This window comes from Plodia interpunctella, chromosome 22, assembly GCF_027563975.2.
Source record: "Plodia interpunctella isolate USDA-ARS_2022_Savannah chromosome 22, ilPloInte3.2, whole genome shotgun sequence".
Classification (NCBI taxonomy): domain Eukaryota; kingdom Metazoa; phylum Arthropoda; class Insecta; order Lepidoptera; family Pyralidae; genus Plodia; species Plodia interpunctella.
This window is the reverse complement of record NC_071315.1, coordinates 615,293-730,322: the sequence shown is the minus strand read 5'-3', so window position 1 is coordinate 730,322 and position 115,030 is coordinate 615,293. Positions and strand designations below refer to the sequence as shown.

General features: G+C 36.9%; 13 protein-coding genes across 27 annotated transcripts in view; 6 read left to right on the top strand and 7 right to left on the bottom strand.

Moving 5' to 3' along the window:
* LOC128679804 (uridine 5'-monophosphate synthase-like) overlaps positions 1 to 2,012 on the top strand; it is a 3,048-nt gene extending 1,036 nt beyond the window's left edge. The window contains exons 2-3 of one of the 2 annotated variants that reach the window (XM_053762258.1): positions 161 to 299; positions 1,156 to 2,012. In XM_053762258.1, the coding sequence (XP_053618233.1) occupies positions 162 to 299; positions 1,156 to 1,641 (624 nt within the window). In that variant the 5' untranslated portion in view covers position 161 and the 3' untranslated portion in view covers positions 1,642 to 2,012. Of the gene's footprint in view, positions 1 to 125; positions 300 to 1,155 lie in introns of those variants that run through there. The other variant, XM_053762257.1, reaches the window with a different exon arrangement.
* Positions 2,013 to 3,089: 1,077 nt separating this feature from the next.
* LOC128679803 (tubulin beta-1 chain) lies at positions 3,090 to 10,059 on the bottom strand. Its single transcript, XM_053762256.1, has 2 exons — positions 9,875 to 10,059; positions 3,090 to 4,867 (listed from the first exon to the last, which is right to left on the bottom strand). The coding sequence occupies exons 1-2, from the start codon at positions 9,929 to 9,931 to the stop codon at positions 3,581 to 3,583; spliced, it is 1,344 nt and encodes a 447-aa protein (XP_053618231.1). The 5' UTR covers positions 9,932 to 10,059; the 3' UTR covers positions 3,090 to 3,580.
* A 4,126-nt stretch (positions 10,060 to 14,185) lies between these two features.
* On the bottom strand, positions 14,186 to 20,510 carry LOC128679620 (tubulin beta-1 chain-like). The gene is made up of 2 exons (XM_053761997.1): positions 20,322 to 20,510; positions 14,186 to 15,899 (listed from the first exon to the last, which is right to left on the bottom strand). The coding sequence occupies exons 1-2, from the start codon at positions 20,376 to 20,378 to the stop codon at positions 14,610 to 14,612; spliced, it is 1,347 nt and encodes a 448-aa protein (XP_053617972.1). The 5' UTR covers positions 20,379 to 20,510; the 3' UTR covers positions 14,186 to 14,609.
* A 24,324-nt stretch (positions 20,511 to 44,834) lies between these two features.
* On the bottom strand, positions 44,835 to 46,540 carry RpS20 (Ribosomal protein S20). Its single transcript, XM_053762408.1, has 3 exons — positions 46,382 to 46,540; positions 45,807 to 45,968; positions 44,835 to 45,071 (listed from the first exon to the last, which is right to left on the bottom strand). Exons 1-3 carry the CDS (start codon positions 46,382 to 46,384, stop codon positions 44,865 to 44,867), a joined length of 372 nt encoding a protein of 123 aa, XP_053618383.1. The 5' UTR covers positions 46,385 to 46,540; the 3' UTR covers positions 44,835 to 44,864.
* Positions 46,541 to 47,140: 600 nt separating this feature from the next.
* LOC128679906 (uncharacterized protein) lies at positions 47,141 to 48,658 on the bottom strand. The gene is made up of 4 exons (XM_053762407.1): positions 48,556 to 48,658; positions 48,055 to 48,266; positions 47,733 to 47,909; positions 47,141 to 47,388 (listed from the first exon to the last, which is right to left on the bottom strand). The coding sequence occupies exons 1-4, from the start codon at positions 48,586 to 48,588 to the stop codon at positions 47,343 to 47,345; spliced, it is 468 nt and encodes a 155-aa protein (XP_053618382.1). The 5' UTR covers positions 48,589 to 48,658; the 3' UTR covers positions 47,141 to 47,342.
* Positions 48,659 to 48,776: 118 nt separating this feature from the next.
* Positions 48,777 to 51,696, top strand: Vhl (von Hippel-Lindau). Its single transcript, XM_053762406.1, has one exon. It carries the CDS (start codon positions 48,777 to 48,779, stop codon positions 49,332 to 49,334), a length of 558 nt encoding a protein of 185 aa, XP_053618381.1. The 3' UTR covers positions 49,335 to 51,696.
* On the bottom strand, positions 51,515 to 103,374 carry LOC128679901 (oxidative stress-induced growth inhibitor 1-like). Of its 4 annotated transcripts, XM_053762401.1 has the most exons (12): positions 103,130 to 103,374; positions 86,755 to 86,984; positions 73,131 to 73,412; positions 69,058 to 69,170; positions 66,985 to 67,090; positions 66,359 to 66,458; positions 64,291 to 64,374; positions 54,423 to 54,611; positions 53,699 to 53,808; positions 53,376 to 53,539; positions 52,988 to 53,139; positions 51,515 to 52,609 (listed from the first exon to the last, which is right to left on the bottom strand). In XM_053762401.1, the coding sequence occupies exons 5-12, from the start codon at positions 67,056 to 67,058 to the stop codon at positions 51,791 to 51,793; spliced, it is 1,692 nt and encodes a 563-aa protein (XP_053618376.1). In that variant the 5' UTR covers positions 67,059 to 67,090; positions 69,058 to 69,170; positions 73,131 to 73,412; positions 86,755 to 86,984; positions 103,130 to 103,374; the 3' UTR covers positions 51,515 to 51,790. The 4 variants fall into 4 exon arrangements, with proteins under 4 accessions (XP_053618376.1, XP_053618373.1, XP_053618374.1 ...); XM_053762398.2 differs by lacking the exon at positions 69,058 to 69,170; XM_053762399.2 differs by lacking the exons at positions 69,058 to 69,170; positions 86,755 to 86,984.
* Positions 55,227 to 62,600, top strand: LOC128679903 (uncharacterized). Of its 11 annotated transcripts, none has more exons than XM_064436720.1 (5): positions 55,227 to 59,967; positions 60,071 to 60,121; positions 60,227 to 60,248; positions 60,558 to 60,653; positions 61,265 to 62,600. In XM_064436720.1, exons 1-4 carry the CDS (start codon positions 59,794 to 59,796, stop codon positions 60,632 to 60,634), a joined length of 324 nt encoding a protein of 107 aa, XP_064292790.1. In that variant the 5' UTR covers positions 55,227 to 59,793; the 3' UTR covers positions 60,635 to 60,653; positions 61,265 to 62,600. The 11 variants fall into 8 exon arrangements, 3 of the variants coding, with proteins under 3 accessions (XP_064292790.1, XP_053618379.1, XP_064292789.1); XR_010370216.1 differs by lacking the exon at positions 60,227 to 60,248; XR_008405789.1 differs by having other exon boundaries at positions 55,227 to 60,121.
* LOC135309945 (uncharacterized) lies at positions 74,875 to 76,200 on the top strand. Its single transcript, XM_064436695.1, has 2 exons — positions 74,875 to 75,072; positions 75,616 to 76,200. Exons 1-2 carry the CDS (start codon positions 74,875 to 74,877, stop codon positions 76,198 to 76,200), a joined length of 783 nt encoding a protein of 260 aa, XP_064292765.1.
* LOC128679904 (uncharacterized) lies at positions 79,199 to 80,956 on the top strand. The gene has a single exon (XM_053762405.2). It carries the CDS (start codon positions 79,398 to 79,400, stop codon positions 80,769 to 80,771), a length of 1,374 nt encoding a protein of 457 aa, XP_053618380.1. The 5' UTR covers positions 79,199 to 79,397; the 3' UTR covers positions 80,772 to 80,956.
* Positions 103,375 to 103,830: 456 nt separating the features above from the next.
* LOC128679902 (interleukin-1 receptor-associated kinase 4-like) lies at positions 103,831 to 107,198 on the bottom strand. Its single transcript, XM_053762402.2, has 4 exons — positions 106,729 to 107,198; positions 106,136 to 106,302; positions 104,906 to 105,888; positions 103,831 to 104,400 (listed from the first exon to the last, which is right to left on the bottom strand). Exons 1-4 carry the CDS (start codon positions 106,899 to 106,901, stop codon positions 104,023 to 104,025), a joined length of 1,701 nt encoding a protein of 566 aa, XP_053618377.1. The 5' UTR covers positions 106,902 to 107,198; the 3' UTR covers positions 103,831 to 104,022.
* Positions 107,199 to 107,549: 351 nt separating this feature from the next.
* Positions 107,550 to 109,277, top strand: LOC128679878 (ubiquitin-conjugating enzyme E2 T-like). Its single transcript, XM_053762362.2, has 2 exons — positions 107,550 to 108,541; positions 108,856 to 109,277. Exons 1-2 carry the CDS (start codon positions 108,286 to 108,288, stop codon positions 109,068 to 109,070), a joined length of 471 nt encoding a protein of 156 aa, XP_053618337.1. The 5' UTR covers positions 107,550 to 108,285; the 3' UTR covers positions 109,071 to 109,277.
* LOC128679877 (uncharacterized protein) lies at positions 109,191 to 111,102 on the bottom strand. Its single transcript, XM_053762360.2, has 3 exons — positions 110,871 to 111,102; positions 110,468 to 110,641; positions 109,191 to 110,089 (listed from the first exon to the last, which is right to left on the bottom strand). Exons 1-3 carry the CDS (start codon positions 111,008 to 111,010, stop codon positions 109,789 to 109,791), a joined length of 615 nt encoding a protein of 204 aa, XP_053618335.1. The 5' UTR covers positions 111,011 to 111,102; the 3' UTR covers positions 109,191 to 109,788.
* Between the last annotated feature and the right edge of the window lie 3,928 nt (positions 111,103 to 115,030).

Sequence of the window (115,030 nt, the reverse complement as noted above, 5' to 3'; positions counted from 1 at the left end):
ACGTCAAAAAATTACTTAAATCTAAGTCTACCGTTTTTCCACACATCGTGTAAAGATTGTGTAAAAATAATAGTGAATGTGTGGGACGTAATAACATGCTAGATGTATTTTGTGTTTCATGGCATCTTCCCTGTATCTGTATGATTCTCCTTCTTCACAGCATGGTCACCTTGGAAGAGCTGGCGATTCAGCTATTCGACGCAGGCGCAGTGCGTCTCGGAGACATAGAGGCGAAGGTCGGGAGACGAACACCAGTCTACTTTGATTTGAGGGTCATTGTGTCTCATCCCGGAATTATGGTTAGTTTTGATAGATTTAACTCCATGAGATTAGGGACCGATTTTCTGTCGTCTGTGGCTTACCTGCGCAATTGTCATAGGCCATTGACTATTCTACTCGTCTAGTGGGCATCTGCGCATGTGCCTAATTTGTAAACTATTAAAATGGTCCATAGACAAATTTCTATGGTTTACAACTTAGGCACCCTTTCTGCGGCTTGGAGCGTCGAGGATTAAGATAGTGGTTAGTTACCTATCTAATTAGGTAAGTGTTCGGTTAAAAATATGGTCACAAAATTAATAAACTGACAATAAGGGCAAAGATCACGGCCATAATATACCCCTCATGAAGGAGGGAACTGAGGGAATACACGATTGACCCAAAGTTTGATATTTTTGAACAAAACAAGTGAAAAATTTGGCTAGTGTAGTGAACACTGGCCAAATAGCCATAAACTATAGAAAATCGAATTACTGGCCAGCTATTTAAGAAATTCATTCGATTTTTGTAAATCGATTTCAAATATTATCCATTGCAGATTCCATATATTTAAAAATAGAGCATTGGTTTTTTTTTTTTGACCGGATTGGTCGTGACCTTGATCGTGTTTTTATTGAAAGGCGACATTTCCAAAGGTCACTTGCATAACTAGTATTTTAAAATATTATATTTGCTAGTTTTTGTACCTATCAAATGAGGATGCGGGTGAAGTCGAATGATCCATTAAGCAGATTAAAGGTGCTAAGTGTCGATTGTACCATTTGCTCCCTACAATGGCTAATTCAAGATTAATCTGCAAATAGAGTTTCATCTACATAACTAGACATAACCGTTTTCTCACTAAGTAGGAAGTAACTCTATTTCCATTATTTTTAGGTAGCGGTTTCGGAACACCTACAACGATTAGCTTCAGAAATAGACCACGAGTTGTTGTGTGGCGTGCCCTACGCCGCCTTGCCGCTTGCAACTGTTATGTCCATCAACACAGGCACTCCTATGATTATGAAAAGGAAAGAAACTAAACTGTACGCCACCAAAAAGATGATTGAAGGCGTCTTCCACAAATATCAACAATGCTTAGTCGTGGAGGACGTAGTGACCTCTGGCGGCAGTTTACTAGAAACAGTCACTACGCTGCGTGACGAGGGATTGCGCATCACGAATGCTGTCGTAGTTCTCGACAGGGAGCAGGGTGGCGTTAGTGTGCTGAAAGCAAATGGCGTCCACGTATTGCCGCTTTTCACGTTGACCAATTTAGCAAATATTCTACGAGATGCTGGCAGAATTGACGATGAAACTGTAGATATAATTACCGAACACATAAAAGTATCTCAATTTGGTACGAAAGATAACTTTGAATAATTTCTTTGAGATGTGATATACGAGTTCTAGTTCGATGTCTCTGTATTCAAGGTAGTTTAACTACCCTAGGTACTCTACTACCTAACCTATCCTATAAATTTGTATATTTTTTTATATTTATAGCCTTTTTAAGTGTCCCACTACTGAATACCCGAAAATGGTAAATGAATAAACAGAGATCTGTGATCTGTCAAATCTAAATCCATGACCGAAATTAAAATCCATTCTATATAGTCTATAGTTTACTCAGCTCAACTTGTAGGTTCCTCCCTACATAGATGTATTAAATATAAAATATAAAGTATTTATAACATCTATGCCTCCCTAGTAGAAGAGTTTGTTTATTTAAATAAAATTATTTATTAAGTTCACATAGTTTATTATTTTGTAGTAATTAGATTCCAACCTAACTATAATGTTAGGTACATTATCCTACATAACATCGTTTATAAATATTTTTGGGGTTCCGTAGGTACCTCTAAAGGTACGAATAGGTTCACGTCATTGTTTGTGTCTTTCTATATCTTTATTTCTAAAAGTTTTCATTTTCAATACTCAGGTCTGCCTGTGGTCCCTTTTGGCTGTGAAAAAATCAAGTCAATGCCATAAAAAAAAAATTCTGTATCCTGCAGATTTTGTTATTTCACGAGGAAATAATAATAGGGAAACGCCCTACCTAATTTTTACGGAACCTTAATGGCCAGTAGTTTCAGTCCAACTTGGACTGAAACTACAGCTAAGGTAAGTAATGTACAGTATTTCTTTTATCTATGTTATATACCTACTAATCGATTCGGAGACGCTGCGAACCACATTGCATTGCTGTGTCTTACGCACTATGCACACTGATTTGGGTGGTAATGTTTACCAATTTGGCAAAGTCCAAATTTGGTCAACCCATATCTTGTATGTACGTGGCCTACAAATGTACAGTAGATAGGCTGTATATAATATCGGCCATATATCTAGCGACCCACCCCCGCTACGTTCGGGTAAAACCATAATAAATTATACACTAACCTTCCTCAGGAATCAACTATTTAAAAAAAACGCTGTATAGTTGTAAAAGCATTTTTTTTATAGCTGTTGTCCCACTGCTGGGCAAAAGCCTCCCCTAACTTCCTCCACGCATTACAATCTTTCGTATTCTCTTGTCATTCTTTTAAAAGCATACATAGGTACAAATAGCGTAAATCGATTGTTTTGGTACGTATGATGTAGGGATCAATAAAAAATCTCTTGGTGGTAGTGACTTACCTACCTACCAATGTTATTGTTCCCTGTGTACCAATGTTACTGTGCCGCACTAATCCAAACTAAGCTAATAATAATACCTAGCTGATGTGAAAACTCTTAAGTTCTGTGAGTGTGATACTGACACAGTTGATGTAGTGTATCCACCAGTTTTAGGTTCTGAGGTTGAAGGATTGATAAATAAAAGGATTGTATAAAATCATTATTTAGTTTATTATTCACCAGCTGGAATATAATAATTAAAAACTTTGATCGACTTCGAAAAATTGTACGATATCAGCTTTTTAGTTACCAAAAAGCTAATGTATGTGAAATCATCACACTGGTTACATATAAAAAATTAAACTTAGGTATTAATAACTCAAGTTCAGCCTTATCAAAAAAAAAAGATCTTTCCTTTTGTGTCATCAGTGTATTCACAGCACCGGGTGGTCAGTCGAAGGACGTCGTCGCGCAGGTTTCGTTTACACTGTAAACAGCCGTGAGCAGCCCTTCGGTCAAGGAAAAACACTGGGAATGTGAACGCAACCTTGTTACCGTAACAACATACTCCCTAGTAGAAAATAACGTGTCCAGGACTTTACAAATTACATGTAAAAATACTAAGCAAAAAAAAAATGCATACATCCCGAGAGGCGGAACGCAGTAAGGGGAGGTTACAGTGACAGAGGGAGGGAGAACTGATCTAGTTGTCCTCGATCTCCTGTTCCGCCTCCTCGTCGAACTCGGCGTCCTCGTCGGCGGTGGCCTCCTGGTATTGCTGGTATTCGGAAACCAAGTCGTTCATGTTGCTCTCCGCCTCGGTGAACTCCATCTCGTCCATGCCCTCGCCCGTGTACCAGTGCAAGAAAGCCTTGCGCCTGAACATAGCGGTGAACTGCTCGGAGATGCGCTTGAACAGCTCCTGGATGGCGGTCGAGTTGCCTATGAAGGTGGCGGCCATCTTGAGACCGCGTGGCGGGATGTCGCACACGGCGGTCTTCACGTTGTTCGGGATCCATTCGACGAAGTAAGATGAATTCTTGTTCTGGATGTTCAGCATCTGCTCGTCGACCTCCTTCATGGACATGCGGCCGCGGAAGATAGCGGCGACGGTGAGATACCGTCCGTGGCGCGGATCGCAAGCCGCCATCATGTTCTTGGCGTCGAACATTTGTTGGGTGAGCTCTGGCACGGTGAGGGCGCGGTACTGCTGGCTGCCGCGAGATGTGAGCGGCGCGAAGCCCGGCATGAAGAAGTGGAGACGTGGGAACGGCACCATGTTGACGGCCAGCTTGCGGAGATCCGCATTCAGCTGCCCAGGGAACCGCAGACACGTCGTCACGCCGGACATGGTGAGCGACACCAGGTGGTTGAGGTCGCCGTACGTGGGTGTGGATAGTTTGAGCGTGCGGAAACAGATGTCATAGAGAGCCTCGTTGTCAATGCAGTATGTTTCGTCTGTGTTTTCTACTAGCTGGTGGACCGAGAGTGTGGCATTGTAAGGTTCTACGACTGTGTCTGATACTTTAGGCGAGGGTACGACTGAGTATGTGTTCATGATTCTGTCGGGGTACTCTTCTCTGATTTTGGAAATGAGGAGTGTGCCCATACCGGAGCCGGTACCACCTCCGAGCGAGTGTGTGAGCTGGAATCCCTGGAGGCAGTCACATGACTCTGCTTCTTTCCTAACGACGTCTAAGACTGAGTCAACGAGTTCTGCGCCCTCGGTGTAGTGTCCCTTAGCCCAGTTGTTGCCGGCTCCGGACTGTCCGAAAACGAAGTTGTCCGGACGGAAGATCTGTCCGAATGGGCCAGAGCGCACAGAGTCCATAGTGCCGGGCTCAAGATCGACGAGGATGGCCCTAGGTACGTATTTGCCGCCCGAAGCCTCATTGTAGTATACATTGATGCGTTCGAGCTGCAAGTCAGAGTCGCCGTGGTAGGCGCCAGTGGGGTCGATGCCGTGCTCGTCAGAGATGATCTCCCAGAACTGTAACAAAAGAAATATAACGTTATTACGAGTAAACAAACGCGATAGGGTGGTACGAAATGTTTTTCGCTTATTAAGAGACGGAAGTAGCACAGAATGGCACCGCGTGCGTGCAGCGAGATGATTCACCGTAGCCTGGCGACGGGTTCACAAACTCAGGGGCCCGCCATTTTCATTTTTACGAGGTCGCTCCACATCGCTATCGATCTTTCAGGTGTAACGCAACTAAACTATGACGAATTAAGTCACGACATCCGTTTGTGGCGGAGAATAAACATAATTGAGGCAAAAAGCGAGTTGAGGGCCGTCCGCTTTCGTGGCTTATGTAACAACGCCATATATGAGGAGAGCGCCGAGCAAGTTTCTTATTTCGATCGCTGTCAGAACATAAATCAGGCGCCAGGTCGGGGTTTCTCAGCGGGGACACGCGTGACATTTTTGGAACAGAATAAGCATAATAAGTTGGTGCAGTATTCTCGAACAAGTCAACCGTTAACATTGAATAAGCCGATAATGAAGATAGCAATCACGGCTTTCTATGCAAAGTGCTGATACGATCGATTGTTAACTCGCTGGATTGAGATTGTGAGACCGTTTCGTCATGTCTGGCTTATAGAAATTTTAGAAAGCATTTATTATGTGACTATAATAGTGAATTTACACGAAGATTAAGCGAGATATTATAAGCATAGTATCCACATTACTGTACCTAAGTTTAAATTATAATACTGCATAACAAATCACTTTGAAACACTTTCAGCAGTAATAAAACAATACTTAGAAATATTCACTCTGCTACTAAGTATGACTCACTGCGTGCTGACTCATCCTTGCCTACAGTCTGCATACTATAGATGGATAGCATGATTTTATAGATTTTTCCAGTAAGATAAAATTTTGGGTGGTCCGGATTTAAACTAGAGGAAATAAAGTATTTACTTATACAAAAGTATATAAGTATAGAGTAAATATTCACACAACAAATAATATAACACCCAAGAAGCAAATTAGCTGACTAGCCTTATGTACAGTCGAGAGAAGATAAAAACCCACGCCTTCCTGTCATTGGTGGTGGTTGTTTGGCCTCACTGTGCGTACATTATTATAAAGAGGTAAGCGTTTGTGAGTTTGTGACTTGTATGTTTGAGGCGGGTAATTGGTAAGGTACATAATCCAAGATTGTTATAGGCTATATATTATCTCAAAATTCATACGGGAGCGAAGCCCCGGGCAACATCAATTGGTTGTTAAGTATGCACCAATTTCAAATCTTGTGTCAAAGATTCCTATTGCTACATTAGTCTGTAACATTACAGGGTGGACCTGGCACTACTTGGTACCACGTCTTCATCGTAAAGTATTGTTCTGGCGCTCGTTGGTAGACACGGAACAAGAATGCTGCGTGCCTTCAGTGAAGCGCGAAGATCAGAACTACTTCCGAGGCGTCAAGCTAAACTGAACTTTAAGATGTAAGATTGAGATGTCGTTTTCTCATGTGAAAGGATGCTACAAGTGCATTTCTTAGAATTAATACATGTGACTAGATATTTACCAATCAAAAAGAATTTTAGTTTATTCGAGGTTTTGTCTATGTACCTTTTTACAAATGTGTATTTAAAAAAATTACAGACAAAACAAAACCCGAGGTGAGGAACAAAGGTGTGAGGGGACCATTTACAATTTTCATTTACAATATTCGTAACTACATGTATATTTCCAAGAAAATATTTATTCGAATAATAAATTTTAAAAAATTTATCTATTCGACTGGATGGCGAGACACCATACTCGCATAAGTTTAAATAGCTCCTTTAGTTTCCATAATCTTGTTTTGTCTACATTAAGCGGTTCTATTTCACCAGCTCCGAAAAATCCATGATATCACCTCCCAGTTCTGGTTGGCACAAAGCCAGGGAAATACTTGTCGACAGCCGCGGACGGCAGATTACAACGATTCAGTCTTCCGTATTTATTGCTTTTAAGAAAATTGTCTTTTATGGCCAGTATCATTTACATCAATATCTTTAAAATATGGGAATATAAAGTTGATAACATAGTGGGCACTATGCTAATATGAAATAGTTTTATAGTAAAACCTATATTATTGAAGATATAGGTCATTGAACCGACTTGCATGACACAAAGGCATTCATTTCCATTCTAAGTAATAGATAACACATGCCTTACTTTGTTATTATGAGATTTTGAGTGTCATGGGAGTCTATTCAATTGAAAATATATTAAATTGAAGATATAGGATCCTAGATATAATCTTTTTAATCCATATACATTATTATTAGGTACCTATATGCTTCTTTTTTTTTGTACAAAACTCCTTACGATTTATAAATTGATGGAAGAGAAAAATAGGCAAAAACTATGTAACGCGAACGTATTTACAGTACTTTCCACAATATTGTTATCAAAAATAAGATAACATTTTAAACGCCTGCTTATCTTTGTTGTTATTGGCTTATTGTTATCAGAATGTATCACGCAGAATCAAATTGCAATATTTACAAAAGTATTCTTCCCTAAGGCTCCTCTGCCTAAGACTAATATGTGAATTTGTTCATATTAGGAAACAGAAAATAATTCTTTAACTGAGATTTAAACATTTTAAATTGTGAGATTCTTCGTAACGTATCAACATGTTGCAAGTTTATTTATTGTGACAAAAAAATGTAAAAGTGTTAACTAAAGGCAACTAGGCAAACCCTTGTTTCCCAGTGTAACTACCTACACAAATAAATAACCAGTTCAATTGAAATTACTTTAATTGTATTACGTGAGGAATTGTGTCAATGAAAAAGTTTAAACGTTTAACGAAACGGCTGTTAATTACACAGACTGACAAGACTGCCTAATTGGATACAAGTTTTTATCCAATTAATGTTTGCTTTAATGAAAATCGGACGTTTATTACGTGGATAGGTAGCATACAAGCCACGATTGTCAACGAACATCACGACGGTCTGCTAGACCAACTAATTTACTGCGCCCTCTTCAGTTTTCTTCTTCAATTGGTTTTGAAATAAGTACCTTACCTACATCGCATCGCATCGCAAGTTACCCTGTATGAAAAACGATTCAACTATTATAAGAGCTAATTTGATAGTATTTTTTTCTGTTCATTGTACTTTTGTATTTTTTTAAAACAAAAGTTCGGTTTCAAACAAAGTTTTATAAGATACCTACGCTCCTACAGTTCCCCCCATTTAACTCTACGCAACGGTAGTTTCAATGATTTATGGATAGCTTGTTATGCTGTTGTCTGTACCTATTATGATAAGATTTCGTGAAAATACTTCGCCCAGCCCATAAAATCCGTATCTATCTAACATAAACCGCGCAGTTTACGTCGAAACATGTGTTGTCTATTTTAGCCAATGCGGAAGAGCGGTCAATGAACTCGCGGCTGCTGTCATGCGCCGTAGATTTCCTTCCTCTGTCATAATTAACCTTTTTGCTAATTTTTCTATGCATAGGTATAGGAACACTGGCCTTTTAATTTTTTTTTTAAATCTTACCTGCCGTGTGTAATTAAACTTTTTAAAATACCACTTAACTTTTCAATTACAACAAAATCTAATAGTTTTAGTTGACAGTTCAGACTCCAGACAAAAAGTTACAACCTATTCATAAATATGTTTTGCGTCGGTTCTGTCAGTGACAAATATTGTAATATAATATGAAATTTGGACTAGTGGGTAGGTAGGTGCGTAGGTACTGTACCTACCTAATAGTCAATGGAAACCAGATTTGAAAATCTAGGTCTGGTTTAGGCGATGTCGTTGAATTTACTATTTATTGGCATAAATGGGCTATTGTTTCGCCTACACGCCATTGTTACGTCGACAAGCCTATATCAGCAAGGAAACCTTTTGTGTACCGCATCAGGCATGTAAAATTTGCATTTTAATGGAGCTAGGTATAGTATATTCTTAAAAATATGGAAAGCTAGAAGAGTTAAAATTTGAAAAAAAAATTAGCCAACGTAAAGTAAAAAAAAAAAAAACTGACGTAGGTAACACATCTGGCACAAAACAGTTGTTTTTTTCCCCCTAGCTTCAAATTCGAACGTTACGAACACTGCTTTGCGATTGGTCGTCCTTTATCATGGGACGCGGGAATAGCCTTGAGCCGTATTCAATTTCAAAAACAAGCGTGCCCTTTGTAATAACCTAACGGAAATTTATGGCGGGAATAGGTATCTACACCAATCGATGAATTTGCATTCACACGTAGGTACATTACTAATAAAATCATAAACCAGTCTGAAAATACACATACACAAAAATACTCTAAAACAAAACAGTATCTTCGCACATTTACCTGGCTTTAGTGACGTTAATAATCAATCTATCAACTTCATGCATTTAGATTACATCACTAAATGCAAATCAAGTCTTGTTAATATGACTTTGGTAGATACTTAATTTGGTGTACCTACTACCTATATGTAGGTATGTACGTCAGATCAACGTTAAGTAAAAGCTACCTACGTGACTATGTCACATCGAATCGAAACAAAAAAATTTCGAATTTTAACATGAAATGACCAAATGGCATAAGAACACGTGGAAGTTAGGTAGGTAGTAGCTACATTATTCGGAATTCACTTTATAGATCGATCAATAAGGCATCCCAGGTAGGTAATGAGAATCCACAAAAAGGCTGTTTTACCAATACAATTTGTCGTGCCGCCAGTGCCACATACAAAATATAGAAAAAATGCAAATGACAAAGATAAATTTAATGTAGGACGACATAACGGCCGGATCGATGTGACCACACCCAAGTACAATTTGACTTACTAAACGCTATTTAAAAGATGAATAATATGTAGAATAACACTAGGTGCTGTTGAATCTCAAGATATAGCAGTATAAATTGTATTCGTTGCAAATTTTCTCAAAGTACCGAGGCGTCACAAAATGCCGGCCGCTAACTCGCGAACAAAAAACGACGAATTCGTTGATAAAAACAAAAGAATATCGTATTTACCTTAGCTCCGATCTGGTTGCCGCACTGTCCGGCTTGAATGTGTACGATTTCCCTCATTTTGTTGAATTTAAAACTTAATAAATTACTTAACACTAAATATTTCTGATCCGCACACACCACGTACTTTCGTGGTTGCTTGAAGAATAATCTCGTTCCGTTTTGTGCGAACCCACCAAAGCTGCGTATTCGATAGTGATGTGAATCGTGTTCCGGAATTGTATCGATAAAAATGTCGCAATGCGACAAGACACTTCCTAAAATTTTATTGCACAATTTGGCTAAAATATAATAGGAACAACTTCCTTATTTCACCGTAATGAAAACTACATCATTCAATTTATGTAATAAAAAGTTTAGATGTATATTTTATTTTCATACACAAAATAGAAGTACCTACTAAATGAATTTTATCCGCATCTGCATCCTCGTATGTGGAAATATTGTGAACTGCGCAAATCAAAGCAGGCCGTTGGATTGTTCGCGACTTTCTAAGTATTATAATTCAATGATTTATTGTGTGAATTGATAGTTTTTATCATTACAGATGCAAGATAAACTGGGTGTAGACATAGAATTTAGTAAATATTTCATATATTTAAGTTAGTGCGTTAACTACTAAAGCATCATTTGACACGTAAGTTACTTTAATATAATCGGATACCAGTTTTATCAATAACACATTCAATAAGAAATTTCATCTTTTATTACGTAATCACAAAGGTAATAAGTAGTTTGTCATGTTTAATTACTAAAATAACAACTACAAAAGACAAGTAAGTAACAAAAATATTTTTCGTTTCAAAAATTATAATATCGATACGTCTACAACCAAAAATTTAAAGCCATCTCCTATTGGTCGAAGCAGCCATAATGGCGTCATAGATGCCAACCTGACGAATGTTTCGGTGACCTCGTTTTACTTTCAATTAATTATTATTCTCAATTATAACATTTTTTTTATCATTATAATAACATTTATTATTTTTCATTAGGTATTGATGAGTTGGAATGTAAATATTGTTGGTGCATAGAAGTAGACAACAGAATTAAGTCGCAGGTGTTGTCATTCGTTAGGTTGGCACTCCCTACTGGTGTTGTAATGCCGGCCGGCAGAAATCGTAGCGAACAATCGAAATATTTGATTAATATTGTCCGCTTTTGCATTCGACTTCATCCGCGTAAATAATATTCACTTCATTGTAAATAATATTTTTTGTATTTTAGTGTTTATGCAAGTAAATGTAACTTTATTTTTTTAACTTTCTGTTTTCGTTATTAGACAGGCTTTCAGTGATAAGGTAAAGAAATAACTTAGTAACGTAGGTATTACTTGAATATGATACTATAATCTAATATAATATAATCGTGATGATTTCAAGCATTGTGGAATATCCTTTGATATGCCTTTGATTTTAATATATCCAGGGCTTAAAGTATCTACAATAAAATGTAAAATCCATATAGTATAACGACACTGAAGGGACTAAGTAATATCCGTAATATCCATATGGCGTTATAGAGAGTTGTAAAATGGAGAGAAGAAAAATCTGAGTTGGAAAAAGAAAAATTTCAAGTCTAGTGTTAAATTTATCATTAAATAAAAAAGCAATCTTATATAAACACAATAAAGACACAATATTTTTGTCTGACGTTAAATTTATTTTTTACTCATGGACGTTACGGCCATGTTTTTACTTATTTTATTCATATGTTGAGATATTGATGCATCTTAGTGAAAGATCTACACGTGCAAGTGAGCAATCAATCCCAATTTATAAACAAAGTAAAAAAAGTTATATAGAATTTGTGTAGGGACCTACTCTGAGCTTTAGGGTTAGTCAAGTTATACGATCCCTATCTATATCAGTGATTTGAATGTGTAAATGTATTGCAGGCATGGTTTCGTAAGCTGTGACTCAGAAACTTTCTTAACGCATCGTCCATCTGCAAAAATGGAGTAATGAACGAATCTTGTCTGTGTTGTGTAATGCCGACTATGTGCTGTCGGTTGGTGAAAAGTTCGCCGTACAAGGCGGTTTTGCCGTACTTTACTGGATTCTCTTTGCTATAATAAAAAGCTCATTATTCAAACTAGGTACGTACGCAATTTAGGTATTTCTACGTTTATTCGCGTTGACATTTAGAAAGGGCCCCGCGCCCGCGCATCTGGTGTAGTATAATAGTTAACAAAGTTAAAGTAGGTAACTAGCATAATGTTAGGATCCGGAATCCGGTCAATCCTCATGTCGGATCCGAGATCCGAGGAAAAAATCATACTAAATACAACTAAGTACAAATTTGGTTTTGTTTTGTATTCTGGTACTTACCAGCTAAAAAATTGCGTTATGAATGATTAGCTACACCCCGGAGCTTCGCTCCCATGGATTTCGGGATAAAAAGTATCCTATTATTCCAGGTATTATATATATATTCTAGCCGTGTACCCAATTCCATAAAAATCGGTCCAGTAGACTTAACGTGAAAGATTAACATTACATGTGTACATACATCCTCACAAACGTAAGCATTTATAATAGTAAGACTACGAAGTCATAGTGGAGTGGTTTGTGTGTCATATACTATTTCATACCTAGAATATAGCTGAGCTGGGATCCATTTCGGTACAATCTCACTCTTTTCATACCAAAAAAAAGTATAAAAATGTTTGTTTTAATATTATGTTATTTTTTTTCCTTAGTTGTCGCGTCTTATGATGGCCAGTCGTTTTTAGATATGTTCACACGAACATTTTGCGATAAATAGTTTGACACACTGGCTGGTATGGAATGACGTTTTCGACTTTCGAGTTTTGCGGTACCTAGTATTCCTACGCCATTTTTCAACGAAACAAATCTAGGGTTGAAAATGATCAAGTTATTATTATTTATAGTTTACTAGTTTTATTTATTTATTTAATTTAAAATATTGTGAGACTATTGTTGTCAACCGATTTAATAGTGAATGAATGATAGAATGAAAAATAAATTATGAAGACGTTTATGCAAGTCTGTCCGTCAATATGTTAATTAAGTTAGTAGGTAGGTATTTAGTCTACAAAAATTATGCAATCTGCGATTTAGTTATCAAATCCAATCTAAAACCGCGAGATTTACTTTTCTTCTTACATAAGTAAATTCAGATCATATTTCAGACGAGCATAATCTTACGAGTACTTTCTTATTTATATGTAGGTATGAGACAATATTTTTTTCGCGTCAAGTTTGTTTCGAGTGCTGGATCTCTCACTCATTATCGCGTGTTCCCACCGTGTTTCAGATTACATTCTCAGCTGTGAAACCCGGAAACTACGTGTGATTTTACGCCTGGCCTGTCTTAAATTAATCCTCTTGGAGAATGCTGTTGTTGCCTTTTTGCCGTCGATGCTATAATCGCTTCCTATATCCGCAGAACGATATGGAGTGGCTATATTAGAATAGATATGTGGCATGTGGTTCCCGCTAGGATATCGCCACTATATACCTTTCATGGTACAAAGGTACCTACCTATTCTACTACGAAAGGTAAAATGATGGCGATTGGTAATTAACTGTAAAATTTCGCTATCAAAATTTTACTTTCATTCCACTTGGCTTGACGGCAATAAGACTTTACATTAATCTCCGTCCCAAACAAAATAAATCATCTTATACCTTACGATTATGAGTTATGACCTAATTACAAGTAAAGCCACAAGTCTATTCGACCATCTGTGTCATTTCCAATAAATACTTACATGATCTAAATATTCTACCTTGTTTACTCGTGACATAAGCTGATGACGAAGACAGCATGACATCATGTTTATCAGAATCACCCCAACAGCAAAACATGGCCATCATTATAGCTCTGATACAGAGTTCAAAATTGAATGTAACCTATAACGGAGAGGTCTGTGCATTTCTAAATATAGCCAAGTGATGTCAGGTGATTTTGGCATTGATATGTCGGACGTGACATTTTATATGTGACACATTTTACTCAACTTTAATAATCTAGTGTCTTATCTACTAGAGCCTTAATTTCAATGATTTACCTACTATTTCTATGATGTTTACTAACATGAAACACAACATTAAACAGCACGAAATTATATGTCATTGTCATTGATGACATAAACGTTCTGTCTAATTGTTTATTTATCAATGCAAGGATTAGAACTCAGATACCTATAGTGTAAAATAATTATAATAATCTTGATTGGCATTCACAATCATCATCCAATGTTTAATGACTGTTGTTGAATGTGCTCTTTTATCTAGATATATTTTATGCTCATGTAGCATTTGAGGTTGATAAAAGAAAATACATATAAATAAATAAAAATCTTTATTATATACATTAAATTATTGTTCGAAACAATTTTAATAATAATAATAATATAACTTCGGTTATTGAAGCCTTCATAAATTATTCACGTTTGGCCGCTATTTGGCGACCAAACTATAATATAATACATAAAGAATATCTATAGGACAGATCAGCCTTTACAACATCAGATCTTGCTCTTGACGAGGCATAAAGAAACGAAGAGGAATGTACGTGTACTACTGATACAAATGCTTTCAAGTCATTTTAATGTCATGTCATGACCGGCAGTTTTTTTAGTCGTGCGTTAAGAGTTAGAAAGCATGTCTTTTCAATACGCTGTATAGGAATCATTAATGTTACTCAAACATAAAGTAACTCGAGATATAATGGCATGGTTTTTTTGTTTGCGACTGAGCGCTGGCAGTGATTAGTGGTGGTCTTCGATCTCCTGTTCCGCTTCCTCGTCAAATTCGGCGTCCTCGTCGGCGGTGGCCTCTTGGTATTGTTGGTATTCGGAGACCAAATCGTTCATGTTGCTTTCTGCTTCAGTGAACTCCATCTCGTCCATGCCCTCACCCGTGTACCAGTGCAAGAAAGCCTTGCGCCTGAACATAGCGGTGAACTGTTCCGAGATACGTTTGAACAGCTCCTGGATGGCGGTCGAGTTACCAATGAAGGTGGCGGCCATTTTCAGACCACGAGGTGGGATGTCGCACACGGCAGTCTTCACGTTGTTCGGGATCCATTCAACGAAGTAGGATGAGTTCTTGTTTTGGATGTTAAGCATTTGCTCGTCTACTTCCTTCATGGACATACGACCGCGGAAGATGGCGGCAACGGTGAGGTACCTTCCGTGACGCGGGTCGCAAGCGGCCATCATGTTCTTGGCGTCGAACATCTGTTGGGTGAGCTCTGGCACGGTGAGGGCACGGTACTGTCTGCTGCCGCGGGAGGTAAGGGGAGCGAAACCTGGCATGAAGAAGTGGAGACGGGGGAAGGGAACCATGTTTACAGCTAATTTACGGAGGTCAGCGTTCAACTGACCGGGGAACCTAAGGCAGGTGGTGACACCAGACATTGTGAGGGAGACTAAGTGGTTGAGATCACCGTAGGTGGGAGTGGACAGTTTAAGAGTACGGAAACAAATGTCATAAAGGGCCTCGTTGTCGATACAGTATGTTTCGTCTGTGTTTTCTACGAGTTGGTGAACTGAGAGTGTGGCGTTGTAAGGTTCTACGACTGTGTCTGATACTTTGGGCGAGGGGACGACTGAGTAGGTATTCATAATTCTGTCGGGGTACTCCTCACGGATTTTCGAGATGAGGAGGGTTCCCATACCAGAGCCAGTACCGCCACCAAGGGAGTGTGTGAGCTGGAAGCCCTGCAGGCAATCGCAGGATTCTGATTCTTTACGGACTACGTCAAGAACTGAATCGACGAGTTCAGCTCCCTCTGTGTAGTGTCCTTTAGCCCAGTTGTTGCCGGCTCCGGACTGTCCGAAAACGAAGTTGTCCGGGCGAAAGATTTGTCCGAAGGGGCCAGAGCGCACAGAGTCCATGGTACCAGGCTCAAGGTCGACAAGGATAGCACGGGGCACGTATTTGCCTCCAGAAGCCTCATTGTAGTAAACGTTGATGCGTTCCAACTGTAAGTCGGAATCTCCATGATAAGCGCCAGTGGGGTCGATGCCGTGCTCATCGGAGATGATTTCCCAGAACTGAAAAAGAAAATATCCACATTAGAAAAATGCGTTGAAACGACTAGCGGAAAAGGAATGCACTCCATTAAGATTCCAACACGAAAGCTCCGTTTCTCCGAGTTCAATTGTAAGCGATCCCGGCGCTACTTTCAAACCGGTTTGTAACAGTCCTAATCTTAGGAAAGTAGTTTCTAACAGTAACTGAACTATTTTATCGGTACTTCCTTCGTAGGGTCTATTAACCGCGTGAGCACAGGATACATAATAAAGTTTAATAGCTGCAGCTTCGGAGGATTACGCAAGACAATAGCATGAATTGTTATGAATGAGTACAATGTTGCCTTGACGACGGGCGCCGCCCACGTCTCCGGTTATCTCACCATATATGTAGAGAATGTGTCAACCTGGCTGAGGCTCATTAGCATTCGATTTTTCGATGCTCCTTGTAATCCATGGCCTGCTTTTGCCGGCCATATGGTCACTCGATTGCGTATTTGGATGATAACAATAAATATCTACTGTAACTGGCTAAAATCCTTGCTAATAGCCTACTCAGCTGGTTATCGACTCATGTTTGAAGAGCATTAAAATTCAGACGAGGTTATGAACGAACTAAGCAAGCAAAGGCAGTATGATGTCATCCTCTGTAGGTGTGCAAGTGGGTACGGCGCCGTTTCGCTTGACATAGACATTTATGGTAAAATGACTAATCGAAAAAGGCCTTCGAATTCGAATCTGCCGCCTACTGAAAAAATCGACTATCTCGTGAGTTTGTGTCTATGAGGTGCACTTAAAACACAGAATAATGATTTTTAATAACAACAGAAAGTGAAAGGTGATTGGGTTGTGCACTTTCTGTTCGCAACTAGATAGCATAGACAAGATGAAAGTGTGCGAAAGGCAGCACTCGCAAGGGAAACCCTGTACAATGGGTGTTTGTGCGTCGTTGATTTCGAAACACGCATACAGCCGCCCCTTAACGGTTTCCGTCTAAAATATTGCTGTTTTAAAGTGCTGTCTCAGTTATTTATAAGCTAGCGGGCGACGACCGTGGGTCAACGTCCTCTCTAATCTTACGACCTTTAATATCTAGCCAAATGGAGTAACTTGATAAGATATAGCTTTGATTCTATTATGGTCATGTCAAATAGGAAATCTGATAGCTGTTCAAGCTATCTTGGGGTAAAAGACGTGCCAAATATTTCCGTTTCATATCTGAAATTATTCATATTGAAAAACTATGCGAAAGTTTTAAAAATATTCAGACGATAGTGTAACAACTTTACCGAAACATACAACTAACTACTTTACCGAAACAATTGCTGCCTATCTACACTGATTCGTATGCATTCTAACCTGTGATTCTAATTAAATATTAATTTCCATGGCACATTTCAATATAACATATTTTTCTGGCTTAGTTTTGCTATTTGTTGCAAGCTAAATGTATTCCAATTAGATTTAATGAGTTAATTCGAATAAAATATAAATGCTGTCTGCATTATAGGCGGCTTATACATTCTTCCATGAATGGTACGTGATTAACATACATTATAAGATTATTCTCGACACGTTTGGTTCCTAGTATACTTCGCACTTGTTATTTCTTATTCGTAGGAAAACTGCAGCCTAAGTATAAGTACTAGTACGATCAATTCAATTGCACTTCAAATCAACATGGACGATAATAAATACGAATTTACAATTGATAAAATTGGTTGATGTGCTGTTGTCAAACTAAATGACTGTCAAGCCAGACAAAAATTTATTCATTGCAATGCAGACTCAGCAAATTAAGATATTTGCAAAAATTAGCATAGCGATGAAGAAAAATCCACAATATAAGACAGTATAAGTTTATATTAAAACAATATAAGTCACAGGTACAACATAAGCTAGAAGTTATTATTAATGAACCTATTTTTATCATAGATGACCACCAACAAAAAAGAATATTGCGAAAAAATAACGTAGCAATAAAAAAAAATACTAACAAGTGCTTCAATAAATCAACTTATATCACACTAGTATTTTTTCACAGAAATTATGATATCTGTGAGTCAGGATTTATCGAATTCAAATCATAATCGCAGCTGAAATCATCACTTTTATTTGGCCATTGTCTCGGTCAGTGCCCACGGGAAATTGGCCGTGACGATATACTGAGCAAAAATTACAGACTAATAATGTTTTAGCATCCGAAATAATAATCGGTCAAACGTGAAATGTTTTATGCCAAATTATTTTGTAAATTTTTACCCGGGCTTATGAACGTCACAGCCTAGTTTCCCAATGATTAAAGAGACCATTAAACAAACTACTAACGATAACTGTGGGATATAAACAGACAAGACGGTCGGATTAAGTACATACGAGTACAAGGGATCATCCTGCAGGATGAGCAGGAAATCTGGATTATACACTGAGCAGTCGTATCCTGGAAGACTAGCGATAACACATACGAGTAAACGATGATTTAAATGACTGATTACTAGAACTAATACTTTGAAGTACACTGAAACTGTTGCATCCTGTAAATTGTAACTGAACCTAGAAAAAACACATAAAGAAAGCGGACTATACATGAAGACACTGGGAAAATACTCAGATGAGACAGATAGATCCTAGAACATACTCGATACTTTAACTTTTATAATTCTTGGGAGAGGTTTTAAAAATATCAATTGACGGTTACGAGCAATTGAAATCATTAAAAAGTCTTAGTTTTGACACTACTTCATTATTTTCCAAGAAGTTATCAAAAGTAAATATCTGCACACTACTATAATAATCATTTAATTGGTAAAAATCTTGAACGAGCCTTAAGTTGCTCGGCTTAAAATAATTCCACTCTCAATATTGATTCAGCTTGAGACTGTCTCAGCCGATGAAAATTCTAGTGATTCATGTTTCTGACTAATAATGTGAACAGAAACTCTCACAGACACAACTAATGGATCAACAACAGTAGACATTGTAATGAAAACAATTGCCAATAAAGTGGAAAGAGTTCTAGAGAACGTTTTAATTATATGTGTGATTGGATATCGTCTTAACGTTGAACCTTTCACATAGTTCTCATATTCATTTCATAGCATTAATTTCTTATTACAATTTATACATTATACATCTATTTTATGAATCAATTTATAATGCTGTTGATATTTAATATCTCTCTGGTCTCTTATTTAAATTAATAGGTTCTATTTTATTATCTAGAAGCAAAACTTGGCATTCGGCGTTGCAAGAAAAGTGGTTCACATCTAAACCCAACTAATATTATAAATGCGAAATGATATCTGTGAGAAATGCCAGTGAAAAATGATCAGACTTTAGGAAATTGCATAGTCTATTTACTAGGACATGTCATTCATCGACTTTGATATGAATAAATAATAATTAGCGTAAAATTGAAAAAAATTACGCTAATTACGGGACAATTAATATTTTCTTATTGCTCATCATCAGCATTGTTCTATTATTTTTTATACGTTTACTATTAACTCTATCCATGATAGTGATGAATATTTTAAGGTCCTTTGAATAATTCCTAAGATCATATACATACATAACTAAATTGTGAATGTAGGTTTTTTTGTTTGTCTTCAAGAATTATTATAACAACGTGTACAACAAAATACGTGTTTAAAGCAAGGCGGAAAGAGCAATCCAATAATCGAAGACGCTACAATATATCTATACTAAATCATTTCAATCAGAAAATCAAGTCAATTATCATAAAGAAAAGAGAATGAATTGTCCATTTGATGAGAAACACCTTGACTCCAAGCCAAGGAGATTGGCAATCAATTTTATTATTTCTATATAAGGTCAATGAATAATCTCGTAAGATGACATCATACATACCGTAAGCCATGAAAACTTGTTGGTTAGGTAATGAATTCATAATCTATAACTATACCTAGTAACAATTTTATTTAATAACTTAAGTACTTATTTAAATAAATAAGAATACTAGTACTGTTCTACAAACCTATTGAGTTAATTTATGAGATAATATGTGACTATTTAAGTAATCATTTATATTAACAAAGGTAGTTCAACAATGTCAACAAGTTATAAAAATGTAAACAAGGGGGGTGACAACCCTGCGCGAAAGTGACAGAGCGGTGAACCGTAAAATTCAAATTCGGAATTCCATTTTCAAATAAGAATGGAACTATGCAACACGTCCCATCATTGTGTAGCATCACAGTGTAACATAGACTCATAGACGACCTCCTTTCGCCAATGCAAAGGAAGCCCACAGAAACAGCCAAGACATAAAAGAAAGTGGAGTTCATAAAATAGTACGAAACATTTAAATTATCATTGAATTCCATGCTAAGCTAACTCGTACCGTTACTGACCGTTACTCAGTACATATTCGGCGTAGCATTAACGTCTTTGGAACGATATTTATTTTTGATTAATATTTACCTTAGCTCCGATCTGGTTTCCGCACTGGCCGGCTTGAATGTGCACGATTTCCCTCATTTTTGTTTGTTGAATTTGAATAAATTACTTATACACTATACGCGTCTCTCGCGCCACACAACTCGCAGATTTGATCAGTGTCCGTGGCCGGTGGGGATTTTTGAGGAGAGCGTCGCCTCCGCGCCTTTTGCCGTCTGCGCACGCTGATTGGCTCAATAGCTTCACTTGCCGCGTACTTCAAATCAATCGAATATCATTCTGTGTTTAGTTTATGCGATAACATATTTTTAGGAGCATACATTGCTCTCTGTACATAGCTTAATTATTTATGTCAGCTGAAAAGCCTGCAATGGATGTGTGTGTAGTCAAAAATTGAGCTCTACATACGGATTTTTGTTTTAAAATGGATATCTTCAGATATTCATTTAGCTGATCTGTCTTAATGTGGATGTATTATTGTTTTGAATTTGCATGATAAGTATTTGTTGTTTATTTAAAGTTATTTTTAACTTGTGGCTCGATCGACTGAACCAAGTCAGTAGGTACTTGTGTTCAATAAGATTAATCATATCGATTTATTAATGGAGTTTGGATTAAGTAACTTTATAGAAAAGATGCACCTAATGCATGGAGTTATGATATTTTATGCATGAGAAGACTACCACTTAATTTATGCTTCATTGCATATGTGTCTTTTGGAAGTGAAAATGGGAAAATTATTAGGAATAGCCTAGAAAGAAATAAATGCAGTTTTCGAATTCTTCCCATCAATTTTAATTACATTAAATTATAACACTATATTTTAATCGTAATTATTAATGAAGGTTAAAGTATAGTCTTTAGTTCTTATTCATAAGTAACTTGTACAAGTTTGTCTATATATATATATATATGTAGTGTGCTTAGACTACTCGAAATAAAATGCCAATGAGAAGAATGGAAGTAGAATAATTTATTTTACAATATTTACATATATTTATAGTACAATATTGATACTGCACACGTAATTCGCATCACGGCACAACTCGCGCGGTGGTGGGGAGCGCGCTGAACGGAGCGCGCGTCGCGTCGCGTTGTTTCTACTCTAACTGTTTGTGGGCTCCACATTATCCCCCTTCAAGCGAAGCGTACACAAGGTTTGATTACTCTTCCATGTCTTGATATCTTCGGCATAGTTGTTGTTTCCTGTTTTCCCGGCTTGACAATACGTGGTTGCGGCGCACTCGGCGTGTGAGCAGATAGTGCGCGCTGAGATGTACTCGTTGCTGGTGCGGGTTTCGAGGAGTGGGGATGGCTCGGTTGCGCGTTTGCCGCTACGTCGTCATCTTGCTTGATTATGTGTGCCGGTTTGAGTCGATCTATGGATATATTGGATGCTCGAAGTGGCAATTCAATCTTGAAATATTTGTTGTTTCGCTCTATCACTCTGTATGGACCGTCATATGGCGCTATCAAGGGGCTTCTCACAGTGTCATTGCGGACGAATACATGACTGCATGTTGATAATTCCTTATATACGAAGAGGTTCTTACTCGATGCGATTATTCTCTGTACAGGTGATAGAGTTGACATTGTTTCTGTGAACTGGCGGATGAATTGGGCGTCTTCATTCTTTGACTTTGTAGGTACAAAGAAATCGAACGGGACTCGTAGCGTAGAACCATACGTCATCAGTGCAGGACTAGTGTTGTCGTCACGTAGTGCAGTGCGTATGCCAAGCAAAACTGTAGGTAAATCTTCTATCCACCTTGTACTGGCCTCTCTTGCCATCAATGCCGCCTTCAATGTGCGATGGAATCTTTCCACTTTTCCGTTGGCTTGAGGATGATAGGCTGTAGTTCTTATGCGCCTTATGCCACATTTCTTCATTAGTGCATTGAACAATGATGACTCGAATTGCCGTCCTTGGTCCGTGGTGATTCGTAAAGGACATCCAAATCTCGATATCCATCCTTCATAGACTGCTTGAGCAACAATCTCGGCGGTGATTTCTTTGACCGGTACCGCTTCCATCCAGTTCGTGTTGCGATCGATGATTGTGACGAGGTAGCGGTATCCCTGCGAGATCGGTAGAGGTCCAACGATGTCTGTATGTACATGTTCAAATCTTCTTGCTGGTGAAAACTCGCCTAAGGGACTGACGACATGTCTATGAATCTTCGCACGCTGACAACCAATGCAGGATTTGGCCCATGTTCCGACGTCCTTGTTTATAGACGGCCAAAAATATTTTGAAGTCATTATTCTTCTCGTCGTGCGTATTCCTGGATGGCTTAATTCGTGTTGCGCTTTGAAAGCGGCATAACGAAAAGCTTGTGGTAGATACAGTCGATTTTTCCCTGTCGATGTCTCGTACGTGATAGGTTGAGTGACGCCTGCCAAAATTGTGTCGGCAAAAGTTAATTTCGGATGATTTTTCAAATCTTGTAGGGTGATATCTCTTTTCTGTTCTTGTGATAATTTTTCGTAATCTATGCATGTGAGTAGATCTATTTCTTCTATGCGTGACATGGCATCGGCTGCTTGATTTTTTTCTCCTTGTATGAACTTGATTCTTGAACAAAACTGGCTGATATAATGTAGTTGTCTCTCTCTTCTCGGTGTGTCGCTGTTGCTCGGCGGTCTTGTTAAGGCGTTTACTAGAGGTTTGTGATCGGTGTAAATGGTCACTTCGCTCCCCTCTATAAGACGTCGTAGGTGTTTGACAGCGGTGTACATAGCTAGTAATTCGCGATCGTACACGCTGTATCGCCGTTGCGTCTCGCTCATTGACTTCGAGAAAAATGCGAGTGGTTTCCATACTTCATTTTCTTTTTGCTGTAGCACTGCGCCCAAACTGCAGTCAGACGCGTCGGTCAACAAAGATAACGGTGCACCGGGTACTGGATGTGATAACGTAGTAGCTTCGAGAACGCTTTGTCGGCATATATCGAAAGCTGTTTCGGCTTCAGTTGTCCATACTATCGGTGTCTTGTCGTTCTTCTTGGCGTTATGTAAGTATTTGTTTAATTCGTGTTGATGTTCGGCTTGATGAGGTAGGCAGTCACGATAGAAGTTGACCATGCCAAGAAATCTTCTAAGATCTTGCACCGTGTTTGGTTTCGGATAGTTAGAGATGGCGTGAGTGCGCTCTTCGGTCGGTGTTATCCCCTCCACTGAGACTTGATAACCGAGGAATTCAATCTTGTTTCTTCCGAATTCACATTTCTCGATGTTTAACGATACTCCATATTTACTTAGGCGTTCCAGGACAAGTTCTACGTGCCTTCTGTGGTCATCCGGATTATTTGAAAATACTAATAAATCGTCGATGAATGAGTAGACGATGTCATCCAAGCCTCGTAGTACCTCGTGCATAAATCTTTGGAATGTTTGGCTAGAGTTTCGTAGGCCAAACGTCATGCAGTTGAATTCGAAGAGTCCGAACGGTGTAATGATGGCTGTCTTTGCTTTATCTTCGTCTCGAATTGGGATCCAATAATATGCCATTTTTAAATCTAATTTCGTAAATATTTTCTTATTGTGCAATCTGTATGTGAAGTCTTGAATTCTCGGTATGGGGTAGCGATCGGGTACAGTCACGGCGTTAAGTCTTCTGTAGTCTCCACACACACGAAGTGAGCCATTTTTCTTTGTGACGACGTGTAATGGACTCGCCCATGGACTTTTGGATGGTTGGCAAATACCCATCTCCATCATTTTCTCAAATTCAATCTTGGCCGCTTTGTACTTGTCGGGTGGGAGGGGTCGAGGCCGGGCGAAGAGTGGGGGGCCGGCGGTTTCGATGTGATGTGTGACGCTGTGTTTTGCTGGTTCCTTCACTGACATCGGGCGTAGTACTTCGGGATATTTTTTTAAGATATCTTGATATATGTGATTTTGGTCTATGATGTATACTGTGGGCTGATTGCTTGTTGTTTCTATGACTTCTATCTTCAAATCAGTGACGCTGTCTATGAGCTTCTTTTGATGTAGATCGACGAGTAACTTGTGACTTCGTAAGAAATCTGCGCCCAGTATGGATGTCTGTACGTCTGCAACGATGAATGTCCATTTGTATGTGCGACGAAGGCCTATGTTGAGATTTATAGTTTTCTCTCCGTAGGTTCGTATCGGCGTATTGTTCGCTGCGTACAACTTGTAGGTGTTGCTCGGAGTTTGGTTTCTGTTTTTCGCTGCTAATACAGATATGTCTGCGCCGGTGTCTACGAGAAAACGCTCTTTCGTGTTCAGCTCCCTGATGCAGAGGCGGTTACTCCCTTTAGTAACACCAACGCCCGCCACCGTCGATGTTGCTTCTAGTTTTCCGACCGTCGCCTAGCGCAGGGTGACTGGCATTTTCTGGCCTTATCACCGAAGCGATAGTGATACGAGCATTCCCATTCTGGGTCACCTGGTTTTCTTCCGTTTCTCGACTTCGATCTGGTTGATGATCTGTTCTGGCGTGGGTTTCTAAAGGGTTGACGACCACGAAATCTGGACCGACCTTCTTTGAGAGCGGCAATCTCAAGTGTAAGCTTTTCTATTTGTTTGCTTAAGACTTGAAATTGCAAGTTGTTTTGCGTTTCGCTGCTGCTTCTAGGGGTTGAATCTTCACGGACTTCTGCTACCGCTTGTTCTGTGTGCTCCATCATCTTGTCTGCCATCGTAGCCATGGTGTCGAGCGAGGATTCTGTGCTGACAGATAGCACGGCTCGTACTTGCGACGGCAAATGTCCCATCCACAGAACTTTCAGGGCGTCATCGGCGACTTTTGTTCCGGATAAATCTCGCATTACACGAAGAAGTTGAGAAGGTTTCTGTTCTCCCAGCTCTAATCCTCCTAGCAGCTTTTGGAATTGCTTGGATTCGGATTCTTCGTACACCGACAATAGTCTCTTCTTCAGCGCTAGATATTTTCCAGTGGATGGTGGATTGCAGATGATATCGCTCACTTGTTCGATGTCTGTTCTCTCTAACACGGCGACAGCGAGATTATATTTTTGATCTTCACTGGTCTTGTATGAAGATACCACGGCTTCAAATTGTGCGAACCACAGCTTAGGTTGGGCTCGCCAAAACGGCGGTATTCTTGACTGTAGAGAAATAGTTGACACTTCCTTTGCAACCGCTTCCGGAGAGGAGGACGCGTCAGAAAATTCTTCTTTCTTTTCCATTTTTATGAGATTTCTTCTTTTTTCGGGGTCACCAATTGTAGTGTGCTTAGACTACTCGAAATAAAATGCCAATGAGAAGAATGGAAGTAGAATAATTTATTTTACAATATTTACATATATTTATAGTACAATATTGATACTGCACACGTAATTCGCATCACGGCACAACTCGCGCGGTGGTGGGGAGCGCGCTGAACGGAGCGCGCGTCGCGTCGCGTTGTTTCTACTCTAACTGTTTGTGGGCTCCACATATATATATATAGACATTTAGGCCCAACCGACATTTAATATTAAAGAAAGTCTTGAAGATTTTTATAGCAGTCTTTTTATTTGGTTCCCTTCTGCATATCTGGCTCGAAGTATTTCTAAATGCGGTCATGCGTATTTTTAGACGTATAGTGGTACTAAAAGCAAATTCATTTTACAGAGTGTCGACACACCCATAATAGTGGCACCCCTTTTTAACATGAAAGTACCTGGCCACCTATAAAATATAAAATTTACTTTATTGTCTATTCTCACGATAAGCATGGTCGAAAATTAGGCAATAAAAATGTCAATATTAAAGAAAAAAAAAATAACTTGTTATATATATATATAAAAGTCATATAAGACCAAAGAGAGGACACGCACGTGGAAAGAGAGTGGGGGGCTTTTGCCCAGCAGTGGGACATGTAATAGATATTAAAAAAAAGTTTGAAGAACCAAATCCTCTTCTATATACAGCGATAAATGAATGATTGTTATGAGGAATACTATACTAGAGTTGTACCTAAGTAAGTAGGATATATGAGGAGTTTGGATTGGGCTTACTTTAATTCAGATTCTAAGTAATAAAAAATATAACAACATAACAATTCCTTAATAGGCTTTTGTTGTTTATTTTTCTTAATTTTTTTGTACTTTTTATTTATTTTTTTGCAACATAGATTAATTAACCGTTAGATAAATTAAAAAATAAACATTTTACCAATTCGGCTGAAAAACAGTTTTTACTAAAGTAGGTGCATAAATCATCACAAGTTCGTGCGGTTATACTGACTGAACGACATGAATATTTCGACCAAATAAACAAATGGTCGATTTTGCCGTCCTTTTTGGGCAGTTCTATTATTTATGGATTCCGCTAGCCGCCATTAATACTTCCAAATTCGTTAGATCATTGACCTGTATTATAAGAGTGTTATTTATGTTGCGTGTAATATAAACTAACATTAGTTAGCTACAAGTATATAGCTTTAGTTAAATCTGTTTGTTATTTTCACTTCTAAAAAAATATTTGACATTCAATCTTTTACTCCTATTTCACAAAACATGAAATTTACTCTATTATATAAATAATTAATTAGAACGTTTATGTGTAAATCTTCGAGAATATACAATGAAAATTCCATCAAAATCTTTTGCGTGATTCAAAAGAATTAAGCTTGGAAGCAGAGAGAGGCAGCGGGCAACTTTGTTATTACTACGAGTAGATATGTGAAGGATGGATTTTATGTTGTTTTTTACAAAATCAACAGTATGCATATTTCAAACCACTAGCGCCATCTATCAAATTTATCTCGAATTAATTAATATTTTCTGCACCAAGATATTTTACAAAAAACATCAACTCTTTATATTACAATAATAACGAAAATATATTTAAGATCCTAATAACAAGCTCTTTTGTTTCACACAAAAAAAAGTCTGCAAAACTTTTTTTAATTTCCTAATTCCCCAAAATCACCATTTATTTGAAAAAACTATTTATTTACGTTGAAAGTACCTACTGAAGCTGACGTGGGAAATTTCAAATCTGTGGGACAAGTGAAAGTAGGTGAAATTATATATATAATTTTTGCATGTATAATTTATTATTTTAAAAGGACTTTATTAAAATTAAAAGGCTTGTAAAACTGTAAAGTGGTTAAAACTGATGCGGTGTGGCTGTACCTTTACGAACTAAATATGCCAAGGTTAATACAGTTGTAAACAAATGACTCCCTTGCGGTTACAATTCTCAGAAGCAGATGTGTGTTTATTACTTCTATCTTTCTAATTTGGCTTGGACTGGAAATTGATAAAGTGTTCGCTAAGAGCAGGGGGCTTATCTCGCGATCCACTTTACGACCTAAACTGAACTGCATCGCAAATTCGTAGCATCGACTCAATTTTTAGTATGAATGCGATTCATTTTAGGTGCCTAAATTGAACTGAGTTGCATCAGAATAGTTCTGTAAAAGTCGATGGTAGGCCTGCTGGAATTGAAAAAAAAAATGTTTCATGCCCTCTCCTGATCGTGACCTCCAGTAACCTATATCGCCGCATTATTCCGCGCGCGCGTGTTGTTTGTCGACGGATTACTTCGAGTGTTGCGTGAGGGGCAGGCGCGGGTAGCTGGGTTGAAACTTAAGATTTCTGCTGGGCTATGGGGGCCATGATAACTAGCTTTTTGCCCGAGACTTCGTCTGCGTAAATTACCCACGAGAATTATTACCCATTTATTTTTCAGGGATGAAAGGGAGACTGGTTGAGTAGATGGAGCGTGAAGAGGTAACCAAACAAATTTATTTATTATATTATTTATTATAGTTAGGATATGGTTAGAGTAAATAAAATTTGTGGCATTTGTATGTAATATGAAGCGGTGATGGTGTAATGGTTTAGAAGCTTGTGAGCCTCGTGCCACATGAGTTTGTATACCAATCTGACTCATGTATAAATACGTTTTCATAGACCACCACCTGCTTCCGGTGAAGAAAAACATCGTGAACAAGCCTGCACATTGATTATCCATCAAACCACTCCATTTATAGAGCCAAGAAAGTCGTTATGTGTGTTTCATTCCACGTTATTACCACGATGTCATATAGGCAGAAAATATTACAGATTTCGTAAAATAATAAAAACTATTTTTACAGACAAAAAATATTTTAAACATGAAAATAAACTTATTAACATCCTATCTATTATATTAATAGGTTTTTCCAGACGTACGCTAATTAGAACATTCAACGTTTTGGTTACAAATTTACAGCTAAAACACAGAGGAGATATCTTACGGAAAACAGAGTCCAAGCTATATAAAACAGGTTATTTAATACTGCTTAGTCCTGTTGATTATATCTAAGGATCATGTCAAGTTTTTATTGGTCATCGTGCATTGTCGTCTAAATTAAACGTGTGTAAAGCAAACGTCAGATATACAACATTTTAACAGAATCGGCTGGAACTTTCTGTTGAATATTCCGTTGTTTTCTGTGACACTGAAGTTGCAAGATTTCACATAGACAAGGACAAACATAGTTAAAAACAGTAATTCTAAGTAGCTTGGACTCCAAGTGTACCTGTACCTAATATAGCATGAAACTAAGCAAACAAGTTTACTGTATGACATAACTTACGCCCACATTACATGAGTCACTACAGCCTCAGACTCTGCATTGAAAGTGTTTTTATTTATTGGCACAGTATTCGCAGCTGTTTTGTGTTTACTCATCTACATTTACGAATACATATTAATAATTGTTATTTATAATTTATCCATAAATGCCAACTTCAATTATCCTTAATAGCAAAAAGCTGTGGCTCTGATATTGTTAGTTATAGAGGAAAATATACACTGCGTCATTCAGAAATTAGACGGTCACAATTTTTGAAATTTTAACAAATCCTTCCGTGGGAATTTTGAAATAAAATATAGCCTATAGCATTCTTGGATAATGTACCTTTCTAATGGTGTAAGAATTTTTGTCATCGGTTAGGTAGTTTCGGAGAGTACCCGCCTCAAACATACAAACTCACAAACGCTTACCTCTTTATAATAATAGTATAGATTGATTTTGGAAATGATTCAGTGTTCAAGAAAATTGACGGATCGTAATGACAGCGGTCGAAACGCTCTGAGAACCACCAATCACGTCTTTTTTGTGAAGTTCGATTCACATAATTATAACATGAGGAATAACACGCCTCTAGAGGTATATTATACCTCTAGAGGCGCATAGGAACACTTGTGAGCCACCCTCATTAATCGATTAACGGCTGCTAACTAATTCTAACCTAACCTCACCCTTCGCCCTTGCAGTCCTGACCCTGGCTTAGAATTAGCTTCATATCAATAATGGTCTTCCATCTTGGCATTGTTGTTTTGATAATATAATTGTATGTATATGTTTACGCGGATTTATCTTGCAAATTCTTTTCTGGTAGCGCCATCTTGTTTGGTGTCACTGAAGATCAGCGTCATGGCTCTTCGTCACGGCACAAGCTGAGCCCTTTTGTAGCATATTCAATGTACCTTTGTAATATTAACATTTTGTTCATTTTCTGTGATGTATATTAGTATGTTATGAATACATTTGTTTATATTTTATAGGGTTAGGGTTTCCGCTTGTCATTACTCGACTGTGAAAAAAACTTATGAATTTTTACAAAAAGAAAAAATACTCCCAAGAATATAATATCTTTATTTTGTTCTGATGAACGAATGATGAACGAATGATGAACGAATGATGCACGAATTTTTCCTAGAACGAAACCGTAGGGACGATGTGAAAATTTATATGGAAACTTGTTAGTTCTTTTTACATAATATAGTAAGTACTTACACCAAGAGTAGAGATGGTTCTTCGAAATTATTTTTTATTGTATACTTAATTGTTATGTATATGATGAAATATATTATGCACTTTTATAGATAACTAGTTACAGTTTATATAAACAGACACGACATGACTTCCTTTTAACGCAAAAAGAGGGGTGTAATTATAATTGACCGAGCGAGCGAACTTGGGGAAAAAATACATTTTTTGTTTCATTTATGTTTGTAACACGATAAATTTAGAACGATTATAGCATAACGATTGATCATAACATCACTCTTTTTATTGAATTCATTGAGCGAACGAGCGAAGCGAGCGAGGTCTAACATTCTACTTGGGGCAAATATAATTTTTTTGTATGTATGTACGTTTGTAACGCGATAATTTTCGAACCATCAGTTCGATTAAGGTATGTAGGACATGCCAATAGCATTTTTAAGTTCGTGCGGCATCAAAATCGGTTCAGTTGCTGGTCCGATTTTGCTGAAATTTAAAAGGTGTGTAGGATCTGTCAATAGAATTTTTAAGTTCGTGGGGAATGAAATATTCACAATTTTGTAAAAAAAAAAAAACATTGTTATCGCGAGGTCTATAACTAGTAATTTTCATTTCATGGAGTCGCCGTGTCAAGCCAAACATTTTTTCTCTTCTTGTCTCTGGTGTAACGTCGATCACAATTTACAAATCAGTAAATTATTACTAGTTACCGTGATGTGTGGTTCCGCCTTAGAATAGACCACCCGATGGACCGGAGTCATGGATGTCGTACGAGGGGACTAAGGGACACATAGCTGATCGGCTTCAATAGAATTCCCAAGGAAGGTTGACGTCAGTCAGTGTCAGTTAGATGGCAGTCACATAAAAATATCTAAGGTTTTTTTTTTTACGCAGATTTGACGATGTGTTCGTTCGCATAGCGCTATTGATTGAAAATAATGGAAATATTGAAAAGAATTACGAACCAATAGCGCTATGCGGATACTTTATTATCTTTTCCTCGAAAAAAAATATCAATAAAGCTATTTTCAAGGTCAAAGCAAAGACGTAGTTGCGTATTGCGAAGGGGTAGGTAAGGTACAGTGAGAACTTAACAAATCCATATAGCAAATTCACCCCTATAACGATCCACATAGAGGTTAACGTTGACATGGAGATTACGTGCCATTGTGACCTAGGGCGGGACTGTTCCGAGAATTACCAATTTGAAAGTGATAGTTTTACGTCAACGCAAAAAAAAAATTAGAAAGAAAATTTGCCATTTTACTTTTGTTTATGGTCAAATTACACGCGATGGCTGTATGGGCTTAGATTTGTTTGCCTTTCCATATGGATATGCGAAACAAAACAAATGTCCATGGTTAAACGTCACCAATCTTCTTCATAGTAGTATTCCTCATGGCTGAGGGTCGTGGTCATTATGTGGAATGAAACACACACAACAACTTTCTTGACATTGTTAATGGAGTGGTTTGCCATTGCCTTCTCCATTTCACACACAAGTTAATAAGAATCAAGCAGTGTGCAGGTTTCCTAACGATGGTTTCCTTCACCGGAAGCAAGTGGTGATCTACTTGAAAACTACATGAGTCAGATTTGTATACAAACTCATGTGACACTAGCAGGATTCGAACCTGGGACCTTTCGATCCACAGACGGGCGTCTTAACCATTACACCACCACCGCTTCACCAATATCACATTGTTATTCTCTCCTTACTACTAATCACATACCATTTAATTACTAATCATGTAATGTAATCCAGGAATATGACAAAATATGCTTATTTGCATCGAAACCTATCAAATGACGACAATAGTATTGATGATGACATGAAGATCATCTCATGTTAGAGCCATAGGTATAACTATAATTAAAACCTCGTGTGCAATCCCTAGTATATTTTATTGAAGACATTAAAAAACCGAGATATAGGTATCATGTTTTCCTCAACGATTTGCATTTTAATTCAGCTTTAAAAGCCGCGTCCCCAATTCTTGGCGGATTTCTTGTCCGATATGGTAACTTGCCCCAACAACAACAGTTACAACCGTCTCCCAATAATTAATCGCAAAAAATCTTTTGCAAATGTTCCCAAATTCAAGTCACATTTGAGTTGACAGGGTTGCATGAGGCGTTAACTTTTTCTTATACGTATTCGGGTGTGATAAACTCTTTTGGTAGGTAGTAATATTATTGAAATAACAATAAACTTTGTTTATTTTCGTGGGCCAATTGACTTTGTAATTAGTTATCTGTAAAAGTTTATAATCACATCACATTCATATGAACGCGATAACCTCAAAAACTACCGGACAGATTTTTACGGTTTTCACCAATAAATAGTGCGATTACTGAAGTTAGTATAATTCATTATGGTTTTACGCGACCCAGGATTGGTCGCTACATCTCATATAAAGTTAAAGTATAAATTGAAACTAATATTCCTAATCGAAGCCACTTCTCGGAAGAATTGAGTCAGCCCACAGATGTTAGGCGGCCAGGCCATATTTAGCATAGTCTTGATGAATTGTAGGTATTTCACTTGAGTTTTTATAGAAACTAATTCTATCCAAAATCAAATCATTTATTTATTCAGAAATTAGGCCTTCACAGGCGCTTTTTAACGTTATAATAATATTTACCAAAGCTACAAACTATACTAGCATTTCGGAACGACCACTGCTGAGAAGAAATGCCGAAAGAAACTCATTCAAACAGTGTTGGTTTGGTCCATATCATGCCAGATGGGCTTACCATTTTGTAAATGTAAATATTATTCACAGGCGCTTTTTAACGTTATAATAATACTCGTATTTACCAAAACTACAAACTATACTAGCATTTCGGAACGACCACTGCTGAGAAGAAATGCCGAAAGAAACTCATTCAAACAGTGTTGGTTTGGTCCATAACATGCCAGATGGGCTTACCATTTTGTAAATATAAATAATATTTTACTAATTTAGTACACTGTCTACTAAATTAGTAAAATAATTATCATTAAATATTCCTTATTATCACTAAAAATTCTTCATCTTAGAAAACTATAATAAAATAAAGGTACTTTCTAGTAAAGTGTGGCATGATCTGTTAAAATATGTTTTGTTTTTCGTTAACAAATAAAATATTTACAGAAATTTGACCCGAGACTACGCTCCTGTGGGAATTTTGAGATAAAATATAGCCTATAGCAATCTTGGATGATGGACCTTTTTAATGGTGAAAGAATTTTTGAAATCGGTTCAGTAGTTTCGTGTTGGAAATAGCAACATTTTAGCATTGTCTATGTTATATATATTGTCTTTGGATATATTTCCCGCGTGCTCTCCCTCTCGCTCTCTCTCTCCCCTTCTCATTCTGGACGAATACACGCATTTCATCACCTCCGGACCTTTTATTACAACAGCCCTATTTTAAATACAGTCCTATTAATATTTTCATTAACATTGGTCCTTCGAGCCGGATATGAACCAGCGACCTATGAATTTCGGAGCATTTCTGAGCTCACCCGCCTCAAACATTTTGTATGTTTCTCTCACAAACGCTTACCTCTTTATAATAATAGTATAGATTAATAATGTTCAACAGATATCGAAGCTTGTGGGATTGTGAGGCAATTTAATGTTGTTGATTGGTTGATTGATTGACATATCCACATTAAGCAGCTACCCACTGACTGAATACAATCTCCACCTCCTACTCGACTAGGGAGACAGAACAGATTAAAATATACAATACTAGCAGCGCCCCGGGGCTTCGCTCCCGATCTGCTCCCGTGGGAAATCAAGGATTTACCCTTTGGATTTACTCCGTGGGAAATCAAGGATTTGCTTGTGGACAAGTAAACCTAAGTTAATGTTATACGATACGTACCTATTAGGGTGAATTTCACGAACACTTTGAACTCCGCCGCGGGCTGTCATTAGTGTTTATTAAATTTTACCATAGACAGTGATCAATTTAAATAATCCTATTATATAAATAAGTATAGTACTGCCATAATGTTAATTTTATAAGTGTTTAATTTTAAAAAAAAATATTCTTTATTTAAAAAAATATGTGACACTAATGAAACGCTACACGCCGCGTTCAAATGGCCGTAAACTCACCCATTAAGTTGGACGATAGATTCGACATATTATACCTAATTAAAGGTATTTTCAAACGAAATCCACTTAGCGATAACCATATTGCAGCCAACAAAAAGTGGCTTATGGTGGGGCGTGGTTATGCGGCAGCCCGAGGCGCTAGATACAAAAGGGCGCCCCGGTCCGGGCAGTAAGACGGGTTAAAAAACGCTCGACAAGCCTCAGATTTGCGTATAACTTACATCAGAGCTTGCGTAAAAAAATAACCAATAAAATTTTGAAAATTCGGCTGTGATATTACACACTGGTCGCCTGCCTGACGTTGACCCGATTTGAGAATGCTATTTTTGCCTGTTTGATGCAATATAGATTTCTTTTTAATAATATAAAGGGGCTGTTATTTACCTGCGCTTTGGAAATCGGCAGTAAACAAAGACATAAGCAATTTTTTGACGTGAGTAAGTGATGTAAGTTTATATCATTCTAAGTTGAATTTTCAGTTTGAATAAATGGTCTCCCTATAATTAATTGTAAGGGGGCGAGCCTTGGATACTTTGCCCAGGGATATTTTACTGATAAAACCGGCACTCGGCCCACGCCAGGTCGACGTCGCGCCTTATAAGGCCATCCTGTCTTTATTGACTGCGGTAGAGGTTTTTTTTGCATCAATATCTTTTGATCGTGAGGTGAAAACCTTTTGCTGAAAGATCCGACGCAATGTACACATGTATGGTACAGTAAATAACAGGTGTTTTAATTTATTTTTTTTGTTATACGATAAGCTGATTAGACTTTGTATAGAAAATCGAAATTGTACGTTCTTTTTTCTTCTCTTAATTTCTATTGGAAGTTGTGTTAATCCATATTTACTTCAATTTTATTAATTTGCAATGTATGTCGCTATGTCCCTCTAAAGCCTGGGCAAAATATAGAGTATAAATGATTTTGAAAATTGCATAGGTAGGTATCGTTACGCTTTGTCTGTACAGTTAAATTTCTGTAATAATTTTGACTCCTTACCAAAAATTGTTCCGCCACGCGAACGAAGTCGCGCACATCAGCTAGTATAAATAAATAAATAAAAAACCTAATTTCAAGACTTTTCTAAGTCTGTCACAAGAATTTTATTTCTTAAATTATATTGTTTGTCGTTTTAATAGCCACGAGTGGATTCATTATTAATTATTACTGCCAGAATTAGATAAAACACTCGTCTCCCCGTAAATAATCCCCAACACAGAGACCGTACAAGTCCAGACAAGTTTCAACAGCCTACTTATTGATTGTTGTGCTGAGTCATGCGGTGTGACGTCATCGGGTCACCCGCCCCTCGCGAGGGAGCGGCGGAGGCTGCCCGAACGCTGGACAAGTTTTAATCATCAATCAATCAAATTTAATCGTAAACGAAGGTAATCACAAAATATGTAATATAATATAACAAAGTCGCTTTCCTGCGTCTGTCCCACAGGTCCTATTGTTTGCTTAGATCTTTAAAACTGCGCATTGGATTTTGATGCGTTTTTTTAAATAGATGGTGTAATCACACTATCACTATATTACTACTATATTGAACCTTCCTCAGAAAACCGTACCGTTAAATGTATAATTTATAATGTTTTTATAATGTTGTTACTGAATAAAAATCTATTGATTCAATCAATCAATAATAGTAAATATTCTAGTTAGTTCAAATAATTCTTCTAAAAACATTTTATACAGCCGGAAAGGTTGTATGCAATTGTTCAGGATCGTCAACGCATGGTATCTTTTGCACACCATGTGGATAGGATATTAGCTGTGGATATTAGGGACCGAAGATCTAATGTAACTAAGTGATGAGATCTCTCTAGAATTTTATTGAATTTACCTTAAAAAAAAAAACCGTCCGTAACAATTAAACTTCTTCTGTATTTCGCTAAGAGTCCACGAAAAATACAAATTAAGTGATTGGAAATCTCCGCAAATGAGATCGATAAATTCGTACATTTGTGTTGAAACGTTTGTGTCGCGTTTTAATTAATAATTTAAACATTATCTTGATTACCACTTCAATACATTACATTGACTAAAACGGTCTTTCATTTACAAAGAGGGAAATTATATAAAAATACAAGTAAGTATCGCGTACTTAGGTATGTTGAAATTAAACATATTGTATTAAAATATGGCCTTTTTTTGTAGCTTTGTTATACCCCGACACGCCCCGGCTTCGTACGGGTGCAAAATTATGCATGTTTTATGCATAACTTTTCTCTTGAATCACTCTATTTAAAAAAATCCGTTTCGTAGTTTTAAAGATCTAAGCATACATAGGGACAGACCATATTAGTTCTATGGGACAGACAGACACCGGGAAGCGACTTTGTTTTAGAAAATTGACAACGTACAATCGTAGGCTTACGGTTGCCCTTAAAATAAATTTGATAATGAACAGGAATACTTTTTCAATACACGTGACTCAGGACAAAACCTTTGCTGCTTTCATAATAAGGTTCAATATCCTTTATCTTTGTTTCAATTTTTTTATTTCCCTAGGGTTTATAGTAATTTTTCAGGGAAGCATATTTTAGTGTCTCTTGAGACCTTGTGTTGTGGTCATCAATACTGTCAAGACGAAGATAATATGTGGTGTACAGGACCAAAGACCACCACTTGCTTCCGGTGAAGGAAAATGTCGTGAGGAAACCTGTACACTGTGCGCGAAGTGCGGCTTAGCATTTCACTTCTCACCATCGAATCGATTCGAAACGAGTCACAGCGAACCAATCACATTGCGCCATTGTGACGCAACGACAACCACACGGCAATGTCATTGGTTCGCTGAGTCTCACTTCGAATCGATTCGATGGTGAGAAGTGAAATGCTAACCGCACTAACCCCTCTGGTCAGTGTTGCCATACATCGTGACTTTGGCGGGACTTCCCCATTTGTAACCCCAAAATGTATAGTCCCGCTTTTTCGGACAAAAAAAAAACGCGTCGACGACTCATTTTTCATTCTCTTCGCAGGCGGTCTTAGACTAAATTAAGTAACTATTGTGTATTTATTTCTTTTAAAATCTAGTAGGATATTATTAAGATATTTTCTATTAAATCCCGCTTTTGACGAAAGGATGCCGATTTTTTACTGACATGACGAACACGACCTACCAAAATCCCGTTTTGTCAAATACATAAATTTAATAAATAAAATATTTCAACGCTGACACTGGTGGACAGACTAATCCACTAGTGGCGGTAGGTAATTGTAAAAGTCACGTGAAATGCCTTTAGTGGACTTGAATCCGACACGAGTGTTAACACACTCGATAAGCAACAGAACCGATTGTATGTAGACATAAGGAACTGAAATAATACAATTTAATGTTTCAATCAAGTTTTCCTTGCAGTGTCACCCACTATTTGTCAGTCGGAATCGAACCTGTGACTAACAGAACTGGCTCGCCCACTCGGCGCCTGCGCCTGAGGTCGTGGCATGGAAACGCCATTTTGAAATCATACTACCTAAGCAATCATATTATTAACCGCTTCAATTGGTCAAGTTATGATTTTTTCGAGTTTAGAAACAGTTAAAGAAAGATAGATATAATTTATTCGGCAAACATAAAATCCAAACATTTACACTAGAATGTACAATACAATGAATATCGAATAAACTAGGTATATGTCAGCCGAACTGAATCGAAATTCTTCCAAACTGCGCAGCGGAAGATCCCTCCCTACAGAAATTCTATGCTTCGAGCTATATCGTCTGATGAATAATTATGGCCAGATCGTAGATGTATTGAAATAGTTCATTTAATACATCTGCGGAGGATTCCGGTGTGGAAAATAAATAGCATAGAATGTTAATAATTTTCATATATTTTCTTAAATTGTAATCCTTTCTTGACATTTACAACTCGGTTGCGTAGACTCCATAAGGGCGGCCAACGTCTGCATTGTTCGACCGTTTATGTAAAAAAGAAAATTGCCAAATCCAAAAATTACATGTACAAACGTCATCCAGCATAATACGACTTATGAGAAACTAATGAAATGGCAATCATTATTTTTGGCAAAAACGTGCAGATCGCATGTAAAAGTTATATAAAAGCTGAAATGGGGTTGCGTGTGGCATGGTATGGGAGTGGAAGACCAGCTAACAGGAGCGGCTGTGGCTACTTTTTATTACGCTCAATAACACGGTGGTGGTCCGGTTACATAGCCGAATTGGAAAGTTCCAGGTTCGCATCCTACTCGTGTCACATGAGTTTGTATTTTTTTATAATACGGTTCAATCTAACAGGCCTACCTGATGGCAAGGGGTCACATGTACGCAGCCTATGTACGCCTGCAACGCTGTGTAATACGCGCGTATCCGGTGTATAATAAAAAAATTAAAAAAGACGCTCTTTTTTTAAGAACTCCATATTATAGTTTGTAATTTTGTATACCATTCTGACTTTTTCGTAGTGTGAATAGTTTATCACTTGCTTACGGTGAAGGAAAACGTCATGAAGCAGACCTGAGACTAGTAGACTGATGAGGAAAGTAGAACGATCGTCACGGAAATATTTATTAATTTATTCATATCTAGCCCTATCATTACAGTGTTACCCATTGCGATAGAGTCGTTCCTTAAATAATAATTCTATTCTTATCATCTAAATTAGGTATACTATAATTCATGTATGTAATGTACCTATGTAGTTTTTGTGAACTCAGTCAAAGTATAGTTGAACAAGTCTATGTTATTAGCGACCTTGTTCAGAGCTTATTTAAAGTAGACGGATTGGGAAAAATACCTACAGTTTGGGAAAACAAACAGACCAAAAGTACAAAATAGAACAAACGAGAAAGTAGACCGATCGCTCTGGAAGGATGAAGATTTTTCTTTTTAATAAATTAAAAAAATATATACGTTAGGACAAATCACACAGATTGAGCCAGCCCCAAAGTAAGTTCGAGACTTGTGTTATGGGATACTAAACTAACTCAACGATACTATATTTTATAACAAATACATATATAGATAAACATCCAAGATCCGGACCAATCAGAAAAAGATCATTTTCCATCATGACCCGAACTGAGATCGAACCCGGGACCACTCGGTTCAGAGGCAAACACTTTACCACTGCGCCACCGAGGTCGTCAAATTGAAGTTTGCTTGCACAGCTCTGGATAATATCATCAACTTATTATACAAACATGTGGTAACGACATCATACTGTTATGATATCTCCAAAGATTGATATCAAACACTTTCCAATTAAAGCAAGGATACCACAATCACTGTAGGCGGGGTGTGGGCGCGCAGCTAGTTCCTATACACCACGACCTTTGTCTCAAAGAGTTATGGCATAAAATCGCTTGGCAAACAACTTATCTGTGGGACATAAAAGTCATTTACTGTAACCATCTGTCTCAATTTACGTCCATAAGAAAACTGGGATAAGGATTACGAGTATAGTTATTTTTATTAATGGTAGGTAGGGTAATCACTGTACATTTTGAAAAAAAAAAGTGTTATTGTCTTAACCAAAAAATACAGAAACTGTGATAAAAACGGCGGACTTATCCCATGTAGGATCTCTTTCTGTCTGACAACTAAATATATAAATATCTGATGCAATTTTCACAGTTGTATAAAGCTCCAACTTAAAAAGTATAGCATTTTAAACCAAAGGAAACTTTAAAACTTGTTTTACAAGTGCTTGTCGCAGTTAGCAACATCTCGTCTATATTCGATCATCTGTGGTTGCCATGGAGACGGGGTTTGAAGCCTAGGGGGTGGGAAACGAGGATGGACAGCCATGTCGCTCTCGCTTTGCCGACGAACGTTGGATTAGCCACGCCCTGAACCTAAAACCTAGATTTTTACAGGCTTTCCGTTGTTTTTATACTTGTAACAAAAAGTCTATTAAATGAATCATTTATGTATGTATGTGTATTTGTTATGTGTTGATTAAATTTTCTATTTTCTCTCTTACTTTTATTGATTGTTTCGAAAGGATCCAATCATTCTAATTGTTAAGATTATCCTTACAAAGTCGCCTCGTGCGACATCCACGGGAGGATATGGAGTGGTCCTATCATAAGGCGGAACCACACGCCACTAAAGTTTCTCTCGCTCATCTGAAGTTGTTCCTTGTTCTATCTAAGTCGATCCTGGAGTTTAGGGCCAGCTTTCCTACTATTTCGTCACTTTAACTGACTGCGGTTAAATTAATTGCATTCGTGTGAACGGCCAGTTAGGGTTGGCACACATCCAGATATCGATCCTAGAGCGATGACCCAATGCGGCTAACCCGCGTGGGTATCGAAGAGCTAAACGTACCTAGGAATTAGCTAATTGATGACGTCATCCACCTACCCTTATCCTACATAATGAGGGGTCGTTACAGCAGTCTTTTCCACTTCTCCCCTTTTTAGCCATATCCTGCCTAACGTACGTTATGTCTTCTTCAGCCTTCCCTTATTTCTTCTCCTTAAATCTCTCTAAATTCTTCTCCTAAATTTAAAATTCTTAAAAATAACCCCTTTCAACATTATTCTGCATTCTCATAACGTGAACATAAAACTTTTACAGTATGGTCAGTAACTAATTAGCTACCTAATTGAAAAATAATAATAATTTATTAATTTCCCTGCAACATGTGTATGGGTAATGGTTAAGACGCCCGCCTGCGGATCGAAAGGACCCAGGTTCGAATCCTACTCGTGCCACATGAGTTTGTATACAAATATGACTCATATATAGTAGTTTTCATTGACCACCACTTGCTTGCGGTGAAGGAAAACATCGTGAGGAAACCTGCACACTGGTTGATTATTATTAACTTGTGTGTGAAATGGAGAAGGCAATGGCAAATCATTCCATTAATAATGCCAAGAAAATTGTTGTGTGTGTTTCATTTCACGTAATGACCACGACCCTCAGCCATGAGGAATACGACTATGAAGAAGACATCGACATTTAATCAAGTCAGGAAGAAGATGGGAGCAGAGCCACGTTAAGCATTGCGTAAAAGGACACGCCCTGAATAGTTAGCCTCATTATAAAAATGTCCGTATTCTGTCGTAGGGGCGTTGGCAGACTTCCAGAGCTTATTGATCGTCTGCGCAGAGCCTAGGTCGCCTATATCCACCTAACGTTTGTGTAAATTTTGTCGGCGGCGACATACGCCAGTTTTGTGCGTCAATCCTCATTTTAAGGTAATCGTTACAACAAGGATGCAATTGAAAGCCATTTATTTATTGTAGCGTACCCAACATGCATAACGGTACCCTAATACTAAGACTCCACTCTAAAAACAACCTGTAAACTGTTTTATTGGGTTTTATTGAAGGAATGTCGTGACAGATACCCTTTTCAAACTGCAATTAATTATTTTTTTCTTGATCCATGCATACAGGCGTTAACTAAGATCTACCAGTCACCAGGAAACTCCATACAATGAAGATGAAGACAAATCGAAGCAAGGACGGTAGGACATCAGAGACGCCATATTTCATGGATTGTCTATAGCAAATGGCCCGTGGCGCCGCTTAGAAACAATTTCGGGAGACTGGATTGCATCATACATACTGAGGCACAGTTACGGTCTATATAGCTATGCAGTGGGCATCGTAATGAATGGGCAGTACTTCATAAATGGTGGTTCGCAGAGCGTTTCATCCGCTGCAGTCTGCGCTGTAATGACGACAGCGCAGACTTCGATCCGTAAATTTTCTGCCTTGAGGAAGGAATCATTTCCAAAATCAATCATTTGTAAAATTGACGTTACATTACAGTACAGATTCATTATTTTAAAGTCGGTAAAACCAATTTTTGTTTTTGGTTAATATTTATAAAATTGTAATGACAGCGCGACCGCATCGGTCGAAACGCTCTGCGAAACACCAAATACACGGTTATAGTTTACTCCACTCTGTGCTTCTGGGTGAAAAAGTGGATTCTCATTTCTCGGTTCACCTCTGACTCATATCACCCAGGTGGTATCACCTAGGAAACTGGAATAAACAAGGCGAACAAATTCTGTAGAAAAATAGATGACCGCCTTTGGAGACGTGTTCTCGAGTGGAGACTAGGCAAGCGAAGCGTGGAAAAAGGCGCGATGGCCGATGAGCTGCGAAAGGTTGCGACTGGATGCGGAAAACCCGAAACCGACAACAGCTGGACTGCTATAGGCAACCTATGTGATGAACGGAATAATATTAATATTAGCTTTTGCCGAACGCAGCGGGCGGCGGGCGGTTTATCATCACGATCCGTACATTTTCTTGACGTGTTCTCGATCCAACGAAGAAAGGACGCACATTCTTCTGTCAAACGAATTGTATGTATGTACTTGTATGTAACTGGTTATCTGGTTGAGTAATACCGTATCTCCGAAACAGAAGGGTGATTAAACTAATTGAATAAACGTTACTCTTGTATTGTCAATTTAATGTTATTTTATAACTTATTTATGTCCTCAGGACCCACGGGTGAAATAGATTTTTGTTTAGTTCTATCAATCTACAAGTAAACAAGACAATCGTCCGTTTTATGTTAACAATATTTCTATTTGTTTAAGAGGTAAGTAAGTCAGGTACCTGAATTTAATAAAACATATCAATAACATATTAATAATAATAAACCATTTGTTTCTGCAGCAAATGACGTATGAGAGTACCCACATTATGCCGGGTCGACACTGTCGTCGAACAGTTCGCCAACCTTTGTCGGATTCGGTATACATAGCTGGTTTTTCATTGCGGTAAATAAAAGCACTCGTACTAACTACGCAATGTTCACGCATTAGCGTGTCCTGAGTTAGGCGACAGTATGCAGTTGGCATTATAAAAACTTAATTAATACAAATGCCATGTTATAAATAATTTGAACATTATCGTTTGTTGATAGTATGTGTCTCTTAATCGCCTCGTACAACATCCAGGAAAGATATGGAGTGATCAATTTCTAAAGCGGAACCACAACCTATAGTTATAATAATAGCATAAACATCGTATTGGTAGATTGCTATAATATATTTACATAATAAACGCGGAAACAAACCTAACGACATTTTTTCACGAAACAAACGAATGTGAACAAAAACCTAGTTGATTTAGTAATAAGGGCTTTGCGTTTTTTGTTTGTTATAAATTGGGACCATTGCGTGCTTAGAAGAAGCTGTAAACCATATGGTAGTCCTTTTATAGGTAGTTTTTTTTTTTTAATTGGTTGCGTTTGACCTTGGTTTGACCTAAATCTAGCAAAAATGAGGTCCAAAACACCCAAGTTCAAAAAATGCCTATTCACTCTTGGCATGGAGATCCTTAAATTGTGGGATTCGGGGAAATATCGATGCGAGGAGAGAATTCCGGACCTCCAGCAGTTCGCAGGAGGAAAGAGGACCCAAATCGGGAGGTATGGTGAGGTGGAATTTCGACCACATAGCGAAATTGTGCTGGGCTAGTGATTAGTTTATTATATATAGTTTGATTCAAAAATGGGACATATAATAAGTTTTTGCACATCGACTGTGTAATGTTCAACATGCTTTAACATTTTTGTATGGAGAAAAGCGTGTGTGTGTTACAATTCTATACAAATAAATATAATATTAATACTGCCCGCTGTCTGTAGTGGGTTGAGGTTACGTTGACAAGCTTTCTGCAAAAATCTAAGGTTTAAGTTTAATTGAGGCGTCGTAGCCGAGAATTTTACGGGGAACGCGCTCAACCAATTTGTGACGACCATATTTCGTTTATATGCAGAATAAATAGCTAGCAGGTAAACAGGCATGCGGCCCACCTGATGGAAAGTGGTCACCGAAGCCCATGGTCTCCTGCAACACCAGGGCTATCGCACAAGCAATGCCGACTTTGTGAGTTCTTACCGCTTTAAAAAAAACTCATAGAAAACATGGAAGAAATGCAGGAAACTTAGTTCCCTAGCGTGCGACTACTTGCTACTAGATGGCGATAGGTAGTCGCAAAAGTCATGTTAGATGCCTTTAGCGACTTGAACAAAATCTGACACCAGTGTTAGCCATTAACACATTTAAAAAAAAAAACAAAAAAATATCCATATTCATTTAAACTTGGATCTAAGCTCATGGTAAATCCACTTTCAGCGTTAAATCGAATGATTTTGCGCCAAATTTGTTTTATCGACCACATAATGGCACATTTTTATGTACCTCCATTAGGTACCTTGTAATTTTGAGATTCAGATCAGAATAAATAAATATATTAGGGCAAATCACACAGATTGAGCTAGCCCCAAAGTAGGTTCGAGACTTGTGTTATGACTAACTTAATGATACTATATTTTATAACAAATACATATATAGATAAACATCCAAGACCCGGGCCAATAAGAAAAAGATCATTTTTCATCATGACCGACCGGGGTTCGAACCCGGGACCTCTCGGATCACAGACAAGCACTTTACCACTGCGACACCGAGGTCATTAACAAATCAACAAAATCATGAGTTGCCAAAAAGGCTGAGAGATAAGGAGATAATTTTTAAGATACCCACTAGCCCGACCCAGCTTCGCTCGTGTATAAATTAAAACCATAATAACCACACCTTCGTCAGGAATAAAAAAAAAATGCGACACTAATGAAACACTACGTGCCGAGTTCTAACAGTCGTGAAATTCACCATGGCAGCAGGTCTTAAAAGTTAAAAATCAAACAAGATAATTACTCAAAATAGTTTATTGGCAGTTGTGCCTACGCGTCGGCGATGGTGACTTCCACCTCCACACCGGGCTCGATATTGATTGATGTGATCTGCTTCACGATCTCTGACGGCGAGTGGAGATCAATAACTCGCTTGTGGATCCTCATCTGGAAGCGGTCCCAGGTCTTGGAGCCTTCACCGCATGGGGTCTTCCTGGTTGTGATGCGGAGGATCTTGGTTGGCATGCGCACGGGGCCCTGAAATAGTGGCGTTAAATATTTGTTAGGAAAATAATTTGTCTTCTATTCCTATGTCAAAGGATAGACACATATTAAACATCTTTAGTCTTTAATCACTTGAACTGTAAACATTAGATTATATGTTACTAAGTTAGAAATAAAACATTTATGCATCCATAATTTTTTATAGCATAAAAGAATCTATAGATAGTGTTTGCCCGCGGTTTCGCCCGCCAAATTTATAAAAAACAGGAACAGTTTTTCTTTATGGGATGTAAGGCACACTATGTCCTTCTCCACACTTCAAACTACATGTGTGCAATATTTCAAGAAGATTGATTAAGTAGATAGAGTGTGAAAAGGTAACATACATATTTTGGGGAGCGATGTTGCAAAGGCAGGCTTAAAGAAACACATGGTTTGCTAGTAAAATTGTATCTTTCCCATGAGCAGAACGCAGCATAGACATACTCACATTCTGCACTTTGAAAAGTGTTGTTCTAGCGCTATTTACATACACACAGCTGTATGTGACGAGCTATGATTTATAACAGCGCTTGCTAAATCACAAAGACCCTATTAGCAGAATCTTTTGAACTAAGACCTTCTCCAATTTTAAGTAACAGTCAATAACCTATAAATATTAATTTGAATATAAGCTTATTTTCCTACAATAGTTATTACAAACTAGAAATCTCCTTTCTATTCTTTACAGACTGATAGGTATGGATATAAAAATCTTTAGGTATGTACCTTAACCCTCAACTTCTGTTTCTTGGCGCCATTGATGAGGTCAGCGCACACCTTTTCGAGGGAGCGGACGTTGCGTGACGTCAGCGTGATGCGGATGCGATGGACGGGCGAGATCTCCGCCTGGGGCTTCTCGATATCCTTGCCTGACACTACAGCGGCCGCCTGAAATTATCGTCAAGTCTCTTGTTAGACATAAGTCATCATCATTTCCAGCCATTTTTTTATTATTTTGGTTGATGTTTTCAGCATATGAACTACTGGGTATAGGCCTCACATTAAATTAAGTATTTAGTGTCGTTTTTGAAGCGATTCACGGCTCATTCCAACAAAACAAAAACAATGTTTGTTTGAGGATCTGTAGGAGAAGCCAACAATATTGTGTGGAGAATTTATAGAATTTTAGTAAAATATCTGAAAATACAGAGCTAAATTAATTGTTATCGAAAAATATGCCTATAAACTTCGACAAAATGAACATATGAACACGTGCAAATATAACCTAAAAAATAATTACCCAAAGATTTTATTCCCACGGAGACAAAAATGAGAAAATATAATCATTTGATAATGCTTACCATTTTTCTGCGATTTCTCGGTCGAGATAAACAACTTTTAGATCAAAAATTGCTCAGCGCTGAACCGGAGAACAGCCTGTCGACTTTCACGTCATAGAAAGAGAATAATCTTTGACAGTGACAGAAAGAGGTAAGGCTTATTTTTCAAGTAGCGCCATCTACAAAATTCTTATTTTTTTTTAAATTGTGTATAATTTTCATATGTATAAAAAGTACTTTTTTGCATAAATCTAAAATACCCATTTAGGAGCTATACATCAATAAACATTAAATGGTTCGTGGAATCGTGTCTATGGTATTGATTATAATGTTGCCGCTATTTTTCAGCAATATCCCAATATTTGTCATGCTTTGTGAAGCATAGGGGTAGTAGCAAATACGAATAATTATATCAACTAGCTAACCAGATATTCGTGTATTGATGTACACTCCTTTTATGTACCTGTACCTCTTCGTACAACAGATTCATTACAAGCAAACAGACATCTACAATAGCAATAGTAGGTACTGGACAAAGTAGTTATAGGTACAGTACAACCTTGACTATTATATTTAGAAATATAAATTAACATCACGCTGATGTCCACTACCACGAGGTGTGGCTTAGGCTAAGGCTAAAATGGTCTGCGGTCAAACCTTAAGGCTAAATATGGTCTTTGACACAGACCTTATCAATGGCGTTAAAAACAGAAGTTGAATGTTAAAATAACATTAGTTATACATGTAGTAATTATTAGGATGATAATATATAACAAATAAAACGTTGTTAGTCTTCATTTATTCAAAGTACAGATAATAACTACGTACATAAAAACAATATAAATAGGACACTAAACTAATTTTAACATTGATTAATATTATTGAATTTGATATTCATCTACAAATTCTCAATGTGTTTAAAGTTAACTAGGTACATAAAATAAACATATTTACTTGACATTAAAAACAGTATGTATGAGATTTACACATTGTTCAACATTAAACTCTTGACTTGCTTGTCGAACTTCCTGAAAAACAAATTGTTTTTTAAAATAAGTAATTAGACATTTCTTAAAGAAGTTGAATTTTATTTCTATTTCGGTGATTAAGTTTCAATTCAGTATAATGAATTAAGTATGCTGGATCAAATCTGCCTTGGCCGACATGGGCTCAGGATATAAGTCAGTCGAAGAATAGAAAATACCTATGTCTAAGTGAGGATACAGCTCGGAAACTGCTTGCCTATATGGTATTTTTTTTATACCTCTCCTCAAAACATAGCACCAATGCTGCAAAGGTTCTGTATGACTCCACAGATATCAGCTTACTGTCTGAATCGTCGAGACGACACGCAAAGAAGAAGAATACTTACGGCGAAGTTATTTGGTCACCCGGCAAGTGGAATGGATTGCAAATAGCGTCGGCGTACAAAGCATGAAGTCTGCGCAATGCTGTTCTGACTTCAGCATCTCTGATATTGCTACCACTTGGCGATATGGAACTTGTTACTAGAACTAACTTCACTCTTGTGTTCGTAACATATCCATATCTAAAAAAAAGTAATGATTTTTATAAAAACGAAATAACATGATCAAATTGTGGCTTTGATATTCATATCATGAACAGATCTATCTTGATTTCTTAAAGTGTTGCGATAGTATATCGGTGACGTTTTTAAAATATAAAGTACTTACATTTTGTGAGTATCAGTAGAATATAGCAATCCCAGGTATAAATCACGCAAATCTGTTCGAGCTGCATTAGTATTTGTTCCTGTGGTGTTAGTGTTGGTTGTAGCTAGTCGTTCTTCCAGGGCATCTAAAGCTGTGTGGACAAGCCATTGACGAGACAATTCATTGTCCGTGTTGGTATCATTTCCAATTCCTCCGATATAAAGCGGTGAATTCTATTAATAAAAAAATTGAACAATATATCAATTTACCCTAAACTTGGGGAGGGGAAACATTTATGAACTGTTATGTCTATGTCCTTTCCTGCAGTTTAAAAAAATAAACACACAAGCAGTGGACCATAGACTAGACCTATCAATAGTGGTGATGTGTTGATTTAACTTTTATTATCATTATCTTCATAACTTGAGATCGTGCAGTTGTGTGACAGTGCGTAATTATTCTTAACTAATTTAGGTTTATAAGTAAATGAATAATAAGTGAAAATTTCAAGGGAAAACTTACATCTTTGCCAATAACTGCGACGCAAACAGCCATTGTTGTGAATTTTGTTATTTTGACACGACCGGAAGTTGTTTAGCTTTAGTACAGTGCTGTCAAAAGCGCCATACCATATCCAATGACCTACTGGCGCTAAACTTAAACTTTACGACAATTTTCCAAGGTGAACAAAAATATAAACATTAGATTTTGTTCACTGCTGTGTATAATAACAATTATCTCAAATGAGGTGGATACAAAATCTGTGCTTAGATTATTTCCTATTTTTGAACATGCCTGTGAGTGATCAATATTTATGGTACGAAACAAACGAGAATGGTGAGCAAGTTCTATGCCAATCTATAAGATCGGAAAAGAAAGCCTTTATTCGTTTTGTGAACCGTACATCAAGACCCGTGGACGTTTGGTGGCGTGACTATAACGGGCTTAGAGTGCACTATGTAACAATGCAGCCTAATTCTTACTACAACACAGATACTTACATCAGTCACCCGTGGGAGTTTACGGATGGGCATACCCATGAGCGATATGTCATCAACAACAAGGACATATTCCGAGCGCCAGAAAGCATAGCTAACGTACCACATAGAACAACTTGGTACATCACTATTGGGATGCGTACTTTGGTAAATACAGCTTTATTAGCCATTGCTTCAAAATTGAAAAGTGTGCAACATGTAGACGCTTTGGGGCTCCCAAAGAGTCTAGCAGATGACCTGAAGAAACTCATAATTATGGAGAGAGTCCCAATACCGGTGCGTGCTAGTGCCAGACGCCACTGATGTATCATTTAAATTAAACAGAAAAACTATATATTGTTAATTCAAGTTACCTATAAGTTTTGTAGGATTTAATCTGCCCTAATATGTGCTAAGAGATTGTGAGAACTTAAACCGGTAAGAATAGTGAAAGAACAGATCAAATTTGACCTATCAGATGGTATTCTATAACGCATAGGTTCACAATCTAACTGTTCATGAAGAATTGTGCCTTGTAACTTTTTATTTTATAGGTATTGTAGGTAATGGGTGCCCAATATTCTTGCAGTTGTGCATTACATAATTTTCATATAACAAGAGGATACGCATGTAAGACATTTGCCATTGTATGGACATATGAATTTACAGAATATGCTGTAACTTAAACTTTTATACAGATTTAATTTAGCCTCAAATTAATTTTAACATAGTCTAATCTCTAGATCTAATTTTTGTTTTTAATTATATGGGAGCTTTGGGTTTTATAGATAACTAGCTGCGCTCCGGGGCTTTGCTTCCTTGGGAATTTCAGGATAAAAAGTACCGTACGTGTTCCAGGTTATTTTGTACCCAAGCACCAAATTTGATGACAATCGGTCCAGTAGATAATTTGTGAAGAGGTAACAAACAAACTTATTTTCGTATTTATAACATTATAATATTAGTTTGGATATAATTTCAAAATATTCCTATCTGGACATCACTTAATCTTTCCATAATGAGCTAAATTGTGAAATAATGGCATTTTAATTACTGTTACATAACACTTAAAAAGCTTTAATGGCCTTCAATTAGTAGTAATATCTAATTCATGTCCAAACTGTGACACCAGGCTCGTCTTTGTACCTAATGAAATATAAAAAAAATATTATATAATGTGTTTGGCAAACACATTTTTGTCATGAAAATGCAGTTTGGGTAGTGGCAGAAGTCAATTCTGCAATGGTCGGTCATCGGATGGGAGAATAGAAATCCAAATGTTGCCTGTCTGCAAAGGGTTTTACCATATCCTACTGACGCTGATAATATTAATAAATTACTTAAAACACGGTATGTAGAAAAGTGACTAATTGTATGTTTAAATGGATACTGCTGTTATTTATAGTTGATAGTAGGTTGTTTTGATCCTCAAGAGGCTGTAAAAATAATTAATTTGGTTTTAAATATGCACTATTGTTTACAATGTACTCAATCAACACAGTGACCCTAAAATTGACCTTAGCGTCATGGAAATAAACGCTGAATTCCAATGAATGGAAGTAGTATTATCAATAATTTTTATATATATGGAGGTCCAGTGCGGATATGTGATTACTATCCCACTTTATGACAAGTACATATACAAGCTGATATGATTGTATTTATCATCGCATTTATGTTACTGTTAAATAAAACTGTATGAATGTAATAAGTGATTTTGATGGTGCGCAGTAAGTAATTGTTAATGTACTGTAATTTTGTCAAACTGAATAGGTTAAACATTGTATAAAGAACTAATATATACCTACATAATAGCTTTAGCTAATTAATCTTTTTCTGTTTGTGATTCGTACATTTTTTTTATCAAATAACTAAATCTTTAATTCACTCAAATTGCGTACATACCTATATTTATTTAATTTACCTAACGTTCTGTTTTTTTATTAATAATTATTATATTGCTCGCTATATAATAATTATTCATAAAAAACAAATTGTATAACCTACATTCTTAATAGTTAAAAAAAAATAGGATTGTGTAATATTTTTTTTTATATGAATATGTCTAAATCATATTTTACCTTTTATATCAATTTTTCTTTCATAATTATCCTTTTTTTAACCTATTCCGTCAACTGGTGGGCAAAGTTTAGGATGGAATAGGTAAAAACAATATGTACTTATTCTTATTTTGACGACCTCGGTGGCGCAGTGGTAAAGTTCTTGCCACTGAACCGAGAGGTCCCGGGTTCGATCCCCGGTCGGGTCATGATGGAAAATGATCTTTTTCTGATTGGCCCGGGTCTTGGATGTTTATTTCTATATGTATCTATTTATAAAATATAGTATCGTTGAGTTAGTATCCCATAACACAAGTCTCGAACTTACTTTGGGGCTAGCTCAATCTGTGTGATTTGTCCTAATATATATTTATTTATTTCACATTAAAAAGATTTTTTGGTAACAAATATGATTATGGTCTGATGATAATTAAAACGACGTAATAGTTCTGGGATAAACGTATAATTTTAACAATCAAATAAATACAATTAAGTTTCTTTGTTACTGAAATAAGGCCTTTTAATTTTTAAGAGAAAAATATTGTCTACAATAATTTTTGTATTTGTGCCATGTTTAGAATTATTTTTCTATTATTTTTACAATGGAATAAATCTATATAATCCAATCACTGTTTCCTTAAAAAAAAAAACAAAAGTACAGGTGTATAAAAAAATAATTTATTGTAAAAAAAAAAAATTAAATCACATGTCTATGGCAAGTTACTCGGCGGTTTTTTCTTTGTGTATGTGTGCAACGATCGCTAATGCCCCGCCAGGGATGAAACGAACAAAATTATCTGCTGTGAGGGGCCCTAACGCATATATTCCTTTCGGCGCATTTAGTAATTCGTGAGTGCTTTTATCAATTGCTATGGGATTCCGTCCATCCACTGGCTGCTTCGGATCTATCCCAAATCCAACGCCATTCGAATAAGAATTCGTTGGACATCGGCATTTTACTTTCTCCAAATAATCACAAACACATTTGTCATTCTCTACATTAGTCTTGATAATTCCATTTTCTAGCTTACTTATTAAGTTGTTACACGTACATTTGTTCTCGCTTCTTTTATTGCAGTCTGGCAACACACATTTTGTATTGGTGTTGCCATTAATTTCTGTGCTGTTCAACCTGGACTTGCAGCTTTGGATGCTTTGTCCGAGCACGGTTTTGATGTAATGCCAATGTTCTTTGAGAAACCACTGGCGGGAGTCTTCGATTTTCTTTTTGACCTGATTATCTGTGCATTTGATGCATTCCGAATCTAATTCTATGCAATTAAGGTTGAAATTCGTTTGTAAGAAGAATAGGTCTGGTTTTGATCCGATAAGAACTATTATAATTGAGACAATAATTTCGGTTAGTTCATTTGTGGCTACGTTGAGGAGTTTGACCCTCTTGGGGCGAGTAGTGGGGTTCTTCCTGGGGTCCGAGTGCGGAGGGGCTTCCTCCGGAGTGACGTCGACGATCACGTGGTTCGGGTAGGATTTGTAATTGGGGTAGTTCCCGTTTTCACCGTCGCACATCATCTTGTATATCTGCGAACGATAATGTTTCAGTTCAATTTGATTTGTAATAGTTAACAAATATGATTTTAATCGAACAACTGAAAGAAAGAATAGACCTGTTTTCATGTTCTATGAGCGAATTCATAAGAACGGCTTTGTATATCATAAGTTATAATAATAATTGAAATGGGATGCTTGTCTATTGCATTGGTGAAAACTGTAAAGATAGATTTAAGCTTATGAATGAATAAATAAATAAATAAATAAATAAATAAACTTTAAAACATATAAATGTTTTATGTTCCCGGTTCGGTAGTAAGATTTAATGAAGATGAACGTCATTCTTTACGTATGTACCACTTAAACCGGTTTAAAGTGGATAGAACAGGTTGATATCAGAAGACATACCTGGTAGTAGCCCGGGTAGAGGGCGGGCTCGAGGCGCGCGAGCGCGCGCGCGGGCGCGCGGTGCACGTGCGCGACCGCGCGCGCCGCGCGCGCGCTGAGGCGCGTCGCGTCCGCGCACGACACGCCCGACCCCACCGCCAGCACCGGCGGTTCTGCTCCGGACAGATGTCCACGGTTAAAAAAGGTACGTGACTATTTGAGTGTTTCGCAGAGCGTTTCGACCGCTGCGGCCGACATAAAAGTTTAAATAAAAAAAAAAAGCTACTTTTTAAAAAGATACGCCAGGCGCCTTTTATTATAAACTCGTTTTTACATTATTTAATAGGTACAAACAAAGATAAAACATTTTTTTTTTTAAATAAAACAGTTCTATCAAAAAAAAACTTACCAGATGGTTCAGAATTCTGCAAAGCCGTCTGGAAATCGGCCAACGAATGTAATGAATATTTGGCTATGTTCGGCTCGAGGGTATTGGGGCGGTCGCCGGCGCCGCACGCCAGCACCACACGCCGGCACAGGTAGCGGAACGGACGGCCTTCTGATTTGTCGAAACTGTTGATAAAACATATTTTTTACGATATGTTTGTTAGTCTTTCACACAAAATCTACTAAACGACTTGTCACTTGACACTTTTGATCCTGAAATTCCCACGGAAACGAAGCCCCGGGGCGCAGCTAGTATATTGAGTATATATCACAGTCTTATCTTACCCAGCGACACAGTAGACGGCAGCCAGAGGACACGCCCGCGAACACGGCGGCGTGAGGGGCCGCGGGGCGCAGCGCACGCTCGTCACCACCACTCCGTTGCGGAAGTAGCGCTGGAAACAACAAGGAAACTTTTAGCGTCATTTTATGTTCACATACAGAGATAATTTTTCTTCGAAGAATTTTCAATGACAACTGTATCTAACTAAATCTGTAGCCTACGGTAATCATTTAGATATTTTTCAACTCATTCTACACTACTTTCGATTAATTTTATTGCTGGAAAAGATATAAAATATGCGTGCTAATGGAGATTATAAGCCGCGTCCTAACATTATAAATGCGAAAATAATTGTTTGTTACCTCCCCACACTGTATCTACACAACCAATCCTTCTTGAAATTTTGCATACATGTAGTTTGAAGTACGGACAAGGACATAGGGTACTTTTCGTCCCGAAATTTCCACGGGAGCGAAGCCCCGGGGCGCAGCTAGTATTTTATATTTTTTCCAGCTACGACAATTATGGATGCCGATGACCGAAGAAAGCAGGCACTGAGCTCCAACACTTCACACCTAATGATGATGATGTCCGATCGATTTCGGTCAGGGCGACAACTTGAACGATTTTCAACTCGCTGGTTTGCTCGCCTGATAAAGAACTTGAAACATAGAGAATAGGCACCGAGAGACTGAAAGTGAGATTCAAAATTAGTAAAATGTTTACCTTCAGCTTCGTGGCCCTCACGTACCGCCTGTAGTAGTCGGCCACGGCGCTGGCGGGCAGCCGGTCGCCGCAGACGGGCGCGTGCGGCGGCAGCGTGAGCCACGCGCTCGGCGACAGCGTGCGCACGCCCGCCGGGAACCCCGCCCACGCGCCGCCCGCCGGACCGCGACCCAACACTATGTGATCGATCTAGGGACAGATCATATATAAAATTAGATACACTATATTAATCTACATTACATCTACATGAGTAGGAATATATAAATAAGAAGGATCACTACGAAACATATAAACGTGTAGCACGTTAGTAACAAGGACATGCAGTCCCCTTTTTCCCATATCGTGTCCACATCGTGTATAAATAAAGTGAGAACGTGAGCACGAAACGAGGAGCTACGTGTTTTATGATTCATAGTAGCCCCCATTTTTACAAATTTGTTATATAAGCTTTTATTACGTAGTCAGAGATCTTGTTGCATTCAACGCGTGATAATAAATCATGTTCGTGCAGACTATTCAGGAGTTCTCTCGTCGGGAGCCCATTACCTCATGCTTATCACAATATTACCATTGACATTGGAACTGAAGCAACGTGGAAAATGTCAACTTGTATGAGACAAGTAGACATAGACGAACTTGCTTCAAAAGATTTGTTTACTCAAAGTCAATTCAGAAATTTAGATCTTTACAAACACTTTTTCACGTCCAATTTTAAATTACTTATATAGTATCTTTCAAAAAGCTACAAATTTAAAACAAACAACATATATGAAAATAACATACAAAAGATGCTAACATACACTTTAACACGTTGACCGCTAACAATATTATGAGCTAAGCCCCTGTGACGCATTTCCACGCGCGATGCGTGTGTTGCGCATATGCGTAGCGACAAATAGAGTTTCCCATCAGCTGTGCGGCCAAACACACTAGCGGTGTTGAATTTTTCGCAACGACAGTGCGCCAACCCACGCCAGCGGTGTTTACGATGTTCCGTAACGGCAGTGCGCTTCGCCCACGCCAGCGGTGTTCCCAATATTCCGTATCGCCAGTGCGCACAACACACGACGAGCGTAATTTTAAAACCTTACGAATATGCTCATTTCAAACAGATGTGTGTTTTTTTTCTTCTCGTTTTCAGGAATAAAAAGTATCCCAATCGATAAAGCAAATTATCATGAATAAAATATGTTTAGAGAAAAAATGTCCCAGGGGTCATATTTTCCGAGATAATTGGACTGGAACATTTCAAACTATTCTGATTTATTATAGATTACATAGTATTTTTATGTAGTATTCTAGCGAGAAAATACAGGAATATTGAAAAAAAAATCGAGTCAATTTAATAATTTCTCGTGATCATCAATTTGTGAGTAGTTTTCAATATCAGGTAAATTAATCTGCTGTAATTATTGGAAAGTTATTTTTTTATCCCAAAAAATATATTGCTTTCTTAGTAGCTTTACATCAATAAGACTGGTTTTTATTCTTTATTCTCCAAATAGAGTAAAGTAACACGTGCGCATTTCTAAGAAAATTTTAGAATTTATGACATGTACGCCATAAAATACAATTTGCCGAAATTTTCTGAGAAATGAACACGTGTTACTTCGACAAATTATATTTTATGGCATATATGCCATAAAATTGCCAAAATTTTCTTAGAATTACACACTATTTCTTAGAGTTACTTTTTTGTATGGTTGCACATTGTTACACCCCCAACGCATTGTTCAGACACTTCTAACATCGAACAAATTGTTTATCAGTGCGCAATTTTTATCCAAATATAACATTATTTATACAATACTATTATAGTCTATCCTTTCATTTCTTAAATCAAATAAATTTTTACAAAAATTACATTTTTGGACAAGCTTTTATGTTTTCCCCAAGTTCGTGCCAACCGTTTAAAAGTGTTCTTGTTGAGAATCGACTCTGGTTACAATCTAATATCAAAGTACTCAACCAAGTAAGCCCAAACTCGATGGGGTTGTGTCGTTTCATTACGGAGTTCCTATGGCCACCTTCCAGCTTCATCATCAGGCTTTTGGTACCATATAGTCTCAAAGCACTCATAAAGACGAATCAAACGAGCCCAAACTCGATGGGGTTGTGTCGTTTCATTACGGAGTTCCTATGGCCACCTTCCAGCTTCATCATCAGGCTTTTGGTACCATATAGTCTCAAAGCACTCATAAAGACGAATCAAACGAGCCCAAACTCGATGGGGTTGTGTCGTTTCATTACGGAGTTCCTATGGCCACCTTCTAGCTCCATCATCAGGCCCTGGGTACCATATAGTCTCAAAGCACTCATAAAGACGAATCAAACGAGCCCAAACTCGATGGGGTTGTGTCGTTTCATTACGGAGTTCCTATGGCCACCTTCCAGCTCCATCATCAGGCTTTTGGTACCATATAGTCTCAAAGCACTCATAAAGACGAATCAAACGAGCCCAAACTCGATGGGGTTGTGTCGTTTCATTACGGAGTTCCTATGGCCACCTTCCAGCTCCATCATCAGGCTTTTGGTACCATATAGTCTCAAAGCACTCATAAAGACGAATCAAACGAGCCCAAACTCGATGGGGTTGTGTCGTTTCATTACGGAGTTCCTATGGCCACCTTCCAGCTCCATCATCAGGCCCTGGGTACCATATAGTCTCAAAGCACTCATAAAGACGAATCAAACGAGCCCAAACTCGATGGGGTTGTGTCGTTTCATTACGGAGTTCCTATGGCCACCTTCCAGCTCCATCATCAGGCTTTTGGTACCATATAGTCTCAAAGCACTCATAAAGACGAATCAAACGAGCCCAAACTCGATGAGGTTGTGTCGTTTCATTACGGAGTTCCTATGGCCACCTTCCAGCTCCATCATCAGGCCCTGGGTACCATATAGTCTCAAAGCACTCATAAAGACGAATCAAACGAGCCCAAACTCGATGGGGTTGTGTCGTTTCATTACGGAGTTCCTATGGCCACCTTCTAGCTCCATCATCAGGCCCTGGGTACCATATAGTCTCAAAGCACTCATAAAGACGAATCAAACGAGCCCAAACTCGATGGGGTTGTGTCGTTTCATTACGGAGTTCCTATGGCCACCTTCCAGCTCCATCATCAGGCTTTTGGTACCATATAGTCTCAAAGCACTCATAAAGACGAATCAAACGAGCCCAAACTCGATGGGGTTGTGTCCTCTCATTACTGAGTTCCTATGGCCACCTTCCAGCTCCATCAACAGATCAGCTCTTTGTCATAATAATATTGCATGGTCATCCGATTTATACATGCGTGTAAAATTTCAGCTCAATCGGAAACCGGACTAACTTGCACGATTTGATTACAAACGGGACTGGTGAAAGTAAACAAAAGCTTGTAAAATACGTTAGTTAGAAGTTGTGGTGTATGGTTCCGCCCTATAATAGCACCACTCCAACCCTCCTGAGGAAATCATACTACAGGCGAAAACGGCAGGCAGGCGGCCGGCTTTATAATCATAGTCAAATCTTAAAAAACATCCGTCAAAATGGTTTTTTTTCTATGTCTATAGTACTACCATAACTAATTTAATTAATTATTTTTCCTATATATGGAGAGATGCATGGAAATCAGGCGACTCGAAAACATGAGATCCCTGCACCTCTCAAAAATTCATTGGTAATAAATATAATCAACCTTAAGCCTACTATTTACAGTTAACTACGATTACTGCTCAGAGACTATATACTTATTGCACAAACGAAACCATAGCGCGTTTTAATTTCGTTCATCGCCATCTATCGCGGACATTGGAATATACTAGCTGTTTAGTCGCAGGTGCAGAATTAAAATTTGAACTTAATTCATTTAATTAATTATTAGTTCCATATTTAATTAATTATAATTATATACAGTAATTAGGTACATACTTCATTTCAGTTTGAATAACACACCTAAATTAACATACATGCACGTAAAGTTTCAGCAATCAGAAAGTGGATCAAATTTAACTTGCAAGATTTAATTACAGACAGACAACGGAACAGGTTGAAAAATAGTATAATAATAAGCTTGTAAAATACGTAAGTTGGTTCCGCCCTATAATAGGACCACTCTATATTCTCCCATGGAAATCGTACGACGTGATTAAGGGACACAAAGCCTTGGCAACTGATAGGCAGTAACCGATTTCCCATGAAGGGTTAACGTCAAGAAGGCGGCCGGTTGTAAAATCATAGTCATCTTCAAAATTTAGGTTTATTTTTACGCTGACCGGGAACACGCGAAGATGTGTGAGTGAAGTCTTTTTGTATAGGTAGCACATAGAAGAAAAAAACATCTTGAAGTAGAGTGTATAAGTAATTACTTATTTTTCCTTTATATGGAGAGGTGCATGGAAATCAGGTGATCCCAGAAACGTGAGATCCCTGCACCTCTCAAAAATTCATTAATATTTACAACTATATACATTAACTCAGACTCCTGTTTAAAGAGAGTATATATTGTTACACAAACGAAACCATAGCTAGTTTTAATTTCGTTCACCGCCATCTGCCGGGGACATTGGAATATTTATTTATTTACTCAATATGTTAAGAAAATATATACTAGCTGTTAATCTATGAAATCCTTCGTTTTTTGTTTTAAACTTAAACGCACCACGATTGCGAAGAATCTTATTTGGTCGTAAATATTCAACTATATTGAAAATTGGCGCTCTTTGCCACCATTAGCATGTTTATTTACCGAAGTTGTACCAGTAGATCTGCGCCGAACTTTGCGTAATATTGCCTATTAGGTACATACTTTATTTCATTTTGAATAACACAAGAAAATTACACACATGATGATGAACACACGAAAACACAGCGCGTTTTAACTGACTCCATCTGCTGGGTATATTGGAACTTTGTATTTGTTAAAAATTAGTGAAAAGGTTCTGCTGCTAAACGATAGGTGGCGTGACAGTAAAATATAAGAATTGTAGAAAATTACTAAATAAATATTTACAAGATCATCGTCATCATTATCATTATGTATTTTTTTGCATTTAAAAAACATTTTCAGTATTAAAAACAGCATTTACCGAAATGAAGATCCGCACCCCAGTGTACAACCACGAAGTTCCTGTCAATGTCATTTTTTTTGAGGGTCGGACGGATTATCAATTCTATGGAGATTATATAGAGCGCCGCTATCCAACTTGATTTGAACATATTTGCTACATGGATAAAAAATTCAGAGTAAAATAAAGTTAACAAATCTAAATACAAGCATGTTCAAAATGTTATTAATCTAAATTACCTTATTGTATAAAAAATATCAGAGTATGATTGGTTATAGACTAAGTTTACATCACCACATCACTAACTAAGAAGCCTGGTCATATGTTCACCACAAACTGTCAATATTCGTGTATCAACGTGTCCCATTTTTTTTGTCATATCAGCGGTCTAGTAGTAGTAGGTCTTCTGTTGTCAGGATACGTCAAATACAGAAAGTGCGTGGCTTGGTTTGGTTACTTCTACGCGTGGCTTGGGCAGCGTGAGATACTTTGTGAAGTAAGTTACTACCTACCTTATTTTTGATATTTATAACTGAAAGTAGTTATTCTATAGTTGTAGTTATGTGATGTGTAAAACTTATTTAGCTGTTTTTTTCCAGACTTGGAAAAGACAACAGAAAGAAAGCAAATATGGCTTCCGAGGACGAGAGGTACGTACCTACCTAACCAAATATTCTTATCAATTTTTAGAATTACTTATCTAACATGAGCTACCTATCTATCTAATAAGAGATTGTGTTTTCATGTCTTTCAAGGATCGAAACAGCATCAAAACAGGTACCTATTATTACAATGAAAAGCGTGGTTTTGGGGCTCGATTGTTTTGCTTTTAAAACTTACTACCTACCTATCTCACGAGTTTCGACTAACTCATGCACAGATGCATTATAATAACAAATAAGTACCTACCTTTTAAAATATTGTTTGTGTTAAAACTCACGTTTTGTGCTTTTTGGCATGACACGAAACTGCTAGCTTGAGAAGGTTGTTTGGGTATATGTCTGTGTTCCTCATTGTGCATGACCATCTCATGCACCAGCTCGAATGAAAAACCTAGCTATATTACCTATTAATAAATTATTGCAGAACAACATTATTGCCAACAAGTGGCGATGCGGCCACGAGGGCCGGAACGTGGTGGTGGCGCGCGTGGCGGGCTCTAACCGGGGGGCTTTGCCGAAAGTAAGTTTGTTCAAGCTCAATAACTATTAATCATATTTCAGTGCATATATTCGCTTCCAAATGAATGGTTTTATGATTGAGCATTGCGGTTGAAAGTTTCTTGCTAAAGTGTTTTTTAAAGTAATCTGTAGCCTGTATCGCAATATGTAGGTCTTCTATAGGAGGCACAACATTCACAGTTATCAGAAAAGTGTAAATAAGTTTTTTATTTTATTTTGAGTTATATTAGGTAGATATATGTAACACAAATTCGAAATCATATACTAATATTAACACACATTATATGCACACTACATAGTGCAACCTCACATTTTTATTAATCTCATTTATTTGTTATTGAAAATTAAAAATGATTATGCTACATTACATAAATAATTTTAGTAGAAAGTATAATAGTTTTCTATAGTACAATGTGGCTGCAATAGACCAAAAGGAATTTAGTTTGTTTTCGATTTAGTCAACTGATACAACTACATTTTGAAAAAAATTAGTAATTTTGTGAGGTGGCGCTAGTGTGCTAGGGAGTAATCGCAAAGTAATTACTTCACTTTTGTTTCTGATCAACTCATATTTTTACCCGAAAATTAAATGTATCCTTTTTTTATTTTTAGATGGAGCACGGCACCCCAAGAGGAGGAGGATGATGCGGCCGCGTTTGCGCAGGCAGCGCTGGACTATCTGGAGGCTGTTGGGCGTAGTCGCCAGCGCCTCTATAAGCGGCTGCGCCTTCCTGAAGTGGAAAACCTTCCACCCGCCCGGCGCCTGCCACTTACATCCGCCCAAATGGCCGAAATAAACGACCTATGGTCAAAAACTGTTGCAGCCGCCGAGAGTCGCGTTGCAGCGCGTCTAAATAAATTAGGGAGCTCTGTCCACTAAAATTTTGTCTGGTTAGTTATCTTTACTATAAATTGCAATCCTAATTCATGCACAGTTTGTAAATCGATCTAGCTATTTTCGGGAATATGATGAATACAGTACAGTACAATACAGTATATATATCATATCTCCGAACACAGCTGGATCAATATATAAACTGCATAATAAATTCTTGCAATTTATACTAAAGATAACTAACTAAGATTATAATTCTAGTTAGGACAGAGCTCCCAAAGTTGATTATTAATGAACTTAAAATTAAAATATATTGAAAAACAAATTGTCATTTCTTTTTACTACCCTTTGTTTTCACATAACTTTGACATAAACATCATGCCAGCTATACCTCTACACTATCGCCGAAGTCATTGCGTAGTTCGTATGAGAGCTTTTATATATCGCAAGATGAAAGCAGCAATGTCCGCCAAAATCGCCAACTACATTGTTGGTTTTTCATTGCAGTAAATAAAATCTCTACAAACTAGGCAATGTTCATACAATCGCGTCGCTATCTGTCCGATTCGATGATAGTGTGAGCCTACATATAATCATTAGGTATCTACTATGCAAATTGAAAATTGGCTAGAAGGTTCTGCTGTTAACAATAGATGGCGTGGCAGGAAGTTTAGGAAATTACGTAAAAAATATTTTCGAGTCACAATAATGATTATTATAACTACTCAACCGATTTTGAGGAAATTTGCCACAGAGACAGACGAAACATCCAGGTGTGACATAGGCTACTTTTTTATTTAGAAAAGTTGACCCCATGGTAAAATTTGAAAATTTATATGAAAAAATGTTTTGTACTCTTAACTCCGGAAATACTGTACGAACTTTAATAATTTTATACTTTAAAACTGGCTTGCTGCAATTTATATCTTGAAGTGTGAAGCTGGCGTAAAAAGTATAAATTTATGATTTATTTTATGTAAAATTCCAATCCAAATATTTTGCTAATAATTCCCTTAGATGGCGGTGTTACTTTTTGAAACGCGATATGGTTTCGTTTTCTCAAGAAGCTAAGTACCTGGTTCACTTACGACTTTTTAACCTTTGTAAATATTGTAAATATTGTAAATATTTGTAAATATGTACATAGTTACGGGAAGATTCTAAGGACTAGCTACATTTTTTGAAGGGTCATGGATGAGAATTCATTCATGACCTTTATATCCTACTAATATTATAAATGCGAAAGTTTGTTAGTGTATACGTATTTATGTCTCTTTCACGCAAAATCTACTAGACTGATTATTATGAAATTTGGTACACGGGTAGAAAATAATCTGGAGGGTAATATTTACCTCGAAATTCCCACGGGAGCGAAGCCCCGGGGTGCAGTTTCCCCTTATAAATAAATGAATAGTAGGTACATACCTAATCAACGCCATATAGAGACGGATATTTACCATTATGTAGTTGTTTATACTAGCTTTTAGCTTTTGCTCGAAGTTGCAATATATTTAAAAATCATTTACCTATACTTTGAAACGGGTCGTAATACATCGATATTTTCCCAGAACTACACGTGTTACTTTCCTGGATTTTGAGAACAATGAAGTCATTGTTGAATAGCTAATGGAGCAGTCGGTGTTTAGTTATGACTTGCTATTTAAGTGCCATTGACAATGATGTAAAAATAAAAAATGTTAAAGATAAAAAAAGTAAACATTTATTGATAAATAAGATTTAAATTTCATGTGTAGTATCATTTTAATGTATCTACATATCCCCATGTTTCACAAATAAAATGTTTATTTATTAGAACAAAAACAAAACCGAAAGAAAAAAAACCTGTTTATTTACTAGAACAAAAACAAATAATTACCTATCATTAGAACAGATGTTTTATTTTAAATTACTAAGCACGTCTCCTTATATAAATCTTTGAATTTAAATATCTCTGTAAATATAAGAACCATATTTTTTTTCCTCAACATATTTTATTTATTTCTATTCGATCTATAGATTGGATACATTAAATTCCTAAAAAAATAAAGAAAACTTAAAAAACACACCTGGTTACTATTAGCGCACTGGTGTTGGTACTTTTAAAACACTCCAGAGGTGTGTCGTAGCACCGGCGCAAAGGAAAAAAAATAACACCTTTCGTCACTAAAGCCGCACCGGCGTAGGAGTAAAGAGAAAACACGCTTCGTCACTAAAGGCGCACTGGCGGTCGAACTTTTAAAACACCCCTTGCGCGTTGGTAGCACCCGCGGGAAGAAAATAATGAGATCACCTCTCGCGTGTAATCGGCGCATAGCTGTTACATTCGGTAAAACACGCTACGTGTGTTTTTAGCAGGCAACGTGTTAAATTAACTAGTTGATCGTCACGAACACGAAAAAATTTGAAGAGTTTTTTAAAAATTTTGAATATTTCAATACTAATATATATATATAATAAAACTACTTAACTGATTTTGATGCACTACGAACTTAAAAATTCTATTGACAGATCCTATGTACCTTTTAAATTTCAGCAAAATCGGACCAGCGACTGAACCGATTTTGATGCCGCACGAACTTAAAAATGCTATTGGCATATCCTACATACCTTTTAAATTTTATCCAAATCGAACCGATGGTTCAAAAGTTATCGCGTTACGAACATACATACAAAAATGTATTTTTGCTCCAAGTAGAATGTTAGAACTCGCTCACTTCGCTCGTTCGCTCAATGAATTCAATAATGAATAAAAAGAGTGATGTTATGATCAATCGTTATGCTACAAACAACTAAAATTAGATACCTGCTTCTCAACATCATATTTCCACTCTATCAGCGGATCAGCTTGAATACCCAGATCTGCGCATGGCCTTAGTAGATTGTCCATCTGAAAAATAAAGAAGAAATTAATTAAGAATTTAATGTAGAAAAAGCCTCGGCTTTAAATCCACTTTATATATCTTTTATATATAAAGTGGATTTAAAGGATTTAAATAAGTAAAGAAAATAAAACGTATGTAAGATTTATCCGACAGCTGCATGCCACGCGCATTCCTGTTCACATAAAAGCGCCATGCGTGTCACGTTCCTTTCTTAGCAATACGCTATGCGTATTTTCGCGCAGTAGGTGTATCGTCTAATATTAATTTGGCTCCAACTTGTTTTATTCCAAAACTAATCTCAGGTATTTTTTTAAGCTTCTACTTTTTATCGAACATCAATATTTCGAATGGTATTATTACATATTTCGTAAATCGTACGTATAATTACAGTTTTATCTATTTCTTTTTCCCTTATTGAGTATTGACGGGCTTGCAACTAACTAGACATGATAGATATTTATTAATTAACAATTCAAGTAGGTAATACTCGACCAGTGTGAACCAATGTCCTTGTCCAGAGTTCACAGAGGCCGTGCTAATGATCGCAAAAACTGGTTTCAGTCGAGTGCGGCTATAAATCAATGGTGCGTGTCACTTTTTATACTATATGCCGTATATAAGATTGAGGTATATAAAAAATACACTGCGCACATTGTCTTGAATGTTAGTTTTTGTTTGAGGTTCTGCTCAAAATGTACCTGAATGAGTTAGGATATACATGAACTTTTGCAGCTCGATTTCCGAAAAGCGTCACGTCTGTAGACACAAATATTCTACACACATAAATACTGTGTTAAACATGTATTTTAAAACACAATAGAAATTAGATTTTTCCGAGTGCTTCATTCTTAACAGCGCGTCAAGATTAATGTCGCAAAAGCAGATAATGCAGATATCGTGAAATCGTGATTGACAATATAAGACACCAAGATAAACTTTGTCAAGTCACCATTTGATATGAGTTTTTTAAAGATGACAGTTCGTTTTTATTAGATTATGCTACGTCACCGCCACTTGCTTAATATATAGGTAACTTAACTATATACTTCATAGTGAAAATAGTACTACATATTATTAATTACATGTTTATTAATTAATAAATGGTAAATATATTAAAGAAGTTTAGCAACAATCTTTTTTATTTAATGTACTAAACTATTTAATGTAAACTTCACACCGGAAATACTCCAGTCTGGCTGCGACCACGGCGACTAGGTAAGGTCCTTGAAACGTCAACAACATTAAATAAAAAGAGTTCGTGGGTTTTCAAAGCGATAAAGTTTAAAAAACACTAACAATAGTCCTTTTGCTAAAAAGAAAAAATATTTTGGTACACATTTGGCCACTTAAAATTGCGTAGTTCCGTGACCATGACATACAGAATATTCTCTTTTTTTTTGCACAGAAAAAAAGACAATATTTAAATCAATGCAAATATGGTCGTCTCATTAAAACAAATAAATGTATCTTAATTCACAAATATGGAAGAAAAAAAATTAACGGAAATATATTTTATTAGTTCACGGCTACTAGAATGACACTTGAGAACTAAAAATGTACATATTTATGAATAAAACAGAATGATGTAACGTTACGAAATAATCCATGTAATGAATGGATGACCTGAATGGATCTATCAACGAACAATACAGTGAAAACTGAGAAGAAAACGGCCGTATTAAAAAAAACTACTATGCTTATTAAATTTGGTAAACATGTCGTTTCGTTAATTAAAAAAATATTTGTGTGTAAAATACTAATTTATGTTAATTTCGGTCAAGGAAAAGGACTTTATAAAAAATCACTATTTCAGAATAATAAACTAAGAATGTAGTAGTGTAATATCTAATATCTATACGATATATGATGTCTAATACGTTAAATAACTGAATTATTCACTTCTTAAGAACGCTATCAAACATGTGTATATATATTTACTCATAGGTATTACGTAAAAGTATTAAAATTCAACTAAAAAAGACTACTTACAAGCAGAGGCACTGGGTTCTGGCTGCGTCCTTCTAGACCTTCGGCTAGTTCTAGAAGATCTGTCTCGTATAGGTTCTGTCCAACTGGGAGGTTTGATAGTCTGGAATATATCATACATGGATACAACTGTCAGTTTAATTTCTTTTTTAAAAGATGAACCTTCTTCTTCCTTTTCAATATTATTTATCGGCAGGATTTTAAACTTTTTTTTATAAGCCTATTTTGTGTCCCACTGCTGCGCGAAGGTAATTTTTTATAAGCCTATTTTGTGTCCCACTGCTGCGCGAAGGTCTCCCCTTTCTGCTTCTACAACTTTGGATTCATTGCGGTTTCCCGTCATTCTGGCAAGAAGTGCTGGTTGTCGTCGCCCCACCTCGTTCTCGGTCCGCATCTCCGCCGCTGAACTTCAGGAAATTTACTAAGTCATCAAAAATATATTTTTTTAAGTCCGCGGTGTCATATAATTAAGGAATACTACAGAAACATAGTTCGATTTAAAAAAACAAATTATTAGTAGTTTTCAGAAAATACGGTATGTTGCTGTACAACACACCAGGCGTATTTTCTGAAAACCGTGACACGCTTGGCTCGTTTCCGATTTTATTTTACTGAACTTTGAAACTTACCTGGCTTTTAACATTTCCTCTACGGGCAGGTCGTCTGGTATCTGTTTCAGGTATGGTACGTTGCCTGCCAGCATGAATGACGTCACTAGTCCACTGGGTCCGTTTCCTGGGGACAAATGCGAGATAATACTCAGATCTAAGTTGTGCAGACATGTTGGACCTAGGAGATAAAGCATAGCTCTTACGAATCTCACTCGAAGACGACGAAACGTGTGCGGCTTTATGGAATTATCTACAATAGTCGTTCGCCGCGAAGTTAGACCTCGCGAACACAACAAATTTTTACAAAATTGTGAATTATTCAAAAACAACTTAACCGATTTCGATGCCACACGAACTTAAAAAAATCTATTGACAGATCCTACATACCTTTTGAATTTCATCAAAATCAGACCCAGTTCGAAAGTTATCGCGTTACAAATATACATACAAAAAAAAAATGTATTTTTGCCCCACGTAGGATGTCAGTTTTAATCCGCAATGTCGTATTGCAGCGTTTATAATGCCCGCAGCAGACAACAGAAACCAGGTTTAGAAGGTTTACCACGAAACATACAGGTACATATTACTAGCGTCCATATGCTGTCTCTTTCTCCCGTGTACGAATAGAGAATGAGCACGCATTGACGTGCTACGTGCTTTATGTTTCATGGTGGTATGTCTCATTCCTGTTGTCTGTGGGCAGAAAATGTTTAAAAAAATATATATACTCGTATAATCACGCTCACATTAATTTCACACTTTTAGAAGTACATATTCAGTAATTACTCATTTTGTTATTTTCTTCATAGTCGTATTCCTCACGGCTGAGGGTCGTGGTCATTACGTGTTATGAAACACACACATAACAACTTTCTTGGCATTAGTAATGGAGTGGTTCGCCATTGCCTTCTCCATTTCACACACAAGATAATAATCAACCTGTGTGCGATGTTTTCCTTCACCGGAAGCAAGTGGTGGCCGGAAGCAAGTCACATTGGTATACAAACTCATGTGGCACGAGTAGGATTCGAACCTGGGACCTTTCGATCCACAGGCGGGCGCGTCTTAACCATTACACCACCACCGCATTTTGTTATAACAAACACATAACACGCTTTAACATGTAAATATTCGTTTATTCACTTGTTTACTAATCTACCTCGTGGAAGTACTAAATTAAATATTTCTATTACCTGTACAGAGAGTATAATACATAATAGAACATTTAATATGAATAACTGTTTGTTTCCTCCATTGTATTTATTTAATAAATTAGCTATTTGTTTCAACCGGCATAAATTTATCTTCCATATGTCCATAAAAAGATTTATAATGCTTTCTGAGGAAATATAAATAAACTTTTCAATTATCCTATTGTCATTATAAAGTTCCTTAACAATTGTGTAACTATATCTCATGCAGAAATGAGATATAGTTATTACTATATTTGCAGAAATGAGATATAGTTATTACTATATATGCAGAAATGAGATATAGTTATTACTATATTTGCAGAAATGAGATATAGTTATTACTATATTTGCAGAAATGAGATATAGTTATTACTATATATGCAGAAATGAGATATAGTTATTACTATATATGCAGAAATGAGATATAGTTATTACTATATTTGCAGAAATGAGATATAGTTATTACTATATATGCAGAAATGAGATATAGTTATTACTATATATGCAGAAATGAGATATAGTTACATAATTGTTAAGGAACTTTATAATGACAATAGGATAATTGAAAAGTTTATTAAAAAATATCCTTTTTTTTTTTTTCGATTGGATTGTAATTTTACCTGCCTGGCAATTCTGTTGTTGCCTATTAGCAGTCTAGACTATGTGTGCCCACGTAAGAAATTCACGGTATGTTATGGAGTGATAGAAAGAAAATTTTATTACGTTTATTTGGTTATAACAAAACTTCCTTACATATCATAATACAAGGTCTTTCTACAGCGTCCTGTGTGTTCGCGATAAACTCAAAAACTACTGCACGGATAATCATGCGGGTTTTCACCAATAGATAGTGTGATTCCTGAGGAAGGTTTAGGTGTATAATTTATTATGTTTTTACCCGAGCGAAGCCGGGACGGGATGCTAGTGAATTATGCACGCCTTGTGGGCCCCGTAGGCCTACCATCAACATTTACAGAACGATTCCAATGCAACTCAGTTCAATTTAGGAACCTTTAGGAATTTTTTTTTTTTTATATTAGGACAAATCACACAGATTGAGCTAGCCCCAAAGTAAGTTCGAGACTTGTGTTATGGGATGCTAACTCAACGATACTATATTTTATAACAAATAGATATATAGATAAACATCCAAGACCCGGGCCAATCAGAAAAAGATCATTTTCCATCATGACCCGACCGGGGATCGAACCCGGGACCTCTCGGTTCAGTGGCAAGAACCTTGCCACTGCGCCACCGAGGTCGTCATTAAGTCGATGATGCAAATTTGCGATGCAGCTCAGTTTAGGTCGTAAAGTGGATCGCGTTAAGAGATGATGGTAAGCCCCCTGGTGTCCTTATACTAGGGCGGAAACACCACAACTTAAACTAACGGTCACTTATTTAGAGTAATTGTGGCAATTAATTCGTCAGACGGACAGTTACAATCCCATTGTTTTAATCATCAAGGTCGAAAAAAGTTAATGTTCTACACACATTATCTAGTCTTGGTATAGTTACTAATGTAACTATCCAAAATAATAAGTAAAGTTTAGATTTTTGACTCCAGAATTTAGTGTCTACTCACAGTACAGTCAGAAGCAAAAATATTACTACATCTTAACACTTTTGCACATAGGTTAAATCTATAACACGGGTAATTTAAATCTGTACTATTATTATAAAGAGGTAAGCGTTTGTGAGTTTGTATGTTTGAGGCGGGTAATGTCCGAAAGTCCGAAACTACCGAACCGATTTCAAAAATTTTTTTCACCATTATCCAAGATTTTTTATAGGCCATGTTTTATATCAAAATTCCCCACGGGAACGAAGCCCCGGGCAACATCTAGATTTCATAAAAGTTAGCTACTGTTCTTATCAAAACTATAAAATATATAATATATATGAAATAACAAACATACTTTCAAAATTTCACTTTTGTAATTTAGTGGGATAAATAGAACGATTAAAAAACGCTTGACATGTTATCAATTGACATTATAAAAACTCTGTGTGTGTCACACTTAACCGACTTTCAATATCAGTTGGTACTTACTTATACATATACTAGCAGCCCGTCCCAGCTTCGCTCGGGTAAAACTATAATAAAACTTTCACATTAATCACTCTACAGATAATCAGATATAATTCAAAATAATTGAAGTTCAGGATTCGAGCCATCAACAGTAACAACGTGAATTCAATGTGTTTCCCACTGAGCTGTCAACTCATATCTTTGGTTGACGAAATTTTGAATGGGATTATTCGTTATTTCTTTTCACCCTCATTTAACTACCCTAAAGGTCAAATTTTAAGAAATCCTGAAATACGGGTTTCAATTATTTTTATTGCATAGCATTTATGGCAAGTTTTAAGTAGATCCGTAAAAAAATTCGTTATTTTCATACAATTTTAACCCTTTTAAGGGTCGAATTTTGAAAATTCCTTTCATATCTGAGCACTACGTAATAACCTAAAGCTACTGCCCAAATTACGTGTTTATAGCTTCTATGGTATAGGCTGGGCGTTGATTAGTAAAAAAATAATTTCAAGAGTTGCGCACAATATTTTTTTCACACATGATACCAAGTCGGCGACCTTGAACTGTGGTCAGATCAACAAATGCATGGATCATGGTTATGTACAGTCACCGGCACATGAATCTTCCGAAATTTCGGCAAATTCGTCGTGATTACTGTCACGTACACGACTCATGCTGCCCTTAAAAAAGTCGAGTTCGGCGACGCAGTGGTATAGTGCTGGCCTCTGAACCGAGAGGTCCCGGGTTCGTTCCCCGGTCGGGTCATAATGGAAAATGATCTTTTTCTGATTGGCCCGGGTATTGGATGTTTATCTATATAATGTATTAGTTATAAAATATAGTATCGTTGAGTTAGTATCCCATAACACAAGTCTCGAACTTACTTTGGGCTAGCTCAATCTGTGTGATTTGTCTTAATATATTTATTTATTTAAATTTTAAAAAGTTGTGGCTCATAGAAAACTGTTTTTATTAGGACCTATGAGTTTTTGCAATGGCACCAACTATAATATACATATATTATACTAGCTTTTGCCCGCGGGTTTGCTCACGTAAATTTAACACGAGAACAGTTTTTTTTTCCGTGATAGAAGCCTACGTTCTTCTCCATACTTCAAACTACATGTATGTAAAATTTCAAGAAGATTGGTTGAGTAGATAGGGCGTGAAGAGGTAACAAAAAAACTTATTTTCGCATTTATAATATTGGGATATTATAAAAATGTCGCGTCTGTCTGTCTGTATGAACACGGTAAACTTAGAAACTACCGGACGCATTTTCGTACGGTTTTCACCAACAGCACTATTTGTTACTGCTATAGCTGCCTAAGGAAGATGCGATAGGCGACTTATTTTTATAATATGTAAGGATTAAGATACCAAACATCCTCACACACTTATTATTTATTACAATATCGTCATATGAAAACATTATATTTTCTCATCTAGATTTTCAAGCACCATTGTAATTTTATACATTCTCAAAGAACAAACGCGACTGTTTTATAAACGCTCACACAAAACATAGCCTTATTGTCGTACATATATGAATGTTTAGATGGCGGCGTTTCGCTGGCATGTTTCAAAACACAGTTCGGCTGACAAGACTATAATGTTTGTATATTACAATTATAATTAACTCGCTTGAATGCCGTCTGGAACAGATTTCTTCGTATTAAAATTGGATTGGGATAGTTCAAATCAAATCAAAATTTTTTTTTCAATTTAGGATGATACACATCACTTATTGACGTCAAGTTGAATTTAAAAAAACCATAGCGGATTTAAAATACACACAGAGCCGTCTCTAGTATTTTCTATATTCGGCGTCACCTATAATAGAATACAGGTTTTCCGCAAATCCCACGGGAACAATAGTTTTTTTCGGGTTAAATAGTGTATGTCCTTCTGAATACTCTATATATTGCGAGGATTGGTAGCGAGGATTGGTTGAGTAGATAACGCGTGAAGAGGTAACAAACAAACTTCCTTTCGCATTAATAATATTAATTGCGATTGGGATTACCCTGCAATTAATGTCCCGTTATGACTATAGCTACTAATACAGTGCTTGTACACTTGTTACAGTGTGTTCTAGATGTCGGCGGGTAGTCGGGAAAGTCATGTAAGATGCCTTTAGGCGACTTGAATAAAATCCGACACTAGTGTTAGCAATAACACACTCGAAAAGAAAAAGAATATTACAGTGTAGGTCATTCTATGAAGCTGTTGTACTAAAATATATTATACCTGATGACCTCGGTGGCGCAGTGGGATAGTGCTTGCCTATGAACCGAGAGGTCCCGGATTCGATCCCCGGTCGGTCATGATGGAAAATGATCTTTTTCTGATTGGCCCGGGTCTTGGATGTTTATCTATATATGTATTTGTTATAAAATATAGTATTGTTGAGTTAGTATCCCATAACACAAATCTCGAACTTACTTTGGGGCTAGCTCAATCTGTGGGATTTGTCCTTATATATATATATTTATTTATTTATACATAGTAAAAATATACATAGTACAAAAATACTGTATTTTTACGACTTACATCTAAACTATAAAATATCATTATATTAATGCAAGTGGTGCCTCCACTAAACTGACACTTGTCCGACTGATATTCCATATTTGGACGTGTGGTTCCGCCCTAAAATAGGACTAAGGAACACGCAGCCGAGGTAGCTGATAGGCAACGAAAGCATTCCCAAGGAGGGTTGACGTTAGGCAGGCGGTTATACCCAACCGAATATAAAAAAAATTAAGATTTTTCTTTTACCCTGAACCGCGCTTCGCGGCGTCGCAACCCCGAACCCAACCGGAAACACGCAGAGATGAGCGAGACCTTAATATGGCACACGGGCGTGGCGACCATTACGCCACAGAGGTGGACATTTAGCATCAAGAAAGAAAATAAACAAAAAATCTTACCTATAACAACCACTTCTTTATATTCCACTTCATTTGACAAACTGTGCTGACACGGCTTCGCGTTGTCCCTCATTTTGATACTCTCTCTCTCTCTCTCTCTCTCTAACTCCTTCAGTCTATGATCAATTGACAGCGTCACGTCTTTATAATCTGTGGACGGTCTCTGAATGACCGGGTCGTAAATGCAAACTTATTATAAAATAAATTAGGTTTGTATATCACACGCAGTTTAAAGTCTTGCGGACTGGTTTTTGTTATTGGCTGTTAGATGCTACGATTTATCTGTAACAAGAGAAACATATTTTATAAGTATATAGATAAATAAGGCGTTTATTTGCCATTTCACATTATGCCAGCTTCACACAGCTTCTTGGCGCAAAATGTCATTTTCTCAGAATGGCCTTTTCTCAAAATGTCCTTGTGTGTTTTTGATGATAATGTGGATAAGCAACTAATTAAAATAAAAAAAGTTTTTTTTTTTATAATAGGACATTTAGAGAAAAGGGACATTTGCAGAAAGGACATTGTAAGAAAAGGACAATTCATTAAGAATCATAAACTGTGAAACGGAAACGGACCGTGTGGAACGGACCGTGTGGTACAGCGAAACGAAGAAAAAGAAGGAAAGCGGTCCCTGGACTTCGATTCTGTGTGGCTGCTGAAGGACTAAATTCAAATCATTTATTCAGAAATTAGACCTTCACAGTCACTTTTTCTCGTCAATTTTTATAATAAATAGTTATTTCTCACAAGCTACAAACAACTGGCATTTCGGAACGACCACTGCTGAGAAGAAATGCCGAAACTCATTTGAACAGTGTTGGTCCCTATAAGAAGGGCTTACCATTATTGTTTCTTACAATGTTTTTTTCTAATAATATATAAAAAAGTAAATATCTAAAAGACACCGCTCATGAGATGTGCTGCCCACTGTACTAATGGTCATACTGTACTGTAATAACCATGTCAACAAGGCTTCGAGAAACAAGCACCATTATATAACACTGAATGTTATCTCTATAATAAATTGTGACTGGTTGACATATAAATAGACTCGGACAAATGCCTCTATTCACAATCCAAATTAATTGATGATATATGTATATATTCATTGAGTATATTAACAAACGTGATTCCTACAAAATTCACCTTTAAAGCAAGTGTTTAAGGAAAACATTGCGGAAAACCGTAATAATATGTAGACGAGAAACTGAGTATATGGAATTCTGCTTCTATTCCTAATGCGTGAAGGGGGACTTAAATACATACGCTTGTTTTCCATTGGGATAGGGGGAGGTGTCCCCATGGAAAACAAGTGTGATAATTTGTATGTATATTTCATATAGGCTGCAGAGATAAGGGATTTCCAAACAACTACAATCGTAATCGAGAATACAACCTCGGAAATCGAATCGAGACTCAGATAAAGTTTTAGTAAATTTAGTTACTTTTATTTATTCGATTTTTTTTTTGTGGGATGATAGCATGCTCTCATCTATAGTAGAACCGCCTAAATGAGTCCTCGCCCGCGGAGTACAAGGGGCGCGGGGGTACGACGACAAAGGGGACCGAGAGAGGTGCGGGCGGCGGGCGCATTCTTGTAAAAACTCAGTTCGCTCGCTACGCGGTTAGCGATCACACGTGTTGACAGTTGCGGACGCCTTGTGAAAGTTATACATGAGATTACATTCTCAAGATGAGTCGAAATGTTTTCGGACATAGAATTAATAGTCAGTGCAAACAAATGGCGTTTAACGTATATGAATATTTTAGAAAAAAGAAACTCGACCCAAATTCTGATGAATATAAACAAGATATACCTTTAAATAAAACTGTAGCAGAAGTTACTGGATTATCAGAAAAGACTGTATCTAGAATTGTACAACAAGGGAAAGCATTAAATGACAACGAGAGATTTAAATCACCAAGAAAACCAAAACAGGTTCGTAGAAAAAGAGTGGAAATAGACGATTTCACAAAAGGAGTGGTAAGAAGAAAAGTCACTCAGTTTTACACAATTTTCAAAAAAATACCTACTCTGAAAACTTTGAACGCTGTACTTAGAGAAGAGAATATATTACACTGCGGCAGGGAATATTTAAGGCTATTATTACATGATCTAGGTTTTAAATTTAAGAAATGCGGATCTAAAAGGAAACTCCTTATCGAACAGCCAAATATCACATCGTGGAGGTGGAAATACCTAAATACTATTAAAAAATATCGTAGAGAAAGAAGACATATTTTATACCTTGACGAAACTTATGTAAACGCGTCTCATAACGTTTCAAAATGTTGGCAATCAAAGGATGAACTTGGCGTTCTATCTCATATTGGTAAAGGGGACCGTTTGATCATCGTACATTGTGGAGGTCAAATTGGATTTGTAGACGGAGCCCTTGTGATATTCAAATCCAAATGTAAAACAGGTGATTATCACGATTCTATGAATTTCGCAAATTTCAGTAAATGGATAAATGAAAAGCTCATGCCTAATATACCGCAAAATTCTGTCATAGTAATGGACAACGCAGCTTATCATTCGGTTCGAGAAGAGAAAAAGCCAACTATGGCTTCTACCAAGCCAACTATGCAAGAATGGCTACGACGACATAACGTGCCTTTTGATGAAAAACTTAGAAAAGATGACTTATATAAATTAATTAAAAGCCATTTCACAGAAGATATTTACAAAATTGACGAGGTATTGAAAAGAAACGGACACGAAGTATTGCGTTTGCCTCCATATCACCCAGACCTGAACCCCATTGAGTTGGTCTGGGGTGATATCAAAGGACAATTAGCACAAAAAAGTATCGACTCTAATTTGGACCAGAAAAAAGAAATATTAGAGAGATTATTTGCTGAATATCCCAAAGAGAAATGGGAGAATTGTGTTAAACACGTGATTAAAATCGAAGACGAATATTGCAAACATGATGGAGCACTAGATGAAGTTGTTGATTTTATTATTAATGTGCAAGACGATTCTGATGATTCTGATGATGGCTGTTTCGAAAGTGAAGAATCAAGTTCCAGTGATACTGATATTATGGACATAAGTGATTGATTTATAATTTTGATAAATTTTGCATAAATAAATATTACATACATAACTTTATTACCTTTTTTTTACCTATATATCATAAAATCACATTTTTATCGAATTGTTTTGTATGAAAAATAAAAATTTGAAAATAACAATAATCGAAAAATGCTTATGCTATTTAATTCATGTACGTGGTCTCGTTGATACCATGGAGATATGGGATAACAAAAGGAACACGTTGTATAGTTTACAGTTGTTTCATTCAAATTTTGTATAGCCATTATTAATTTTTTAATAAAAATCTTCACCTGTTTGCCGCTAACCACTATGACTTCACATATCTCAAGAAATGTCCAGTAACATTTCGCCTCTTGTATTACACGCTACGCTCGACCGCCGCCCGCACCTCTTTCGTTCCCCTTCGTCGTCGTACCCCCGCGCCCCTTGTACTCCGCGGGCGAGGACTCATTTAGGCGGTTCTACTATAGTGGAAGGTAGTCGCATACACTCTAGGGAACTAAACCGTCAACCAGTGTGCAGGTTTCTACTATATATGAGTCAGATTGGTATACAAACTCATATGACACGAGTAGGATACGAAACTGAGACCTTTCGGTCCACAGGCGGGCGTCTTAACCATTACACCACCACCGCTTGTGATAATAATGTGTATTGTGTCCTGGTTGGGGACGTTAGCACAAGCACCAGACTGGTGATCGGTCCTCCCAGACTGGGACCATTTCAGCCAGTTTTACGAACTTGCTTTGGGGCTAAATCAATCAGGGAGATTTGTCCTAATATATTTATTTAATACATATATTTTATATTTACGGTATATCAAAGTATGCCCAAAAACTAAAAACGCAGGGTCAAACACAAGAAAATGTGGCATGTCAACAGACTTATAGTACACAGTGTAGACCTATATGACATTAACACTCATCCATCACGATCAACCTACATGGGTGACAGCGAGACGGGAGACCAGTCACTTCAACAATATCCAATAATAGAAGGTCTGTTGACTTGTTGACCCCTTTTTTTAACTATGAGATAACCCCTATCAGTATGACGTATTTTGTGCTTCTTCATAATCTTATTCCTCATGGCTGAGGGTCGTGGTCATTACGTGGAATCAAACACACATAACAACTTTCTTGACATTAGTAATGGTTTGCCATTGCCTTCTCCATTTCACACACAAGTTCATAATCAACCATTGTGCAGGTTTCCGCTCGATGTTTTCCTTCACCGGAAGCAGGTGGTGGTCTATGAAAACTACTATACATGATATAGATTTGTATACAAACTCATATCGCACGAGTAGCATTCGTACCTGGGACCTTTTGATCCACAGGCGGGCGTCTTAACCATTACACCACAACCGCTTCACGCACCACGCGTATTTTGTGCACCCCGCCCGAAATATTGGCAGCACGGTTTAATAAAAATAAAAAAATGTTTTTTTTTTTACTTTTAAATAAACAAGCAACATTTTATGTAATTCATCTGTTTTTACTGTATCATGTTCTGTTTTGGAGAAAATAAACACATTTTTACTTAAAAACATGTAGACAAAAGTACATGATTTGACTATGGAATTAGTGAAATATATAAAACGTATACAATGTATATAAAACTCATCCGATACCGAGTGAGCGACTGAATGAATGACTGACTGACAGGACAACGTACAGTCGAAACAACTGGGCGTAGGAATTAATTAACCCTCAACTCAACCCCTTGAAAGATTGTAAGGAACTTAATAAAAATTTCAAAATAAACAGGTCAAAATTGGTAAACACAGACTAGAGATTTTACTATGATATTAACGCGCGTGAAGACATGACATGGTAATAGGGGCGAATATGTCACATGATTTAGGATAGGTTGGTGTGCTGTTGCCTCTACGTGGAAGAGGTGAGTTGTCTTCAAATTTTCGGTGGCAACTATTTACGTAATGCAATGTCAATTTGAAAATTATTCGTCCCGTCGGTATATTTTGAGATATTCAGTCCAAAAATAGCAACACAAATTTAGCTCCGAACCAGTTTTTTTTTTATAAAAATGCTGCATTTTTGCTAAAATCTTTCATTGTCGTCGGAGAGATCTGGACGCGTTCAACGCTTGACAACAAACGTCATCTCACGTGAAGTAAACTGTTGAGGAGGTCGTTGGGAGCCGATCCCGGGTGCAACATCAGGTCATCTGAAGCGACGTGGAAAAATTGAGCTTTAAAGACCAGCTCGCCTCGCTCCCGTGGGAATTTTGTGATAAAATATACCCAATTGCAGTCTTGGATTTCTAAATGAAATAATATTGGAGATGGGTTAGGTAGTTTCGGAGATTACCCGCCCTCAACTTACAAACACACAAACGTTTACCTCTTTATAATAATAGTATATGTATCAGAAAATAGCACCACAATGCGAGAAGATAATCTATCTCAAAACTCGCCGTCAATGACAGAGTATTGCGTGCCGACTAGCGCCTCTTATCTCAATTTGAAATCCGTAAAACGGGCCAATTAAAAATAAAAAATAATAATCGCTAATTAGACGGGAGGTCACAGTCTCAATTGGCAGAAAACTGATAAAAAAAAATTCACATTTCATCACATTTTACAACAGTCAAACTTGATTTGTTTATTTTATACTACTGAGGGCTTAATCTCATTTTTATTAATTGGAATTATTATTATTATATGAATTTATTTATTATTGTTATATTTATTAACCAGGGACAGAGAAAACTGGAGGAAGCTGGGGGAGGCCTACGCCAAATCGGCGACTGTCACAGATTAATATAATTTAATGCATGAAATAAATAAATAATGTAAATCTTATAGAATTCAAATTACACTATACTTATATACATAAATAGAACTAAATATGCACTAATAAAATTATCGAATAGCTGTACAATTACGATTTAAAATATATTTCTTGTATACAAATGTGTGATAGAATAAAGGCTATTTTTATTTTATTTTATTTATTATCCATAGATATGTGTTACTATAGTAGAACCGCCTAAATGAGTCCTCGCCCGCGGAGTACAAGGGGCGCGGGGGTACGACGACAAAGGGGACCGAGAGAGGTGCGGGCGGCGGGCGCATTCTTGTAAAAACTCAGTTCGCTCGCTACGCGGTTAGCGATCACACGTGTTGACAGTTGCGGACGCCTTGTGAAAGTTATACATGAGATTACATTCTCAAGATGAGTCGAAATGTTTTCGGACATAGAATTAATAGTCAGTGCAAACAAATGGCGTTTAACGTATATGAATATTTTAGAAAAAAGAAACTCGACCCAAATTCTGATGAATATAAACAAGATATACCTTTAAATAAAACTGTAGCAGAAGTTACTGGATTATCAGAAAAGACTGTATCTAGAATTGTACAACAAGGGAAAGCATTAAATGACAACGAGAGATTTAAATCACCAAGAAAACCAAAACAGGTTCGTAGAAAAAGAGTGGAAATAGACGATTTCACAAAAGGAGTGGTAAGAAGAAAAGTCACTCAGTTTTACACAATTTTCAAAAAAATACCTACTCTGAAAACTTTGAACGCTGTACTTAGAGAAGAGAATATATTACACTGCGGCAGGGAATATTTAAGGCTATTATTACATGATCTAGGTTTTAAATTTAAGAAATGCGGATCTAAAAGGAAACTCCTTATCGAACAGCCAAATATCACATCGTGGAGGTGGAAATACCTAAATACTATTAAAAAATATCGTAGAGAAAGAAGACATATTTTATACCTTGACGAAACTTATGTAAACGCGTCTCATAACGTTTCAAAATGTTGGCAATCAAAGGATGAACTTGGCGTTCTATCTCATATTGGTAAAGGGGACCGTTTGATCATCGTACATTGTGGAGGTCAAATTGGATTTGTAGACGGAGCCCTTGTGATATTCAAATCCAAATGTAAAACAGGTGATTATCACGATTCTATGAATTTCGCAAATTTCAGTAAATGGATAAATGAAAAGCTCATGCCTAATATACCGCAAAATTCTGTCATAGTAATGGACAACGCAGCTTATCATTCGGTTCGAGAAGAGAAAAAGCCAACTATGGCTTCTACCAAGCCAACTATGCAAGAATGGCTACGACGACATAACGTGCCTTTTGATGAAAAACTTAGAAAAGATGACTTATATAAATTAATTAAAAGCCATTTCACAGAAGATATTTACAAAATTGACGAGGTATTGAAAAGAAACGGACACGAAGTATTGCGTTTGCCTCCATATCACCCAGACCTGAACCCCATTGAGTTGGTCTGGGGTGATATCAAAGGACAATTAGCACAAAAAAGTATCGACTCTAATTTGGACCAGAAAAAAGAAATATTAGAGAGATTATTTGCTGAATATCCCAAAGAGAAATGGGAGAATTGTGTTAAACACGTGATTAAAATCGAAGACGAATATTGCAAACATGATGGAGCACTAGATGAAGTTGTTGATTTTATTATTAATGTGCAAGACGATTCTGATGATTCTGATGATGGCTGTTTCGAAAGTGAAGAATCAAGTTCCAGTGATATTGATATTATGGACATAAGTGATTGATTTATAATTTTGATAAATTTTGCATAAATAAATATTACATACATAACTTTATTACCTTTTTTTTACCTACATATCATACCTATATATCATAAAATCACATTTTTATCGAATTGTTTTGTATGAAAAATAAAAATTTGAAAATAACAATAATCGAAAAATGCTTATGCTATTTAATTCATGTACGTGGTCTCGTTGATACCATGGAGATATGGGATAACAAAAGGAACACGTTGTATAGTTTACAGTTGTTTCATTCAAATTTTGTATAGCCATTATTAATTTTTTAATAAAAATCTTCACCTGTTTGCCGCTAACCACTATGACTTCACATATCTCAAGAAATGTCCAGTAACATTTCGCCTCTTGTATTACACGCTACGCTCGACCGCCGCCCGCACCTCTTTCGTTCCCCTTCGTCGTCGTACCCCCGCGCCCCTTGTACTCCGCGGGCGAGGACTCATTTAGGCGGTTCTACTATAACAATATGAGACATGGTTACTTAAATAAATAAATTATTCATTCATTTAATGCGGTTTTACATCTCACCATTGAGTCGATTCGAAGTGAGACGCAGCGAACCAATCACATTGCAGTGTGGTTGTCGTTGCGTCGCAATGGCGCAACCTGATTGGTTCGCTGCATCTCACTTGCTGCGGCACTAAGGCCTCTTGAGCCAGCAAAGAGGAATGCGCCCCACCTGATGGAAAGCGATCACCGCATCTACAGAGGCCTGCAACACCAATGGCGTCACATGTGCGTTGCTTTAAATTAATATTCTCCCGGCTTTTTTGAAGAATTAAATATTAAAGTCTTCATGTTATAGTCATCATATTAGAGTATATTAAATTCTTGTCCCGATCGAATTAATACAAATATATTAGGACAAATCACACAGATTGAGCTAGCCCCAAAGTAAGTTCGAGACTTGTGTTATGGGATACTAACTCAACGATACTATATTTTATAACAAATACATATATAGATAAACATCCGAGACCCGGGCCAAAAAGGTCATTTTCCATCTTGACCCGACCGGGGATCGAACCTGGGACCTCTCAGTTCAGAGGCAAGCACTTTTACCACTGCGCCACCGAGCTCGTCACATAAAAAAAATAGTAGCTCATATGTGTGCGAGGTCTTTAACTACATGTACACCAAATTTAATTAAAATCGGTCCAGTGTTCAGCCGTGAAAGCGGAACAGACAGACTCACATTCTTCGCGACACTGTCTGTGCGACTTTGCGTTTATAATTGACAAATCGAATTGGGGCAAAAATACACTTTTTGTACGTATATATGTTTGTGTATGTAACGAACGTGATAACTTTCAAACTGTTGGTCTGATTTTTATGAAATTTCAACTAGTATTAGTATGGATTAAATCGTTAAAATTAAAACTTTCAATAACATAGTTGTTCGCCGCGAGGTTGACCTCGCGAACACAATAAATTTTTGATGAGTTTTTACCAACTTGTGAATACATATTTCAAAAACGACTTAATCGATTTTGTTGCCCCCCAGAATTGACATATTCTACATACCTTTTAAATTCCATAAAAACACAGACCATCGGTTCGAAAGTCATCGCGTTACAAACATACGTAATACATACACATACAAAAGTCTAATATTTTTGCCCCAAGTTGATTAGTAGATTTCGCTCGCTTCGCACGCTCGGTCAACTACTTTAAGTTCCTACAGCTTAACGCTGGCAGAGCGCCTAAATCATCCATCCAGCTCCTCTAGATTTTGAGGATTTATAGTATGTAATGATAAATTCAGGCGGTATGCTCAATATATTCCCTAAACACTCGGGGCGTAGACCTGTCTGTGCTGTGACCTACTAGACATGGATAAACACAGGAAATTATCAAATGACTTGGTTGTTTAAAAAAAAATATATCCTACACATTTTCATACATTCTGGCGTCACTCCAAGCCACGAGTGATGATAGACGTCCCGACCTAACAGATCACTATGAAACGTCTTGTGTCCATATTAATTGTTCCTAATTACCTCCAAAGCCAATATAGTATGCATCGGGAAAAGTTTGAGTAACCTGGCCAATTATTCAAAACTAGCTTCGCCCGCGTAAATTTCCCACGGAAGCAGTTATTTTTTCGGGACGAAGTACCCTATTTCCTTCTCCATACTTCAAAGTACATGTATATGCAAAATTTCAAGAAGATTGATAGAGCGTGAATAGGTAACAAACTTTCGCATTTATAATATTAACTAGGAATAGGATTTCCATTAACAAAAACGTATTCATTTCATAAATAATTATTACATAAACTTAGGCAAGTATTTATTTTCACTAATAAAATGTATATCTTATCATTTTTATCAATTATCAAGTTTCGCGAATGGGTTATCAATTTGAGTGTTTTTGTGACGTTATGAATAATGTGATAACTAAATCCATACTAATATCCTACTTAATATTATAAATGCGAAAGTTTGTGAGGATTTATGTGTGTATGTATGTTTGTTACTCTTTCACGCAAAATCTACTGCACGGATTGTTGTGAAATTTGTAACACGAGTCGAATATAACCACGAACAACATATAGGGTGCTTTTTATCCCGTAATTCCCACGGGAGCGAAGCCCCGGGGCGCAGCTAGTCAAATATGAAGTGACTCATAAGAAATGGTCGAGCACCTCTCCCTCACACCCTCCCCCTAGATTAGATAACAATAAATTGCTTGATAATATCTATGTAATTAGAAAGGTGAGGGTCAAATTTAATAATTTATTTTTTTGTCATTTCAATGGCAATGTCATTAGATGACTTATTCTTTTGTTACGCGCGTTTCCGTTTCGTGGGTTTGAACGATCACTCATACTGAATCTATACTATTATTATAAAGAGGTAAGCGTTTGTGAGTTTGTATTTTTGAGGCGGGTAATCATCGAAACTACTGAACCGATTTCAAAAATTCTATCGCCATTAGAAAGGTATATTATCTAAGATTGCTATAGACTATATTTTATCTCGAAATTTCCACGGGAGCGAAGCCCCGGGCAACATCTATAATATTATAAATGCGAAAGTAACTTTGTTACCTCTTCACGCGTTATCTACACAACTAATCTTCTTGAAATTTTGCATACATGTAGCTTGATGTACGCAGAAGTACATAGGTTACCTGTGATCCAGGAGAAATAAATGTTCCCGTGGGAAAATGTCGCGGGCCAAGCCGCGGACAAAAGCCAGTTGAGAAATATGTTAATCAATAATCGTAGCCAGTAATTATATTGCGCGGTATTACGCCTTAAACATAGCAACCTTGACACTGGTGGCTTAAAGATTATTTCACTTTCCTATTGACATTTTCTCGTCTGCCGTCAAATTGATTGTTTAACGTAATTCTATGATAACTCTAAGCGGTGGTGATGTAATGGTTAAGACGCCCGCCTGTGGATCGAAAGGTCCCAGGTTCGAATCCTACTCGTGCGACATGAGTTTGTATACCAATCTGACTCATGTATAGTAGTTTTTATCGACCACAAAACATCGTGAGGAAACCTGCACACTGGTTGATTCTTATTAACTTGTGTGTGAAATGGAGAAGGCAATGGCAAACCACTCCATTAATAATGCCAAGAAAGTTTGTGTGTGTTTCATTCCACGTAATGACCACGACTCTCAACCATGAGGAACACGACTATGAAGAAGATGATAACTCGGAGAATAAACTGCGGAATTGGACGTTAATGAAGGGGAAAAGTTTCATTCATTTCATTCACCGAATGATGAATGATATGTGCTTCGGTAAAAAATGTAAATTAGTGAAAGTGGTTACCCAAAAAGGTCCAATAAAATGTGTCTCAGAGGCTCAGTAAACATTTTTTAAAAGCTTTTTCGTTTTACCTTTATGTATAACTCAATTAAATAGGTACTAGTTTATTTACACACTCGCGACAAGCTTTTATGATCATAATTGTGTATATATAATATTTATGGTAATATAATGAGGTTATAAGTTGACAGTTAAAATTTTAAAGGAAAATTTTATTTTCTTCTTTTTGGAGCATTTAAATAAAACCCTTTTTTTTAGTTTTATCTTATTAATTTATATTATAATATAAATGTATTCTTAGAGAAAATTTAAAACATATTTAAACACCTTATGCCACACCACACTAGATAAAGAATTTCAGCAGTTGCATAATTTAGTCACATCGTGATTAAATTAAAAACGGTGACCACTAAATTCCTACTGTGACCACATTGCATTGTAGAAAACTATTAATGTTTTCTATTCAAAATTTTCAATTCAAATTTGTGTACTGTGCTACGTGTTGTGGCATGATATGTCAAAATAGATTCTTTTTTATTTTTCGTTCAGAAATAAAAATGTCAGATGGGCATTATAGTGTGTTGGGAGTAATCCCTGTGATGTCCCGGAGTGGTCCTTAGTCCTTAGATAATATAGTGAATTTTACACTCAAAGATTAAAATTGCCGAGTTCATAGGCATATCTCTACCCCCAGATTGCTCCAAAAAAAGAGGGTGAAATTTTGTACGAGAAATCTAGATTGGTCGATTGGCACTAGTAGAATAAGGTGCGCCCTTTACATGTGTTTGTAATAAAGTTAAATATATAAATAAATAAACTCACTAGATGCGTGTAGTTGCGTGAAACAATTAGTTTTTTAACCGACTTCGAAAAACTAAAATTCTAACAGACTTTAAAAAAGGAGTTTCTCAATTCGTCGCGATCTTTTAATTTTATTTCGGCTTATTAAGAGGCCGGAGAAATGTATTTATAAGTATTATTTCTAATAGTTACACAATTAATTATATTTATTTACAGAAAGAAAACAAATTATGTCAGAAAAGTGGAACAGTCATTGCATGAAACAGACCAAACAGAGTCATCTATCACTATAGAAACTTTGCGTGTGTCAAACTGAGAGATCTTATGTAATATTATGAAAAACGTGCGTACTTTATTCCTTACGGGACAGATAGAGTCAAGGGTTGCGAAACTGGAGCTGAACGTGGCCTTCTAGGTACACAAGACTTTTGGCATAAGATGTATGAAAAAAATGTTCACATTCGTAAACTTTTTCAACTCGATCATGGAGATAATAAAAACAAATGAACACCGATAGGATTTAGGTTAGTCTGTTTAACCAATTTCAGTTAAAATATCTTACAGATTAACTTTTAACTGCAAGATAAATTTAAGTGATTGACCGGTTAGCCATATCCAACACTTGTGAAACACAATTTATAACGCTGTCTGTTCGTTACGTTACTTGACTATCAGATACTTTATCAGGGAGTGGTGACACAGGCCTTTAATTTTTTTTTTTAATTTACAGATCGGGCGAGACGACGATGAAGAAGAATATTAAAAAAATTGGTTTTATGGATAAGATAAAAAGTTAAGGAAGTAATTATTAAATTTTTTAACGTAACATGACTTGTAAATTCATTGTTATCTGATTATTTTTGGCATTTTTACACGCGTAGGATATTATAAATTGTTGCTTGATCCAAACATTATCGTATTGCGAGGATTACGATATGCAATCTTTACTTGATTAATGAAAATCCGAAAATAAATGTCGTACAATATTGAGATCGTTATAAAACCAAAATAAAATAAAAAAAAACTGTGATGCTTTATGAAAACAGACTTTGGTTCACTTTGCATTACTAAAAATTAAAAAAAAAATAAAAAAAAAAATAAAAAAAAAAATTTTATGCATAAAATGGAATTCCACGTATATGTTTTTCTTTTATAACTAAAGTATGAATGTATTTAATACAAATAAATTTAGTAAATATTTGGCAATTAGATAGATGGTCTAAATTCAGATAATACAACCTCTTCATACAACATTTAACATAATAAAAAATACTCCATACAAACAAGATTTTATTCAGTAAAAAACACGAATATTAAAAAAGTTTTGTGCTAAAAAACAGAACAGAAAAAACTTGACAAGAAAATAAAGAATTACCTCGAAATCCCGCGGGCCAGGTCACAAATCACAATAACAAGTCAAACCACTTCGAATAAAAAACGATCGTGTACAAAACACAAATCTGCTTGTGCGAGAGAAGACGTGCTTCCACATCGACCGCTAGACGCAGACTGATTGTGGTCTGACATTTGTCTACTGAAGTTCAGGCCGCAGGGACGGGCGCCACTGTTAGCGGGTAGCGGGAAGCTGATGTAGCCAAGTTGATGCTAAAATTGATTTGCATGCAAATTTTTAGCTTACATGTGGATCTTTTTATTTGACGACCTCGGTGGCGCAGTGGTAAAGTGCTTGCTTTTGAACCAAGAGGTCCCGGGTTCGATCCCCGGTCGGGTTATGATGGAAAATTATCTTTTTCTGATTGGCCCGAGTTTTGGATGTTTATCTATATATGTATTTGTTATAAAATATAGTATCGTTGAGTTAGTATCCCATAACACAAGTCTCGAACTTACTTTGGGGCTAGCTCAATCTGTGTGATTTGTCCTAATATATTTATTTATTTATTATTTTATGAGACTAATTGTACAATGACAAAAGTGAAATCGAATGAGTAAAGATATATGTGAATACGTTTAACCTAAATACGAAAATCTAGTAGACGGATGAAATTCAGTGCACGAATATCAGCACAATAGCAGCATGATACTTTTTATTTCGTATATACTTTTAATGAAATTATTTGATAAAAACTATCAAATTGGTAAGCATAAGTCAACCGTTGTTTTTGTTTTGTATGATTAGTCGCAAAAAAAATACATTATAAGCTTTCGCTACCGCTCATCAGGCTGGGAACGACATATTCCTAAAATGTCATCTTACTAAAACGACAACTTACAAAAATGATAACTTCTTAAAACGTAACCTTTAAATAACCAGTAGTTTGTAGCTTTTGAGAAATAACTATAAATATAAAAATTGACGAGAAAGAGTGCCTGTGAAGGTCTAATTTCTGAATAAATGATTTGAATTTGAATTTAACCGCTATCAAAGAGACCACACGCTACCATGAATATACAACACATGTGCTGTTATAGTATGTGGGCGGCGCGGTGTGCGGTGTGCACTATTGATAACACAGACAATATCTGTGTTATCATATTGTCATATCTACTGGATTGAAGATATCTGGTATATTGTATTAGATGGAGTTTTAAGTTCAAAAACACACATACCTAACTCTATCATTTTATTTAAATTTTGTTTTATTAAGCTTATAATATTTTGTAATTATTACTACATGCATGGACTGTTGAATATTTGCATGCCGATTGTTGGCGCCACACGCTTGATCAAATGAAACTGACATTTTGTTCGAACATGTACTTTTTACCGTGTTTGCCTGCAAATAAATGTAATTTCATTTCAAAATCTCCTTCCATAAAATAAGAACCAATTTTGCTATCCTTGTTATATGTCTTGTACGCATTATTTAAAGCGGCGGTGGTGTAACGGTTATGACGCCCTGTGAACCGAAAGGTTCAATCCTACTCGTGCCACATGAGTTTGTATACCAATCTGACTCATGTACAGGAGTTTTCATCGACCACTTGCTTCGACTACCGGTGAAGGAAAACATCGTGAGGAAACCTGCACACTGGTTGATTATCAACTTGTGTGTGAAATGGAGAATGCAATGAAAAACCACTCCATTGATAGTGACAAGAAAGTCGTTGTGTGTTTCATTCTACGTAATGATGGCCACGACCTTCAGCCATGAAAAAAGGACTATATGCATGCGCATTAGTTGTTAATTAGTAGCTCTCATACAAATTATTTCATTAGTTTGTTTGAGAGCTTTTATACCATAATTAAATACTATCAACGAATGCCGCAAAAGTTTAGCGATAGTATTGAAGCAGACATTCGACCGGGAAACGAGAAATTCCTCAGATGAGAGAAAGAGAGAAGAATGTATGGAAGTTAAAAATATGTGGCAAATTGTCTATTACAGCTTCTCAGATCGTAAAGTCCAATTTGCCTTGACATTAACTTTGCCTACGGAGAGCGGTGGTGGTGTAATGGTTAAAACGCCCGCCTGTGGATCGAAAGGTCCCTGGTTCGAATCCTACTCGTGCCACATGAGTTTGTATACCAATCTGACTCATGTATAGTAGTTTTCATTGACCACCACTTGCTTCCGGTGAAGGAAGACATCGTGAGGAAACCTGCACTCTGGTTGATTATCAACTTGTGTGTGAAATGGAGAATGCAATGAAAAACCACACCATTGATAGTGACAAGAAAGTCGTTATGTGTGTTTCATTCTACGTAATGATGGCCACGACCCTCAGCCATGAGGAATACGACTATGAAGACGGTAAACGAATCACAGGTCATGTGCAACACCGTGGTATTCGTTGATGATAATGATTATGAATAAATGCTGCGACAATGATTTGCATTTAAAGTCGGGTAAACACCGATTGAGCACTCGGGCCTCATTGCTACGTCGCGTCGAGCCGCTCCATTGTTTTCCACAGGTGCCATGCCATGATATTGCCATGCATTGTCATACGTCGAATCTCCATAAAATTTCTGCGTTGTCTGTCAACGGATGTAAGAACAACGGAGCACGATGGAGCAATGTGACCGCGCTCTATCGTGCGTTTTTTGACCAGCCGCGTAAACAATTGCGTATGCCACGACGGTGATGGCAATGCTGCGATAGATGTATGCTGCGCGGGCGCAGTCGAGTCGCGCACGGATAATGACGAACGGACACATTCCGACGGCGCGAATGCACTTTGTGTAGTCTGTATGTGAGCTTTTATTTATCGCAATGAGAGAATAAGGGAGACAGTTTGGTCACCGATGCAGTTTCGGGTAAATTCTGCGACGAGCCGCCATTAAGAGATGACATTATGCGAAAAGGACATTTTATTAAAGGGATATTTTGCAAAAGGGACTATATATTAGAAATGCGATGGTATGAAGGGATATTGTGCGACAAAATGTTTTTTTTTATAGTCGGCACGTATTTTCAGAACGAAAACTTATGAATATACATTAAGTAACACATGTTAATGTTGATACAATGTGTGCTGTTATATTATCTTATCGACTCACGTGTAAAACATGCAAATACAAGTTTGTATTCCACCTTTTCAATAATCTTTTAATAAGTTCACATGTCTTGATGTTTGTATGTAAATTGCAAATTAATTTTGAGAGAAAAAATGTTTTATGTAATTAATTTCTTCAACGACATTATGGCGTGTGGTTTCGCCATAAAATAGGACTTCATGCTGTGGGATGCAGTATGAGGACCGTATGTGACCCCTTCTTCTTCTTTAAGAGCTATGCTCTTGTCGGCTTGCGTTCTCTTTCAGTTAGTTAACTGTGGGAGTTAATTGTGTTGAGTTAAATATTATAATCAGCACTCGGATCACAATCATAACCTGTTTTGATATACCTTTTGACTATGTACATTATGTACTTTTATATATTATTAGAAAGAAAAAAAAAACATTGTAAGAAACAATAATGGTAAGCCGATCTGGCATGATAGGGACCAACACTGTTCAAATGAGTTTCTTTCGGCATTTCTTCTCAGCAGTGGTCGTTCCGAAATGCCAGTAGTTTCTAGCTTGTGAGAAATAACTATAAATTTAAAGATTGACGAGAAAAAGTGCCTGTGAAGGTCTAATTTCTGAATAAATGATTTGAATTTGAATTTTTGAATTTGACAATAATGGTAAGCCGATCTGGCATGATAGGGACCAACACTGTTCAAATGAGTTTCTTTCGGCATTTCTTCTCAGCAGTGGTCGTTCCGAAATGCCAGTAGTTTGTAGCTTGTGAGAAATAACTATAAATATTGACGAGAAAAAGTGCGTGTGAAGGTCTAATTTCTGAATAAATGATTTGAATTTGTGTTGATTTGCACAATTCTTCCTCGGTCTCCCTGGAACTCTTCTTCCTTTCACCACATACGGGACATGAAGCCTTGTCAGCGGTGGACAACTATTGCTCAATTTCTTCTAATGAATCTTCAATATTAAGGTAATTTAATGGTTTCTTAAAATATACACGAGAAGATGTGGGAGAGAAAATACCCTAATACCTGACATAATTCTAAAATATAACTTGTGAAGCAGTCGAGTTAGTAACTTCTTCATAGCGTGCGTCGACTCGGCGAATCGCATATTGAAGACCGTATGTGTGAAGACCTCGCGAACACAATAAATCTTTACAGAATTGTGAATATTTCAAAAACGATCTTAACCGATTTCGTCGTCCCACTAATTTAAAAATTGTATAGACAGATCCTACATATGTACCTTTTAAATTTCATCACAATCAGACCAACGGTTCGGAAATAATCGCGTTAACATACATACAAAAAATGTACGCATTTTTGCCCCAAATTGATTTGTAGCCACAGCTTTTCCATGTCATTGACCTCATATAGATCCTCATGGAGCTGGAGTTTTGACAAGAGGGGGCTTACCATCATCTCTTAACGCGATCCACTCTACGACCTAAACTGAACTGCATCGCAAATTCGTACCATCGACTTAATTTTTAGTATGAATGCGATTCATTTTAGGTGCCTAAATTGAACTGAGTTGCTTTGGAATCGTTCCGTAAAAGTTGATGGTAGGCCTGCAGCAGATGAGACATGGATTGAACAGCTCCAGGAACAGTCACACACAGCATTAGTCTAGAAGCTCTATTTAATTCTTTGTTTCTCGGCAATAAGACCAATAATGCAACCGATACTAGCTATAAAATGGGAAGTAATTATTCGGTAACCAATTTTGAAATGAATCTCAAGTTGCTGACCATTTAGCTATTTAGCTAACCAAATATATTTTATGCTTACCGAAACACGGAATACTATGCTAACCGTTCAAATAACACCAGAAAAAAAATACACACTTGTATCTCATTATTTTATATTACTGCACGGATATTTCCAAATATTCAAGTGTACATATGTATATGTATAAGAAAATAGAGATTTAAACATGACACATGCATAATTTTAACTGTTAAGTGTTAATTGATACCATACACCACACGTAATGAAATATCTTTAAACATAGAGGCGTTGCGTAACTGAAGGTTGAAAATGTTTAGATCCAGTCATCATCACTGGACATTTTCACGTACCCACTGCACTAGCGGCCCGTCCCTGCTTCGCTCGGATAAAAACACAAAAATTATTCACCTAAACCTTCCTCAGGAATCACACTATCTATTGGTGAAAACCGCATGAGAATCCATGCCATAGTTTTTGTGTTTATCGCGAACAGATAGACAGACGCGGCAGAGGACCTTATATTGATAATATGTATAACTAGATGTTGCCTGGTGCTTCGCTCCCGTGGGAATTTTGAGATAAAATATAGCCTATAGCAATCTTGGACAATGTACCTTTCTAATGGTGAAAGAATTTTTGAAATCGGTTCGGTAGTTTCGGAGGTTACCCGCCTCAAACATACAAACAGACAAACGTTTACCTTTTCATAATAATAGTATAGATATAACATAGATATAAAATAAGGACAGGATTATGGGCCAGCCATGACCCACGACGCGGGCTAAACGTGGATTTATTTATTGGCGGGTTTTGACGACTTGCAAACACAGCCGGGACCGGCGGCTTACTCTTATTAAGTTTATTTATGCGTAATGTAAAATACTAGCGAACCCAAGTTATTAGTTTCTCTATAAAAAGGAAATTTTAAAGTAAATTTCTCTATAAAAGAAAGCCGAGCCTAGTTAACGTATGAGAAAAAAAGTTTGTTTGATTGAGCGCGAAGTTGTAACAAACATACTCGTAAACTTTGGCCTTTATAGGTAATATTAGTAAGATGGGATGGAATAAAGTTAATACCCAATTTTAATAAATGGATCACGTTTCATTAATGAAAATTAAAAATCTCACATCACCATTGCTGTTTGAAACCAAAACATCAATTGATACCGCTCTAATTGAGATCTTGTATATTTACACAAGATCGATTAATTTTTCGTCAATATTGATGATTAACCGATTGTTTATTCGATTTTAAATCGATGCCTTCTCGCATTGTTCGCGTTTGTTTTGATGAGCGCACGCAGTGTCGTGACATCGTCCTGTTTAATTATCGCTTTCCCTTAGTTGAGTCATCAATATCTTAATTTGAATATTGTTAATAAAAAACCGACCCAGTTGAGTAGATCTCGGATCTTAGCTTTCGTAACACCTTGTAGATGTACTTACAAAAGTTGACAAACTTAAATTTGCGGGCGCATGCACTTATTTTGTATTAAATGAATTGCAAATATAAGTTTGTCATGTTTTTTTTTCTATGTGAGTGAAGAATTTTTTTAATCTGAAGTAAGATTAGCATTACAAAGTCCAGAAAAACTAAATGATAAACCCTATGTAGTATCCTCTTCGCCTCTCCACAGTCTCACTGTCACTATCTAAAACTTGCACTAATGGGGGGCACGTAACTATCACCCCTATTTATCAGCTCAATTAAATGTGTCTTCGTAACGTAAATAACTGACACAACGATCTTACTATCGACTATATATTACTACTTGTATCACCTAGACTTGAATGGCTTCGTCTTTTGAATCGTATTCTATTAAAAGTTTTTTTTTGTTTGGTTAATCATACATATATATATATATAGGTATATATATTTTCCTTTTATCAGCACTTGATCACAATCATAATATGTTTCAATATACCTTTTGACCATGTAATTTATTGTGTACTTACATTGTTATATTAGTGATAAAAAATTATACATAAATTTATATTTAAAAAATGGTAAGCCCTTCTGGCATAATAGGGACCAACACTGTTTGAATGAGTTTCTTTCGGCATTTCTTCTCAGCAGTGGTCGTTCCGATGCTAGTAGTTTTAGCTTTGGTAAACATCATTTAATTTAAAATATGACGTGAAAAAGTGCCTGTGAAGGCCTAATTTCTGAATAAATAATTTGATTTTCTAAATATGAATTGTCTTCAAATCATTTTTTGGCATGGAATTAGTAGGTACTCCGTACACTAATTTCATGTTTTTCGTACATCTATATGTCAGAGATTGTAATATTACGATGCTGGCTGGAGGATAAAGAAGAAAATTATGATCGGCTGTCAATGTCAAACTGTCATATCATGGCGCGTTTCTCAATTGATCGTCGAGCTTAGAGACGTATGACGAAGAGGGCCCATGGCAATATGAGGAACTATTATTAACAGATAGGCCAACCGACCAAGACAGTAGCGTCACGCAAAATTCACGCGGGCGATGCTAAAAAAGCTAGTAATTATATATTTGCATTTCAATCAACGAGTGCTCAACTATTGTAAGTAATGAAACATCTACAAGGTGACACGCACGGAACACTCGGTGCGCGGGTGCGACTCGCACTCAGACATTCTCGTTGAGTTTGTGTTTTCCGTTTTGCACGCCCGTCGTTTGTCCACGTCGTCCTTCACCATACTTCAAACTACATGTATGCAAAATTTCAAGTAGATTGATTGAGGAGATAGAGCGTGAAGAGGTAACAAACAAAAATTAGTTACAATAGTTTCAGAGCTGAAACGCCACAAAGCGCGGGATCAGAATGAACGTTTAACATTTAGATTTTTCTGTGATGTAACAACCGCCGCTTGTCTTGGGATAGCGGTCCCAAGGCACGTAAGCATGTAACCAAACAGCGGCCAAGGCTATGTGTCCCTTAACCGCCTCGTACGACATCCACGGGAGAATATCGAGTGGTTCTATTCTACGGCGATATCACAAGTCAGATTTATGCTGCCTCCTAGAAATGGAATGAATGGTGAAACGCTCATCATTTCTAGTTCAATAAAATGCGTCACCTAACAGCTTTTGTATTTACTAAAAAGAACTTGCAGTCATGACAACGGGGCGACAACAATCGCCGGCAGACATCATTGATATTTTGTAGACTGGGTTATATGTTATAGGACACAACGATTAGGCATGGATCAAGGGGCATAATATTGGATTGCTGCATAGAATTTCTATCAAACGGCTTGGCGACTTTTAATGAAATTTGGTATTGAGGTAATACCTTTAATAAACTAATACCTTCAATTAACATATAAACTACTTTTTATTCTGAAAGTACGCCATTCCCGTAGGATTTGGTCGAAACGTCTGAAAGTCAAATGGTGCAGTAAAATGGCGCTACTGTGCATAAAACGTAAGTATGTTTTGTTAACGCCTAATAAAGGAATAAACGCGTGATATTTGAAACATCTTAGAACAAACAAAATTACGTAATTATCGCAGATATATTTCAGTTGCCTTTGCCCGGTTTAACTGATATTTTCATAGTGAGTGCGACGACCTCAGTGGCGCAGTGGGACCGACACCTCTGAACCGGGTTCGATCCCCGGTCGGGTCATGATGGAAAATGATCTTTTTCTGATTGGCCCGGGTCTTGGATGTTTACCTATATATGTATTTGTTATAAAATATAGTATCGTTGAGTTAGTAACCCATAACACAAGTCTCGAACTTAATTTGGGGCTAGCTCAATCTGTGTGATTTGTCCTAATATATTTATTAAATTATATTTATAGTAGTTTTAATTAACTACGTGTTTTCCTCGGCAAAAGTTAAAACTTCTTAGTGTGAGTTGTATGTATTATTATTTATTTATTTAGCTAAATACAACGGTACACAATATGTATCCTTTAAAAATATTTAGTAAGAAAAAATAGGCACTTACAAAAATTTCTTAGAGAAACACAATATCATCGTAAACACGTTGACTCACATTCGTCAATCTCACAAAACTGCAAACAATTCCTGACAAGCGTCTTCCATCCATCCACAAACATATCACACTCAGGTTCCTGGTTCAGGAACGCGTTGAGATCCGCTGGCATGCGGCACAGCGGAGACTGTGCATGGGATACAGTACGTGTTTGAGGTGTTGCGAACAGTATTCGTGGTTGACATTTGCGTTGTAAAAGACTTATATTAGGTACATACAACAGACATAATTCATTATGAAATTCAGTGGCATCGATATGTACCGTAGTTGCAACTTTGACGTAGACTTCACCCGCGCGAAACGTAGATGGTACATGTATAAAAATGGAGACGACAAATAGGTCTTTCGGACACTGGACTATGGAAATAGGCGCGGGTATTGACCCGACCGGGGATCGACCCTGGACCTCTCGGTTCAGAGGCAAGCATTTTACAACTGCCAAGAAGAAGACGATGGTATAAATCCTACCTCATGCCCCAGTGACTTCTCAAGGTTCCAGCGTCCTACCTAAGCCATATTAAGTCTATTGCACAACATTGCGCAACCGTCGTAAACGCTCGTTATCCAATTTCCATGGTGCGCTTGTCCGAACAATGATTTAGCAGTTTGATTTTGACGACCTCGGTGGCGCAGTGGTAAAGTGCTTGCCACTGAACCGAGAGGTCCCGGGTTCGATCCCCGGTCGGGTCATGATGGAAAATGATCTTTTTCTGATTGGCCCGGGTCTTGGATGTTTATCTATATATGTATTTGTTATAAAATATAGTAACGTTGAGTCAGTATAACTATATATACAACACAAGTCTCGAACTTACTTTGGGGCTAGCTCAGTCTGTGTGATTTGTCCAAATATATTTATTTATTGCTAATGGGGAAAAGTTATTGCTAATGACATTGACACCAGTGTCCAGGTAGACTGACTAGTAGGTTTGCCAACCGCCCCGGATTTTCCAGGACGTCCCGCTTCTGGGTCAATTTTTGAGCCGTCCCGCCATGATCCCTTGCGGGACGCCTTTTGTCTCGGAAATCGATGATCATTGATAATACTTTAATTTTTTATATTATTTCATGAATAATCACGCATTACATATTTCGCTTGAGGAGCGTTCGGTGTTCGTTCATTCGATATTCTTTATTATATGATTTAAATATATATATATAGTATTTTTCGCTACCATTTTGCATGTATTGATTGTGTCCCGCGTAATATACCAAAATCTCAGATGCCGAGCTGGGAAATCCCGGAAATGACTTTTTTTTGAGTTGGCAAGCCTGACTACGCTAAAAAAAAGTAACTGTAGGTCTATCAGCTCCCGATGTTACCATGATGACCTAATTTTAAAATGAATTAAGACTGGAACGTCGGGAGCGATCCAACTTTAAGGCCCTTAATTTATTGCAATTAGAAATGTCGACGAAGAAGAGCCTTCATAATTTCCTTATGTAGAGGTTTTTGATAAACTGATTGTATTTATATATGACACTAGCTTTGCCTAGGGGCTTTGCTCGGGATTTCGGTATAAAAAGTACCCTATGTTTTATTCAAGGTTATATTCTACCCGCGTAACAAATTTTATAACAATCTGTCCAATATATTTTGCGTGAAAGACTAACAAACATACACATACACATAAAAATACACCCATTTTATGGGTCCACACATTTGAACCCATAAAAATTTCAAACGAAGACAATGTAGTAAAGCGACTTTGGGCTCCGACACTTCATGGCTGATGGTACAAAGTCTATTTCATAAAACAGTTTCTAATTCTTTGACAGTAATTTCAGACCAGCAGGCCTACCATTAACTTTTACGGAACTATTCCAATGCAACTCATCGCGTTAATAGATGATGGTAAGCCCCCTGATCAGAGGGCTTACCATCTTAACGCGATCCACTTTACGACCTAAACTGAACTTCATCGCAAATTCGTACCATCGACTTAAATTTTTGTATGAATGCGATTCATTTTAGATGCCTAAATTGAGCTGAGTTGCATTGGAATCGTTCTGTAAAAGTCGATGGTAGGTCAGCAGATCGAAATTCCCACAAACGTAGATCCGTGGCAAATGAAGAGAATAAATTAAGTGTCGAGCCATGAATATGATGTTACATAGCAATATTTGGTGGCACAAAAATACATCGTGTCTTAAGAGTATTAAGGCGCTGTATCTACACGAAAGACACAAAGTTTCATGTCGTCGGGTTTCGAATCGAAGCATCTTAGAAAATATGACTGCTCAAATGCTTATTTTATATATAATAATCGACACCATTAATTCTCACTCGTCTTCAACGCGTCGTCGTATAGAAGAGTGGGTAGTTTTTGTAAATAACTAAGACCATAAGGTGTAACATGCGCGCAGCCTACTTATTGATCTAGGTCTTTTCAGTACCCTGTGATTGCACTGCCTCCCTCACCATTAAAACTGGAACACAACAATGCAAGCGCTGCTCGCGGCAGAAATGGACCAGAGTGAGTTACCCATGCAGACAACTTTTTGTATCGTTAATTTTGCAGTGTTTTAGTATTGTTCCAAGGTCTAATTCTGGTCTATTTTAATATATCTCAGGCAGCAGCGTCTTAAGCGTGGAGACGGAACGGAGACACGCAGAAGCGACAGCTGGCAACCGCTCCAGAGCAATTTATCACTCCCGATGATTAATATCTCAATTCTTTATTTCTGCGAAGTGTACGTAGTATTATAGTTGCGTCTTTATTTGGCCTTTAGTATGTAAAGGGAAAATTGGGCATGGACAAGCAGAACATGGAGAAATTGGGTTATAGTAGCTACTGATACTGTCTGCTCATGTGGCCCTCATCCCAGACTACCCCATTTAATGACAGTTATAGACTATCGCTTAATACGTGGCTTTAGATAGTATGGGTCATTCATTCATGCGTAATGTTCATTTATTCATCTGAGTTTGCCATAATTAGTTGCGCTGTGCGTCTCCAACTGCACAGACCTGCGCAGACCTACCATCAAATTTTACAGTACGATTCCAATGAAACTCAGTTCAATTTAGGAACCTAAAATCTACCTACAATAACTCGCATTCATACTAAAAATTAAGTCGACGGTACGAATTTGCGATGTACTTTAGTTTAGATCTTGAAGTGGATCGCGTTAAGAGATGAGGATAAGCCCCCTGTACAACATAGAGGATAGGCAATTAATCTCTATGTAATTTGTCCATAGATTTACGCAAGACGTGGCCGTACCAGCGCAGTTAGAAGTCCTGGAGTGAATCTGCTATGTCACAGACATGAATCCATATACAACATTTTACAGGACTGAAACAAGACACAGAATTCTTTATGCATCACAAGTTTATGCATCTTTATCATTCAGAAGTTTTTATGCATCGGTCGTGTTAGATCAACTGCCATTCGACCTTCGCCGTTTCAGCGTGGGAAAACCAACGTCAAGGTCAGTATGAGCAGCTGAAACAGGAACAAGGTCGGCCCTTTGCGTTATTAAAACCCCTTCGACACGATACAATCTGATTGCCCAATTTGATTGCCGATTGAATTGGGTACAATCTGATCGTGCGTCCACACGTATACACTAAATCGCCAATTTCAGTATTTGACTGAGCAATACCAAATCGGGCGATGCCGACCACCCAATGACCTTGAATTTCATATTTCGTCCACACGACCCAATTTGATTGTCAATCTAATCAAATTGGCCGTAAAATTGGGTCGTGTGCAAGGGGTTAAGGCGTGCGTCTGTTGCATTGCAGTATCCCAAAAGTAATCCCACTCAAACTTAATATTATAAATGCGAAAGTGTTTGTTTGTTTGTTACCTGTTCACGAGTTATCTACTCAATCAATCTTCTTGAAATTTCGCAATAAGAGCATGAAGAAGGACGTGGGATTTGACGAAAATTCTGTATATTTTTATAAAGGAGGCGCTAAATTGTAATAAAATAATAGTATATAATGTTTAATATAACACTAGATAGCCCTGTGTGCATTTTAAATGCGCTATGGATATTTTATTAACTACATAACCCAATCCCATTTTAATACGTAGAAAAACTGTTCGCAAGGGCATTATAACGGGCGAAGCCGCGGGTAAACAGCTAGTGATAGATAAAGCCGTAGTTATGTCCCTAGGGATATAATTATATACCGTAACGTAACTACTTAATATGAAATTATATTGCACCAAATACAATTAGCAAAAGTACGAAAGGTGGACTTCGTGATAAAAGCATTATCTAACAGTCATCCGCTCCATCCACGACGGTTGTATAAATAAAATAAAATATATGTTAATTGGGTATCTATGAATTACAATGGTTGTGCATGTTACTGGAGCCTCCTTTTAAGCAAAAATATGCTTGTGCCAGGAGACTCCGCTCCTTCCTTCCTATGTTATTTAATTTAATTCTAGATACAAATCACAATAATTTCATTAAATTATACACTTTCAATACGTGAACACAATAGAAAATAATTTTAAATTTAAATGAGTCTTTTTGCGGACCCTGCTTCCTCGGTTGCTAATATTAATAGTTGTCCAGGTTATATTGGTTGTCCAGGCAGGACAACTGCCTGTATTATTAAACTGTGGTAAAATCTTGCTATACCCTAACCTGGATCACGGAATACTATTGCAAAATACAACATAGCATCGGTGTCCTAGACAAAACAAGGAAGTCATTATTACGTATTGTGTCACCCGGCATGCAGCCAAGTTCATCTGGACTGGACATGCGCTTTCCACACTCAGGTTTTATCAGGCTGTGGAGCATTGTTTTGTTTGATCTGCTATCCATACCAAAGGCGAAAGTTTGTGAGTATGTTTGTTACTTCTTCACGCTCAGACGGCTGGGCCAGATTTTATGACATTTGGAATGTATGGAATATGCGAATCTCATAGGATTTGGTCAAAACGTAGGATAGTCAATGGCGCAGTAAAATGGCGCTACTGTGCATAAAATTGAAAACTTTAGTATTTTTTATAATTTTCTTCTTCTTCTATGGGTGCTTCTCCATCTAGTGAAGGTTAGCGATTAGCATGGTGAAGTCCTTCTTGTCCTTAGCTCGGGGGAACAGCTCAGCTACGCTCGCTCTCCCGGTCCATTCTCGGATGTTCCGCAGCCAAGATTTTTTCCTTCCTCCAATCTTTCTTTATAATTTTAAATTTTTAGTTTGCATTATAATGATAAGCAAGGTCTAATGGTGCATCCAAGAACGGCCCGGACGAGGGAACTCCTTAACGCTTTACTGGACGGACATGAGGGTTTTGTCATTGCATTGAAAGCAATAAAATCTCTCCAGCAACAATAAAAGGTTGTGTAAAAAAAATTTTTTTGTAAAAAAAACTTATTACTTCTTGATAATATCTCTAAAAAACATAAATAAAGAGTTTGGAAATAGAACGAAATAGAATTCGTGATTTTTTTAATTTTATCATGTTTACAACTTTTATCAATATGTCGCCGATTTCCTGACTTCGCACGACCTTGTTACAGACAGACAGACCGCAGACCGAGTGTCCTCCATCCAGATTTGATAAACTGCGCTATTTTTTGGAAAATTTCGTACATTTGTGATAAATATCGAAACTTTCCTATACGCGCCAAGGTTGGCATAGATTCGAATACGAACGGATTAAGTGAGATTTGATACAAATTGATAACAAAGTATAAAATAAAATTAGCAATAATAACACATTCGAAAACCAATGAAACACGACATAGAATCAGTTTCTAAATGCATGATGCAGTTTTCACTGTTGTTTAGACAATTTATTAAAAGTCAATAGTCAATTGGTTTGGTTAACTTGGGGCTTACCATCATCTCATAACGCGATCCACTATACGACATAAACTGAACCGCATCGCAAATTCGTACCATCGACTTAATTTTTAGTATGAATCGTTCCATAAGAGATGATGGTAAGCACCCAGATTAACTCAGCTGTGGGCACTATATGATGATATACTATATATTAACCTAGCTTACTTATATTAAGAAAAAATAAATTCATGTGAAATTAAGTTTGTTTCTATTCAACAATCTTCTTGAAATTTTGCATACATGTAATTAGTTTGAAGTATGGAGAAGGACATACCAATATCCAGAAAAAAAATATGCTCCTGTGGAAAATAAACATGAACAGAGCCGTGGCCGCTAATCATTGTGATGTAAGAGAAAGGTTTTATGATCATGTAAGTTTCAAGTCTAAACAGGTGTTACAATATTCAGTGTTTTTAGTTAAAAGTCATGTAATCATTGAGGTAATAGTATAAGAATTCTTGAAGGATAACATATGGCTTGTAATAGTTAAACAAGTAATGATAAGTGGTACTTTTCACATAATATAGTTCATGTTTAAAGAAAGAGTGGTATTAAAAAACTGACGGTCAGTCTAAGGCAAGTCTTCATTACAGCAGGCAATATAGGTATGTGTAATGTGGTTTTGATATTTTGCTGGACACTTACTACAAAGAGATTTCATATAATATCTCAACACTTTTTTAAACACATTATTCTCGCATTTAGACGTCATATATTAAATGATTTTTTTTATGTCCGTATCTTTTTATCTCATTGAGTATCTGTGAAAATTATTGTTGTCTAACAAGACTTTCGTAGTTTTAATTTAAATTCCTATAAATTATGTAAGTGTATTTCGCTGAGCTTGGCGATAGTGTAGTTGGTATCATGGAAGAGGAGCCCTGGGGCACAGCTAGTTGAATGTAATATAAGATAATATATAATTTCAGTGTGTGATTTGAATTGTTTATTTATTCATGTATCTATGTCTTGCTTACCTATATTACTTATGTTAACATAGATATAAATAAAAATTAGTATAAATAAATAAATAAATATATTAAGACAAATCACACAGATTGAGCTAGCCCCAAAGTAAGTTCGAGACTTGTGTTATGGGATACTAACTGAACAATACTATATTTTATAACAAATACATATATAGATAACCATCCAAGGCCCGGGCCAATCAAAAAAAGATAATTTTCCATCGTGACCCAACCGGGAATCGAACCTGGGACCTCTCGGTTCAGAGACAAGCACTTTACCACTGCGCCACCGAGGTCGTCAGGAGGAGGAGGAGTAAAAAATAATGTGAATCGTGCAAATGTGTTTTAGCGCCTCATATTAAAAAGTGTTCACTTGTAATTGGTTAGCAACTCTTGGACAAAAGCTTTAACATACTATTCATGGCAAGATTCTATAGAACTCTGTTGGTTTACAGTTTCTTATAGCAGCTCAACGTATATTATACATTTAGGTATGTGAGTCGTGAGTAGATTTCAAGGAACACTTGAATTGCCGGTAGAAACGTAAACAAAATCGACGTCAAATACTATGTAACATCCTCTGTAACTATACACAAGAAGACTCACTTCCATAGCCGCATTCGAATCAATAGGCGCATATTAACACATTAATAAATAAAAGATCTAGTACGGATAATATCGATTTTCGCTACGCTGTAACAACATACATAACACCTAATTCAGGACCGACAACATGCGTAAACGTTAACGTGTTATAAGAATTCACTTCCAACTCAAATGCTGATACAGAAAAAAAAATAACTTACCCGAGATTTCTTCCAACTTGCAGTGGCCAGAGGGAAATGCTAATTTCACATATTTACACACTGTTTCACTTAATTTACCCAAATTAATGATTAAGAATAAATTATGAATGTTATTATATTCACGATATTAGAAAAGTTATTGATATTACCACGAAATTGCAATAATAGTGGAAAATATAATCTCCGTAAAGTATTACAATGCGATCTTCGGTCGAATTTACTGCAGTCTTGTAGAACTCCGTCAGAGGCGCTGCTGCAGTATTTTCACTTTTGACATTTGTTGCAGATGCGTTTAGTTTTTCTTATTAGCATTTGGTGCGTTCACAATTTCTATCATTGCGCGAAAATCAAATATGTGTACCATGGATTTAGTAAGTACTTTGTTGTGCGGAGTACCTACTAATTCATACATAACTCGTCAACTGCGCCAGCGAGTATAATTCATAATGGGGTCAAGTAATGGCATCAAGTGAGATTGAAGCCTTGAGCTCGGGATACAAATAAAACTCGATGTTTTTTATACAGCCAACAACCTTTTTCATACGAAAAAGGTTGTTGGTTGTATAAAAAACATCGAGTTTTTTTTTATATTTTAATTTTCTTTTCTTACTTTCAATAATAGAATGGTGCGTGTATATATTATACTCACCATAAATAAATATACCCAGAAATGAAGATAATAAAAAAATTATACAAAGTCATTAACAAATAAAATTTATTGTAAAATATACTTACATTGTTTACTTATTTATACATTAATAATTGTCGAAAATATATATTTTTTTAAACTATCACGTCCTAGCATGTCATATATAGGGACATATTTTTGCACATATAATCATATCGTAAAATTATTTAGATTACATAATGTAAACATAACATCATTTCCATCTTTATTTAAAAATATTTTTCAAATTATCACAGACAATATCCATAGTCGGTCTATCAGACCGATCCCTTTTTAAACATTTCAACGCTAACTCATACACTTCATTTGCTTTCTCCCAATCCTTGACAACGGGATCCAATAATCGATTTATATCACCTTTACAATTCTCTTCTACATAATCTTTAATATTCATTTTAGCTTCAACTATGATTGGTCGTAATCCAGTGATTAGTTCAAGTAACACTATGCCAAAGCTGTAGATGTCAATTTTCTGTGTGACAGTGCCGGAGAAGCCTTCCGGGGCCATATAGGCGTGGGTGCCCATTAGTGTGGTGGTGAATACTGTGTGGTCGATGTTCTTGGCTAGACCAAAGTCGCAGAGCTGCAACAAGTAAATTAATATATCAATAAAATTATGAATGTTCTTCTTTCACCTTTAAACTGCAGGGTTTTTTATGAAATTTGGCACAGATATAGACTTTCTGGAGTAACATAAATTACTTTTTGTCTAGCAAGAACAAAGTCGTGAGCGACCGTCAGTTTTGAATAATATATTGTCATCAGTCGCGGCTTCGCTCCGGTAAAAAACAATAAATTACACACCTAAACCTTCCTCAGTTCTAAATCACACTCTATTGGTGAAAATCGTATTAAAATCCTTGCAGTAGTTTTTGAGCTTATCGTGAACAGAGAGACAGACGCGGCAGCGGACTTTGTGTATATATAAGGATAAAAATTCTTTATTCAAGTTAGGATGATATACATCATTTATTGATGTAAAAAATTTATCTACTGCCGACTTCCGACTTCCAAGCGCTGGTGATATGGATAAGGATATCACCAGACTGTTACAAATACTAAATATAATCTACAAAACACAATCTTACCTTTGGTACACAATCTTTAGTCAAAAGAATGTTAGCACTTTTGACATCTCCGTGCATGAAATAATTCTTTTTCGTTGAACTATGTTCAGACCCACTGTTTATTTTCTCTTCGCTTCCAACGAGCCTTTCTGTCTGATGTATATACTTCAGTCCTTCTGCTGTCCCCACCATTATTGCTACTCTTTGAGCTTGATTCAATCTTTTGGCAGCTAGGTTTTGTTCCAACGAACCACCTTCCACAAACTCGCAAACCAAGCACAACGCCGGACCATCTATGGAATAACCTATAATAGGCACAATATTCACATGTCTTAAATGTAAAAGACTTTTAACTTCAGAATTAAAAGTTTTCATGGCTACATCTGGTTTCTCCTCTATGTTTATGTCTCGAATCCGCTTCACAGCAACATGACCGTAACTTGGATGGTAACCGACATAGACTTCTCCAAATCCACCTGATCCTATGCGGCCTGTAGGTCCAAATTGACTGGTGAATAACCGATCGAAAAATTTGTATGTAATCGTCTCGAGATCTTTATATTCAAAGTGGACTAAATCTGTGCTTTTAAGTATTGAGTTGTCAATTCTTGATAGATCTGGAGATTTTTGCACGTTCAGCACTGGAATAGATAAGTTAGTGTCACTTTGTGTTGAAGACTTTGGGATTAAAGCACTGAAGTCTGGTAAGTTCATTGATTCTGAGAATTTAATCATATCTGGTACGGATTCCAATTTGTGTGTAGACTTGTTGCCGATGGATTCAATAACTATGGGAATATTTGCGCTGGATAGCATTTGGACTGTCGTATCATTGTTGATGTTAGGTGTAACATTGTACGGTTGGTCTTGGTTGTAATAGTGGTTCATGTGGATCTTGTTTGGACCTATAGTGTGTTCATTCTCCATGTTCAAATCATTGAGGAGGATGGTTATTCCTGGAACTGCTGCTGCAGGGCCTTTCATAGGCCTTAGTGGTGCGGGTTCTGTAAGAATATTAATGTTTGAAAGTCTTGAGAATAAAAAATAAAATGTATTTAAAAAATTGAGAATTTATAAAAAAAAATTGAGTGAATAAGGGCATGAATTGATCATTCAGCACAGCCCTGGTTTCACCCCTGGTGTTTCAGGTGTCCATAGTATAAGTCCTATACTATAGTATAAGAAAATTAAAATAACAACACTAGAAGGTTTAAAACACTTTGAAATTTGTGTCTAACAAGTTTATCTCACCATTTAGGATCTCAGCAATGACATCCGCAGCTCTGTATATCTCCGCTTTCTGTATTAACTCCTTGAGAATCCGTAATGTAGGTCGGACTCTCCCTGAAGTGCCCCACTCGTCGAACAACACCTCTGCACATTTTTTGCCGGTGGCTTTAGCATGCTCTTCGATCAATCTGTAATTTTATTATGAGACAAAAGATCATGAAAAGTTTGGATTATGATTACTGTTAAATACACACTGAATAAAGACTTTAAGATTAAAGTCTAATGATTAGATTTTTACGAAATAGGTACTTAGAAAGTAGAATAAATAATGATTTTGATAAATTTGAATCTGTTACATATTTTGAAAAAAGGAAATCCTAAAATCTTGTATTTAATTGTATCTATAACATATTCAAGATTCATGTCGAACATTTAGGTGTAGAAAAACATTTTCTCTTTTTGTATGGCCAAATGGTAGGTAGACATTACTCTTGACTACATACACTAATCAAAATGCAAACTAGGCATTATAATGTATCATACTGAAGTTCCCAAATTAAATATAATACTTGTGTAAGGAATAAATTAAACATTAAAATGTAAAGTAACTATACCTCATGTGCTCATTGTTGTATTTGGGGCCAGAACTTTTATCCAATGGGTGCTTGGTAATCAGAGACATTACTTTTTTCCAGTCACTATTTGTCTCCAATATATCCGCTATGCGGCACAGTGGGGCTGTCGACAGTTTCCTTAACTCGACATCCTGGTTCACTTGCAACTCCATTTTAAAGTATTAATAGGAACCTATATCAAACGTGAAAATAATGCAATAGAAAGCAACTGGTTCAGGTTCAGTGGATGTTAATAAAGTTGTAATTCTGTTCCATTGTAATAAACATTTCAGTAACTTTCACAAGATACTAGATATTTGTTCACTGACTAAATAGCATATTTCTTGATGCACAAATTAAATAAATAGGAAAACTGGAAAAGTAAACGCAGAAATTTTTGGACTTGAATAAATCTGGAACTGGAACCAACCAACTTTAGTAAAGTGAACAAAAATCACATTAGAGTCAGAGTTGATTGATTGACATGACATATCATGACATTGACAATGTGTCGCAGTGCGTGCGTGACGTGCCGGCCTATATCGTGCCGTGCCGGTAGTGGTGGGTCGTTGACGTTTTTAGAGCCAACGAAACTAAACTGTTTTTTTAAAGAGCAACTAGTTACTAAACACCAACTGGTTTGATTTAACTTCGTGACTTCGTTTTTTCATCTGATTCGTACCGTTTTTGGCTCAACGCATTGCACGTAGGCAAAACAGTTGAGAACAATAATAAGTTAGAAAAAAATACAGTCTATGAGAAGGGTTTCAGGGGTGTAAGAAAACAAGGTAGTCTCATATAAAATGTATTGTCTGTCACACACACACAGGAGGTTACAAAATACAGAAGGGTTCGGAAAAATCCCTTAAAATTATTAAAGTCGCGATAGATATGGGAGCGCGCGGATCGCGGCACATCAGTGTAGGTACGCGGAAGATGTGAATAGCTTGCCGGTTAATGGCTGACTGCCGAGCACAGAGGCGTCGGGGCAAACGGCGCGCTATATGACGTAGTGCGCATGCGCGATGTATCACGCGATGCGCGCGCAGGTGTTTGAAAGAGATTGCTATTCTCTATATCGCGTCGGCAACCGACCGCGGGAGGCCCGAGTGGGAAGGTCAGATGTACGGTGGTTTACTATAAGTCTTTTTTTTTCTTCCACACTACTGTTCTACGTTCGGTTGTTTCCGTGGCGCGTCATGTCTCGCGCACGCCGCTCGCGGATACGTTGGAAGCAAACCAGTTGAGTATTCCAACTACTTTTGCAGTTATGATTAAACTAGTACATAGTTGGATCGTTGAGCATAGAAAACAGTTGAATGAAACGGTTAGTTTAAATAACGCCCACGACTAGTGCAGTCGTGCGGCCGGCACGCAAAGCGAAGCGGTGCATGGCCGATAAAAAGTAAAAAAATCTTAGAGAATAATTTCAATGTCAAAAACTATGTGCTGGCTGTCAGTTCTAAGTTCTTCCCGCGCGTTGTCACATTGTTTTTGTTTTGATAGGTGTATCGCGACAAACTGATACAAATTTTAATTGAAACACCATCCATCAAAATGACTTCGGTGGCTCGAGCTGCGCGTATTGCCCGGGAAGTCAAGAATTTCGAAATCACACCGCCATGGGGCATCACTTGCAAACCAGTGAAAGATGATAATTTCGATGTCCTCTCTGTAACTCTCCTAGGTCCTAAAGGCTCACCATATGAGAATGGGAAATTCAAAGTGACGGTCACTATACCAGAAAAGTACCCTTTTGAGCCTCCACTTGTAAAATTCGTTACACCAGTGTACCATCCGAATATAGATAAAGGTATTGTTTTTTTAATTTATCATTTTTTTTTTCTTCTGTCTTTATAGTTACTTAATCATCAGCCTTAAGGCACCGCTTTGTGATAAAGTATCTGATAACTTGTAGTATCTTGTTGTAAAGTATCTGTAGTTTCACAAGTGTTGGATAGGGCAGTCACATCAGGCAGATTTATTTAACTGTTTATCTGTCAGATTACAATATAATATTTTATCAGAAAGTGGTGAAACAGACTCTACATCTAAAATTATGGGAGCTACTTACTATATCTAACAGCTATTCACCTAATTATAAACTAACTTTTTAAATATCCTCAGGGGGACGCATATGCATGGACATGCTGAAAATGCCACCAAAAGGTGCATGGTTGCCGACAATAACATTAGAAACATTACTTGTATCTCTTCAGACGTTGATGGCCAATCCGAACCCAGACGACCCTCTGATGATGGACATAGCCAATGAGTACAAGCATGATAAAGACCAGTACGTCCTGAATGCGAAGAAATATACAGAGAAATATGCAGTTTAATTGCAGATGAATTTTGAACATGAAGTTAAAATCCAACTAGCACTTACGTAAACTTCCTATAGGATTTTTGGGCTGTTATATTACATGTATGTCATAAAATATCAGGAAATTCATAACAAGTTTACATGTCCACAATACCTCTTTATTTTTTATACATCAATCCGAATTTTTTATACATCAAGCTTTACTATTCTTTCTTCATGTTACTTGTTACATGTAAATTGTTAATATATTCTCAGGTAGGGTAAAATAGTGTTAAGTTTTGTACATTTATTATCAGATAAGGAATAAATACTGTGATTATTATGTAATATTTACATGTTAATATTTCAGTTTTAATCTTAAGTTATATATTATCTATTTACAACAAAGTGAAAAGTGATTTGAAATACATCATCCTTCATATAATGTACTATAAACATTTAAATGCTGCTGTCTAAAACACCATATGGATCTTATTATGGTTCTATGAGACAGTAATGCATGGGACTGCTAATTCTTTGTCAGGTGCCTTTGGCGATAAATAATATCACACTGTTTCCCATAAGCAGGCAGAGACTAGGGATTTCCTAAGGCATTAGGAATGTTCTTGTAATTTTGATTTAAAATTAAGACGTTTAATAGATCATTATATTTTTCCGGGCCTTTGTCCCAGAACTTTGCAATAAAGCAATGTACCAATACAATTAAAGTATTACATTGTAACCTATTGAGCACATCAACCAGTGTCCGTGCTACTATCGTCGCCAGAACTCGCACTTTCTGTTTCTGAAGAACTACTACCTTTCTTAGCCTTCTTCTCCACAACTTTCTCCACATTATTATGGGTTTCGTCTTTACATTCCTTCTTTTTATCCTCACTGGTGGTAGGTTTCAAAGTTTCAGTGGAAACAGTTGCCACCATTTTAGATTCAGATTTTGAGTCTGTAGGCTTAAGATCTTCATCTTCTTCATCAATAGGCTTCTTGTCAGCTACTGATATTGCTACAGCATGTTTGTAGGCATCTGGATACTGGGAGCTGGAAATTTTTAAAAGTTAATTGCTAAAGCCATATATATATTAGGACAAATCACACAAATTGAGCTAGCCCCAAATTTTATAATAAATATATTAGATAAACATCCAAGACCCGGGCCAATTAGAAAAAGATAATTTTCCATCATTACCCGACCGGGGTTCGAACCTGGGACCTCTCTGTTCAGAGGCAAGCACTTTACCACTGCGCCACCGAGGTTGTCTGTCATAAACATAATATTACAAATTTGAAAATATGTTTCCATCTGGTACATAATGTCTACTTTACCAAAGTGACAACTTATCACAATGACTATTGTTTGACTTTCTTTCTCAGTATTGGATTGAGTGAGAGAGATAATACGACCAAAAGGCCCATTACCTAAGTTTGCTTTTGATAGCGCGAATCTTCTTAAATATGAACTCCAGGTCCTTCTTCATTTCCAGCAGTAGCTGGGTGTGTTTTTTGAATTCTACTGAAGCTGCACGGAGGCGGCTGGCAGACAACTGATTGCAATTTGTTAGCATTTCCGTTGTCTTCTCAAATCTTTGTAACCTGAAATTTATAAAACTCGGGAAGCTGACATTTGGTAATAAATCCTAATATTATAAATGGGAAAGTAAGTTATTAACTCTTCACGCCTTATCTGCCCACCCATACTTTGAAATTTTGGTTGCATGTAGTTTGAAATACTGTGATAGGGTTTCATACGGGAAAAATAAATTTTCCAATTCTAAGGAAATTTACGCGGGCAAAGCCGTGGAAAAAAGCTATTTGTACTTACATGTTTTTCTGCGCCCGAATAATGGTTTCGACGTCCGATTGATCAACCATTCCAGCCAAACCTTGTACGAATACTTCGGGAGCTGAGTAGTTCTGAAAGCATTCTATTGAAAAATCGCTCTCTGGAGTATCAGTTGCCATTTTTATTTTATTAGTCTCCAACGTTTTCTTCCACCAACCGAAGCTAGGTATCTGTATATTGTTGTTGTTAAAGGAATTAAATAAATATATAAATAAATGTCAATGTCAACAATAGGTAATCATTATGTCAAGTGGGCGTTTTGATCTTGTTTCATTTCTAAAATATCGGTATTTATCTTTTAACAGTTGAAATAATAATATTAAGTACATACAATACATATATTTAACAATTAATTAAAATGCATGTGCACCATCATTTTTTAATTTTTGGGAAAATTTGAAAATATTTCAATTTTTAAGTCAACAGGTAGTGCCATCTATTAGGGAATAGTTTAACTAACAACCAGCCACACATTTCTGATTTAATAATATCAAAAAAATGACTACTACGGAAGTAGCTTCTCTAGTGACATCTAGTAGTAAATAACCATCAACTAAGTAGTTGTTTTTCAGCAAATAGATGGTGTTGTTATTTGTAAATTGTAATAATTTTGTTATAATTTATATGTTAACCTTCGTTGGCCCAATGTATATGTTCATAGCATCACATTAACTTTCGGATCTTTGATGCGGTATTTTTAATAGATAGAAATGATTCAAGGAAAATGTTTATTATAAAACATGAATAATATCGCAGAGAAACATTGATAGTTTTAGAGGTTTTTAATGTGAAGTCTTCAATAATTTTATGGTTTTACCCGAGCGAAGCCGGGACGGGCTGGTGAAAAATAAATAATACTATCATTGAATACAATTCGTACATTCATGAAAAGCTAAGTTCCATAAGTAGTCCTTAGTTCTTCTCTTTGTCATTTTCAGCCTTCTGTTTCAACCTCTTTGCTTGATATACTGTTTTAGGGAAAAGCGATTTAGGTTTTTTATAATCCTTTGCATCTTTAGAAGTCCTGGATTCTGAATCCCTGACGATAGATAGATAACTAAGAAGATTTTGCATCCGTACCAAAACTTTGCCATCGTCGCCATATGAATTACGATCAGATATATCTATTTCCAAATCATCAGCTCCTAGTTCATTTATGATACATTTGGCCGACTTGCATCTTTCAAATAAAGCTCTTAACACTACAGCAACGTCATTTGGTTCTGTTATTACGGTGTCGTACAATCTAAAAGAATTTCTAGTTAGGTCTTCATAACTACCTTCATTGCTGTCTTCGTGGCTGTGTATGTTGCGGTGACGGCTACGGTATTTCTTTCCATACCTCAAGAAGTCTTCCAAATCCTCCGGATTGTCGCCACTTCTGCAGCCGCAGCCTTGTTTTTTCTTATTTCCCCTTTTCCCGCAGCCTCTACTTCCTCGGCTTCCACACCCACACCTCAAAGCCGGACTCCCACGGCCTCCACATCCACATCTTAAGTCTGGACTGCCACGGCCTCCACATCCACACCTTAAGTCTGGACTCCCACGGCCTCCACACCCACATCTTAAGTCTGGACTCCCACGTCCTCCACATCCACACCTTAAGTCTGGACTCCCACGGCCTCCACATCCACACCTCAAGTCTGGGCTGCCACGGCCTCCACATCCACACCTCAAGCCCTGTCTGCAGGTGTCGCTGCACGGATCGCGTTCTTCTTCTTTAACATCGTCACAATTGCCTCCGTCATTTTCTTTATTGTCATCACATGTATTTTCATTATCACTACTAACTATTTCATGACAAGACGCCTGCTCGCTGCACCGGCCTAGATCTTTACCAACTGAATTAACCAGTTCAGTTAGTCGTTTGTTATCGTAATCATCTAAAGCGTTATCAATTTCGGTTTCCAAAGGAGATGGCTTATTTCGCCAACTAGATTCTTCCTCTTCTAAATAATCGCGGTGAGGCTCGCGATGTGGCTCCAGATTGTCTGGTCTTGGATAGTCCCATTCTTGTTGACTGTGTTTTGAATATCTCGGGTTACCATGTACAGCGACAAAAACTCCAAAGATGAATATATTCCAGTGCATTTTTCAAAGGAAACCTTCAGATATTAATTTGTGTGTCGTTTAATAATCTTATTATATAGGCGTGGTACGGTATGTTCATTCGATTAACCGTGTGATTGAGAATTTGGTCAGGTGACGGATACTTGATTAAAGCAATTATGGTACTTAATTAGAAAAAAAAAAAAGAAATTTTAAGAAAATTTGTACGAAATAATTAAAAAAATAATTAATTTTAGTTACACAATGAAGGCATAATTTTTTCAAAATCTCATTTCATCTTGTATCTGTGAAATGAATATCTATCGATGTTGCAAATTGATTATAAATATTCCGTTTGTTCAGTTATATAAAAAATATAATCTTGATTTCTCATTTTATTGAAATATCCCTATAATTTCCAAATATATTAATTTTCGAAGTAAATTTTAATTAAATGATATGATAAAATGAACATTGCATTAAACGAAATATTTTACTATCTACCATTAGTACACATTAATAAACACATTGTATCCTTTGCAAGCATATTTTTTAAATTATCGACTTAATGAAAATATGTAACTCGACACAATTGTTGGCAAGATAGGGAAGGTCATTTATATAACTAGAAATAGAAAAGGACCAATAATGGAGCCCTGAGGCACGCCCTGTGCCCAGGGGCGCTGTTAGATGCTGCTCTATTAAATTCTACTTTTTGTGTTCTGTTGTCTAATTACGATAATAGGACACCAAAAGCCGATCCAGTGACGTCATGAAATATAAGCTTATTATTTCAATATGCCCTTGTCATCGCAATCAAAGGCTTTTGAAAGGTTACATAACTGATGATATTAGCGGCTGCTGTATTTGACTGCATTTAGTGAAACTGTATTGACGATTGTGCAATTATTTACTAAACAGCTTTTGCCCGCGGCTTCGCCCGCGTGAATTATTATTGTTATTATTAAAACAAACAACTTTTATTCTACTACTTTTCGTAATTCGTAGTTTTTTTTATTCATATAAAAAATTACAATCTAATTTGCGATTCTACACATCTTAACTCGTGTTATGTAGCGGAATCGAATATAGAGTTAACGTTTTATAGAAACGACATTAAAACTAAAAAAAAGGAAAATTTCTGTATTTTTTACTTTTAGACAAAAGTCGTGGAACGATGTCGGTCTCTATGATATTAGATACCAGTAACCCTGTATAATTGCATATTCCGATCAGATCCTGGTCTGCGACGCTCAGCGACTGCTTCCTCAGGTAAAACGAACCGATGAGAGAGAGATAGAGAACGAACCGATGTGGGGCAAGATTTCCCTAAGTGCGTTCGAAGTTTCATACTTCGTGAGTTTTCTATTTATTAGATGCACCGAAACATGAACCATATAACATGAAGCGGTGGTGGTGTAATGGCCTTTGGATCGAAAGGTATCAGGTTCGTATCCTACTCGCATATGAGTTTGTATATCAATCTGACTCATGTATAGTTTTCATAGACCGCCACTTGCTTCCGGTGAAGGAAAACATCGTGAGGAAGCCTGCACACTGGTTGACAGTTTAGTTCACTAGTGTGTATGCTACCTGCCACTAGATCGCGGTAAGTAGTCGTAAAAAGTCATGTCAGATGCCTTTAGGCGACTTTAATAAAATCTGACACCAGTATTAGCAATAACACGCTCGATATGATGACGAATGCACCAATATGCTATCTCTCTTTGGTCTTATGGCTGACAGTAGAGAATGCCTTATGGTGTGAAGTCGGCCATTTTATTATATTTTTTTCAAACTTTTGTGCAATAGGTCCTACAAATGGGAAAGTATGTGAGGATGTATGTGTTGTATGTAAGTTTGTTACTCTACGCAAAATCTACTGGACGGATTGTTATGAAATTTGACATACCGGTGGAACACAACTTGAAATAACACATAGGGTACTTTTTATCCCGTAAATCCAACGGGAGCGTGGGTAAATACTGTCAACACAATAGCAGTATTTATTTAATTGGCTTCGTTCCGGCCAAACTTTTTAGGTTATTTTGTAGCGCGATGTTTTGTTCTGAGGATGCTTTATTTAAGAC

Excerpts from the sequence above, each read along its gene's own strand:
- LOC135309945 (XM_064436695.1), top strand. The coding sequence starts at position 74,875 with ATGGCGTTTAACGTATATGAATATTTTAGAAAAAAGAAACTCGACCCA. Across the intron at positions 75,073-75,615 it reads CACCAAGAAAACCAAAACAG|CTCATGCCTAATATACCGCA; the intron begins GTTCGTAGAAAA and ends ATAAATGAAAAG.
- LOC128679803 (XM_053762256.1), bottom strand. The coding sequence starts at position 9,931 with ATGAGGGAAATCGTACACATTCAAGCCGGACAGTGCGGCAACCAGATC. Across the intron at positions 4,868-9,874 it reads GCAACCAGATCGGAGCTAAG|TTCTGGGAGATCATCTCTGA; the intron begins GTAAATACGATA and ends CTTTTGTTACAG.
- RpS20 (XM_053762408.1), bottom strand. Across the intron at positions 45,072-45,806 it reads AACAGAAGTTGAGGGTTAAG|GGCCCCGTGCGCATGCCAAC; the intron begins GTACATACCTAA and ends CCACTATTTCAG.
- Vhl (XM_053762406.1), top strand. The coding sequence starts at position 48,777 with ATGAGGTGGATACAAAATCTGTGCTTAGATTATTTCCTATTTTTGAAC.
- LOC128679906 (XM_053762407.1), bottom strand. The coding sequence starts at position 48,588 with ATGGCTGTTTGCGTCGCAGTTATTGGCAAAGAT. Across the intron at positions 48,267-48,555 it reads TCGCAGTTATTGGCAAAGAT|AATTCACCGCTTTATATCGG; the intron begins GTAAGTTTTCCC and ends TTTTATTAATAG. Across the intron at positions 47,910-48,054 it reads TCTACTGATACTCACAAAAT|ATATGGATATGTTACGAACA; the intron begins GTAAGTACTTTA and ends ACTTTTTTTTAG.
- LOC128679904 (XM_053762405.2), top strand. The coding sequence starts at position 79,398 with ATGAGTCGAAATGTTTTCGGACATAGAATTAATAGTCAGTGCAAACAA.
- LOC128679878 (XM_053762362.2), top strand. The coding sequence starts at position 108,286 with ATGACTTCGGTGGCTCGAGCTGCGCGTATTGCCCGGGAAGTCAAGAAT. Across the intron at positions 108,542-108,855 it reads CCATCCGAATATAGATAAAG|GGGGACGCATATGCATGGAC; the intron begins GTATTGTTTTTT and ends AAATATCCTCAG.
- LOC128679902 (XM_053762402.2), bottom strand. The coding sequence starts at position 106,901 with ATGGAGTTGCAAGTGAACCAGGATGTCGAGTTAAGGAAACTGTCGACA. Across the intron at positions 106,303-106,728 it reads TACAACAATGAGCACATGAG|ATTGATCGAAGAGCATGCTA; the intron begins GTATAGTTACTT and ends ATAAAATTACAG. Across the intron at positions 104,401-104,905 it reads CTAAAGATTGTGTACCAAAG|CTCTGCGACTTTGGTCTAGC; the intron begins GTAAGATTGTGT and ends TACTTGTTGCAG.
- LOC128679903 (XM_064436719.1), top strand. The coding sequence starts at position 60,102 with ATGGCTTCCGAGGACGAGAG. Across the intron at positions 60,122-60,557 it reads ATGGCTTCCGAGGACGAGAG|AACAACATTATTGCCAACAA; the intron begins GTACGTACCTAC and ends AAATTATTGCAG. Across the intron at positions 60,654-61,264 it reads ACCGGGGGGCTTTGCCGAAA|ATGGAGCACGGCACCCCAAG; the intron begins GTAAGTTTGTTC and ends TTTTATTTTTAG.
- LOC128679901 (XM_053762398.2), bottom strand. The coding sequence starts at position 73,203 with ATGAGGGACAACGCGAAGCCGTGTCAGCACAGTTTGTCAAATGAAGTG. Across the intron at positions 54,612-64,290 it reads AATATGATGTTGAGAAGCAG|ATCGATCACATAGTGTTGGG; the intron begins GTATCTAATTTT and ends ATCTGTCCCTAG. Across the intron at positions 53,140-53,375 it reads GCAGAATTCTGAACCATCTG|AACCGCCGGTGCTGGCGGTG; the intron begins GTAAGTTTTTTT and ends TGTCCGGAGCAG.
- LOC128679620 (XM_053761997.1), bottom strand. The coding sequence starts at position 20,378 with ATGAGGGAAATCGTGCACATTCAAGCCGGCCAGTGCGGAAACCAGATC. Across the intron at positions 15,900-20,321 it reads GAAACCAGATCGGAGCTAAG|TTCTGGGAAATCATCTCCGA; the intron begins GTAAATATTAAT and ends TTTCTTTTTCAG.
- LOC128679877 (XM_053762360.2), bottom strand. The coding sequence starts at position 111,010 with ATGGCAACTGATACTCCAGAGAGCGATTTTTCAATAGAATGCTTTCAG. Across the intron at positions 110,642-110,870 it reads ATTCGGGCGCAGAAAAACAT|GTTACAAAGATTTGAGAAGA; the intron begins GTAAGTACAAAT and ends TATAAATTTCAG. Across the intron at positions 110,090-110,467 it reads GCTATCAAAAGCAAACTTAG|CTCCCAGTATCCAGATGCCT; the intron begins GTAATGGGCCTT and ends AAAAATTTCCAG.